General features: G+C 41.1%; 1 protein-coding gene and 1 non-coding gene across 3 annotated transcripts; both read right to left on the bottom strand.

Annotated features, from left to right (window-relative positions):
* Nucleotides 1–52,456: 52,456 nt before the first annotated feature.
* Nucleotides 52,457–125,090, bottom strand: GOLIM4 (golgi integral membrane protein 4). Of its 2 annotated transcripts, XM_037163395.2 has the most exons (16): nt 124,904–125,090; nt 84,949–85,023; nt 83,629–83,678; nt 81,750–81,803; nt 80,318–80,468; nt 75,168–75,250; nt 74,555–74,638; nt 71,248–71,406; nt 68,787–69,122; nt 66,840–67,105; nt 66,309–66,388; nt 64,829–64,938; nt 61,609–61,776; nt 61,219–61,287; nt 54,538–54,618; nt 52,457–54,239 (listed from the first exon to the last, which is right to left on the bottom strand). In XM_037163395.2, exons 1-16 carry the CDS (start codon nt 125,088–125,090, stop codon nt 54,090–54,092), a joined length of 2,103 nt encoding a protein of 700 aa, XP_037019290.2. In that variant the 3' UTR covers nt 52,457–54,089. The 2 variants fall into 2 exon arrangements, with proteins under 2 accessions (XP_037019290.2, XP_037019297.2); XM_037163402.2 differs by lacking the exon at nt 74,555–74,638.
* Nucleotides 77,798–77,928, bottom strand: LOC119062461 (small nucleolar RNA SNORA31). The gene has a single exon (XR_005084975.2). It is a non-coding gene; the product is annotated as a small nucleolar RNA SNORA31 (small nucleolar RNA).
* Nucleotides 125,091–144,179: the final 19,089 nt, after the last annotated feature.

Genomic DNA, 144,179 nt, shown 5'->3' with positions numbered 1-144,179 from the left:
TTAGAAATACCTCGTGTTATTTTAAGCCACATACTTTGGATTCTTGTTTTAAGTTTTTTTGTCCATTAGTGACTTTTAAACAATAGAAATTTAGGAATGTCCTGGGCCATGTGCTGTCCATCCAGGGGCGTCCAGCCTGAGGCCTGTGGGCCACATGCAGCCCAGGGTGGCTCTGAACGTGGCCCAACACAAAATCGTTCATGTAGTTAAAACGTTATGAGATTTTTTTGTGTGTGATTATGTATCACAGTGTATTTAATGTGTGGCCCAGGACAATTCTTCTTCCAATGTGGCCCACTGATGCCAGAAGTTTGGACACCCCTGCTGAAAAAACATTACAAAACAAACAATAATGGTGAAGCTTTTTTGTGTAGAGAATTTCATAAATGTGATTTTAAAACTGCTTTCCCTATATGTTGATGAGAAAGAACACAATTCAGTTTACCTTCAAAATTTAGAAAGGTTAATAGCTAGATCAATTTATGACTTTGTATTTTTATTTATTTCCAAAGGTCAACTTTGTTGGAGAACAAAGGATTTCACAAGATGGTTCGTAGATTAACCAGGGAGCTTAGCAAGAGACAAAAATGTTTTTCTGGATCATTCTGCCATGAGTGAATGCTGCTTGTAGCATTTTATAATAAAGATTCCCACAAGATCCAAGATACAATCCCTTCCCTCAAAAATCTTAAGCATGAATGAGAAGACAGCATGCATAATTTGATTTTAAATTACATGAAGCCACTTTGAGGACTTTCTAGAGAGAACATTGTGTGAGATCGATACTGTGGGCCACAGCAGGTGGTTCCAGCAAGTCAGCAGAACGTGGAGGGGGACACAAAGCCCAGGGAGTTTGTGTGTCAGATAGGAATGGGCCTGGCTGTGAAAGTCAAAGGCGTGGGTTGACAATGGTTTTTTAAAAAGTAATATTAATAATAATAGCTACAACTTTTGAGCCTGTGCTATGTATAAGGCATAGGACAGATATATATCCATTATTTAAATCCTAAAAAAACTATGAGGTCTCAATAACTCCCATTTCACAGACAGGGCTAGCTGAGGCTCGAAGTCACACAAGGCAGGCCATGCAATAACTACAAGGCAAAACTGAGGGTCGAAGCCTGAACATCTTCTAACACCCTTGCTGCATCTTTTAATGACATAGGTCTAATTTAAATTTTTCATGGACAGCTTTTGCCCCATAATTCATCACAAATGCTAGGATTTAATCACAATCAAGTACTCATAATTTTTTAGCATACCCCAAACTTTCCTTATTCAAGTTTTTCCTTAGTTCTGCAATACTTTTTCTTTAAGGCACTCCTAAGAAATTGTTACTTCTTTCGATGTTCAGTTCAAGTACTATCTCCTTCAAAAAAATCTCTCATCTTTTCCATCATCTGTTTTCTCCGCAGGCCTATAGTACATTTTTATGACATGTTTTCTTAATAATGCCTCCACTGGATTTTTAAAAAATTGTACCTTGCTTGCTCCCCCTCCCCCAAAGGCTTCAGTTGTGAGATAAATAAGGAAGTGGGACACACTTCAATTTAAATGTTGATGCATGTATCTTTCCGCCTCTCTAAATCAGGGTGGAAAAATATTTTCTGGAACTAACTAAAAAGTATTTTAGTCTTTTCGGGTCATATCATCTCACTCATAATTATTCTTCTCTGCCTTGTAATGCAGAGAACTTGCCTCATCTGTAAATTAATGGGTATGAGTCTATCCCAATAAAAGGTTTTTTTTACAAAAACATGACAGTGTGTTGTTTGCTGACCCCTGCTCTAAATTTTACAGTCATGTAAAATGTGGCTGATTTGTTTACTCTTCACCAATATCTATTGCCTTCCCTGGAAGAGGTATATACTTCCCCTATTCCTTGAAGTCAGCTGTGTCAAGGAACTGGATTTGGCCCTTGAGATATAAGTGAGTATGATACAGATAACTTATAGGCAGAAATCCTGAGAGCCAGATTGTACTTTGTCACTCTTTGTTTGTGCCACACTAGCAAACCCCCAAATAGAGGCCGTTCCGTTAGATTAAATCCTGCAGTGAATACGGTATGAGCAGGCCCACATTCACCCTACAGAGATATCTGAAGCAAGAGACAGTAGACCTATGGCATCAACCGCTGCGATTCCATTTGATGCCGTAGCATAAGCTGATCTTTCTCAACTAATACAGCTCCTTAAATTTAGAGACTGCAATTTAACCTGTTCAGTGCTGTGCCCCCCACCATCAAACAGCATGGTAGGCACACAAAATGTTGAGTAAATGAATAAATGCCTATTATAGGAATTCATTACTTGAGTGGTAGAATTACCAGGTAGCGTATAACTAAAATAATTTAAGCACAATGTATTTAAAACTTTAGGGCAACAGTGTTGGAAATAGAAACAAGTGACAAGGGCATGAAAAGTTTGGGCATTATGACAGCCAACAAATTGTTTTAGTAAGCTCCATTGAATTGATTTGTCTGTTACCTCCAAGCAAAAATATTCTAATTGGCAACGAAAAGCATGGGTTTCACAAGTGGAAGGTAAGAGGTACTGGGTTGCTGTGAGGAAGAAGTGCTGGCCTCACTGCTAAGTAAGCATCTCTAGATGGTTGTCACACCGCTTCCAAGAGGCAGTCTGTGTTGAGTTGCAATCTGATATTCTAATCTTAAGAGGCGCAGGTTCTATGGGCAGTGTGGCTATGGGGGGTTGACTTAAGTTGATGATGCTCACCTAAGCCAGATGGGCACTGACTGGAGGGAGGCTACTGATTACCACTGAACCTAATAGTGAGTCTATTTACTCCTTGCAGTGGCAGCAGCTCTAGTAGCCATCAGGGTGACATGTCCAATCATGGCATGCTATCACTCCAAATAAAGCTGCTCACATGGCCTGTGTGATATTTCCTTGCACATTCCAGCTATATTCTACTGAAGCATATTGGCAGATACACTGTGTTGAGAATACGCAAATATTTTTATTAGCAATAGAGCTATGTTTGTGAGAATTATTGCTGTGTAGGAACCAAAGAGGGCTTATAAGCTATATTCTATTAACTCAACAGAACCACACTGAACTCCCATCCTAAAACTCCTAGGTACATCCATCCTTCAGAAATGTTCGGTTCTCCATCAGTGTCCTGGAGGTCATAGGCATAAAAGGGATGCCCTAGTGCCTCCTCGCATCTCACATCTAACTCTGTGTTTCAGTCTCACTCTTCCTTTGAATATCACACTTGTGCAGGTTCATGATTATCTGAAAGGCTCAGTTCAGAACAGCGGCAGGGATTAAACTGTGTAAATACAACTTTCTGACAGAAGACCCAATGCAGATAACTACTTTATTAGAAAATAATTCCAATGGGATGGGAAGAATAGACAAAAAAACTGTACTTGAAAAATAACTAAATAAAATTAATTAAAAAAAAAAGAAAAGCTCACTCAGCGCATGAAGAAATGTTACACACCAACTAGTCCAGCTCTTCATGAGCTCCTAACTAATCAATTCATAGTGACTCTACAACACCCAATAAGAGATTTTGCAGTTTACATTTGAACAAAGGGATTCTAAACATTTGGGGAAAATGTACATGTATAATCTTCAGTATATTTTTTCAATTACCATTTAGTTCCTTTATACCCCCTTACCCCTCAATCACCACACTGTGTCCATGTCCATGAGTCCTTTTTCTTTTTGCTCAATCATTCCACCCCCTACTGTCTCCTCCCCAACTAGCTGGCATCTGTTCTCCACCTAGAAAAAATTCTTTTTGATTCATTCCAATCTTTAAGGTGTCCTGCTTTATATTGAACTAATATCTGCCTTCTGTAACTTCTCATTGTTCAAATGTCTCAAATAGTATATTCCATCTTCTAGGGAATTTTTCTCAGCTTCCAGGTTCTTGAAAGTATTCTGATATTTTCTCTTATATTACAGTGGAAATGGAAATGGTTAAACTAGGACTTGTGGGAGGAGGCCGATGAAGAAAAAGGAGATAAAAGTTAACTAGAAAGAGCCAAAACAGAAAAGAGTCTTATTTTCTTCAAGTTCTATATACATCCGAAAAAAATTTTCTAAAATAAATTTTCTGTACCAAATTTTTTAGAATTAAGTTAGCAAGCTTATTTTCTAATCCTCTAGAAGTCATTTACTTTCAATTATTATTTCTTTCTAGAATAGAACAATTATAACTAATTGCTTGTCATTATACTACCAAGCTGTGTTAATGGATGCCCATCTTTTTAAAGGCTAATTGCAGTCATGAAACAAAATTTCTAATTAGTTGTAGAGCTTTGGAGCAGATGCATAATATTTGAATCATGCAGGTGCGTATTTGCTTATCTGCTTTTTTTCTGTTCACGGGAAATATTATAGGAGCTCTGTTTGAATTTCTAAAAGGTCGCATCAAAACTTATTACATTACTCTGTGAAAATCATAGTAAAACCTACTTGTTGCTAAAAAATTATTTTCTCCACACTCTCAGAGTCCTTGAGCAATACATATTCTAAGATATTTTTCACTTGCTATTCCAGTTAGTTTTGACAATGTATAAAATACAAGTTCCTTCAAGGGCAGGATTCAACTTAATTCCTCTTTAAAGCTCTCCAAAACCACATGTTCTCAATGAGTGTTGAAGGAATGAGTGAAATCTGAGTAGACCCTCCTGGAGGTTAGATCCCTAGGGCTGGAAAAAAAATCACACTTAAAGATTAAATCCCATGAATCTAAAGAAATGATGTTAGAGGGCAAAAGCATGCATTTTGTGGCAATCAAAAACCTCCCTGAAACATGAACTTCTTTCTCTATGAGACGGATGTTAGCCCTGGGGCTGCTCATGCTTTTCTGCTTATTCCCTCAATCCTTCCCCTCAAACCAGATTCCAAACCGGCAGTTTTGTGACCCTCCCTTCTTCACCCAAGGAGAAAGGGCTGATGACTATTCAACCTTGCTAATTGACTCCTCTGAGTTTCCTATGGGTGGAGCTTTCAAGAAGGCCTTTTGATTTTTATTTTTCTAATTCTCTTCTTTCTACACTTATAAAATGGTAAGGATACTGCTCTCTCCTCTTTCCCCTCCTCCCTCCCACCTTCTCCCCTCTACTCTCCTTTTCTCCCTTTCATCTTTTTCTCCTCCCTTCCTACCTCCTCCCCTCCTAGTCTTCTCTCTCTTCCTGCCTCCCCCCCCCCATCCCACACACACACCTCATCCCTCTCACTCTGCCCCTCATTAGGAGACTGTTCCCTGGAGGTGTGTCTAGGAGGTAAGCCTGTCAGATGGTCCAGGCCCGCTCAGTAGTAGGCAAATGGACCAAAGCTCTTTTCTGCTTGCCTGTCTCCATGTTTTCCTAAGCTGGCAGGTGTAGCTTTTTGTCACTTCTAAATGTCAAATCTGGGTTCAGTAGGGTGATGCCCAATAGCATATTTAGTTTCTGGGTAAACGCTAGGAAATCTCAGCACAATTTACAAAAAATAGGTCAATGGCTTTTGAGTCAGATATGTAATTTATAATAAAATGCAATTTTGTTTAACTGGTCATTATTCTTTTCACTTTATCTCCTTCCAGAAAATTGTGAGAGGTATTGTTCTGGGGAAGAATTCCAGTGTTCCTGTGTCCTATGGCCAAAGTACTATTTTAGGAGTATGTTAATCTCACCCTACTCCCAATATTAGAGTATATATTTGCACACATAATAGAAATACACTGATAAGTTTCATACTAAACATTAAATTTGACTTTTGTCAACATCTGTAAACAATTAAAATAATATCTTTATTAAATTCTATAGGTTCCATCTATACAGATTCTGAATCTATTGCCAATGGGGTCAGAGTTACATGGAAGATATTTTTTATGCCTAACACAGAAAGTTAGTAACATAGCTAACCTTCATTGTGCAAATTGCAGATTAAATAAGGAATCAATATGAATGTATATTTATTGTCATACAGAGCTGTGAAATTCAAGTAAGTAGCTAAATATTGGTCTGCACTACTCAGAAAAATTATGGCCTCTCTCTTTGGCTTTCTAAAATAAAAATAAAGACAAAGCCATTGATCACTAGGTAAAAGATGGCTTTCAAATGGATATATATTAAGTATCCACAGGGTTTATTGCCATGGTTTTTAGAAGTAAAACTCATTCTGATGAAAAATTGAGCTTTAAAAGGTTCAATTATTTCCCTCTTGCAAGCACACACCTGTTCAATGACTAGATATATTTTCTCTGCTTTTAAAAGCATTATCTATCTACAACACAGTTTTTAAAAGCTTTGTGTCTTTTTCACTCAGTAAATTATCATGAATAAACATAGAAAATGGCCTACTGGTAAGGAAAAGCAAATTTATAAAAAGAAAATGAAGGCTATCATGCATCATTGTTCTAATACTCTGAATGTTTTGGGAAGGTTTAGGCCCATCCCTAACCATTTCTTTCCTACTTAACTCTCTACATCTCTTTCCTCTACACAAAAGAACAGACATAATTTAGCTCTGACTTAAGATCTGTAATAGTAGGTGAGCCACTGGATCGAAATTGGACACTTTATGATATTCCCAAGACAGTTAAGATTCATTTACAACCACAGTAGTCAAGCCCCCGTGCACCCATTTTAGACCCTGTACGAGCATATATGTAACTTTTCTATCCTTTTTACAAAATGTAATTCTAGCAGCAAACAGGCTTTGGGATGTGCTATGTCTCCAGTCTACAAAATTGCCTTCCAGAATTTCTTTCCCATTTAATCCCTCAACTCCACCTGGGAGTGATATTCCTCTCCCTCGAGTTTTGACTGGGGCAGAGGGAAAGGAGAGAGAAGGAGGTGGGTGCGGTATAAGAACAATCGGGCCTACACGGGCTGTGATGGCTCCATTTACGTGCCAACTTGACTGGGCCATCATGCTCAGATATTTGGTCAAACATAATTCTAGATGTTTCTGTAAAGGTGTTTTCTTTGGGGGGGATAAAATTAACAGTTACAACAGTGGACATTATGTAAAGTACATTGACCTCCCCAATGTAGGTGAACTTCATTCAATTAGTTGCTCAGCTAAGTTAATTTTCTATGTTAACAGTATGTGCTCTAAAATGAGTAGAGAAATTGGCCAGCTCTCACTAGCAGAGCACTAGCAGTTGCAAAATATCGACTCTGTGCAAGGAATTCCAAGCAGTGCATCAAACAACACTGAATTGCATGGGTAGAAGCCCTCTCCTTTTATGTTTTACTTTATTTCTCTTGGTTAGTTAAGAAAAGAAACCTCAGTTTAGTGTTCGGGTACCTTTATGACCTCACTAATACTTGCTAGTATAGTTTAATAAAGAGATACAAATTTCAGGCTCAAAGACTCAAGTAGGCAACGTATTTAGCTGGTATTTAATAGCAATGCTTTTTTCACTTTATTTAAGTTATGATATATATATATATATATATATAGCAGGTGGGTATTTATTTAAACAGACATACAAAGCTTCCTTTAATATTCTTTTATTTAAATAAAGAAGTGAAGAATCGAAATTAATAGGAAAGCATTCATTTGGGAGAAAGTACAAAAAAGGGCAGACTGCAATGTGACTGCTGATCAAATAAAAATCACAAGTGTTTAAAGGAAAAACTAAAGACTAGAATTAAAACTGAAACTAAAATGAGCAAAGTCATACTGCTTGGGGTCTGAAGTGCTTATTGTGTCATTGACTGTGTCATTGACTCTGTCTGTGTGTAAAGGGTGATGGTGTCTTCTTTCAACTGGGTGAATGAGAGGGGTTGACTGACCACATCTTACTATTCTACTTTATCAGTAATTATGGTTTTTTGTTTTCTTATTGTTTTTAAATATATTTTATTGATTATGCTATTACAGTTTTCCCATTTTCCCCCTTTATTCCCCTTCACTCTGCACACCCCTAATTAACTGTAAACAAATTAAACACTCCCATCGAAAGGTAGAGAATTTTTAACTGGCTCCAACTATATATGTTGAGTGAGACACACTCTAGATTCAAAGGCATGTATAGGTGAAAAGTAAAAGTGTTAAAAATGTAATATGAAAGTAGTAACCCAAAACAGAGCTTGAGTGATATATTAATATCAGAATAAATAGACTTTGAAACAAAAACTGCTACCAGAGACAAAGATGATATATTATAATGATAGCAGGGTCAATCCATCAGGGCCTGTATTACTATAAAAGGAGCTTGTTTTTTTCCCCCAGGAGTTACATATTCTGATACTGCCTATCTATCTATGTGTCATGTTTATTTTCTAAACAAGTCCATTATTGTCACTCAAATTATTTGTAGTGAATGGGGACCTTAGGTGAGGTTTTGGTATTTTTACATAATGAGTTTTTGGTATACCGATCAGAATCTAAGTGAACCTCAGATTTGCATACAGCTCAAGAGGCTCATAGAATCTAGTTTGTACTGAGGGACAAGAGTCACTAAGACCAAAGAGATCCCCACTAGAATCCCTGAAAACATAGCCCCCATAAATGAGGAAAGGGGCTGGCGTGGACAGATTCGGCAGTGTGGGCTGTGCCAGGGAAATCATAGCAGACCAGAAGTGAGGACGGCGTCTGTGGGAAGTGGAGGGAATGACCAGAGGCTGGAAAAGCCTGGGTGCTAAGTCTGAGAAAACTCTTTCAGAAGAGATCTAGGCCCTGGCTGGTGTAGCTCAGTGGATTGAGCGCGGGCCTGCGAATCAAAGGATCGCGGTTCCATTCCCAGTCAGGGCACATGCCTGGGTTGCAGGCTGGTTCCCTGCAGGCCAGTTCCCAGCAGGGGATGCACAAAAGGCAACCATACATTGATGTTTCTCTCCCTCTCTCCTTCCCTTCCCCTCTAAAGATAAATAAATAAAATCTTTAAAAAAAAAAAAGAAGAGATCTAAACTCCTCCACTTGGATTCCTTAACCCATCTCCCTAAAAGAAGAGAGTGAAGAGTATAGTATTTTCTAACACAATGGGGAGGAGAGAGAAAGAGAGAGATGAGATCCAGAGACGGGGACGGGGAGATGAAGGCGAGAGCAGATATCCCAAAGGGGTGCAGGGGAAGGCCACAGTGAGACCAGACGCCTGAGTGAAGGCCCAGTAGGGGCAGCCTGGAGTGGTGCTTAGAAGCAACCAGCTCACAGCAAGAACAGATTCCTGAGCAAGAAAAGGCAGATGCTCTGCAAAGCATTCACATTAAATTTGAAATGAGTCCCTTTGGTGAACTAAACAACAACAAAAAGGAGATTTAAAATGGCTTTACGAATGTCGAGTAAAATCTAGAAAATTAAACAAAGTTCAAGAAAGGTCATTTCCCATTGAGCTATGATTGACGCAGTAGCCTTGAGAGTGAACTGCAGAATAAAACCCACGAGTAAAATTAGAGTGCTCATTATGATACCTTTACACAGTATACATTGGTGTATACTGTGTAAAACACTTCTTATATCATTGTATGTCATCTTCATAACTCGTCTGTAAAGTAACATCATTTCCACCACATGGTTCAGGAAACTGAGTCTCGGGCTGGTTAGAGTGACTCACTTGAGATCATCCAGCTAGTAAGTACTGTTGCTGGCTCAGACTGAGATCTCAGGAACACCAAGCCAAAAGGCTTGCAATAACACCTCTGGTCTTTACAGCGTTCCGCACGCCTCTGCCAACGACCCCATTTACAGACGTCCTCCAGGAGCCTAGAGTGTGTTTTCATCAGTCACACTGACTTCACGATAGACCTAGTTGGGGACAGGTCACATGCTAGAAGGCATGATTACTCTCACTGGGGGCCCAGACCTAAAATTTACTCTCCTCATCCCCACGTAGGGTAAAGCTCAGACCCCGCAGGTCCCTATTGGGGTGTCATCTTAATTGTAGACGTCTTCAAATTCTGTGAAAGTGAAAACCTTCTGGAGAGATGCATTTCGCATTAGAGTGATTGGAGGGAGGCTGGAGAGGAGGGTGCCCATGTGTGCGGTATTGACTGTGGATGAAATGCCAGGGATAGGTCATGTCATTCTCTGATCTACAGAATTTAACAAAAAAGTAGTGTGCTTTGTTTCAAACATCTCCAAATATCTGATCATTAGCGATTTCTGTGCTAATACAGATCATTAAGCTAAGATCTGGCACTGTACGCCTGCATTAACCATCAGAACAAGGTGACTGTTCCCTGTTTTTCAAGAAAATGAGGAGTAGAGAGAACTGCATCTGTTGGCTGTATAAATCTTCCGAAGTGTGTAATGATTTGTCAAATGAGTAAATGAATCAGACTTTTTTTAACTTCAGGTCTCAGGTCGGAGGGAAAAAAAGTAAAGTAATTAACGGCAATAATTAGTTCACAAGTGTGGTTCTTGAGAGAACATCTTTTGCCACTAAAAGGCCATTTTAAAAGCTTTTGTGGCATTATATACCCAGACATCTCAAAAGACCAAATGTGTCACTTTTGGTGATGGAGTCAGATGGTGCACTTAAATGTAAAATTTGCCATTTCAGAAAGAGAACAAAAGAGACACATATTTTAGACGTTTAAATTATAGTCATCTGCAGCAGAATTATCATCATCACCATCATCATCATCATTATCGAGGGTGATCTAGGCACATGGAAGAAAGTTGGATTTACTCCTCCCTCCCCCCTAAAAAAACAGAATGCCAAATGAGAATGCTTTTAACAAAGAAAAGTAATAAATGACACATTACTTATGCTATCTTATATCTTCCTAAAAATGAAACAGAGGAGAGCCAAGGAAGATAGGACAAAAAGCCACGGGGACTAAAACAGGAGCTATTTCTTGTGTGATAGACACATACTTAGAACCTAACACAAACACGCCCCATGCCTTATTTCCCACCTCTACAAGTAGCCTGTGTAAATCTCAGTTAGCTGATGTGCTTCATCAAGATCTCCACCGACTTCGCATAAAATGGCACAGCTGAGAGAGTTGCCATAGCGATCACAAAAACTCTGTTCTTCCAGGTGTCCGATGTCCATGTTGGCCTTCGACCTCATGTCCCACGGGAAAACATTTGCATTCCTTCTTTGCATGAAAAAATTAAATCTCATTAAAAATATCTCAGTTGTCCAACAGAAAAAGAAGTCTGGCAACTTGTTAGAGTTCTTCAAAAAGTTGATACCAAACTAGTGTCTTACACTGTAGAAATATTAAGAATTCCTTCCACGGCTTAAGCATTCTTGACAGAACTTTCCCCTTTAGATAACTATGTCAGAATATATAGTTGTTATTTATGATCAGCATCCTTATTATGACATAATAAAGGAAAAATCCCGGATTTAACATACTTTCATTTATATACTTTACAGTTCTTACTACTTAGCTTGCAGTATAGTTCAGATGACTTTTATTTTTTTACTTGAGGCAAGACTTTATTAATGTTGGAAGCGGGGCATTGATTTACATTCTGGTAGAAACTCTTTAGTCTGGGAGACTACTCCAGATCAGTTTCCTGTCATTACAACTGTCACCAGGATTTATTCCCAAACTAAACTTAAACCCAGAACCACGTTTGCTGAAAGAATAATTACCAACACGTTCAAATCACGTATATATAAAAGAATTGTCATGAACAATATCTGTATATTTGTCAAGGTGTAGTGAATCGTCTTTTGCTAGCTTTATTTGTTTTAACTTGGTTTTCCATCTCACTCAGCCAGTCCTCAATCTGCCAGGCGGTGATGGTGTCACCAAAATGTACTTCGTTTACCTTCTTTGCAGTAGAGTCGCCCAGGATTTCCAAGCAACAGTCCCTACCAGAGCCTCTTGCCTCAGCCTCAGTGACTGGGTGCAGTGCTGCATCTCGGGCAGCGCAAAGAGCACTCGTGTGGACGTGTGAACTCTAATGTTTTTATTTGAAATAGTGAACACATACTTCCGTCAGCTTTTCATATCATTATTTTTCTTTAAAGAATTCTTTGATTTGAACATATTTCTTTATGCTATGTATGCAAATCCTGCTTAAGTTTTTACTAGTTGTGCTCCTCCATTGGCCCCCGCTTTCCCCACAGTCGCACAGGGAGGTTTCAGCACCTGTCGATCAACAGTGGCCACAACACGGAGCTCCATCCAGGGGGCGCTGTTTCGTTTCTAATCGAAACTAGCACGGGTCCTTTTGTACTTCCCTCCTTAGTGATCACTTATATTTTATTGACACATCTGAAAAAAAATGTCTATCCTCTTGACAAAAGAAAAAAACGTCCAGGAAACTAGGTTTAGAAAAAGGCCATCTTTAAATTAGGATTAAATATAAATAAATAAGCATTTTATTTATAAAACAAAGTTAACAATGTTAAACTGTAAATTAAAAAATGTGGAATTAATAAGTAAAATAACTAAAATAATGTTATAATTTGATGTTTACCTGTTCTCAGACTTTTATACAATTTTGGGTTCTAGGTGACTAACTATAAAATATCACACATGACTAGTATTTAACTGAATCTTAAGCAAATCACCACCAAGTTCAAGAACATCTGTAATGATCTATATACTATTAAGTAAGATGAGTTCTCTGTTCATGAACTTGGATACTATGGTATGCCAGTTGCTACACTGTTTTCCAAATGCTCTCATTTTCTATACTTTCTTTGTGTTATGTTGTTGCAAACCAGTAACCAACAGTTGGCACCAAGTACAGAATTCATTTTGACACTTAACTATCCATCTATCTATCTATTTATCTATCAATTGATCATCAATAATACAGAGAGAGATTTATTTTAAATCTGTAATCTGTACTATTCCCTCACACATGTTTTCTCAAAAAACTTTGTATGCATTGGATTTATTTAGCTATTGTCATTCTTTAAACATTAATGTTCTATTTCAGGAAGTGTGTTCCGTTATAATTTTCAGTTATCCCTTAGCAAAGTCCCTGACCTAACATCAGAAGTTACTTCAGTAAAAATAAGAAAATTATTTATTACAAGATGTTTTTAATAGAAAATCTATTTTAAAATCTTCTTTTCCCACCCCGAATGAGAGACTAACATTATCTTTCTAAGGCTTTTAAATAGACTCTTCCAGAAAGAAAATGTTACGGTAGCCCTTAAAAGAAATGAGTCCTCTGGACTTCGAAGGAGCAGGTATTTAAAGTTTTCATGAGAATTAGGAGCTCACGCCTCACTCTCTTGCAGTGACCATGGAAGAAGGCAAGCTGCAGGAGGAATGATACCATGGTGACCCAGGGAGTCCAGGTCCAAGACATAGAGTCTAAACCAAGGCCACGTCTCTGCTGTCAAACCTCGGCGAAGATGCAATAGAGCAGACTTCCTCCGAGGGGACATGGGAGTATACCAGTGTCATCCCAGGGGAAAGAACCCGAAGAGCCCCTGCCAAACCTTCGGGACTTCACTAGATTCCCAGGACATTTACAAAACCCTGCAAAGGGCAGGGAGGCACAATGATGAGTGATACTGAGGCTCCTACTATTTGAGCCATATAGGAGCTCAGAGCACATGTATCACTTATTTCTCTCCCCTATTTAAACAAGAAGTCATTACCTCGAAAGAGCAAATTATTCAAATAATTTTGGTGTTTTTATCCCCTTTGCTCTTTTTATAACTAGAGCCACAAATGTAGTTATTGAATGTCATTAATTTTATTTCTCAGTAAAATTTTTCACTTGTATATGGGAGACAGCTAAAGCAGCGCTAGAGGGAAATTTGTTGCTTTAATACTTATACTAAAAAGGAAGAAATCTAAAATGAACAATCTAAGCTTCTCAGGAAGCTAGAAAAATAAGAGCTAATTAAAAAGGAAGATATAACAAAGGAATAATAAAGACTAGAGCAAAAATCCATAACAGAGAAACCAGCAACACAACAAAAAAATCACCAAAACTAAGTTGGCTCATTGAAATATTTAACAAAATTGACAGACCTTTTGTTAGATTTAGCAAAAATAAAAGAGAAGAAACAAAAATTACAAGAATCAATTAAAAATGTCACTGCCAACCCACAAAAATACAAAATATTGTTAAGAAATATTATGAACTACTTTATGCCCTGAATTAGACAATGAAATGACATGGACAAATGCCTTAAAAAGACACAAAGTAACATAACACATTCAAGAATAAATCAGAATATCTCTTGAACAAGTAAGAAATTGAAATAAGAATTTAAATTTTTTTCTCACGAAGAAAATATCAGCCCTAGATGCCTTCACTGGTGAGTTCTCACAGATATTTAAGAAAAAAACAATGCCAATCATTCACAAACTCTTTCAGAAAATAGGGGAAGGAGGAGCACTCTACCCAACATGGGAACCACTGAGTCAGGATTCATCTATTCTGACCCAGGGGCTCCACCACTACTTAAGGCACAAAAGGCCACTCCCTTTGGATCTCACCAGTGTCCTGAAAGAAAAATGCACCTCTCCCACAGAGAAGTGGCTCCCACGTTTCAGAGATACTGATGTACCATTTGGGTGAATATAATTTCTATCCACTCAATGACTTCTTGAAACAGAGTGGCACTCAATACAGTCTGAAGCTTGTACTCTGTTCATGCAGCTCCCACATAGCAAAGCATAGCTCATAGTCATCAAAGTCTGTGACTCTCTTCTGAAATTGTTTATTTTCATGAAATTGTGCTATAATTTTCATAATCTGTTTCCTGTGACTTTAGAAATTCTGCAGTAGGGAATGAGGTTCCTCTACAATATCTATTTGCATAATGTACATATATTCCATGTGTATTAGTCTGGTTTATCCAGATGAACAGAACCAATCTCTTTATTTATAAAGAGATTTATTGTAAGGAATTGGCTCATATGATTATGGAAGCTCAGAATCCCATGATCTGCAACTGGCAAACTAGAGTCCCAGGAAAGCCAATGGTATGGTTCCAGGTTGAGCCTGAGTCCAAAGGCAGAAGAAGACCCATGTCATGGCTTGAAAACCATCAGGCAAAGAGAGTAAACTCTCTTCTGCTCAATATTTTGTTATTGTTTTTATATTTAGGCCTCCAACCAATTGGATGAGGCTCACCTACACCAAGGAGGGTAGTCTACTTTACTCTGGCTACTGATTCAAGAGTTAAACCCAGGAACACAAACACACCCAGAAAAATGTTTGATCAAATTTCTGGGCACTGTAGTTCAGTCAAGCAGACACAGGAAATGAACCATGACACCATGTTTTATCAGACAATCTGCCCAGGACAGTAAATGAGATCATAGTCATTTAATGATTTGACAGAGAGTTATTAGCCTCTATCATGCATCTGTTCTCAGTATAGACTCTGAGGATATAATAGTAATTAAGACAGGCAAAAGCCCCATCCTCATGGAGTTGACATTGAAAAGTATATTTCATATTCACAGACCTGGCTGTCCACTATCTGTTGAAGGATCTCTAGGCTCTTGCAAAGTCGTCCAACCCTGCAGCATCCAACAGCTGACCCTTGGACAATGCAGTGCTGCTACAACCTGCAGTTGAAAATCCACCTGAAACTTCTAACCCTCCCAAAACTTAACTGCTAGCAGCCTGCTGTTCACTGGAAGCCTTACCAATGACACAAACAGCTAATTAACATGTATTCTGTATGTTATAGATATTATACACTTTATTCTTACAATGAAGTAAGCTAGTGAAAGAAAAAAGTTATTAAGAGAATTAAAGGAAGAGAAAATACATTTACAGTATTTATTGAAAAAAAATCCCACATATCAGTGGTCCTGCACAGTTCAAACCATGTTGTTCATGAGTCAGCTGTATTCCAGGAACTCAGTTAATTAGTGAACCATTGCTTGCTGAATGAATGAAAGTAAGACTTTTTTTCTTCTGTCGCTTCTGAGGCCTGTGTTGACTCTGTGCAGCCAGACAGAGATGCCTCACATCTGGGAATATCTGAGGCTCACGGCCGACCCAGCTTTTGATGGTCACCATTGTCACATTCACGGGTGTCCCATCGCTAAGACCCTTGAGAGGTCGAAGGGATCTTGGTTTCCTGGAGTCCTCAGCTCAGTGAAGACTGTGTTTTTTACATGTAAGGAGGTAGGTGGGTGGCATTTGAGGACATCCCCCTTATCATTCTCCCCCCCTCACCGTCTTACATTGTGAGACATGGGTAAAAAAGGACTGTTTGAACCCAAATAACTTAAAGAGCTACTAATACAAACACATCTATATTAAACTCATATGAACTTCTATGAACCCCAGGAAACAAGAGAAAGTTTGGGAGGGAGGCTGAGAATCTAAGTAACACAAACCACTCTATTGTCAAAAATGCCTATTAGGTGGCTTAGTCTCTGCTATTTGGCCAGCTCCATGCATCTGACTCCTCCTCGCTGTAGGATGATTTATCTCCAAAGATGTGCGTATTCTTAATATAAACGGGTTTCTGGGAACCAGGGCCACTGGTCCTCCAGACGTGCCCAGTCTTGCAGAGTCCCTGCAGGGCACACAGCTGCGGATCAATCAGGCACCCCACGAAATCAGCTTGAATCTGAACTATCACCTCCTTGAACAAATCAATAATGAACTCATTTGTCCTCCCTGAGTTTTTAAGACAAGTGTGGCCAGTGTCTTGCCATCTTAGTAGAAAAATTAATCTTGTGAGTGATGAATGATCTGACAAGTTGGTTCCATTAGAGGCCTTTTGTTCCAAACATTCTTGATTTGAAAATGTTTCTCTGCAAAACGTTTTTCCTATCTGTCCTATGTAACTTAAAATTTAAAATTATATATCTCTAACTTGCTTTCTCTTTCTTCCAACAAACCATCCAAACATTTCTGTGGCAATATTAATGGTCTCTGGTGGTACTTGAAGTTCAAAACAAAAGTTTCAAACTTGGTATCTCCTTTTCTGTCACGGTACCCAGCATAGACTCTCCTAAGGAACGATGAATGTGAAAGAGGTGAGACATGCCAGCCCTGCTCTGGCTTGGGCAAGCTGCCGAAATCTTCCCTTTTGTCTTTCTGTTACTGATGCTTCCCTCATGGTAAGTTAACTCAGTTCTTCCAGATTTAGGACATATTTTTCAATTTTTTTTGCCAGCAAATGAGTTTACCTCTACTATTTCTTCACTGCTTATGTATTGAATTATTTTTTGTGTTTGTATTGCATAGATTATCAAACACTAACACTTACTGAGAAGAGGGTGTGGTTGTAAGACATTTTCTCTAATCTTCACAACCAGCAAGGAATATATTATTCTTTGCAGAAAGTGACTGCAGTAACTGTGGCTGGAAAGTATCCTGACTCACTTGTGCAATGTCACCCTGTCATCGGTGGAAATAGGGCTCTTCTGCAGAATCACGAGGAAAGCACTCCAAGGACCTGTTACTGGAGATGGTGGTGTGGTACGGTTTATTCCTGTGGAAACAAAAACTGTCCCTGGGTTTCTCTCTGTCCTGCCATGGACGAAAACCAACTGTGTCCTCAGCAGTGCTAAGCAAAAGCCAGTATCTGGAGCTTTCACTTACTATAAAAGCTTTGGAGCCTGGAGGTGGCTGCTAAGCTGTCTCAGTGCCTGTACAGGTAGCTTAGCTCCCAGTCACTCCAGTGGCTGAGTCTGTGTGGCAGTCAACCATGTGGCTGCTAAGGCCACCCGACTATGGAGCAAGAACACGTGAGTGCATGGGGTGAGTGCATCACCAGGAGGGCGAGAGAGAGAGCGGGTGGGTGCTGCTCTGTTCCCCTAGGATTATATTAGCTGGGGTTTGGGATGAACCAGGTGCTTTTATTTTCGAAGAACCAATCAATTTCCTAAACTTTCACAGGCTCTGGACAGGTTTACAGCCCCTAGTTAGACTGACAGGCCTCTATGGTCCAGCCCCTCACCCTGCACTCCCCAACAGTCAGGTATCAGAGGGGACAGAGGAGTGTTAATCCCCTCGCTGCAGCTCAGCGCTGTGGTCCCCTGGACTGTAAAGAGCTGTAGCTTCCTGGTGAGGCAAAAGGCCTGCTTCCTGTTGTCGAGTTCCCTTTGGTCTCTTCCCTTTATCACTATCTAGTTCAGTACCAATGGTAACAACCCAACCAGAGACTAAAGTGAAGTTCAAAAAAAGTTTTTGCTAATTTTTCTGATCCTTGTGTGTCAGGAATACTTAATGTAACAATACGATATAGTTACAACACAGTTGTGGTTATAAACAGTGGAATTCTGTGGTTTAGTGAATACCTTGGACAGATGTCTTGAAAGCCTCCACAGTTTCCTAGGTTCTTCTTGCTGAACAGAAAGCAACACTGTTAGCTGTTCTCCTTGGCTACACAAAGGACAATTGCCCATGAAATTTTGCCTCACGTTTACTCCAACTGAAGCCAACCCTATTTGTTCTCATATGGCATCAGATTTTAAACATGGTCATGACTGTGCTTTTTAATAAAAAATAAGGATGAGATTGCAGTGGAGGCAGCCAGTTGAACAGAATAGCACACCAGTAAATCAAATCCAGGCTAAATCCCAACATCCGCATAATGGCATCCGACTGACGTTATAGGGAACATTTCCATACACCAAGGAAGCAGGGGTGGTTTTCCACCTTAAAAGATTGAAATAACTTAAAAACTACTTTAATATATTCACTCAAGATTCAGTGAACTTATTAAGCAGGGATAAATATTGGAGAGCATGATCTCCAAATATAGAAAATTAAATATAAATTTAACATGCATATTTTATTATTGTGGAAAATATTGTTATTTTAAATGGCCTTACTATAACATAAATAGAAATGTTTGGGGGTTTGTTTATGTATTTTTTTAAAGAAAGTTAGTCCCTTTAGTTCATAGCAGCACTTTAAAACCAGATATGTTTCAGATAAACAATTAATCTCTGCAAACCCCTTTTGGTATTTTTGCCTTTCTGGCAAGAGGGTTCATAGCTTTACTTCAATACTCAATTGTGATGTGTTCCCAAAATTATAAAAGTAATGAGATTAATATGATTACTTCATTAACCCTGGCCTTAATGTTAGCCCTCTCTGCCCTCGATCCTGGACTTGTGATGTTAGAATGGAGGAACGTGGATCAAACAAGGGCTTTGCATTATCTGACTGCATCATCCAAGAGTCCTAGAAGAGACAGTGTATAGTTAAAAAAATGGATATTGATATTTGAATTCCCACTCCAGCACTTACTTATTCTGCAGAAGGTTGTCCTCACCAGTAAAAAAGAGATGGTTCTATGTAGTTAAAAGAGTTCTCATGAGTTCTAAATTCATTAAGGCAGCTAAAGTGCATAGTACAGAATAGGCACTAGAAAAAATAAGTAATTGTTTCTTTTTCTTCTTCTTTTTAAAGATGATGTATTCTAGAATCAGGTTTATTCTGGGAAAAATGAGGGAAGGTGCATGAGTTCTTCTTATAATTGCCTTAGCAGTTAGAGGTAATCATGTTGGCCTATCTAATGATTACATCAGAGAGTTGATAAATTGTAACTTACAATGAATATATTGTCATAGCAGGGGAAAGAAGCAAGTTTAGCAGTTAGAGACAGGACGCAAGGATTTAAGGTTGAGATCCAGTTTGGAACACAATCAAGGTGATGTAGGGGCCTAATAGCTCATTCATATAATAAACTGTCTCCAGGCTTGGTAGTGATTAGATGCAGAGTGATTTCCTGGCCCTTCTCACAGATGATAGCTCTGACACTGTGTCCTTTAACTAAGTGCCAGAAGAATAGCTCAATAGACTCCAAAAGGACAGCAAATCACATCTTGTCAGACCTACACGGTTCCTGGATTTTGCCCACCAAACCAGTGACATAGTTTGACCTTATTTTTCTCAAAACATTCTGATGGAATCTTAAGACAAGAAGTCATTGCTTTTTCTTGAAAACTAATTATGTTTTTGAGAAAAGTAGTTATGCAGCCCTGGCTGGAGAGGCTCGGTTGGTTGGAGCACCATCCTGTAAACTGAAAGGTTGTGGGTTAAATTCCAGGTCAAGGCACATGCCTGGTTTGCAGTTTCAGTCCCCTGCAAAGAGAGGCATCCAGTTGATGTTTCTCTCTTTGTCTCGCTTTCTTCCTGTCCCTCTCTCTAAAATCAGTGAGCATGTCCTCGGGTGAGGATAAATTTTTTAAAATGCCCTGGCTGCTGTAGCTTGGTGGATTGAGTGCAGGCCTGTGAACCAAAGGATTGCGGTTTGATTCCCAGTCAGGGCACATGCCTGGGTTGCAGGCCAGTTCCCAGTGGGGGATGCACAAGAGGCAACCATACATTGATGTTTCTCTCTCTCTCTCTTTCCCTTCCATTCTAAAGATAAATAAATAAAATCTTTAAAAAATTTTTAAAGAAAAAGAGGTAAACTCATGTCAGTGTGTAACTACAAACAAATTATGAGGCCTCATATGAACTCAATGAATCTCGGTTTTGCACAGCGAAGAAACCACTTGGTCATCTCCAAAGAGATGACCTCCTAAATGTTCTTCTGTACCCTTATCCCATTTTGATTTTTGATTGCCTCCAAATTGCCTAAAGCTGCTTCTCCCAACTTTGAGCCAAGTCATTGCACAGCAATAAAGAAAATGCATAGGGGAGCTGCTGGTATTTTATATTTTTAGAGGGAAACACATAGATATTTAATGTCTCTCAGATGGCCCATAATTTACAAGTTTGAGGTAATTTTTGGACCACACAATATTTCTTTGGATGACATAATATCTTCTAGAAGCTTGGTTTTCTGAATTGCTATGATAAAAAATGAATACTTAACAAAAATTTATGTGAAACAGGAAATGAAGATAGGGGTGTCCAATTTGATTCCAAGGTTTGAGAAATTGTGCATTGTTCAACAGGTGTACTTCCCATTAGGAAGTAATTGTGGTTATTCAAGAATGATATAAAGTATTTTTCCTCCCTGGCTGGTGTAGTTCAGTGGATTTAGCGTGGACCTGCGAACTGAAATATTGTGGTTTGATTCCTAGTTGGGTCACATGCCTGGGTTGCAGGCCAGTTCCCAGCAGGGGACACATGAGAGGCAACCACACATTGATAGTTCTCTCCCTCTTTCCTTCTGTTCCCCTCTAAAAATAAATAAATAAAATCTTAAAAAATATAAAATAAAATATTTTTCCTTTCAATATGTATATACTATTTTTTCATAGGGCTACTGAGTGACTAGAACATGAATACTTATGAAATTGTTTTAATCTAACCACTCAATATACTAGTATTTCTTCTGGGCTAAGGATGTTATGGAAAAACAATGCTGAGTCCCCAAGAGCCCCATGAAAGTTCAGAAGCTCTCTTCCATATTGTCAGTATAGTTCAGCTAGACAGCTTACCTTTAGAGCTTTATTTATCCCAATAAACTGTCTCAAGTCTGAGACTTGAGAGGTCGTGAGTGTTCTTTCCTTGAAGCAGAGAAAGTTAAATAAATGTTAGGTCATTAAGATCATTTCAACCTACTGAGAAATGCCTGCTATGGCTCATGTTAAAAATTTGTCACCTGAGGACATCCATCCATGCTTTCCAAATCTCATTTGGCCTTTGCTTCTTCTCTTCTCAACAAATTATTAGATGGTTGATGGCTTGATTTTCAAAATCGGGATGGTCTGGGGTTGTCTATTATAGCGGGGTTTTTTTCTTTTTATCTATTTATTTGTATTGTAATTTTTCCATTACTGTTTAGTCCCCTCCACCTCAGTCACCACCTTGTTATCCAGGCCTATCGGTCCTTTTTCAATTTTGCTCAATTCCTCCACCCTCTTCCTGCCCACCCCCCCTTTAGCTGTCTTCCTGCTCTCTGTCTATAAGTCTGACTCTATTTTGCTTGTTAGTTCAGTTTGTTCATTAGATTCCACATTTGAGTGAAATCATATTGTATTTATCTTTCTCTGACTGGCTTATTTCACTTAGCATAATGTTCTCCAGGTCCATCCATACTGTCACACAGGGTAAAATTTTCTTCTTTTTTTACAGCTGAGTAGAATTCAGTTGTGTAAATGTCCCTACTTGTTTTATCTATTTATCTAATGATGGACAGTTGCACTGCCTTCATATCTCGGTGATTGTAAATAATACTGCAATGAACAAAGGGTTGCTGATGTTCTTCAGAATTCGTGTTTTGGGTTTCTTCAGATGTATTCCTAGAAGTGGGGTCACTAGATCAAAAGGCAGCTGGCAGCTCTATTTTTAATTTTTGAGGTATCTTTATGGGCTTTTTATAGCAACATTTATTCTGTCTAACCTGCTTTCCACATTTCTGAAAACAAAACATCCATATGTCATATATACACTATTTAATTTCTAATCATATTGCAAGCTGCATGCACACTAAACTAATTATTTCTCCTTTCTGCTTAAATTGAAATGCTGGAAATAAATAGTGAGGCTTTATCAATTACTCATATCAGAAATAAGGCATATAAACACCAATTTACAATTGCATTTTAAGATCTCAAGAATATGTTTAAAGTCATATTTTCTCTTGGTGAACTCCTCCCACCTCATTACTAACCACAGAACATCTATGCAGGCGGCTCCCAGATTTCTATCTTCCCCTTCATCCTCTCTGAACTGCAGCTGCACATCTCGGGTTGCACAGATGTGCTACAGAACCCATGGCTGTGGGCCCCAGGGGAACTCACCCACTTCCCTCTCGTACTGTTCTTCCTTCCTCATAGTTTTACAACCAACTCAGCCTCAAAATCTCAGTTACCTTCTGCTCCCATTCCTTGCTTCCAGCAATCAATGGATTTCAAGTCTTGACGATACATTTTATTGTTCATCTTCTATTCCCACTGCAACTTCCCTGATGTGGGTTTATATTTCATTCTACTTTAGTTCATTCTTTACAAAGCATCTATTGTGATCTTTGCTAGACTTAAACAGGCTCATATCACTGCCCCCACGCCCAGCTTTCTTGAGATATAACATTGTGTGAGTTTAAAGTATACACAGCCTAATAATTTGGTATATGTATATATTACAAAATGATTAGCACAATAAGGTTAGTAAACATATCTATCACCTCATATTGTTACAATTTTTTTGTGGTGAGAACTTTTAAAATTTACTGTTTAAGCAACTTTCAAATATACTACAGAGTATGGCTAACTATAATCCATATGCAGTGTGTTACACTCCCAGAAGTCACCCGTCTTAAAGCTAGAAGTTTGTACCCTTCGACCTCCTTCACCTATTTTCCCCACCCCTCTCCCTCTGGCAACCAACAGTTTGTTCTCTGATTGTAGGAGCTCGGTTTTTCAGATTCCACGTGTAAGTGATACTGTGAAGTGTTTGTTTTTCTTTTGACTAATTTTACTTGGCACAATGCCCTCAAGGTTCATCCATGTTGTTGCAAATGGAGGACTTTCTCATCTGTTATGGCTGAGTAATAATTCACTGATCATATGTAACACTGTTCATATACCGTATTTTTAGGACTATAAGACACACAGGACCGTAAGATGCATGTAGGTTTTAGAGGAGGAAAATAGAAAAAAATTTTTGAAATAAAGAATGCGGTAAAATATTTAATAACCTGTGACCCTGCTCCACTGCTGCCACCCCCACCCCGCACAGCAAGCCAGGTAAGCTACATTAGGACTATAAGATGCACCCCCATTTTCCTCCCAAATTTGGGAGGAAGTGCATCTTACAGTCCAAAAAATAAGGTACATCTTCTTTATCAGTGTATCCATTAATAGACCCTTGGGTTGTTTTCGTGTCTTGGCAACTGTAAATAATTCTGTCATGTCCTTTTGTAATTTAGCTTTTATGCTTCAGCTTTGCCTGATTTGCCCCCTGCTTGTCTTGCAAGCTTCATCTCAAGATTCTTACCATCTCCACTCATAACAGCTCTGGCCTCTTTCAGCTCCTCAAATACTCACGCTCCTCCCAACTCAGCATCCATATAATGCTTCCCTCTGAGTGTCTGAAAAAGTTCTGACATCAGCCTTCATCCTTTTCTAAATGTGGGATAATATTAGGCTTAAACTGACCTTTCCTTGAATTCTAACTTCTATAAATGTTCTTAATTCAAGACAACAAAGACATGTTCCCACCCACTACTGCCTCATCCAACTCCAGCGGGGGAAATGTTCTCAGATCAAACTGTGCTCGAGCTGAATTCACATCTGGAGAACACGACACTTCACTATAAAGCTATGGTGGTGCCTCGACCTGAGTGAGCCACAACAGTAAAAAGCTCCAGTGCACATCAACTGTAAGAAAAGAAACCCTAAAACTACTTGAAGAAAACATGAGTGAAATATTTCATTAAGCTTTCAGTGGGACAATCTTCCTTACTATGCCTCACAACTTAGAAACCAAGTAAAAAAATAATGAAAATGTTGTCTTCATAAAATTATTTGCTTGGTATATACAGCAACGTATATTCAAGTATCACCTTGTCTTTTCACTTATCAACATACATGTATTGCATTTTACTTTTTTTCTAAGCCTTGTGCTAGCTTCAGTATTCTAGTATCATTGTAGTACCAGTCCGTGATTGGCTGTGGACTGCCTCAGGGCTGGAAGGTGCAAATGTAACCCTCCCAGATGAGATGCTTCAGTTTCTCTAGAATAAAAGGTTGCAGCTGTGAGCTCTTGGAAGCACAAATTTTAAAAGTTGTAGGATTCCTACACCAGCCTTGAATGGGGTACCTGGGACACAAATAACTTGCACTAAAATGAAAGAGTTGTAATCTTGGAAGCTCAGAAATGTTACAACTCTGAGGCAGCAAAGGTCTGATTACCATAAGCTTTGTTGCAGGAGCAAACAAAGATGTATCATAATGCACAGAACTAGTTTTAACTCTTTCTAGTAAAATGTGGCAACAGCAGAAGCAATAACATCACCCATCCGGGCCCCTGGGATCAATCAGTTTCTGTGGTGGGTGTTATTTCCAGGAGACATTTAGAAGGAAAGCTGGCTTCCTTGGAGCTCTTGATTCATTTGGGGAATGAAAAGGCATAACAAACCTTTTGGAAATCTATTACATGAGGGGTCAGATGATTTCATTTAAAAAGGCATGTGATTACACTTATACCCTTAAGCTAGTGAGGAGTGCTTACAAGTATGGGCTGGAGGGGAGGCGGTTATGAGTGGGGTAAAGGAGAGGTCCTCTAAGTCTCTGTTTCTCCTTTCTCTGTGAGGCTGGGAATTATAACTTTGGAAAGGGGAAGCAGTAATCAAGTGCAAGGTAATGCCAGCTTCCAGGCCTGGAAATGGAATAGGAAATTCGAAAGGGTTTCTTATTGGGTGATCTTCTAATTCTCCCAATTTAAGCAGAGATTGTTTACCATGTTAAAAAAACACCGATGGGTGCTCACATAATTTAGTAAAAATAAATAAAATGTTTTCAAATCAGGAATCTCACAACTTTTCCAAAATCCTGCCCAGATTTACTTTCTTTTTGCACTACTAGTAATTTTTGAAGTTTGGTGAAGAGACACATAATTTGGGGGTCCATTGTTTTTATTCTTAATATTATAAAGCCTTGGTTTAGATGTTTAAAATAGCTGGTTACTAGATAATAAATAATTCAGCATGAACACTTGAATCTTTAAAATTTCACTTATTTTTGAATAAGTAATCAACTCCCGTAGTTCAACATTGAAACGCCGGAACATGGCAGGTCTTGTGGTGCTGGAGATGGTGCTCAGGCCACGGACGCCCCTCTTTCTAGCTCTGTGTTCGCCGAAGGCACATCGGTCTCTTGAAAGTGGACATGGCAAGAATATTTACACAATGCGAACTGGCCGATACACAGATCAAGTCCCTCCCCAACTCCCTTCTAGTTGTGAAACACTTACCAGGACACCACAGGTGAAACACCACACCCTCCTCAGTCTTTTACCCAGTCTTCTAATTTCACTCCTCACTGGCAACTAATATTATTTGGGATTTATTGGAATGTCTTTCCAAATATATTTTGGGCATGTACCAGCAATATATCAAATGTAATAAATATATATGTGTATTTCCCCCTTTGTGACACAAATAGTGACCTTTCAGACATACTGTTCTAGCCCTTGATTTTTCACTTGACAAAAACATCTTGGAGATCGTTTTGTGGAGATGCACACCACATTTCCTCATTCGTTTCTTTATGCCTGCAAGATAATTCATTCTAGAGATGTACCATGATTTTTACTTAACCCAACTGATGAGCATCTAAATTGTTTCTTCACTTGGGAAGGGCAGTGCTAAGTGGTGATATGCAGATTGACCGATCTGTGTATTAGTCACTTCATACCACAGGCAAGTCCGTCTGCAGAATAAATTACTACCAGCGGAACTGTTGCATCTAAAGGCATGTTGGTTGTACATTTTGATGAAGAATGCCAAGTTGTTGTCCATAAATGTTCCAATTTGCATTCCTATCAGTGGTGTATGAAGAAAACATTTATAATGAAATGCATAACCATCTTTGTTATAGTCGATATAAAGTTGTCTCTGTGAGAGAGAATATTATTTTCTATTATTCCTCAGTAAACACAGGATAGAGACAGGATGTTATTGTTTCATTAAATGAAAAGACTTCTTTGACTAAAAATCTCTCCTGCGACTTCTTTATTCTCAACTGCAGTCCTCCGTGCAAAGCAGTTTCACTCAAAACCCTTAAGAAAAACTTCATGAGATTTGACACAAGAGAAATCTTTTTTGGTATTCACTTCTCCAAATTCCTTTTCTGTCTCATTGCCACACACAAAAGAAAAGTGTGAAATGATATAGAGAATTTAAGTTAGGCGGTGATTTACCAGGCAGAGCAGGAGCATGCATTTAAAATGCTCACCTTTAAAGAAAAAGAAGAAACAAGTTTTTTAAAATAACTTTACTGTACATCTAACAAAAGAATCAATATCTGGTTTTTTTCAGAAGGAGTCCCAGGGTGAGAATAAAATCGCTCACCCTTGTAGCTTTAAACAACGAGCTTCTATGCCTAAGGAGAAAAGGGCATTTTCTAGAGAAGCTTTAAAAATAATGAGAAGTGAAATTACTCATGTTCCATTCCCTTACAAGACTCGTTTTTTTTAAATGAAATAATTAATGCACCCTCTCTAATGCCCCAATGCCTTAAGTAATTCTTCACAAAGTTTACTAAATAGTCAAGACTGAAGCAAATGTTAGTAAAGAAAATTTAAAAAGGAAAGTCTGCACTTCATACAGTATTATTTAACTTGAAGACCTCAAACAGGCAAAATACCAATGGAATTGTTAGAATAGGCTCTTCAAAAGCTACAGGCAAGTCATCCAAGAAAAGATACACAATGTTGTCTTTAAATGGAAGAAGGTAAGGTGCAAAGCAGGAAAAGTCAACATCTCACAACCACTGGTAGTCTCTAGGCTGTTCCCCCAAAGCCTCTAATTCAACTATACTCATTGCTTTGCATCTGCAATATCCATTAAAACGGAAAAGGAGGCAATGCAATTCTTTGCATTGGCTAAGATAAGCTGGTGCATTTCTTGCATCGGAAGGCAATACCGTTATGTGTTTAAATTCCAGCTCTCTTTGTGGGTCCTTGCAATCATGCTTTTTTGACATTGGTTCTGGAAATCTATGATCCAGTCATCAAAGCAAAGCTCCCTTTTATGCATGTATCTTACAAGATTCCTTTAATTGCAGCATATGTTCACGTCCAATCTTTTATGTATAAAAATATATTTATAAAAAATTAATTCAGAATAACTGAACCACCAAAAGTTCGGAATTAGGGAGCTGAAAATGCAGATCTGAGGCTCAGATACATGTGCATATTTGGAGCTCTTCGACATAAAGGACACAGTTGAAATGTGGGAGAGGCAGATACTCTAGCTTGGTTTATGTAACACCCATTCTGATGCATATCTCGCTTGTCTTCTCATCCTGGACACCAGGCTTCCTAACAAAGTCATTACCAGGCCCCCTCCCAGCTAGCGCTCCACGTGTGGCCTGGTTCCAACAAGTCTGTGTGTGTTTTTGATGTGACAGTGAACAACTGCCAGTCAGGAAGAAGTGATTTTCTGACGGGCAGGCACGGTGGCAGAGGTCCCTGGGTTTTCTGGGACACTGGTGACCTGGGTTTTCTGGCATCCCTTCCCCAGCATCTTGGAGTCAGAGTGCTGTGGAGTAGCGACTGTGGTTTCCTCTGGGCTCTTCTACTGCCTGCATCATGCTGGTCTTATATCTCAGCCCAGTTTCCAGGAAAGTTCCTGGAACTTTCCTGAAGTTCCTGTGAGGTTCCCCAAAATGGTTTATGCATCTCTTTGTGCTTAAATTGGTTCGGGTAGATTTTGTGGTCTGCCACTACATTTGTAAGTTACCCAAGAAAACAGTGAAACAAGAGATCCAACCAAGACAAAGGCCCTGGGCAAATTGGGAAAGGAATACCTGAGAGGAGGTAAAGCAAGTCCTTGCCTTATCCTCAGGCGGGATTCAAGTTTATGCATTTTCCTGTCACTAGGGAAGAGACAGGTGTCTGGTCCTACTCGGTCTCCGGCTGGTATCTTGTTATGCTGTGTCCTCTGGGCCCCTCACCTGGCCCACAGGAAGAAAATCTACATGGCTGTATGTCAGGCCTCCCCCGGTCTGTTGAGTGCAACTTGCTGCTGATAACAGCAGGCCTGGATACCACTCTGATGGCAAGATCTCTGCCCTCTGTAGCTTTTAGGTCCCAAACCCAGCCTTCTTCTCTTCTAATGCCCCTCTCAGCATTTCCAGACTTCGTGTGGGCCCCAGGAACCCTCTGGGGCTTCTTCTACACCTCACTGGTGTGTGTGGGCCCTTCAGAGCTGCTCTCAGACCCACAGCCCTGAACCTCTCGCTGTCCTTACTGAGTTTCTGCCACAGCACCGTGGGGAACGCAAAGCCATGCCACTCTGGAAACCCTCTTGGAGGCCCACAGCACCCGCCAAAAATGTCTGGACAAGTGAGCACCAGACGGAATCTTCTGCTTGAGTGATAACACCACTGTCCACATCCCTCCCTTTCTCAGAATTTTAACTCAAGTTTGGGAAGCCCAAGAAAGTGATTTTAATGAAGATTTTGAGAAGGCTAGTTCAAACACCACAGGGCGTAGGCAAAAGGCAAAAGCAGGTTTACAGCTGTGCGTACGTGAAGCCCAGAGTGGATAAAGCTATGCAAACCGTCATGCTGCATGTCTCCTTCCCTGTGAACAACTGTGAACCCACTTTCGCCCACCCCTGTATTTAACAAATTTTTAAATACTCAGGGCCTCGAATAGCAATTTTACCTCTAGGAATTTATACTACAGATATAGTCATGTTCTCACAAAAGCCTTTTTATGAAGCTCTTCATTGTGGGATTGTTTGTAGGAGTGAAGTATTCAAAACCACCTAAATGTCCATCTGTATGAGGCTGATTAGACAAAATACGGTAAATTCACACAATGGGAGATTATAAAGGCATGAAAAATAAAAAAGTGACTTTTATGTACTGATTTGTAAGATCTGCAAGATGCATCTGGAGGATTACACTAAAACCAATAATATTGATTTTCTGTGCAGAATAATATTCAACACACAGCCCTTCATACTTCTTGAATTTTGAACCATGTGACTATAAAACATATAAATACCACCAAATACATTTTTATCTTAAAAGTACATTTGTTTAATTTGTTAAAATATATATTTCCCCTAATATATACATATACATACAAATAAAAATTGTAGTGTAAAAATTGCTCCAAGCTAAGCAATTACTTTTTTGCAGATTCTTTTTTTTTTTTTTTTTTGTGGAATATCTACCTTGCCCTGAAGCTACACTTGCTTCAGTTTTAATGAGAGAAGAGCCTCAGGGCAAGGAGACGCAATTACTAGTTCCTCAGAATAAGCAATTACTGGGAACTGGAATTTAACCGTCTGGGTTTAATGTTTTTAACAATGCCATCTCTGTCCACACTGTCAAGAGTCCAGGTTTGCATCATTCTTTACTCAGAACTTTGTGTGTTGTTTTTCTCTTTAATTCGTTAAACTAGTTCATAAAACTTGGTTCAGTATTTACATTAAAACTTTTGCTAAACTTGTCAGTATATGGTTTTGTAGATTCCATAAAATTATGTCACTTGGATATAAAGTGACAATCACAAAATAACCCGTTGGGTACTGTTGGTTCACAGACAAGAGCAGCTGGCCGTTTTAGAGTGCTCAGTCCATACGAAGCATGATCTGAACTCTTTCCTGTATTGTTTGTTTAATCTTCACTATAACCCTATTAAGCAGGTACTCTTATTGTCATTTTACAGACAAGGAAACTGAGGCACAGGGAAATTCACCAAGGTCATATAAACAAGAAGTGAAGCAAGCAGGATTCAAACCTAGATCCTGCTCAGTAACGATGGCTGCAATAACCGACATCCATGAAGCAGTAGTAATCTGTCAGGCTAACACTGTTTTTTGATGATCTAACCAATTTAATCCTTACAACAATTCCATAAACACGTGCCGTTTCATTTTCCTTAGACACGAGGATGTTGTGTGGTCAGTTCCAGCTGCTCTAACAGAAAACCAGACACTGACTGGGTTGCTTAAACGACCCAGATTGATCTCTGAGAGCGTTAGAGGCTGGGAAGTCCGAGGTCCAGGGCACATCAGGGACTGGACAGCAGCTCACTGAAACCCGCTCGTCCGTGGAGTTGGCGTGACGTGGACGGGGTTGGACGCAGCTTTCCCCTTCTGCCTTCTGCAGCCTGGCTCCTTCCCATCGCACGGCTGCGCGGCCCCCTACGCGAGACCCCGGGGCACAGGGCAGACCCCCGGGGTCTGGATCTGTCCGCTCTCCGCTTCGTCCCACTCCTCTAACCTCTCTGAGCTTCGGTGCGAAAACTTTCCAGAGGCCGGAGGAGAACCCCTCGGTCTCTGAAAACGACCACAGCCCTGGGCGGTTCCCTCCCTGCCCTTCTCTGGGTTTCAACATTCTGCAGAAGGAAGTCTCCCTTCGCCCTTCACATTCTGAAGCTACAAGACTCAGGGGGAAACTGTCCCGCTGCTGAAAAGGACTTGTGAGCACTGAAGGGCCAGGTCGGAAGTCCCAGGAGAGAATTCACGTTGGTCTCCCAGACCTGAGTTCACGTGCAGACTGGGCTCCGCCTGACGCCCCTGTGTGTCTGCAGGTCCCTGCCCAACGCGCCCGCCCCCCACAGTCCCGGGCTTTTGCTCCTGCGGAACCTTCTTCTGCCTTCAGTGCCTTCTGCCTCCATTTCCACCTCGAGGGTCCAGGTCTGTGATGTTCTTCGGGTCCCATTTTAATTGCCTCCTCCTCTGGGAGTCCTCCCTGTTCTCTCCTCTCTCCACCTTGGAAAGTAATCTCTCTTTCACCTGGTTTGATTTCTTTTCCTAAACGCTGATGGCTGTGAAAAGCACGGTGATCACTGGCATTTTAAAAATAAAAAATTTGTGCTATCATTCTAAAAAATTTTCTGGTTAATAAATTATTACCACCTCCAGTTAATTTTGCCTGATACACTGGAAGCCCATCTTGATTTTTCACAAGTGAAGCCTTCAAGGAGGTTATTTCTTTAACAAATAAAAGAAACTTTGACCTTTTCTAAAAAAAAAATTTCCCACTATTAATAATATCTTGGCTGCTTCTTGTTTCTCTGCTTCTCTCCCTATGACTCCCTCTCTTTTCCCTGCCCCCTTCCTCACTTGTTCTCTTCTTTCTTTCTCTCTCCTTCCCTTCTTTATTGTTTGGAGTACAATTCCCTTCAATTTAGTTAGTGTTTAGTGTCCCGTTGGCATTGTAGAGGTTAAAAAATTCAGAAATAATCTCTCCCCTCAAGGAATTTTCAGTGTACTCAAAAGAAAATATGCAAAAACTAATTATGACACAATACAGCTTCAGAAAAGCTTAGGAAACTGGAGATTAATCTTCATTTAACACAAATAATGCAGCACACACACAAAAATGCTATCTTGGAGGCACACGAAATAAACTTATAACACATTTTAAATTTTATTTGTTTCACTGAAAGAGAACCCAAAACACAAAATGGGTTATAATTTGGAAGTCCACCCACCTTTAATAAAACAAAGAAAACAAAGTCCTTTGTTATTGTTAGTTCAAAAACTAATCTGATAAGTTTATATCTAAAAAGTAAAATGACTTTCTTATATAGTTATGTCAAAAAATTAGGCTAACTTTGATTTGTGATAAGAAATTCATTTCATTTTTGGTGCGTTTTTTTTTTTTTTGGTTGAGTAGGTAGCAAGCACAACCCAGCGGACCCCAAGTGCTCTCTGACGATCTGCGGGATAACAGCTGCCTTCTATGGAGGAACTGCAAAGGGGGCCTACGGTGAAATGGCGAGAAGCTGGGCAGCATCCCCTGCAGTCCAGCCGACATACGTGACTCTAACAGGCCACAGATGACCTGCACCGTCATTGTTTCTGCACATTTCCCCGCTTGTATCCCCTCCATCAGGAACAGGTGGCTCTAACATCTCTGGAATCTACGCTCTGGTGGAAACTTCAGTGATGCCTCTTGGCTGGACCTACACTCCTCATCCATCCACTGAGTTGAACTACCCCTGAGGATTCAGTCTCTTTCCCTGGCAAAACGGAAAGGCAATTTTACTCATTTTTCTGTGAGTCTCAAATGAGCTATCTTGTATTTTATTTTATAATTGCAACCACCAAAAAAAGGCTTCATACACTTGTTAATTAATAGATTAAGAAGATATTCATTTATTAATTGACTTGCGTATTGAAGAACTAGAAATAGTCCAGATGACATCGTGTAGGTAACACAACCCAATTTTAGCAATTAGTATTGTAACACTGTTGTTGTTTTTTTGTTACCAAGATCAGAATGCATCTCTAAATTTACTGAACTGTATCAAAAGGTAGATATAACAATATAGTTCAAACACACATATTTAAGCATAAATAATTATGCACATGTGTCAGTGGAGAGACAAGAATCAGAGAAACAGAGGCTGTTATTTCATCCTCTGCCCCTTCCTCCACACACAGAAAAACCTTACTACCTTATTGTCTTACTTCTTTTTCTTTAGCATAACTAAAAAAAAGGAGCTACATTTAAAAATATCTTGCACATGGTAAAGTAACAATACAAAATTCAGTGAGCAACTGCTCTACCTAAAACGACTTTGGGTAATGACTGTAACTACACTGGTACTATTTATCCATGGTGACGGTCACACACATACTTACAATGTTCCAATTGATCAGCTTAAAAAACCCAGAGAGTGTATGAGTGAAGAGCTGTCCCATTATCAGCAACCACCAGAAACATAAATATAACTTCTTCTTTCACCCAAGGTATTCTTAGCAAGATTTGCAATGCATCTTATTATTGTATGCACATACACTATGCAAAAGGAAGTTTAAACTTGAGCACAGAGGTTAGATTTATTTATATTTCTTTTAAACATTTCTTCTCATGTCTCTTTGAAACAGTAAGTACCACTATATTTTAGTCAATAAAACCAACATTCTGTTCTTTGAAAATGAATTACTAAAAAATTAAGATACTGTAATAGTAGAATAAAAATACATTGGCTGATATTTTGCATATTTTAAAAATTCTGTCAACAGTGTAAATCTGTTTTAGGCCTATGACACAAGGATCATTTTATTTGGCTTATGAGTGAATGTATTTTTATCTCTATCTACACTATTTTGAGGAACATTGATAGAACAGTTTGTTTCAGCCAAAAATACATTTTTTAAAAATCAAATAAAGTTTAGGCTGTTTTTCTATTTATATATACAAAAATGTTAGTTGCAAAAACTTTGTATAATAACTACAGGTACGTGAGGAGAAAAAACATGATCCCACCATTAGTAATATATTTGGTATAATTTCTTTTGAGTTTTTTAATGCATAATTTTTGTTTTGGTGTTATTTTACTCCATGGTTAGAATAATACAATTTGGTATCTCTTTTTTTTTTCACTAGCTTTAAGTGTGAGGAAAGGAACATTAGAAAGATATTCAAATTTCCATCTCAGTTCTGCCTCTGACTTGTGTTTTTCACCTTGACAAACTGCTTGTTTCTTTCAGCCTTAGGTTTCTCATTTATAAATGGGGATAATACAGATATTTGTCTGCTTGCAAGCTGACCTTAAGCGAACATGTGTCTTCATAAGTGTCAGACCCTTTCTGGTGAAGACTGGTGTTCCACGCTACAATAATCAGGATGCCGCTCCGGCTACCTCGCTGTCGGGGGACCTATTCAGTAAGAACAGGGCTCGGACAGGTTTCTGTCCAGCACGGTTTCTGAGGCCATCAGGAACGCCAGCTCTCTATCTCTTTAAGCAACCTCACAGCAGTCTTCTTGGAAGTTTCACTCCAAGGCAAAGACATTGGCACTATTGTAAGGGGAGTTTGGGAGAAGTTGATTCCTACTTTCATGGATGCCTTCAAGAGGTTCAGTGAACTACAGAAATGGTGGAAATAGCAAGAGAGCTAGAAGTATCAGATGTGAGAACAGACGAGATCTGTTCCTGGTGAAGGTTGATGAAATGACAGCAAAGATCTAGAATATTACACAGACTTGTGACTTTGGGTGATAAAGCAGTGGCAGGGCTTGAGAAGACTGACTTCAATTTTGAAAGATGTTCTACTGTAGGTTAAATACTCTGGGTCACGTGCAACAGAAAATTTGTTGAGGAAAAGCTGATTGACATGGCAAACTGCAGCGTTGTATTTTAAGAAATTGCCACAGTCACATTGATCTCCAGCAGCCACCAACCTGATCAGTGAGCAGCCATCAACATTGAGGCAAAATCCTCCACCAGCAAAACAATAAGACTTGCTGAAGCCTCAAATGATGGTCAGCAAATTTTTTTAGAAATAAAGTGGTTTTAATCAAGGTGTGTCCATTGTTTTCTAGACATAATATTATGATTCTATTACTATTTAGTTTCCTAACACCCCCTCCCCACCACAGTGATCACACAGTTGCCCATGTCCATGAGTCCTTTTTCCTTTTTGCTCAATTTCTCTACCCCTAACCTCCTCTCACCCCTTATCTGTCAGCCTGCTCTCCCAGTCTGTCTCTGTTTTGCTTGTCAGTTCAGTTTGTTCATTAGATTCCACATATGAGTGAAATCATGTGGTATTTGTCTTCCTCTGAGTGGCTTATTTCACTTAGCATAATGTTCTCCAAGTCCATCCATACTGTGGCAAAGGCTAAAAATTTTTTTTTAATTTTTATGTATGCCCTGGCTGGTGTAGCTCAGTGGATTGAGCACGGGCCTGGGAACCAATTTTTATGGCCAAGTAGTACAATGTTATTATATGGTTAATAGACTGCAGTAGAGTATAAGCATAACCTTTATGTGCACTGGGAAACCAAAAAAATTTGAGTGGCTTGCTTTATTGCAATATTCACTTTATGAATATGATGAATATTCATACTCACAATATGGTGGTCTGGAACCGAGTCCACAATAATTCTGAGGTGTGCCTGCAGTAGCCAGAGTGTCAGCATGTCTTGTGCTGGTTCACTAAACCCCATTTCCCAAAGGGCAAGGCAAAGGCAGGGTCAGGTGACAACTGAACATGCAGCGATATGTGTTTTAGGGGAAGAACTCGAAGCTTAGAGAAACTGAAATTTTCACAGTGGCCAATAGAGGCATTTTCTTTGTGGGAGGGGGAGACATCATCTTTATTATACAGACAGTAAGTATGCCTGGCCTTTGATCTAGAGGGGAGCACTAACTCTTGTCTTCTGAGGCTATTTACTAGATAGATAACCTGTGAAGATAGCTGAAGCAAAGGACATATAGCACCTCTCTTCTTAAGATGTGGAGAAACATGAAAAACTCATGGTATATCCCAAATCTGATAATACACATTTAAAAATTTCTAGGTAAGTAGTTTATTAATGATTGTTTTGTTAATTGAGGTTTTTTAACTTTTGGATTAGGTGACTTGATGTTTTACTAATTATAGAGAAATTGTTTTCCATGACTCCATGTAAACTTGTGGGATATTCTATTGAATTTAAGATCTCAAAGATTATAAGGTATATCATTACTCTATTTAACACTAAGGAAAATTTTTCTAATAACTAGATGTTGCAGTGCTTTCTAATCGCATCTGCTATAAATTGCTTAATAATTTTAGAGATATTAAATTGTGGAAAATGTATGTGTGTTAACATCAATGAAATTTATATTTATTTATTGTCTTCCTTTCCCAATTAGAATGCAAACTCAAGAGGAGGTAGATATCTGTCGATGTTAATTATCAATATGCATCCATGCCCAGAAGAGTGTTTGGCACATAATATTCAGTAATATTTGCTGAACTTATTTACATAGGAAAAAATCATAAGCTCTATCCTCCACTCCCTTCTCTCTCTCTCCCCACCTCCAACTTTGGCCCACAATCAGAGTTCTCAACTCTAGTACACAGAGAATCATCTAGGGAGCTTTTAAAACACGGTAACTGGGCCTCACCTAGACTAATTAAATTGGAATTTCTTGGAGCACGGTGCAGACACAGGTGTGCTGTAAAAGCTGCCCAGGTGAATCTAACTCACACTGAGAGGTTTGGAGTCACTGATTCATGTTACTCCATTAATAATAAATACACATGCAACAGCCATGCATCTCTGCATAAAACTTTCTAAAGGAAATTGGTGCTATTTCCTCCAACAGTAATAATCCAATATGCTTGGGTAATACAGCCTTATCAACTACCTCATTTGATTCTCAGTCAGGTGAGGAAAGCAAAGTAAATATTATCCTTTCTGAAGCTGGAAAGAATCTGAATCTCAATGATTTAATCAAGGAAAAGGGAAGGTGTGCACATTTTTTCTTCTCTTTTATAATCTCAAAAAATCAGATAAACTGTTTTAAAGTATTACTTTATATCTATATTTAAATAGCATCTCCTAATTGATGTATTAGCTTTAGAAAAACACTGAGACAATCTGATTGCTGTAAGCCATTCATTCATTTAAGAAATATTGAATATTGACAATAGTTGAATGCCAATAATGTGCCAACTGTTAAGGCAAGCTGGGCCTTCCTTGTACCTTCTCCTCTGACTGAGCACTGTTTTCTGTGCTCCTGCCTCTCCCACACTTTTGACCTTTTTTTTTCTTTTTCCTACCCTGGTTCAAGCTAGCGCTCTAGGTATAGCAAGAAATACAAGTTTACTCATACTGTTATATGAATAACTGTAAATTTTCTTTTGAACCATGATGTCCTAATTTCTTAAGCTTCAAGTCATGACCCTCTGCTTCTTCTTGCTAGTTTTTAATCAGTGAATTTGAGGACCCTTAAAAACAGGTTGAAACACACTGAGAATAACATCCAATTAACCACTGGAGGGTTAAAGCTTGAGAATGGAGGCCAATTTTGGTTTTTGTCTTTCTGGAGAAAGTAAAGTCCTTCTATCGCTAATGTTGTAGGAACCATTTTTCCTTGAGGGTGAAGAGAGCCATGGGGCTGTCATTATCGTTTTATGAAGTTGGAAACATTCGATGGAATTATAAGAGAGATAGTTCCTGCAACAGGGGAATCAGCACTTACGTGATCTTATGCTCATCAATGAATGGGACTTAAATCATTTTTCTAAAACAACCATAAAAGACTCTTAGAATCAAAAGTCACCATGATGAAAATGTAGGGAAAATAGGCAGACTGTGCTAAATGATCTTTAAGGACAGTGCTAATTTCCTTCTGGGGTATGATAACGTTTATTAAAAAGTTAATGGGATATCAGCCATACTCAGAAACATTTAAGCCCATGGATTTATGTTACAGAATTGAAGTCCTCTTTAAAGAATTTAATATCATCCATAGGCACTTAAATTCATATAGAAATAATTTCCTCCTTTGGTTTTTACTTAGTTTCTTTTAAATTTGAAGTTAAAGATGGGGATGCAGAATCCATTTTTTCTGAGCACACGTTTAAAACCAACATTTCACAAACACTGTTTCACCCAGATCGTCAACATGTTCAAACATATTGTTTGGAAATGCCATATACTATTTATTTCCTAAGGAAAATATTGTGGCCCAAAGGCTTTTCATTTGACATGCAGTAAGTTGGGTGTATCCATGTTTTTGCCCAGGACGATCCTGGTTTATACCTTTGTTCTAGCATAATTATCAATAGCACCCTCTTCTCTCTCAAAAGGATCCTGCTCTGGATAATAAATTATGTGGTCATCCCAATAGTTTTAGTTTACATTAGTTTAATCTAATGTTTCCTATCCATACTTGACCATATGAGCCATTTTTCCTTGTAACACTAATCAGTCTCCCTAGAAAATGGTTTTACATACTTTCTAATCAATATTTAAGATCACATGTGAAATTAGTTTAATCCAATGTATTCTTGTCCCTTTCTTCATAGCAAACACGCAAAGGCTTCACTTGTAGGAAGCAGATATGGTAGAAGGAAATGCAGACACATGTGGGTGCGCCTTAATAAGTTCACAGCTACAATCTATAGCGGTAGGTTTTGCATGGCCCTACTTTAGCCACATAAATTTGCTTCCTCCTAACACCTGCCACCTGTTATTTCCCTTAAATATTGCTGCTCAACTCTCTCTCTCTCTCTCTCCATGTATATATCAACTACCATTTCAAATAATTTGTAACTACCAAGCTGTAGGTTAAAAGGAGGCAGTCTCGCCCAGGTGTCTGGTAACTAAGAGAAGCAGTGTTCCCATAACTTTGAATCTGCCTGGTAAGTAGTGTTCTCAGGGCCTTGAGACTGGATCTGAGGAATGGTTCCCATAACATGAAGTGGGCTCACGTGTGTAGTGTGAAGCTCTGCTGAATAGGATCTGTTGGCACCCTTCTGGCTTTGTCTGTGTTCTAGTACTTAAGCAGATAGGGACGCCCCCCTGGGGGGTATGGCATGTGCCACCCTAGGGGACAGGTGACATGCAATGTGCCACACAGAGTCATGCAGGGGGAACTGTGGCTTGCAGGGTGCACAGCTTGCCCGCCTGTGAATAAAGGCATGTGAGACATGCCCTCGGCCCTGTGAATCTTCTTCCATCTGCCCAAATACTATGAACCCGTCAGGCCTTGAACGGTCGCACTACACAAGTTAACTAGTTTTCTCTGGGAACCATTTTCTGGAAGATATTTGGGCCCCCAAAAGGCTTTACAGTATTATCCCACATCACTTAAGTATTTATATGCACCAGTTTTTCTTGTAACAACAGTTAACACTTATACAAAGCTTCCTGTGTTCAAGAATGGCTCTAAACTCTCCTTGCATCTACTCAGTCCTCCTAGTAATTTTCTGGGATAGACACAGACACGACTGCCTCCTGTTACGGAAGTCGACTAACCTGCCCGTGCCTACCTGGCTAATCAGTAACAGCCTGCTGGGCCTCACTTATCAAACTATCCCTCCCTCTTTATTATATAGTAGATCTTTATGTGAAAGCTTTTGAGGAAAAGTACTATGTGTATTTTTTGGTTAGCTATTTCAAATAACCCCTGTACTTCTTATGTATTGCAAGCAATCAAGAATGGATAGAATAAACATTTTAATCAATGGTAATTGTGTTTCAGATAAATGCAAGACCAATAGTCCCCAAAGATGTGCCTTGGACATAGTAACATTTTAATAAATATTTGTTGATTGTTTCTAATTAAGTATATGGAGACTATGCTGACATTTTCTAAAACCAGAGTTACTAAGTTATTTTCTAACTCTTTTTTTAATGTGTGTTCTCAAGGAGTTTATTTTATTGATTGATTTTCAGAGAGACAGAGGAAGGGAGGGAGAGACAGAGAGAGAAACATCAATTTGTTATCCCACTTATTTATGCGTTCATTGGTTGCTTCTTGTATGTGCCCTGACCAGGAGTTGAACCTGCAAACTTGGTGTATTGGGATGATGTTCTGACCAAGTGAGCCACCATTCCAGGGCCATCCCCTAATTCTTTAGTCAGATAAGATTCAGTAAAAATGACATACTGAATGAAATAACATACTTAAATGAAATAATATACCTCCCAAAGAAACTTGTGTAACAGACAGTTCAAAAGCATATGAATACCAAAACTATATTTTGAGCCACTTCTTTAAACTGTTGATTTTCTCTCTGCAATATTAAGACACTGTGCTGGGTTGAATATTCTGCCCCCAAATCCATGTCTGCCCAGACCTTGGGATGTGAGTTCTTTTGAAATAGGGTCTGCGAAGATATAATTAGCTAAGATGAAGTTATAAGGAATTAATTGGGCCCTAAATCTAATAACTGGTGTCCTTAGCAGAATGTAGTGGGCAGACACAGACACAGAGAGATGGGGACAGACATATGGTAGGGCCCCATGGGATGGCAGAGGTAGAAACTGGAGCAATGCCTCAATAGTCACTGATTGACAAGAATTGCCAGGAGCCCCCAGAAGCAGGAGAGAGTCATGGGACAGAACCTCCCTCAGATCCTTGATTTTGGGCTTCTAGCCTCCAGAACTGTGAGAGAATAAAATTTCTGTTGTTTATGTCACTTAGTTTTTGGTAATTTGTTATGGCAGCCTTAGGAAAATAATATAGATGCTAATGTCAAATTTTAATGCTTTCTTAATGTTAGAAATTTGCTGATGCCTCAATTGTTTAGACATTAGTAAAAAACTATTTTATAAATACCACTATTTTGTTTCTGTTATAAACATGCATGGTTTTAACTTATCTGAAGTGATCACTTTTCAAAGCAGCACTAAATATCTTATTTAAGCTTTTGAATAGGCTCAATTTCTGCCAGTTAATTATTTGTTGCTACACAGTGATATGAAACTAGTATTATATTTTCTCCATTAACATTCCAATCATATATCACTTCTGCACAACAGATAGTGCTTTCAGCTTCACTTGGTGTACAAATAACTTGGCAGAGCTCTTAGTGAAAGGCAAGCCAGATAGACTCCCACTGTGTTTTCAGAACGATGATCTTTCCTTCTCGGTTGTTCATGAAGATAAAATGATAGCTTTGGAAATAATTTCAAAGCTATGTGTAACCCATTCATTACTGAAACATTGTTATTGAATAATGAATCTGGCAATTAGTTTACTAGGTCAACATAAGAGAAAAATTGATAAAGTCATTTCTGACTATATAAAGCCATTATGTAATTATACAAAAATACTTTAACCATTTGTTTTATTTGCTCAAATAAGTTCTTCCCTTCTCACCCCAGAAATATTTTGTTTGGAATAAAAGAACAAAAAAAAATTTGTATTGAGATTGTACTTTTGATACTATTTGGTAACTGCATTAAATTCTGAAAATATAACTAAAAAATCAGAGCAATATTTCATGGTACCTAGAATGACTAAGTTTTTTCTTATTTTAACAATTTCCTGGCTTTCTAAGAAATATCTTTTAAACAGCTAAGTGCATTTCCAAACAATAGGAAGAAATATATTGTTTTTAGTTGGTACAAAGATAATATTTACAGTTGGAATTATTTTTCAAATTTAATATTTGAGACTTACAGGTGCATGAATCACTGGAAAATTTAACTTGTGTTGGCATCCCCTATAGATTTAAAACTGCACTGGAACTGTTCTGCTGGGGACATAGAGAAAGGTGTGAGTTGAGGATGCTGACTAGTTTTTTATTCTAGCTATCAAAATATAAATTAATTTTTCAGTTAATTAATCAATGATAGTTAATTTTTCTCATGTACGGTAAGTGCATGATTATGGTTTCTAAGCAGAAAAAGCATTCTAGAGGCAGTATAGCAATTGAATAATTTCCCCTCAAATTGTGGACTGGGATTATATATACAAGTAAATGTTGTATTACCTCTTAATTCATCAATGCTATGTAGAGATTAGGCTGCTGAGTTACCTCATCATTAAAACAGGCAATACACTTAGATCAGTCTCTAAGATACATAAAATTAGTGCCATACTATGCAATTTTCATGGAATATATTTACTAATATTTATGGTCATGTTAAAGGCTATCGAGAGCTCTACATGATATGGGGAAACTCTTTAGACTATAGACATTATATAAAAATTTTTACTGATATCCATCCAGGGAATGTTTGTTTTCCTAAGCTACTTAAAAGCAAAAAACATATAACATTAAGATTTTTTCCAGAAGCCAGTTTCTAGCTTAGTGTAAACTTTGTCTTATTTCTTTCTCTTATGATATGAATTCTGTTTTTGAAAGGTCAGGAAACCCTGAGATATTGGCCATCGGCCAGCCGATCCCTCACTCTGAGCCTTGAATCAGAGCATATTGAGTTTACCAGGCTATTAGTGTAGGAAGCATGCATGGTAGGGTGGAGAGAGAGGGGCACAGCCAAGCTCGCCTACAAACAGGGGGCATGCATTAATTCCAGAGCTGCAAGCAAACCACAGGGGAAGGCAGAAAGGATGAAAGCCCACATACGCCCCTGTTGTGCTATGTGCATAGTCACTTATTAATTCAGCTGTTCTGTCCTCAAAAACCAAGAATATTTATAGATGTAAAGCCGAAGGAAAGAAAAGCAGAGGAAAGGATTTAGAGTTGCAGTCTCCATTCCAGGAGCCTTGGCCACACCCATATGCTTTCACATGGCTCTGAGGCAACAGAAGCCAAGACACTGAAGAGGCTGCCAGCGGCTGTTAAAACCCACTCCAAGATCAGGGTGCAGAATAAGGTCACTAGCCCGTTTTAAAAATCAGGGTCAGCAATCTATTGGAATAAAAGTAACTACTCCTCAGGTTTGCAAGGGGTCAAAATATTTGAACTTGAATGCAAAATATTTTTATTACTCCACTCGCAGCTTAAAGGCCAAGATAGGCAGACTTTCAGTAAATGGGTCTGCAGCCCTCCTCTACTTCCCATCCTCAAGGGAGCCAGCATCCTCTGGCTCTCTACCCAGCAGCATCCCAACCTCAAACCTCTAGGATTCAGCAGTCTGCATTTCAGTTGCCTGAGATTCTGTGGAAGAAGATAACCTGCTTCATCCAGAGAGAATCCTGTGCCAAATCGTTCATTCCTGGTGAGGACTTCAAGTCTTCAAGTCCTAGTTCAGGTAAAGATATTTCAAATTATCAGTAAGGTGGTTAGAAAAAAAAGGTGAAGGGTAGAAAAGACAATTGGGAAGGAAGAAGAACAACTAAGGAGTACATTCTATGGTTTACTGAAGTTACAGGGACCCTGTGACATATTGGGTGGACCTTGGAAGACTCAGAGAGGCCAGGAAAAGAGTCCCAGGGTGTTCAGATGTAGATATTCCTGAACTCGGCTGTCCTGTGGTGTAACCACCCAGTAGCACACAAAGTCAAATCTGTAAAGTGTGTGTGCACATTAAATTAAATGCATTGCAAAGTGAGAGGCCAAGATTTCATTTTGCAGTCCCCTGCTGCATGGCCCCAAGCAGATTAAACCTGTCATTTTCAAGTTCAACACTGCCATTTCTTCCCTTTCTCGATGTGTGTTATAGCTGATTTTTCTCCCAACATGCATTGTGCTCTTTAGTTGCATTTGTAACTTTGTTGCACATCAAATAACACATTTCTGCTGTTGTTGGAGGAGGTCATGGAGAGGATGTGAATAGGACCTGGGCAGTCAGAGGCCCCTCACCCTCTCCCCTGTCCTTGGAATGTGTGTTCTTCCTGCCATTCTGATAGCTGAAGACTTTTCAAAGATGCAGCCATGAGAGAGCAATGTGTTCAGACCATCTGGACGGTACACGTGACTGAATGCAAGGATTCGGTACAAACTTTTAACACTCTGGCAGGCCAGTACATCGATTAGTCCTGTGGCCACCTAAGACAAGACTCAGACGTAAGTAAGTTCCTTGCTTATCAGACCTGACATCTCCCAATCTGGAGTGGTTTGCCTTTCTTCTGTCTCTTTGCCTTCAGTGTACCAGGGCCAATTACATACTTCATACAGAAAATCCTGAGTTTGCAAACCAGCACCTGATTTTCTTTCAGGATTAGCTTTTTTTTTTATAGCTTTTGCAATCTAAAAGATAGGTTGGAAATTTAAATATCTTGAACTACGCCAAGTTAACCACAGACTTGTCAGGGTTGCTATCCTCTGTGTTTTAGAAATTTTCTGGTTTTGGCTTGAATAGACATGAGGCATACAGCACGTCTTCATAAGTTTAAACCGCTGTCCATGTCGTGACCAATGGTGGGACTGGCTGCCATGAGTGAGACAACAGTTCTCCCCGTTGCTGCCCAGACTAACAAAAGCCGAAGGCTGAACACAGTTAACTGCTCTGCCTGTGAATTTACCTCCTGGTGTTCACTTGGGTTCTGCATGCTTCATATTTCTGTACATAGGACATATTGTTCCATGTCTCCAAAGTTTTAGGAAGTGCCCTAGTGAGTATCCAACAATCTCTGCCCAGTTTGCCAGGCCCTCACAGGCCCTGGGATGACTTGAAGGTGGATGAATGGTGGGTAATTCAACCAGTGGCAAGGAACGCAACATATGCCTGTTTGCGTGCTCATCCCCTTCCATTGGGACCATTTGTACACTTTTCCTGGACTAGGATAATCATAGCATTTCCCCCTCATGCACTGTTATTGGTTTTTCATAAGACAAGTCTGTAGTGAAACTTATCTGGTTGTTACAAAGGCAGGACCTGCGTGGGGTGGATCAGCTTGGATGGTAATCTTCTTTGGCCAGAACCACTGCTTAATCATTCTTCTGCCTCCAGCCACAAAGACTCAAATCATTAGGGATTAAAGAATTTACACTGTTGCTAAGCTCTTTCGATTATTTCACAAACTGAAAGCTCTGATAAGACCTCGCTCCTACGTCACATCATTTAAAGGAAAAAGACAGTAAATACAGATTAGTCTTCTGGCTTCCAAGCTGAGAAATAGGTGAGGACTTCCATGGCCAGTGTCCTTCTCCGTGAGTCTTAACATGAACGTAGAAGGAGGTGAGAACAACTGAGGAGGTGGGCACATCCCCTGAGGGTGCAGGGAGCCCAACCCTGACCTGGAGGCTGCTGTAATTATTCTCATTTACAAGTGAGCCAATGGGGGCACACAGAGATCAAAAAATTGTCTGGCTTCAGAAAGCTAAAGAATGGCTCAGCCAGGCCTCAGATTCCCACCTGCCTCTGTGCCTCGTGGCAGGAAAAAGCATGAACACTCGGGTGCATTCTCCCACCGTGTTTTACCGGTGACATTTCTCAACATCAGTGCACGGTGCTATCAAGATCCTGGGTCACGACCAACACTGCCGTGACATAGAATAAAGTAGGAAATGGCACGAGTTGTTTCTCCAAACTTTTATTTCCTTTATATAATACAGACATATTCGTGCACAGTTTGGGGATATAAATGTATTTATTTCTTCCTGTAATCCTATTCAGAAATAAAACTAATTAAACTGCCACACTGTTCTCCTTTTGGGATTCTTTGTTATTCTATAAAAACCACAGTTTATGAGTTCGAGAAACATTGTTCTGAGGCAAAGCAATTGCATTATGAGATTTTTTTCTCCAAGAGCAAAGATTAATGGAACTATTGACTCATGCAATTCCCCTCTGCAATATTCTGAAATTCTCCAGTGTGAATCTGGTAAGACAGCTATATCTCATGATTATGGTATTTACAATTTACTGTAAAATACTTTAACATAGCAAATGTGGTGTGGCCAGGAGAGGTTTGTTAGGAAGTTAGTACTGGTGGTGCCCTCACTATGAGGGCAAGTCCCACAGATGGTGGACTGGCCCCTGTACGAACTGACTACGGTGACTCCCAGCTCCAGCTGTACATTGGAATCACCTGAAGCTTTTAAAAAGAATTTAACGGTTACAATATTTGAGCTTTTCAATTATCATGCAATAAGACTGGCCTTTTTTACCCGTCATAGAGTAGAGCTATGAGTGTGAATATGTGTACAGATTTGTATAACACCTTTACACTCAGAACGCGGAAGAGTTTCACCACCTAAAAATTCCCTCCTGTGTGTTGCCCACTCAGGGTCACCCCTCCCCAGCACCATGACCCCTGCCGATCATGATTCATCGGGAAGCTTGTAAAAAGTACCAATGTGCAGACGCTGCCTTCACAGTTTTGGATTTGATTAGGCTGGGGTTGGGGCTGGGGTGTCTTTAAGAGTTTCCTTAGGAGCTCTGATGTGCATCCAAGGCTGCAAAACCGGTGCTCTTCTCAGGGCCCATATTTCGGATGGTGCTATCACAAGATCTGCTTTCTTCAGCCCAAGTCAGCATTGTTTGGTTAGGTAGCACATTGGATATTAAAGACTTGTTTTCATTCTAGAAATGGAGTTCAAAATATGTGGGTGAGCTGGAGGAATTCTTGTCCAGGCACCTCCCCCCTCTCACAAAGAGGACTGAGCACTGGGTAAGCCCAGCACCCACCCCAGGTGGACCGGGACCTCTGAGGGGACGGCTGCCAGGCACAGGATTGGACCAGAAGGCCAGCTGAATTCTGGTCCTGGAATACCATGAGCTCTGCCTGAGCAAATCCTTCACGCCTTATGCCTGTCTAGAATGCCTCTCCTGTTAGTGACTCACGGAGGCTTCAGAAAAGTTTATTATCAGTTTCTGCTTGCCTGTAAATATTTGCTTTGCAGATTTGATCTGAGACTGCTTTCATTGTAATTTACCATCTGGTTGAGAGATATTGGGGAGGGCTCAGTACTCTTTCCCACTTCTAACTTGTGAAATAGTAAACCTCAATCTTAGCTGCACATTAGAATCACCTGGAGAATTTTCAGAATCCTTATTCCCTGATGACACCCTAGTGTAATTAATTTAGTCTGTGGGAGAGGGACCCAGGTATCACCACTTTAGAAATTCTCCAGGAATGCGAACTACTGCACTAGAAGCTACTAATATCTGCCAAAAAACACCCTAATAATCTTGAATGAATAAATTGGATTAAATTTGTTGAACTCAGTAAGTTGAACTCTATCTTCTGCCACCAACACATCTAGGCCTGGCTTCTGGCAGAGCAGCTACCAGATGCATGGTTCCACCACCATCATCTCCACCTCTGGCCTCTCCACTTTGAGCCATAAACTTTGAGCCATAAACACTCCTTAGAAGATGCACTAGTATCTTTTAGATACTAAATTATTTTCTAAACATTTATTAGAGAATGCTATTCTCTAAAAATTTATTCTCTAAAGTTTGCATGAGCCAGGAAGCTGAGCATGACTCGTCTGGGTGGTTCTGGCTTGAGGGTTCAATCAAACTGTAGTCTGATGCCTTGACTGGGGCTGGAGCATCCACTCCAAACTCACTCATGTGGCTGTTGGCAGGAGCCCTCAGTTCCTCGCAGGCTGTTGGCCAGAAGCCTTGATGTGTCACCCCATGAATGTAGTTTCAACGTAAGGCTGTTTGAATATCCTCATGTCATGGTAGCTGGCTTCCAAGAGAAAGCACAGAGGAAGTGGTGTTGTCTTTTATGACCTAATCTCGGAGTCACATGTCCTCACTTCCCTTTCATTTCATTTTTTGGAGGCCGGTAACTGAGTCTAGCTCATGCTCAAGGGAAGGAAACTAGACCTCACCTCTTGAAGAGAAGACTCTCAAAGGTTTCGTGAACAAATCTTAAAACCACCACAGAGGATAATTGGCCAGAGCTAAAGGACTATAAAGGGTGCTTTAATTACGTTTATGGAAAAAAACAATCTGATTCCACTAAGATGCATAAACTTGACACAAATCAGAGACCCACAGAACCCCAAAACTCTGAGTCGAGACAACAAATTTGATTATTGCTAACATATTAATGAGCAAGCATGATTATGTGTTCCTATACCTTATGTGTCTTAGAAAGAGGACAAACATACCAGATCAAGAGAAGTCGTCTTATCTTGCTCACATTCATGTTTTCCAATGAATCAGTTCTTTAAAAGATATGTACTTTATGGGGGATGCTGTATATGTGTTAGCAGATAAACAGAAATGACATTTAATTTCAAGCATCATTAGTACCATACAGGGAATGGTGAGAACAAGGTCAGCCAAGTTGGTAAGGGACAAAAGTATTTCATTTCCAATTACTTAAAACAGTGTATTGATGCAGCAGCTAAGATAATGTCGAATGCTTGCCAACTCAGAATCAAAAGGTTTATGGGAGAGAGCTGGAAAGACTTTATAGCTAAAGTTCTCAAAATGCTCTATTTTCTGTTGAAGTCATTGCTTTTACAGTGAGCATTTGGATCATATAGAACAGGTGTCTACAGCCTGCAGGCCAAAGCTGGCATGCTTTCTACCTATGTAAATCACGTTTTATTGGAACACAGCTATGCTCATCCCTGTATACAGTGTCTCTGCTACTTTCACAGTAAAATGGACAGAGTAAGCAGTTTCAGAAAAGTCTCTATGGCCCTCAAGGACTAAAAGATTTACTATTTGGACCCTTACAGAAATCTGTTTGCCAATCTTTGGTATTGGCTAAAGAATAGAAATATACAAGTATTTTAAATTTTATTACAAGAATCCCTAAGCTTTTTTTAAAAGATTTTTTTATTTATTTTTAGAGAGAGGGGAAGGGAGGAAGAAAGAGAAACATCAATGTATGGTTGCCTCTTGAGTGCCCCCAACTGGGGACCACAACCTGTGTGTGTGCCTTGCTTGGGAATTGGACCAGCAACCCTTGGGTTCACAGGCTGGCACTCAATCCACTGAGCCACACCAGACCAAACTAATCCCTCAACTTTTCATCACAGAGCATTTGAGCCTTAAAGGCAGATAGATCCAAGAGAAAACATGGCAATCAACAGATTGACAAAACAGCATGTCATTATTTATTAAAACTTGCTACTTTTAGGACAATATGACTAAAAGTATTTTCTCCCACTCTACTGTTGTTCTGCCCCATAAAGAAAAATATGACTCTAGAGTCAGTCAACATTCTTGAGGTTGTACATAATAGAAAAAACCTCAAACTTGCTTATGAAACAAAAGAGGGGAGGAGAAAGATATTTATTGGCAAATAAAATCAAAGGAAATTAGAACCTGGGAATTTAAACACGATTCTCTTTCTTTATGACTGCCTCCCTCCCTTTCCCACTTTCCCCCCTCTCTCCCTAGACCCTTATTCTATCCTGCTTTCTGTGTTGGCTTCATTATTTCCCCCTGCAACTGGATTTTCTCCGTGTCATGGGGAGAATGACCCCTGGCAGCTCCAGATGTATGTTCCCTGCCCTCACCAGAGCCAGAGAGCATTTTGCTTAATTTGAAAGGAAGGAATATCTTCCTAATACCTGCCTCAGTATAGAAATCCAAGAAGATGGAGAAGAATGGTTGGTTTGGGATTCTCCCTGTGGTGATGGGTTGGGCCTTCCTCCACATGAAGAGCGGAAGAGAAAGTGGTGTGTGGAGGAGGAGACCATCAGTGGATGAGCAGGAAGCCCAGTCGTGTGCTCATCCCTGGTTACAACTGGCCCTCCCACGTGGTCACAGCAGCCGAGGACATTCTAAGAGGATATTGCATCTAATCCCTATTAAGAAGCTTATGCAAGCCACTTGTAAATGGCATTTAATATATTCTGATTTTACTCTCTTGGTTTTACAACTCCTTTCACCTGTTTTTCAAGAACTTCTTTATTCCTGATGCTCTAACTGATGCTTCAAAGAAGACAGACACAGTGTTACATCTTCCTCTGATCTCAGGTCAAAGAATTCCAATTTCTTGTTTCCTTCCCTAAACCCTATGGCTGAGACTTTCCTCTTTTTTTTTTTTACTTCCATTACATTTGTTGTTGTTTTTTTTAATTTAAAACTCACCTTCTGAATATATGAAACTCAAAACAGGACTGACACTGGCTAGTGATCCATACAACTCCTGCTATATTTAGAATTAGCATTGGAATCAGATTCACTTGGGAAGAAAATGTACTCTGCCACTTATTTAGAATTGTGTGATCTTGAAATAATCAATATCCTCATTTTACAAATGAGGGTCATAAGCTAGTCACTTAGTAAATATCTACTGAAAGTATCCCAGATTGGGATGCGACCATAAACAAGAGAAATAAGGTCTCTACCCTCATCGAACATACATGTCAAGTATATAGACAAGTTAATAGTGGTTTCCACACACTGTGGTAAGAACCGTGATACAAAACACGGGATACTGCTGCAAGACAGAGAAAAGGTATGCAAAGCAGACTCGGCAGGGGAGAGCAGGTGGTGGGAGAGGTAAGCCTCTCCCCTGAGGAACTCGTACCTAAGTTGAGACTTAGAGCAATGAGCCGAGCAAATGAGAGAAGAGCATAAGGATTGAACAGTATCTTGGGGGAGAGTAGGAGACAATTTTACCAAGATATGGGAGGCATAATGCTTTAAAGGAACTGAATGTTAGTCAACTATTAGGAATCTTCAGGTGGCAAGCCAACTAGCTCAAATAAAAAAACTAGAATTTTTTGGCTTATTGATCAACTTATGGCTGGACTTGGCTGGCATCAGGGATGGCAAGATACAGGGACTGAAAAAAATGCACCTGTGCTTCTGCTCTTTGCTTGTCCTTGTGGGTTAGGTCGTCTGTCCTCTACTTCCTAGTCAGGGAGCGCGCATGCCTGCTGACCCAGGAGACACTAGCTTTAACTTCTGGCTGTTTGTTAGGCAAGTATCCTTTCTGGTGCACATTATATGTTCTAGCTATATAAGACTCATGGCGATGTATAACATAATATTGCTAATAACACATGATGGCTAAGGGCTATGATATTAAACAAAATAATGCTTTGCTTTAAAAAAATATCTCCAGAATCACCTGAAAAAAATGTGAGGAAGGAGGATCAACCTACTCTTATCGACAAGGTTAAAAAGAGATGTGAAATACTTAAGAAATTGGATGAAATTCAAGCTTGTGAAAGAGAAATTAAAACAATTTTGGTTCATACTGGAATTTGACGTTATCACTGAGAATGGGATTAAAAGCATAGATGTATGCAATTTATTTATTTCTGAAAAGATAGTCCAGGAGAAAAGCTGTCACAAGATGTGTAGAAACCCCGTAATTGCCCTCCAACAACAAAAATTCCCAGGGAAGAAATTCAGTCGTGTGCCCATCTTGGACCGAGTATGTTGTCCAAGGAGATGGGTTAGTATTATTGGCTTTGTTCAGGTTGACCTCCCATTGAAGGACAGGGGTCAAGATTGCTTACTAACACATTAAGAGAGAAATGTGCTTGACATAGAAGAGTCATGTATATTATGATTCAGTTTAGAATGTCAATTATAAGGCTGAAGAGGTAAGATGGTGCCAGATCATGAAGAATTATGTAGATCATACTAGGAGTCCAGGATTTTTCGTATGGACAATAGAAATCTTATTGAATCATTTTATAAAGTGGCAGTGTTAGTGTTAACTTTAGAAAGATCACACTAGCACAGACTGTAGAGTTTGGGAGGCGAGAATAAGTGAGGAGAGAAGTTAGGGGACCGTTACAATTGTCCAGACAAAAAGATAACAGGGCCTGAACCAGCAGGGGTGGGTGGACAGAAATGGGTAAAGTTAAGGATACTTTGGTAGCAACTATAAAGAGAAAAGACAGAATCAAGGACGAAGTTTTTTTTGTTTTGTTTTGGTAGCCTTGGTGAATTGAAATGCAGAACCTAGAAAGATAAGTGGGTTTTAGGTGGGAAATGCAAGCTCAGCTTTGAAAATGAGGAACCTGTGTTGGACAGGTCATAGAAAGCCAGGCTGAGGAGACGGATCGGGAGACGTGCCTGAGATGTGGGTGGGAAGAGGGCGAAGCAGGGAGCAGACCGCCAGGTCAAAAGTCAAAGGACATAGATATTTAAGGGGAAAACATAGGAAGAGACCTCTGCAAAAAAGAATTGAGTAGCCAGAATAGAAAGAAGAAAACTAGGAATAGATAGTACAATGAAGGCCAAAAGATGATCCAGTAGAAGTTGACCTCATTTTTAAAAATTGCCGTGCAACATGCCCTAGCATACCACAATGTAATGAGAGAACCAAAAATAAAGCACAGAACTCAAAGCAGTTTAACGATGTCAAATAGTCTTGAACAAATTTCTGCAGTTGGGGGATGGGGGAGTGAGGAGCTGAAAGGAGCGCTGCGGGATGAAGTGGGTCCTACCAACACACCGGTCTCACTATGACAGTCAATAAACACCAGTATTTTCCTTGATAGGAGTCAGACTTAATGTGGCTCAGACTCTCACTCGTAGATACTGTTCAATCACTCTCATAACTATCCAGTCACTGTATTTGTACTAATTTAGCTTTTTTTGTCTCCAGTAAATGTGCCTTTATCCCCTTCTGATTACATCAATGGTACCAAATGCTTTGACTTATAGGTTGCACCAGAAGCCATAGATTAATTGGCAAGATAAGTACAAGTGACAATTTATGTCTGCTTATCTCATTGATGTAGATAAGCTCGGGCTGCTTGGTCGTCCTCCGAACATCAGCTAACATGGCCACATAACTGACGCCACCCTGAGAGCAGTATGGTTTTGTGATGGCTGCTTTCTGCTGTTCGTGTGCATGACGCTCAAACATTCTATGCTTTTTTTCTTCCCCCAGAACTAGCATGAATAAAATAAAAATTCTTAGCTCTTTCTTTAGGACAAGGGGGCGGGGGGGGATCACACATCAATTGAAGTAGGGAGAGGTATGAGGAAAATAACAGGTTGAGAAAGGCATTTTATAATTTATTAATATATATTGGTACCTCTTAAATTTGTTTCCTTTTAAGGAAAAGAAATTATAAAATCCCAAACTATTAAAAAATCACATACTTTAAACTTTGTCACTTCCTTTTTATGGCTTTATTGACTATTACCAAGTTTCAATATTTCAAATAATTAAATACTGTAACTGGGACATTAAAAATACAAACTAATTTACCAAAATAATTGTATTCTGAATATTATGTACAATATTATACATTTTACATTACATAAAGGGTTTTTATACATAAAGGTAAAATTTGACTTAGGATTACTGAAATTCCAAAACACATTTGAAGAAACATTCCTATGCGTACATATACAACCACTCAGCTGGGACACTCAAAGCCACACGTGAGTGTGGTCACTACAAAATAAAAGTACATTCATCCCACAGTGGTAGCAATGGAAATGTTTTTTATTAATCTGAGAGTATTACAAAACCACAAACATGAATTACCTAATTTTATATACCTAAAACTCTTTATGCTTGAGACTGAAATGTCTCTATCACAAGGGAAATTTCTGATTCTTCACTTCTTTAAGTTTTATAATTCATCATCATTAAAATGTCTATCTGTGGGCACAATGCAGACACAACCCCAGCAGTGAAAAAAGTCACCAAGGTTTATCATACTGTTGTACAGTTTTTGAAAAATAATCTTATTCAGTTGTATAGCTTGGTATATCTTCATATTCACACTTATCGTCAAAGTGATTACGTACTGAGGCACAGAGCTTACAGGGGAAATATATATTACTGTGGGGAATTAGATAATGAAACAAATACCACCAGGTGGCTTTGGAAAAATAACAGAATGGGTGGTCATGTAGAAAACATCGCCCCTACACAGTAAATTAGTTATTAAACTATGTGTCAGTCCTTCAAAAAAGGTGAGTGCACTAAGGTATCATACCTTGTCTGAATATTGAAAAACCTAAGTCCAGAATACCGTTACATAAATTTTAGTACTATCTCACTTTTAAATTTAATTCCTTTCAGAAAGAATAGCCGTGTTTTGAAGTGAAATATTTTTCTAACTGTTCTGACAAGTCTGAAAACAATGTTGGTTTTCAATGGCTCTTACTCCAGAGATACAAAGACTGGTGAAAATTCTATCGGAATGATGCACAAGAACCTCAAAAAAGGGGCAATTAGTAAACTGGCCATTCTCCTTCAAGTCTACATGGCATTTCTGCACTATTCTTTATTCTGAAGTCCTGTATTTTATCAAAGGCAACTGACACAACAAACACCTGAAAACCAGAATAGAGAAAAGAAACAAGCTGAAAAATGTACACAATCGATGTCCTTTCCAACATTACATAGTCTTTGAAAAACGAGATTCAGAGCCTAAGGTTTGCTTTATTGTTTTTCTTTTTGCTCAGGTTTAGCTTGAATATAAAAGAAGCTCTAACCTAGGTTATCAAAATATATCATATAATTGTATGAGCATTTCTAATACAAAAGTTTAAAAAATCTAAATACATAATTTTTGTAATTAAATATCCTAGAGTTCAGTAGGCAGGCTTAGTTTTGAGCAGCTTGTAAGGAATCTGTCGGCTGACTGTTGTCTGTCAGCTGGGGCTGCAGCTACATTTCAGCTCTTCGCTGGGACTTCTCAGCAACAGCCGCCCCGTCGTCTTCCTCCTCCTCCTCCTCCTCGTAGTGTTCTTCTCGGCCTTTGGGGTGTTTGTCAGCTCGAACTTCTCGTTCTTCTCCATCATTGTTTTTCTCATCAGCCTTAAAGTTTAAAAAAAAAGTGTTAGGGCACAGAGTTAGTGAGACAAATAATCCCTTCTTTTAAACAAAAAGGTGAGAAGTTACTCATGTTTGGTGGACAGAAAAAAGTGAAAATTAATGTTCTAGTAGGCAACAGTGCTACAGTCTTTCCTAATCTTCACATTGTCACAAATTTTCCTGAGTCTAGGGTGGCCTGTTAAATTCTGTGGCGCCTTAGATGCACTGACTGTCCACCATACACGGGTGTCTCCTACACACACGCAAACATGCGTGATGGAAATGCACACCCTACACATACATTTTCATCATTTTCACCATAGGTCTCTTCAGCATTATGCTCCAATTCCCTCTTTTTCTCTTCAGTCAAATCTTCCTGAACCTGAAACAAACCAGAGACACGAGGTGACACCTTTATCATTCGGGCACTTGAAACAACACATTGTGATTTCTAAAAAGTTCACTCAAAGTAGCAGCAACAAAACTAAACTAAAAATAAATCCGAAAAAAGAGAAAAGCCAAATATTTGACTTGTCTCTTAGCTATGAAGAAATGTACACTACACCTGCTACAAAAAACCTTACGCAACTGTCTGCTGGACCTAGATGCATGCCTGGCACACAGCTTAATAAATACTGTGGAAGGAATGAATACATGAGTCAGTTCAAATAACATGTGCTCTGTAAGCACAGAAAACAGATCCCACAACCTATATATAAGGTAGGAGAAAACTGAGAAAAATGTGACATACCTATTTATAATTAACAGTAAAATTTCTGGCCCATATATCTAGAACACAGAACACGACCATTTCAATTTCTTCATAGAATAGTTATTAAACTGCTTCAGATCCCTGCATCTTTTTAGTGTTCTAACAGGACATTTGTTTCAAATAATGTCCTGTAATATACATTATCACTGTTATGTCATGGATACCAATTAATTTTCAAAATGCAAATCAAAGAAATCACCCAAATTATTTTTAATTTTTAAAAAAATTTATTTATCTTTAGAGGGGAAGAGAAAGAGAAAGGGAGAGAAATATCAATGTATGGTTGCCCCTTGTGAATCCCCTGATGGGAACTGGCCTGCAACCCAGGCATGTGCCCTGACTGGGAATCGAACCATGGTTGCTTGGTTCCCAGGCCTGTGCTCAATCCACTGAGCTACACCAGCCAGGGCCTACCCAAATATTTTTGCTAAAATAATCTCTATTTAATGATTACATCCTACAAAATATATGATTTAGAAAAATGTTAGAAGATATTTTCCAACTTAACTATTTTGAAAAGCCATACCATATAGTTTAAGTCATTTGAATATATTTGGAAAAACTGCTGGCCAGTGATTAAGCATAATGTACTGTCCTGGCACCAAAAGAAAACCTGATCTCTCCAAAGACCATGGTGTAGAGGAAGTCTCCTAGAATAACACATAAAATTACCCGATTTATTTTGTTTGGTGTAGAGCGGGAAGGTGTTCAAAATCCCAGAAATGGGCAAGGAAAGGAAGTGTGCAGATGTTCTAATTAAGGACCAAGAAATTAAGAGATGTGTAGCCCAGGTGCAACAGGAATGAACCACAACCTACCTGGGCTGTTAGGAGCCTACAAAGATGGCCTTTCAAAGATGCCCTGGACAGAGGCCTGCTTTCATGACCCAGCCCAACACCAGCTGGACTCACAGCCCCTCGACTACACTGACACAAAATAAACTCATTCCGGGGACAGAGGTGCAGAGCATCTTTCGTATTTACATGTCCTGGTGGGCTGAGCTAGAGAGAAGACACATGCTGCACCAGCAGGCTCCTCCTGTGTCCACGACATTGTTCTGCCCTTCGTCACAGAACCTCATAACAACATTCCCCGGGACACTGTGATGAAAATGATGAAGCACTTATTTCAAACTATATTAAGTTCTTACTAATTGAAACATCGTTAAATTGCTCAAGTGTCCCGGTCAATTTCAGTAGCTGGTGAACACTACACATGGCTTAGTTGGGGTTGGGAGGAAACTACCTTGAAACTGCAGAATGGTGGAAAAGATACATAAGTCAAAGTCAGCACACTCTTTCTGTCAAGGGTCCAGAGAGTACATATTCAGGCTTGCTCAGACATAAGGTGCAGCAACTACCCAGCTGCACCACTGCAGTGCAGAAGCAGGCTCAGACAATACGTGAGTAAAAACACGGGGCTGCGTTCAAGAAGACCTCACTCACAAAACAGGCCGAGGCCTTCAGTTTGCCAGTCACACACTGACTATGGGGTCAGACAAACCCGGACTAAAACCTTGGTTCTGCAGCTCTCCTGGCTGTATTAACAATGAGCTCATTTGTTTTTATTCTAAAAATTTTCAAGCACACACACGCAGAAAGAAAATAATTTCATGAACTCCTTATAGTCATCACCAAGGTCAAAAGTCATCACAAAGTTGCCACACTTTTGCTTTTCTTTATTTTGTGATTAATTATTTCTCAAAATTCTACACATCATATCATTTCATCCCTACCCATCTGAGTATACATCTCTAAAAGCAATGAGCTTGTCTTATGTAACCAGAGTGCCATTCAACCACCGGACAAATGATTCATGGTATCATCTACTGTCTAGTCCATACTGACACAGTCCTGATTGGCTTACAAATGTCTATTGACAGTTGGTTTGTTCTCGTCATCATCCAAGCAAAGGTCACTCCTAACTTAGGTTCTCCTCGTTTCTCCTCAGTGTTACTGATTACTCACTTCTTTAAGGCATCACTTAACTCATTCCTTCAGCCCCCACATTTCTTATGAAAGTAAGTTAGCTTAAGGCTTGAGTGAATTCACATTCAATTTGCAAAGTGAGGATTTTTAGCGAGTAGTGATATCATCCACTGATGAGTGCTCTTACATCAATGGCTTTAATGAGGGGTTACAGAAACGGTGACTCTCTAATTTTATCATTCCTTCTGCATTTACTAACTTCTAACAACTGGCCCATATCCACTGCTTAGTTACATGCATGAGTGTATGCCGGGTGCACTTTAAAATAAGACCTCGGTGGGCTCTAGTCATGGTTTGACAATAACAAGCTGTGTGACCTTCAAACATTTCGCTACGCTGGTTGAAGCTCAGATTTCTTATTTGTAAAATAAAGAGTTGGATGAAAATCAGTGCTCAGCAGAGGTACTGATTTCCATCACTGTCTGGGGCGTGGGGAGTCACAGATCCTTTTATGACTCCGGTAAGAAAGTGGTCAGCAAACAGGTACATAATTTGCATAGAAGTTTCAGCAGGGTTAGACTTCCCAGGTTTCCCCTGCGACCATCTGTCCTAGGGCTGTGTCTGTAAATAGGGTGCTCCTGGAACACCAGCGTCAGCCAGGGGCTTGGGTACAACTCTGACTTCAAGGTCCACCACAAACAAGGTCAAAATCTCCAAGGGTAAGGTAGACCCAGTCTTTGTATTTTTCACACACTCTCCAAGGTGATTCTTTGCCACAGCAAGCACTGACAGCCACTTGCTTGAGTGACATGGATACTGGCTAGAGTGATAAATATTACGAATTCTTTCTTTTCTTACCTTGGAATTTGTTGTCAATATAACCTGAGGTGGGAAGGACTGATTTAAATCACTCTTTAATTTAGGGAACCTACAGATAAAAATGTTGCAGTTGTTTAGATTTATAAATATACACTATTATTCTAGTAACGTATTTTTTATGGTTGGGGCAAAAGTACTGTAATTCCAATTCATCTTAGAGGCATTACTGAAAAGGAAAAAAATGACATGGGATTTTTAATTTTAAGTTATGCTTAGACTAATAACCAGAAGCCAAATGTTAGCATTTTTTTATAATGTAGATACACCAATTATGTCTTCCACACTTGACCCTCTTTGGTATCCTATTAAAGCTGATACAAACATTTTGTTAAAGATTTCCCAACACTGCTCCTCATTACTCATTTTTGTTCACTGAACTCTGATGTTTTGGGGGCCTTTTAGAAATGGTCCCCATGTGGTGTGGCGAAGTTTAATAAATAACCAAAACAAAACAGACCCACTAAAAATGCGGTGAGCTTTGGCCAGCTACCCCTGTCCCTGTCCCTGTCTTCATGCCTTTCTTTTATCCATCAAAGATGTTATGGGAGGAGCTGGGACCCAGAAGGCTGAACTGTAAGTCATCAGGAACGCCGGGATCCAAACAGGGGGATGGAATGTAACCAAGGGAAAGCCTCCAGCAATGTCAGCTTCAGTGGTGGGCACCCCTGCTGGCTGAGCCATGTTTTGCAGGAGAGTTTTTGCCACCCGGACAGCTCTCGACATGGTGATGCACAGGCCGGCAGCACCACCACAGGCTGCCAAGTAAAGAACCTTGTGCTCGCTCTCTCGAGTGTTTACATTGGCCTGTTTTCAGTTGATTGGGGAAACAGCACTTAGCACTTTCAAGCAGTCATTCGATCTCCGTATTTTTTTAACATTTAATTTTAAAGCACACAGAGCCCTTTTTTGGGCAATGTCATAATTTGTCTTGTTTGCTCATAAGTAGATAACCTGCTAAGTCAGCCACATGAGGATGATCTCACCACATGAACGTCTTCCCCTCAAACAATCCCAAACAATGAGCAGTGAATGCTGGTCCACAGCCACCCTCTTTCTGTCTTTGAAGGGTGACTAACACCACTGCACTAAGATAAAAGGTGGGAACAGTGCAAATTTCCTAAAAATCAGTCACAAGTCTGAGGTGCTGCACCTCCAAACAGGTACTGATTGCCCTAGCAGGATGCACTTCCGCCCAAGGGGAGGGCCACCGGCAAGAGCGGTGGGGCCCGCATCCCAGTGAGGCAGCTGGGGGACCCTGAGGCCAGATGGAGACAGAACAATGTGCATCACACAGTATCCTGTGGTTTTCAGCGTCTCACACACAGTCACTGACAAACAACAAAATGTGCTCTCTCCCGTCCTGGGACTCCTCTCATCTCCCCCATTTTGCCACCCACTGAGAACTTTGTTTGTAACTGTAACTAGTCCTTGAATGGTTTTTGGGAACCACGCTCCTGCACCCTCCTCATGGGGAGAACTGGGAACTGCGGAAAGGGGTGGGAAGACTCGATACTGATCGTCTCAGGAACCACCAGAAAAGGACAACACAGCCTGAACGAGGGACACTCAGGGGACGGAGAGGACAGTTACCCAGGAAAGAAGAAGGGCACAGTGGGTTTCCCGAAGAGCTCACCAGGCAACAGGCCTAAGTGAGAGGGTGTGGCAACCTGCAGCCTGTGCAAGATGGGTTAGAAAGTGGGCCCAGAGGCTGACATGGGAATTCTGGGCAGGGAACTGGCCAGAGAGAAGCAGGACCAGGGCCTGGTGCAGGGACAGGGAAAGGCTCTCGGTCAGTTCCGCCCACTGGAGGGAGGAAGAGCCCAGCCCAAGGGAGTGGCTGTCGTGGGCGGGACTCTAACCTCCTGCCTGGCCACCATTCTCCCCACCCACCCCCATCTTTCTTTTCTTTTAATTCTCAGTCCCTCTTGGATTACAGGATTTCTCTTCTTTGCCTTAACTGTTATCACACAGGAATAAAGAAATCATCAGTAAATACTGGTTAAAATTTTATGTTTACCCTTCTGAATTTTCAAAGGAAAGCCAAGGTGAACCTCTTTCCTTTTAATATCTCAAAAGACTCCCAGCATCTGCCATAATAGAATAAAGTAATATTCGTCTAGACATCCTGCTATAAGAAAAGTCCAGATGAATATCTTTTTCTTGCCAAATGTCTTAATATTCAAGGCTGCTAGTTTCTCTAATGCTCTCTTCTGATAAGGCAGTTGGGGTCTTGATTAGGGTGAGGAAAGAGGGTGGAAAGATCAAGCCCGTCCGAGCGCGGGTGCCCGGAGTGCTGCCCACGCTGTGCCGCGTGGCATCCTTTCGTCTCCCTGGTAGAAGCACGCATTTTAGCAACGGCTCTGACAGAGGACAAATGCCATAAAAACGAGACAGCAGACCTCATCACAGGAACTGTGTGTGTGTGCAGCAGCACCGGTATTGTGCACAGGGGCTCCAGTGGCGGGGTGGTCTGTCCAGGCTGCCACTTGTCCATCCTCTCTCGTGGTGTCCCTTAGGGCCAAAGCCACATACACGAGCAAGATGCCTGGCTGAGAGGCACCTCTAAAACAGGGATTTAATTTGCTGGACCATTTACTGGTCCAGAGAGAGACTGAACAGGGGGCCCGGGGCCTCATCCACATCTTGTCCCCAAGGACTTCAGTCATCCGTAAAGCGCGGTGACGGAGCAGCTACAACAACAGCACTCCTCGGTCAGTCACCAAACACGGCCCCACAACGCTCCAAACCGAACTAACAACAGTGTGCCTAAAGTTTACAGTAAAAAAAGCAAATTAAAAGGACAGGTTAAGAAATCCTACCAAAATGCATTTCATTCAATTGAGCCCTTACATATTTTCCTCTTTTGTATTTTTAAATTTAATTAAGATACCAAATTCTTGGGATGGAAAAGGCTAAAAGTAAAGACCATGTGTTTTGTCTGTTACATGTCTGCAGGGTGTGAGGTGCACCTGACAGACACTGTGGGGTGCCCCTGTGGGGCACGCACTTTGCCTTGTCTACAGAGGAAGTCACAGGGTCAGGCCAGGCTCCCCTGATGTGCAGAGCTTTGCTGTTCTCTCTTTCACGAGGAAACATACAGGGGAAAACAGCCTCACAGAGGTCACACACACCTGGGCCCACTGTTGCTGAGAGGCCAAATGTCTTCTTCGTTCAAACTTTCTGCTGAGAACCGGAGAGAAGGGATTCCATTACCCACCTATTGGGATCTTCTAACCCATGTCTCACGGCCATTGTCTCTTTCCTCCTGCTAAGTCCTGCCCTGCCTAAGTCTTTCTGAACATCTCCATGAAAGACCTATCAGAGCCAAAGCCGCCGAGGCTTGTTTAAGGTTAGTGCGATGCACCGAGCAGTGTGACCGGGCCCCCACATCCCACCGTCCTACCTCCTCCTCTCCCTCCTCCTGGTACTGCTCGTCCACATTATCCTCCTGCTGGTCTGGGTTTCCTGCCATCTGTTGAAACAAGAGGGGAGGCTCCGGTCACTGAACACTGGAGCTGTGTTTTATAGTGCTCAGAGAACAAGCATGCCGCCATGAGAAGTGTACTTTCAATGCATCGGTGGCCAGGAAATAATGAGTAATCATTCCCAACACAAAAAGCCCAGGCCGCCCGTCACTCTCTGAGTGCAGACACATCATTTCATATAATGGCTTGAAAACCAGCCAAAGAGGCAGACCGTCTGTCAGTGTAGGTTATGACTAATCTTTTGCATAAACCAGGCATTTATTACAATACCCGGGATAAAGCCGCCTTCCCGAGAGGCCTCCGCTTACCACCAAATGCTCCTCCATTTCTGCATTCCCTTGCTTTTCAGGACTTTGCTTCTGCTCTTCGTTTTCATCTGGCAAATTTTCTTCTCTCACTTGCTCGGCTTCCTCGAACTCATCTTCGCCTTGATTATTAGGGTCATCTGCTGGGTTTATATCCTCTACAGCTGCCCTCTGTAAAATTTTAATAAAAAGCAACTGCCACTTCGAAATCCAGGATCAAGTTTAATTTCATTTGAAAGGCTACCCAGGGGCAGAAAATGAAATCATCCTTTGCCGGATGGTGCAGGGCGTCCTTGCCAAGACACACAAGTCCACATCCCACTGTCAAAACAGAAAACTCCTGCTTTATTTGTTGGGGCTGATGAGTGAGAATGAAATATGACTGGCACTTCTTTTCTGGGGCTCCAAATTGGTCCTCAAAACTTTACTATCACAAGTAAGGGAGCATAACTAAATAGACGTGAGAAAAATAGTTAATAAAAACCAAGAGACCCCGTAAGAAATAATTAAAATGGAAGATTCAGATCAGCAAATGGTAACTTTGTGTACTGGTGTGCTGATTTTTATACAGAAAAGCTTTCTGTGTAAAAGCTTTTCACCCACATGTAAGTGGGTAAAAAAGCAGAAGAAGAAAAATAAGGCCGACACCAGAAAGGACCGAAGAGGGGCCTGGAAAGGAGACAGGAAGAGGGCTAGTTCATAAGCAAATAAACAATTTCTAGTACGAATAGCGTTTCTTTATAACAAGTACTGTCGGGACCCTGGGAGACACCGTGCTGGCCAGGGACAGGAGAACAAGAACCCAGCTGACCCAACCGCTGGCAATTATTATTTTGAAAAATATCTCCCTCGACCCATCCCTTCCTCCCAAGTAGCTCTCAGTTCCGGTGTCCAACGAATTCCCTCCATATCACCAACTTTAGAATTATCTCGATTTTCCACTTAAGCTCCCAAAGCGCCTTTCAAAATGAAACATGACCTCATAAAAATTCAGACAGCGGGTCTGAGCTCAGTCAGCAGACCCGGCGCTGCTCGTGCAAGCCCCCCCCTCACTCCAGTGCCACCAGCGGGACACTTAACCGAAGCCGCCAGCGCTTCCCAGAGACGGTGACGCCTCAGAGTAAGATTTAGTCTCCTTCAATGTTCTCCAGACTTGATTCTACTTCAGTTCACTTCAGAGCCTTGAACGTGTAGGAGAGCTCACTGCAGTCTCTGCTGAATTACTCTCTGCGCATCCCTGGCTGCACACTTCATTTAAGTGCAAATGACACCTCTCTTGGGAAGATCAGAGAGTACAAACCATTCCCTGCACACTAGGCTCCAGTTACTTCACCATCTCTTATGTGCTTTTTTTATGCATTATCAATAATTCCTGTGGAAATAGAAAAAACGTCCCACATTCTCTTCAGAAAAAAAAGGACCGAAGCTTTTGTAAAACTTAATAAAAATATACTGTGTTCCTAGCTCCAACTCTGACCGAGTAGTAAATAAGACTTCATGGGCATGATGGTTATATCCCAATAAAATAACTAGATGATCCATTATACTTCCCTAAAGTTGGACAACGGTGAAGGGATTGAGAAGTACAAATTGGGAGTCAGAATTGTCACGAGGATGTAAATCACAGTCCATAATATTGTAATAACTGTGTATGGTGTTAGATGGGTACTAGGTTTATCTGGGTGATCACTTCGTAAGTCATATAAATGTCTAATCATATGTTGTACACCTGAAACTAATGTAATATTTTATGTCAAATATAACTGAAGATAGAAAAAAACTATTAAAGAAAAAATAGCCCTGACTGGCATGGCTCAGTGGGTTGGGCATCACCCCACAATCCGAAGGGTTGCTGGTTCAATTCCTGGTCAGGGCACATGCCTCGGTTGTGGGTCAGGTCCCGGAGTGGAGTGTGTGAGGCAACCGACAGATTGTTTCTCTCTCACATCAGTGTTTCTCTTCCTCTCTTCATCCTCCCCTTCCCTCTCTCTAAAAATAATTAAATACAATCTTTAAAAAAAGAAAAAAGAAATGAAATAGATAAGACAAAGAGCAGGACAAGCAGGTTAACAATTTCTAGCGACAAGAAGGCATGACAGGGAGGCCAGCGTGTCCCAGTGTGTCTCCAGAACAAGTAAACCGAGTCAGTAAAGATTACGTGGTCAAGCGGGCAGCACACGCAGCAGCCCCCAGTGGCACTGACTGAACACTCAGCCCGCTCAGCACACTCCCTGGCTCATTCACAGTGTCTATAGCTGTGTATCTTTCCCGAAAACATTTCAGGGCCTGGGTCCCCCGGAGCACACCTTCACGGTGCTAATTCCGGGGCTGGTGGGAGGGTGCGTCCGCCTTCTCTCCACATGAGGGAAATCTGTCTCCACCAAGGTGGCTTTAAGTAGCCATCAGGAAGACTTTCTCAACAGTAATCAAGGACTTGGAGCCCTTTTTCAATCCATAAGGTCGATATAATATATGCAGGGTCCATAGGACAGCACAGACTAAACTTTATAAACATGCTGGTTGGTTTACTAACGAAGAGGACAGGAGAGCTCAAGTAAGTGGTAATAATCACCCACACATACGCGCAAGACCACACCCACTCAACAGGGCTTGCTGTACTCACAGGCAAGGCCAAGGCCCCAGACCACCCAGCTGAACTGGGAGTCCTGGTCCTTTTTTGGTAAACACAATTCAGCATCACGATACTTGGGCAAAATTTTCCCTTCTCAAACCACGCATTCTAACCCATGTGCCTATTAAAATGGTCACTGACTACTGGGAAATTGCTGTCACGGGACATTTGTAACGCCCCGGCAGACCGCTTACCATGCCCAATAATAGTTCATTTCCTTTCTCTGGTTCCTGCTCCAGCCCCCACACTTGTCTCCCCCCCCATCCTTCAGAATGACTACATGTTTCAATGCCTTACAATTTTGCCTTTACTTTTTGTTAATTTTAATTCACTAATCTAAAAGTTATCAGAGAATGAACCCTTTGATGTTTTCCCAGAGCAAATTTTAACCCCTTCTCATCAAGCCCCGCCCCCCATGTTTTACAGTTAACAACACTGCTCATATCGTATGATCACGCAAACCATCCTTGTCTGGGGCTGATGAAACAACAGGCCCATCTGGAGTCAGGGGCAGGGTGTCAGGCAAACCTTCAGGTTTCCTCTCTGCCCTGTGAGTTGCCGAGTATCATGACCAGAAGAGCGGACACTTACATCCACCTCAGATTCGGGGTCAGCTTCAGGCAGCCCTTGTTCTTGGGGCATGCGTCCATTCTCTGGGTCTTCTTCTGCCTCATCTTGGTGCTGGTTGTCTCTCTCATAGGCTGGCAAATCAAAGAAACCAACATCAGTCTAGGAGAACCAGACAGGATTCTTTCCATTCACAAAACCAAAGCCACCACCAGCAGGCTTTCCCAGAGACCCTTTACTCTGTCTCTCCTCCAGTGAGGTTAACTCAAAATAAGGCTCCCATCTTGGCTTTCCTGAATATCGCCACGTCCTTTCCCCCGAGTGTGTGCGTAAGGAGACGTGAGGGTCAGTAGCAGCATTCTAACTCTCTGTGTTTATGAGAGAGACTGCCATTCCCTGTCCCCTCCGCCCCACTGCGCAAAACAACAACAATCAAAACTCTCTCAGTTAAATCCCAGTCCACTGGATGTTGCTAAAATTACCAACTAATTTTGGGTAGTATCAGAGGAAATAGCAAGGTACCAAGAGTAGAAATGGATACTGTTTCAGGAAATAAAGGAAAGAACAACCCCACGTGTGGAACAAAAACACAAACAGCGCCCGTCCTGTGACCTCGGACTCAGAGGGAGGATGACGGCCATAGCTCAGATACATCCACACCATACTCACACAGACACTAACCAGGTGCTTTTAGACAAATTGTTTGAGATAGTGAATTTAGATAAGAGCATATAAGAGGACAAATAACCTTTTTAGTAAGCTGTAAGAGGAAAGGTTACACAGATAGAGAAGATTTACCTGTGGAAAACAAGGACACAGGGCAACTTACCATTAGGTTTCAAGTGCATCGGGGAATTCATTAAGTAAAGAAGTGAACAGACCATTCCCTAATCTTTCTGATAACAGAACAAAAAAGTTTCAAGTGCTGCACAGGGAACATAAGGAAAACAATTTCTCGACTCCGAGGGCTATGAAGTGTCAGAACAGGCTAGAGACGGAGTTCCAGTAATCCCCCTTCTTCAGTCTCCTTAGGAAGGATACATATCTTAGTGCTGGCGGAGAGACAGTTACTCTCCGGTTCTATTATCACAGAAAGAGCCACACTCGATACATTCTATACCCGGATGCACGCTACGATGGAAAGTTACTATCACCTTAATTTTTGAAAACTTTTAAGGCAATGATCCAAAAGCCTCCAAGGCAAGGAGAAAACGAAGAAATTTCCCAAAGTCTCACCGGTCCTATGGTAATGTGTCAGAAGTGACTAGTATACAAAAGTTGAAACTACTATTCCCTTTCTACTCTAAAGTGTTACAGAGGAAACATTTTCTTGGGCAACTGTGTCCACCATTGCATACTGTCTGGGAGAATGAAGAAAAACACAACCAGCGAAGACACACGGAACACAAGTCTCTCCGCACGGACTCAGATGGGCGTGTAACCCTGAGTGGGCACTTGTTACTGAGCAGTTTCATTAAAGCATTCATCATCCAAGGAGTCTTACCGCCTCCTTCTTCTTGCATGGCCTGGTCCTCGGCTCCCTGAACGATATCATTATCCACAGCATTGTAATGAGCTTGCTGCCTGCAAGGGGCACAGACATCATCAACTCAGCAACACAAATTAAGCAGCACAGTTTGACGTAAGTCATTTATCTTTGAAGACAGTAATAAACTAATTTTTCAACTTTTTTCAAGCTATAAAAACTTCTTTAAAAAACTTAGGCAATTCAGTTTTAATAAAGATTCTGGATACACTTCCAAAAGATACCTTAAAAAAGATACACTGCCTTTCAAATGATAAAATAAAATAAAGTTAGCACCAAACCTGCTAGGTTATTCTGAGACCTATACTATCACTTTTAAGCACACTCAAAAAGGTTGATTATTTTTTAAGATAAAGTATTTGGAACTTAATTCTGCCTCAGCTACAGGAGCAATTTGAGCCCCTCATGTTCATGGACAATAAATGCACAAAGCTGTGTTTCATCTGCTTATAGAAACCGGAGGGGCCGTCACGTGCGGCGGAAGGCTACCGTAGCTGCTCCGGGCGCTGTGCTCTCCCCTCCTCCTGCTGGGCCAGCCTCTGCTGGGCCATCTCCTGCGAGAGAAGTTGTTGCTGCTGTTGCTGCTGCTGCTGCTGCCTCAACAAGTGTTCCTGCAGCCTCTGCTGGTGCAGGGCCTCCTGGTGCTCTCTCAGCCGCTGGGCCTCCTCTGCACGCCTCACCGCCAGTCTCTGTTGTTCCAGCTGCTCCTCGTACGCTGATCGGAACTTGGTAACCGGCTCAGCTGAAGAATGTACCTGGGGAAAAATGAGCTGGAGTTGAGCAGAAGCAGTCAGGTCCTTTGAATTCTCCTTTGTTTCTCAGGACAGACTCAGGAGGCAGGGATGGTGCATTAACACCTATCTGTATCTGTCAGGTGAACTGTGAGGAGACCTGAGGTGCAAGGGTCACCCGGCACTGGCACTCCCACTTTCCAACTCCCTGTGAGTAGCCCTTGGCTTCTTAGCAACTGACTAGCCCGATTTATTGGCTTTAAGGCCAGTTTTCAATGTGCCCCCTCTTAAAAAAAAAGAGGGCAAACAGAAAAAAGTGAGTTTTGAACCCTAATTAAACTTCCATTCAAATAGCCCTGCTATACGTGGGAACTTGGTGACCTCAAACTCAATGGGGCAATTTGTGAGCTTTAGGCTAAAAATCTAGGGCACCTATGGCCAACAAAAGGCCCGAGGGCCACCTTGTTTTATCCCCCCGGCACCTTGTTTCGACCCAGTGGCAGTGCTGAGCTCCTTGCCCCTAGTTAAGGAGTAGTCACATTTACACAGTCCTGAAATTACGTTCGGCCCTTTGAAGGCACCTGAGAAGCTGATGAGGCTGATGAGGCTGATGTGGCTGGCCTCTGATGAAAATGAGTTTAACACCCTGAGGGGTTTTAATTAACTCTAGCAATGTCCCAATCTCAGGTGAAACATCACTGAAAGAGTGAAATTTCAGATTAGGGCGGAAAAGCAGAGAACCAACCAATTTTCTTCCAAGAAACAGAACGGGTAAGAAGATAGTGCCTTCTGATCAAAAGAAAGTCTGACACAGGAATTCCTAAACTCTGCTGTCCTCCATCCCCCCGCTGATACAAGTACACGCAGCGAGGAATCACTCTGAAGAAAGCCACAAAGGACACAAAACTGGGAGAGGCTTCCTGATGCTAAGTTTGCGGCATTGGAGTGCAGCTGCAGAGGGTTTTATACCTACTCAGCCTGAAGTTTCAAGCAGCTCGAAGCCTTGGAAAGTTCAAGGCCAGTAACAGCTTTAGTTATAAATAAACACGGCTTCAGTATCCATGCAAAGACCAGGCAGCCTATTGTCGAGTATCGGCTTAGAGACGGGACAAGGAGCCTAGCTGCATTCAGTGTAGCTTCACGTTCCCTGAAAGTACAGTTTATAAATGTACTAAGTGACTTACATAAATCATACTTATGTGAGAGGGGCATTCTCAGTCGGGGCAGCCTGGGCAGAGGTCGAACATGCTCAGCTAGTGGAGTGTCCTTAAGTGATAAGATCAGCTTTTTGATAACTTACTAACCACCTGGAAGGTAAATGGGCCACAGCCAGCATACACCTGACAGTGAATGAACAGGAGGAGACCTACGATCGCAGACAGTCAGGGGCCCAGGCAGGGGCTCCCCTGTGCCACGCCGTGAAGGGGACATCAGCATGTGTCCCCGGCACTGTGCACTACGGACCCACGGTGACACACACACCCCCCTGCAATTTTGTCCTTTCTCCAAAGGCATTTCTTAGGTATGGAAGTGGCTCTGCTATGAACATTACACAAGAAAACTGAAGTCTGTGCATGTAGTGTTCAGTGAAATCACTCGCATTCTTATTTCAGAGACTGTCATATACAGGGAAGCTTTTTCCTTTAATATTTGGAAAGGAAGCCTCGCGTCTTCTCCCAGCAGGCCGAACCGAAGCAGGGCCCACCTGAGGGGGGTGACCGCCTCCCTCGGCAGGAGCGCGCCCTCCCACGAGGTTGGCGTCTTCCTTCCACTCCCGGTCCTGCTCCTCTGGGGACCGGTCGTGCTCCTCCTCCAGACGCTCGGCCTGCCCGACCTGCTCCATGGCCTCCTCCTCCAGGGCCCTCCTGTGCTCCTCCTCCACCTGCTGCTCCTCCGGCTTCCCGGCCTCCGCTCCGTGCTGGCTCTGCTCCGCCGGAGCCTGGAACTCCGCGTCCTTCCGAGCGGGAGGGGAAGGCTCTGTTTTTTCCGTTCTCCCAGGCCCGGCTTCGTGCCTCTGCCACACGTGACCATTTCGAGACACCTAGGCCAAACACAAGCCGGGAAATGACACTCTTCTATTTCATAAGCAGGGACGTAACTTATTTACAAACACATCTGTGCGGTTACAACATAAGCAAAATCCTAGAGTCTAGAAATAGAGTCCTGACTGAAAAGCGTGGCCTCAGTGCAGCCACTGAACTGCTCTCACTGTGAAATCCAACCCATCGAGTAGAGACGAGGAAGCAGAGGTCCACCTGGGAGAGGACTCGGCAACGACCCAAAGGTAAAGCCTGTGAGCGACCGCATCTTCAGGCCTTCCCAGCACGAGCAATCTAGCTCTTCTTTTCCCTTAGAATAAAAAGGGGGGGAACTTAGTGCTGAAACAGTTACACACTTTTCTTGAATGTAAATTTTGCCTTAGTAACTGGAAAAAGGATGAGATCAAATAGAGGATGAGTCGGGTTTATTTGGTGTTAGCTCATAAAAAGAATAGACTGCCTTTACTAATGAACATCCACGTTAGCTAAAAATAGTGCCCATTAACCAGAAACAATATAACCCTATTCAGTGTATTAAAGTAGTGGGTTTTTTGTAAGCCAGAGAAAGGCTTTTGTATTTCGTGCTGTTAATACAGAAAACTCAGAACCTTAGCAACAACACAAAATGATGTGTCTAAAGAGCACCCCTCTTCTAAAATTAACTGATGAAATCCACTTTCCCTGTAAGTTTCAGACATTTTTACATGATCTTCACTAATCAGAAAAGAGGAGCAACACAGAGATTATACAACACCCACAGGCGCATTCGCGATGCCTTTCTCCACCGCTTCGTTGATCAGAAAAGATCATTTCTTTGGTCAGACTGCTCTCCCATAATTGAAATAAATGTGAAGGCCTCTCCTTAAATTCACGGGAGTATAACTGAGAAGATGGCGGGTATAAATGAATAAATAAACTTAGAAGAAATGTCCTTTCTCGGACATCTGAGGAAAACTTTTGGAGATGCACATTTTACCAGCATCCTCACATACCTGCGAGTGTGACATAACACTGTCCTGGGTTGACGTGAAGTATTTCTCTAAAGGGCACGAAGTGCTCTCAACCACCTGTCATCTATCTCCACAATATCCCTGGGCGAAAGCTCAGAGCGGAAAATAACTATCTCCACCTGGCAGGCGGGAAAACTGAAGGTCTGAGATGTTAAAAGATGAGCCTGGTAGACTGTTGGTCAACGAGGGCAGAGAATAAAACCAATTCCCCGGCCAGGGATCTGGTTGTGTTTTCATAAATTAGCGGTAACCCGAGACCCAGACAAAGAGCGAGGACCCACGAGGACACCGTCCTGGCTGTGAACGGTGCTCTGCGAGGGCCGAAGACTCGCAGAGGCCCACTCGCATCACTCACGCATGCCCCTGGGATGGGACCCTGGGGGCCCATCTGCTCAGATGTGCACTTAACGACTTCGCCAGGGGAAACGTCACCGCACTTGCCATTTTTATTATGCCCGTGATTTGCAAAATCGACTTGTAAGAATCAATGATTAGGGTGACACCACTTCTGATGTCCTGTTCATCAGAGACTCTGAAGCAAGGCTTAGTTTTTATGAAGAACGGGAACATAAAAAAGTTGGTCGTGACAACAGCACTCACAGCCGTGGCAGCTTCACAAAGGCCTTGCAATGCGGATTCGGGCCTGTTCTACGGGGGCCTAGCACTGCATCAAATTCAAATATATCATCCACTTTAATATCTGAGTGGGCTGATTATCACATCAGATACTCGTGATCATTTAGCTTCTTACTCTAAAAATAAACAAGCAAACAACAACAAAACCTTAAAAAATCCCAGGACACTACAACCTCTTTCACACAAATAGACCCATATGAATAAAGACAAAGCCACTATGTCTTCCCCAGAAACCACTGCAGTCGTTCTCAACGTGTGCTCCCCAGACCAGCTGAATCAGAAATGCGAATCCTTGGGCCTCGCCCCAAATTAGCCGAACCGGAAACCCTGAGCCGGGGTCTGGCGACCTCTGTTTTGACGGCCCTGCTAGGAACTCTGATACACGCTGAGATTGAAGAACCGTTGTTCTGCAGGAAAAGCCGTTTACCTGATGACAGCTTGACAGGGAGGGTGACCTGCCCCTAGGTCACCAGCCTCTCACCTGCTGTGGCTCTCTGGCTGGGCTCTCCCTTGCTGTGCTGTCACCTTGTGGAGAGTGAGCCACCTGGGTAACACTCGGCCGCTCTGCGGGTTCTGCTTTTCTAAAGCTTGGGATCCTGTTCAGAGTGTCCTTCAGCTGTTTGTATTCCGCAACTTGAGTCTGCACAGAAATCGCACAATTTGAAGAAGGAAAAAGATATCACTCATGGATGGGCATTAGGGTTCACTGGAAGAATAAACAAAAATATTATACCTAAATACAAGTTAGAAAAAATATGAAGATCGCTTGCATGCATTAGCTAGTCTTACTTGAACATGCTTAACCTTTTTTAAGCACATGCAAATTAGAATTTGAATTACAAGAAACAGAAGAAAATATCTAAGACAGATGTTAGTTTCCCATGCTATGTTAAACAAAGTCAGAATTTGTATAACTTCCTAGTATAAATAACACTATTAAAAGACACCTATGCAATTGGTTTTATAGCATCTAAAAATTTATAAAAACTCACATTAATTACAAATACAGGTGCAGATATCTTTTACCAATATGGTCTGAGTAACATTTTTCAGGGGCGAGGAATCATAAGTTGAAGATAAGGAACGGAACATACAAACACACAAAACCACACAGGCCACCCTTTTCCCAGTCCACTTGTGCTCCACTGGGACCTCTCACTCCCCAAGCACCTGCAGTGTTTGGAAAGCAACAGCATAGACATGAAGTGAAGCTGGGTTTTTACTTCTCAGTTCTGACTGTACCTCTCTCCTAAAGTGATAAAGGCATTCATGTAGGCATTTAAAAAATGTATCTGTGCGTATAAGTGGTGGGGCATGTGTGTGTGGAATACTTCTAATACAAGGAACTAGAAAGGCAAGAAAAAGTTACACTCTAACTAAGAAAATAGACACTGTGTATACTTAGCTCATCATACACCTCAACACTGTTACCCTAAAACAAATGGTGTGTGTGCAGACACAGTTGCAGAAACACAAAGAATACAGAAATCTTGTTCTGGACAAGCTTCCCAGACGGGCTGCCTCGCCCTGATGTGCAGAGCAGATGGGCGCTGCAGACAGAATTGGCTGGTGCTCGTGTTGCCGAAGCTCCCCGCACAGCGCTCCACATCCCACAGAAGAAGCGCCTTTTGCCTTTTCTAATGCACGCAAGGTGAAGAGGTCTGCTTGCAGAACCTGTCTCCGGAGTGCTTCTTTGTAATTTGTACAAAGGTGTGCCACGGGGCTAACTGGCAGCCCTTAGTTCAGAAATCTATCAAAACACTTGTCAACCAACCTTGGAGGTCAAGGAAAAAAAACACAACTGACGTCCTCATAGTGATACTTTTAATATTTTAGGATAGACAGGGAAGAATATACAAACCTTAGTACTAGCCTTTCTTCTTTCCTGTCCTTCTAAATATATAATCTCTGAAGGCATTAATGCTGTGCTCCCTAAATATTAGTGTGCATTAGGAATCACGGAAGGATCGAGTTAAAAGTGTAGGCCCCTGGGGCCCCACTCTAGTAGTTAGGATTCAGTGGGTCTGGGGCCAGTCCCAGGTAACTGTGGCGGAGGGCAGTCTGCAAAAACACCAGCTTCAGTTCAATGGGACTCGGATGTCAGGAGGCCCCTGTCTCCCAGCTCGTTCCTGGTGTTAGCCCAGCTACTTTCTTTCCCTTTGGCCTCACTATCATTTAGTTATAAATGAGCACAGTACTATGTAACTCAGCAGGTTGCAAATATTAAATTCTGTAATGTAAAGTTCTCATGATAATCCCCAATAATTAAAGACTCAAATTTTATTCTGTTCTTGCTTTCTCCTCCCTCAGCTATATTTAAACATGAAATTGTCTCATAAGGTGATTTATATAAGAAATGCAGATGTCTAAATGGTGTTTGTTTTCTAAGACGACACAGAGAAAATGTTAATATGGGAATTGGAGGTGACAATCTAATTAAGTATTATGCCTAGTTCTGGCATAACTATTTTTTAAAAAGGCAGGACAAACCTGGAGCTTTCTCCCCAAAGAGTCAAATGATATTTAAAGAAATAGAAAAATATAAACAGGTTAAGTTTAAATTTTTTTTTCCTACAAAAAAACCCTGTCAGTAACACTTCCAGTGTGCTTCCTACAGAATTTGGCCATGGTCATTAAATAAACTATTTTCCTTATATTTATCTGGATCTTCAAATTGTTGCTTGGTCTAATATTTATGGCTATTATAGCTTGCAGATTATTCAGATCGGTTTGTCACAGTTTTCAGTGTAAAAAAACAGCCTCACATTAAATAATATATTACTTAGCAAGACATATAATGAAGGTTTTGAATGACATAATCCCTCTGAAGTCAATTTTGTTTAGGCATGCATAAAAAATCACCATGCAGCTAGTTTTGCAGGGAGATACCATGAAATGGATCTCCTGGAAATCACGGATACTCATGGACACTCATGAAAATCGATGCTCTGAAAGGGGTCCCGCAAATGCAGGTGCTGCAGCCTCGGAGACGGGTCAGGGCCCACCATGCTATACTTCTAATAATTTTATAATGAGAAGAAAATAATACATGGTCTCCTGATAAATACAGATGGCCAGTTTTCCTCTGCCCTTTCCTCTTCATCCCTCCAGGAGAGGAAAAGTGAAGACCGGATGATTAGGAAGCCACAGTGACCGGCCAGCCATCCTATCCCTTGCTCCCGCGGGAAAGCTGTGAAACACCCGCACTCCGGCCTCAGCGCCTGTTCATTTGTTCATTCAGCAAGTCTCTGTGGAGGGCCCGCCTTGTGCCAGGCTGTTCTAGACTTGAACAAATGGAGATTATGACTCTTGTTTTTCCTTCTCTACTGATATGAGATTTCTTCCTTTTTTCTGTAATTTGAGCAACAGCATCTAAGCCTAGTCCCAAAAGGAGTGTGTGTCGGCTAGAATGCTGGCGGCAAGGAAGGCAGGGAAGAAAACGTCTGACAATAATTTACTTAGGCAGCTCGAGTCATAAAACCCTGGAACTCCTAAAGCGAGAGTCAACACAGGTCGGACAGTGGCAAGAGACCATATGGTTTAACCAAGTACCAGAACGCTGTGTGGAAGGGCTGAGGCACTACACCAGCAGTGCAAAAAAATAATCAAAGGTTTAGTTAATATTCTCGTGACTGATTTTTGAAAGCATGCATGATCTTTGGGATCAGGATAGCTCTGTGCTAAGGAACTCGCTGCAGATTGGCTTTTAAGAAGCTACATGCACAAAGGAATTCAGAAATGTTAAGCAGACTTGAAGAAGAGCCGACAGCAGCTGCTACCCTGCTAACCTGTGCAGCCGCTAGTGCACTCTTGTGGTCTTCCAAAGTCACTACAAGATGTTCATGCTCGGAGAGTAAATTCTTATGCTGCTGCTACACAAAAAAGAATTTTACATATTGAGTTTTAACATTCTGAGACAAATTCTTTTTTGGCTGACAGTGGTATTACCAACCCACACACTACTTACTTGTTTATTGATTTCTTGGCTGTCGCAGCATTTATCAAGTTTAAAAATCATTTACACAGACGACTATGATTAATGCAGTATTCTAAAATCTACAGAGTGTGCTACCCAGAAATCACAATCACTTACAATAAAATCAAAACAGAAGGAATGAATATTTCATTATTAATAAGCCTTTGTAAATAAAAAGCACATTAAAATGCAACCGGCTAGCGAGAGAATCATTTCAGCACTAATGAAAATGTTTGGTTTTCAGACCTTCTCTTTTCAGCTTATGATGCAGAAGTGATGAGAGCACTAGGCATATTCTGCTTTACTTGAAGCCCGATTAACTGTGGGGACTTGCCCAGCAGGTCGTTCAGGGAACAGCTTGTACACCCATCAGACACAGGAAACCAGGTGAACAGAGAACCGTCGAACACAGGGTTTTGTTTTACCTTGACATCCTGAAGCTGTGTATGTATGTCTTGGTGAGCTTTCCTCAGCTGTCTATTCTCTTCTCTCAAGTTGTACGCGGTTTCTATTTTAGGAAAAGAAAAATCACACATAAAACCTTAGAATTTTAGGCTTTTCATTCTAATATTTTCATGTCTAAAGCTTCACATAACTTGTTCTAGGGTTTGTTTTGAACTTTGTCAATGTAATATTCCACATCAGCAAAAATGACACCCTTTGGGCTCGGATTCAGTTGGACATCCCACTAACAGTACAGTACAAGCTGGTTTGGTAGTTCAAATATCTTTAAATAGCTTACACAGCATAGAAGAAGTTAAGAAGCTTTAATTACTCAGGAGTTAAAAATGAAATATTTCTGTTAATAAGCAAACCCTTAGGAATAAAATGTGACGGGAGGGGTGGTCCAAGGTGTGTCTCTTTACAAGTTTAGGACAGAGTTATCAAAAAGAACAAACACTATTTCTCAGTGCATGAATAATTTCCACCACCCCCAAAAGGTGTTTCCATTATAAAGGCAACTCAAGGAATAAGAAACACCTGTTGAAAAATTCCAGCTGGACGTTTGTTCTCCCACCACTGAGTTCTTGACCACTCCAAATTCTCTGCTCCAGGGAAGTTCTTTCCTGGATGCCACGGTGAAACCAGCAATCATGGTGAAGTCCTAAAACCTCCCCAGTCCTGTGCCCTACTGCTCAGGGCACAGCTGCGGTAACTTACAGGTTCCTCTAGACCCCCAGCTCTTACCTTCTGGGTAGTTTTCTCACTTCCCTGTGTCTGGATATGAAATGGTATAAACCGGCAGCCACAAACTTTTTTTTTTTGCCTTGCAACATTGTCCTATATAAGAATTGTCCGCATTTGGGTAGTTTTCACCATTTATAAAATCAAGAATCTGGGTCTAATAAAACTGGCAACGCTCGGCCAATTCTCATGGGCAACACTCAGTGGAAGTTGGGTGGTAGAAAGGTGACCATATGCCATTTATTTTCCAAGAGATGTTTTGGAGAGTGAAAGCAGAGGCTGTTAATTATTATACAGGGACAGCAGGCGTAAACCTAGGCTGTGCTGGGGGGAAACTGTCCCTAAGGGGCAGCCACCCACTGCCGACAAAACCCTAAGTCTCCAGCACACTACGCAGCACTGAAGAAAAGTGCCGGTCACCATCGTTCTACACATTTCCCGTCCACTTTCACTCCTGCGGTTCCCCTGCTGACTCCTGGGTGTCGAATTTGTGTCGGGTTTGGGGGACAGATTAACAAGGTGGGGAATGACAAGGTGCCCAGTGACTGACTTATCCATCCACTTGTGATAATAGATTTCTTCAAAGGTTGAAACAGGACCCTTGGCAATGCAAGGACTGCAAATGTGTCGCTGGCTGGATGGGGCTTCGGTATATACACACAGGAACACACACTAGAAATACCCAAACTTCGCGAGCTTTGAAAGTAATCAGAGATTATAAATTTAACGGCGGTGCCTCCCATGCCTTTGCTGTGTTAACTGGAGTTATTCAACTTTAGTAGGCCTGCATTTCTTCACTCGTTATATCAGGCTGACCACAACGCCTGCCTTACAGGTTATGAGAATTAAACAAGAAAACTGCGTGACGAGTTTCACCTGAGTCTGGCACACGGCGAACACTTGTTCAGAGTCAGCGGTCACGATGGTGATAATGAAAGGAACGGCTACCTAAGCTTACATGCTATCAGCTCCTCTCCCTAGGAATTCTAAATTCTTCCCTCACGTCACACTAAACGGCCAGGTACCACGTGGACTACCCACCTTAGTTTGCCACTACGGACCTGAGTCTACCACAATAGGCTTTAACCTACCGGCCTAAGCTTTATCAAGAATGGTGATGGAAAAGACTGCTGACTCAGAAATTACTTACAAAAGTGTCATCAAGGCATTATCACACTCTGTTGGTTAGGTCTCTTTCAGAATTTTTTCCCAAAAACTAATTGGTAACAAAAGTAGTGTTTTCTCTCGCTCTTTCCCTCCTACTCTCTCTTTGTCTCTCTCCCACGCTGCCCCCAGGTCAGCACTCTTCCCGAGAATCAGAGCCTGTACGAGGAACTGCAGTTCTGCTTCTGTCCTGGGTGCCAGGGAGTGCAGAGTGGGGGACAGGCTTGCATCATCTTCGTTTGTAGAACCCACATACATGTCCTCCTGCTGCCCATGGTTCTTATTTCTTACATCTATACTTCATTTGTTAAAATTGCATGACACAAGGGTTTTGTTTCAAAGAAAGGGGTGAATACAGAGTAGACATAAGAAAACCTGCACTTTAGGGATACTGCGAAAATTAAATGAACTAATGCGGTCAAGTATGCCAAGCACAAGTCAGGCACCTATGGAATTTTATTTCCCATTCCTTAAGGTACTTGTTGATTGTTAGTATAATTTAGTATATTTACCCAGCTTAGCTCAGGTTTGCAAATGCTAAACAGAGCATCCAATGTGCCAGAAGTCTCTTCCCTCACTGCTCGAGGGCCAGCTTTCCAGGGCACGACGAGGGCCTTCTGACACCGGGGTGCTCCCTTATACGACCCTCGGGAGGACTTCTGGTGTTGCCTTTCTTGCTCCCTGTCTTATTTCTTTGTTTGTTTGTTTTTGTATTCCCCTATTCAATCTCGGCTGCCACAATCAGACAGTCAGAAAGCGCGAGGACCCTTTCCTGTTGCATCTGCACTGGAACCTGAGCAGCAGGTAGTGACCGCTGCAGGTCTGTCATAGATGCACTGCAGCTCCGTTCTCCTGGCCACCCCTCACCGCCTGCTGCATCCCCAACAACCCAAAGCTCCTACACATGCACATTTCATGGGTGTCCTCTGCTGGCACCCAACTCGATCAAGACCACCTTAACCTTCTGTAAATTGCCTCAGTGGCTACTTAACTCCTCCTAGGAGCCTTTTCTTTGTACCGTATTATTCTGAAATACTTATAGACAAAATGTTGCATGAAAAACACAGAGAAGTCTGAGGTATTCATCACCCAGCTCCTGTGAAGACATCTCATGTAAGTGTAGTGCACTCTACCCAAACCAGGGAATCGTTTGTCGCCGTTCAATTAACTAGACTACAGACCTTACTCAGATTTCAACTCTGCTTTTGGAGGAACCATGTATCTTTTTAAACCATTTCTCACACTTTAAACTCATTGTAACAGTGGGAAATTGTAACAGTGGGGGATTGTAACTCCTCCCACCACTCTTTTGACGTTGTTTCTGTAAGTGCCGACTCTGACTAATATGTAGCTTGTAGACACATAGCATGTTTGTATAAGAATCCTAGGAACTAACTTCAAAAGACACAGACTTCAACCTTCAGGCAATCCAGCTCCAGGACATTTGCTGACCTTCCACTGTGGGGTCAGGATGACCTGAAGCCAGGATGGCTACACCAGGATGGTACGTGCTGAACCATCACTTGCCTCATCGGAATGGACCGTGTCCGTCTGCACGTAGAGAACTCTGCAACCCCCTCTCTTGGTCTCTGTTCTGTTCCCTTCTCCCTCCCTGTAAAAAAAACCTTGGCCTCCACTGAGATGGGGAGATGGGCTCCATCTTCCAAGAGATGGGCTTTGAGATGCAAGTCCCCCATCTTCCAGATGGCTGGCATTTGCAAGTAAATCACTTTCCTTGCCTACATCAGCACCTGCCTCTGGAGTACTGGCTTTGGTAGTGGCTGGCAGCTGGGCCTGTGTTTGGTTCCATTATTTAAATAGTTTATTTACATTTACTATTATTTAATGTTAACTCATATTAATAACTAAATAGGGCATTGTAGAATGTGCTATTACTCTTTCCAAAACTCACATGTACTTCGAGGAATAATATATTTTGTTCCATATTACTATGAAAATACCTGATGCTGACTTGACAGCGATTTATATTGAAGGTTCCCCACATACCAGGAGCTGTTCCAGGTGCTTTACACAAATTACTTACTCCTCATACTAACCCTACGAGCTGACACTGTTTATGAATATCCAGTTTTACAGGTGAGGGCAAGGAAGCTGGTGGTGACCACACAACCCGCCCGTGGACATATACGAGGGGGTCCCAAAACAGAAGTCGTTTATAAAACACTGTGTATTTATTCTTACTGCTTACATGTCAGTCACCTTTCAAGTGCTCTCTGTTTGATGCAACACACCTACCGAGACATTTTACCACTGCCTGAAACAGTTTTGGAACTCTTCAATTTTGATGCATTTTAGTGCTTTTGCCATTTCTTGTTTGACCTCTACCATGTTGGTGAAACATTTCCCTTTGAGGACTGTTTTTACCCAGGGAAACAAAAAAGGTCGTTCAGGGTGAGACCAGGTGAATCGGGACGGTGGGGCATGGGGGTGATGCCACTTTTGGCCAAAAACTGCTGAACACTCAGTGGGGTGTGGGCAGGTGAGCTCATGAATCATACATACATCATCATCACGAAATGGGCAAACATGTTGGAAAGGTCTTCCAAACAAGTTCACTGAAGTGGAACACAACCTCTCACAACACCACCAGCTGGTACACTGATATAGGTGTGTTCCTAGGACACTCACCTAGCAGGGGAAATCTGTGCTACAAGGGGCCTGCCCTCCAGAAGATAATTCTGGGATTTGGGGGGTTCCCCCCTCATAGTGAGTAATTGAAGAGGCTGATTTTCCAGGGTCATTAGACTCTAGGAGCCTGACCTATTGCAAGCTACAATCAGCCATCAGACAGAACTCTTTTCTCCCCTTGAAGAGTTTGAGAAAGGCTTCGCCATCGCAGTTTTTGGTCATCACAATGCCTAGGGAACACTAATGGATGACAGTTTGTGGGCTGAGGTCAGAGATGCCAAATGTGTCACACACACACACACACACACACACACACACACACACACAGAACTGTCTTGCCCAACATGGACCGTTAGCCTCCCTGAAAAACACTCAATATTCTCCACTTCCCAAAGCAAACCAAAGAGATAAGGATGAATGTGAAACGTTACAAAGAAATTACACAGCTAAAAAAGGACCAATAATACAGATAAATCAACCACCATGCAAAAACAAATGAAATAAGTCTATTGTTCTACTGAAACATTAATATGAGCACTTATTTCCATATAAAATGGCTAATTAGATTTTCAAACACCTTTCAGCTTGGAAAGTTCCTGCTCTTTCTCTTGCTGCAGCTGCAGGTACTTCTGCTTGTGGTCGTTGAATGTTCTGCTGAAGTCTTCTCCTTGCTTGCGGTGCTCCTCTTCCAGGTCGCTGTGCTGTTTCTTTAGCTCCTCATGCTGGCTCTGCAAGAATGAGACCTTAAGCAACAACGTTCATTCTCTAAATTACCGGTATATCAGAGTCCATTTCTTGGTAGCCTAGCCTTTCTCTTGCAAGAAAGTAAGAACGAATAAGGAGTAGGTTTCATTTCCCTCAGGTTGCTTTTAATTTGTGCCCCTCACCTCTGTTTCCTTCACATTTCAAATAAAGAGTTTGGGATCATGGCCAAAAATAACTCTCTTCTTAATTTTTAACATTAATGGAAATAACAAGAAGTTAGAAGTTAGCGTGAGAGATGGAAAAGAGAGGGACCTGGGAAAATTCCCAAGCACTCAAATTACTGTGCACACAGGGTAAAGCTAATGGAAAAATTGACCCTCTGGGGGTATTCTAGACTTCTCCTTTAACTCTTGTGTTTCCCTAGAATCATTTCTGATTTCCCTTCTTTGATTTCCAGCCTTCCTGGTGACCCAGTTTAAAGAAGGAAGGCAAAGACTCTTCCCTTTGGGGGAAGTAATAAATCGACCACTTATTGAATTATTCTCATTTATCTTACTTTCGATCATAACACTGTGCTAAAATGACAACTAGATAAATTCGACAGTCTCCAAATTCTTCCTGTGAAAGGACAGTCTGCTTTAATTCATGTGTTGTTTTCTTGATAACAGAAAAGATTCTGGTTTTGATAAAAAGTACTTGCCCTAATGACAGAGGAGAAAGGACAATGCCAGACGAACAGCCAGGGTGTCCAGGTAAAGGTCAGGGCCGTGCCTGCCTGCAGTGCAGAATGGCACAGCCCACACCCTCACCTCCGCCAGCCTGACAGAGGCAATAAATCTCTCTCTGTGTCTTCCTGACACACAAGAATGAATCTGATCCCAGATCCAAGGAGAGGATCTTTCATTATAAATTGTTTCCTTGTGGTAGCTAAAAGGACACTTTTTAAATATTAGTAGCACAAAGGGGATATTTTAATAGTTTACCACCTCCATTAAGTATAAGGTAAAATATGTAAGGAAAACTACTATGAGAAATTAAACAAAAAGTCTTAAAGGATAAAAAGAACAGAAAAAAATCAGCTGACCAGAGAGTATGAGTTATAATTGTGTAATAAGCTAACTATGTTCTTTGTAATGAGGTAATAAATATGAGGGGCATTCATTATACTGCTATATCCTTTTAGCCAAGTGACTTTACTACACCACATTATAACAGAAATCAACTCCCTGTAACTGTCCCTAATCGCTTAAGTTACTTCGTTAATCCTTTCACTCACTCACGAGGAACATCACTGCATTACTCACCTTCAACATCTGATGTTGCACATTCAATGCACTGTATCTACTGTTGGAGTCTTGCTGTAAATTGAAAAGAAAATAGTTAACAAGAGATTTTTTAAATATGGCTCTTTTGCTAAGCATAGCTTAAAATTCTTTTATTTTAAAGATGTATTTATTTATTGATCTTTAGAGGGGAAAGGAAGGAGAGAAACATCAATGTATGGTTGCCTCTCATGCATCCCTTGCTGGGAACTGGCCTGCAAGCCAGGCATGTGCCCTGACTGGGAATCGAACCGTGATCCTTTGGTTCGCAGGCCCACGCTCAATCCACTAAGCTACACCAGCCAGCACAGCTTAAAATTCTTAATAGAAGAATTTCATTTATTTCGCTTGCATAAGCTACAAGGCATTCTACACTTGAACCAGGATGTCTGAGGCCATCTCTTTATAAAATAGCAGAAATTAAGTCTTAGCATTCCATAAGTTTACTAGATTTTAGTAATGAAAAAGAGGACATGAAATCATAAAATAGCAGCTTGACAGGCCCTTGGAGATATTACGTCCACTTGCACGTTCAGAAGAACTGAGGCTGCCGGTGGAGGAGCTTGTCCTGAGACCCGGCACGCGGTAGGGATACTAATACATTGTGCTGGGCACTCCAGGGAAAATCGGGGCTAAACCACCAAGCACCAGGCCTCGTAAGCTCAGCTTGGCTTAATAGAGGGGAGAGAAAGGTGCTTTCCTTCCCTGAGCTTCATTCAGTGGGTAAGAAATTCCACATACACCACTTTACCCCAGTGAGACCGCACTTCACAGAGTGAGAATTAGGATAAGGAACAGACCAAGGGCAGACGCTTCCTTCAGCAGCAGAGTCAGAGCCTGAGCCTGAGCCTGAGCCTGAGCCTGAGCTCCATGTCCCAGGGGAACATCACTGGGTCCTGGAGCAGCGTCTGCACAAGGGGACCTCACACATTCCCAGTTCTGGGCAGCCGTGACCAGTCAGTACACAAGACACCTGAAGGTTTCTCTCCCCCTGCTGTCTTCTATCTGACATGCCTTGCCCCTTGCTCATTCCACGGCCAGCACAAGGGCATGCTCCATCATTTATTTCATATTTTTACAGCTTCTGAAATGAACTGCTTTTTGATTTCTCATTTTATTGCTTTACTACTTGATTTTAATTTGCAAGGAAATCACACTATAAAATGGACTAGAGAATGCACACAGTTTTGGTCAGGACTTTTAAAAGCAAGTGAGAGTTGAAAGCTAATAGCATCCCAGCCACCCAAGGAACTGACTCTTCTCAGTTGTAAGACCCTCAAATACCAATGTTTTATTCAGCTAAAGCTTACGTTTTTAGAGTAAAAAAAAAAGACCAGTTGTTCTCCAGTTAATTTGGAATTAAAACTTTGTAATGGTAATATCACTTATTCATTCATTCACTAGACGTTTTTGGATGAGCTCAAGAGGGAGGAGGGTGGAGGGAGGAGACAAGTCTCTCAGCTGCTTGGAGAGCGAAGAGGACCTTGGCTCTTGGGAGCCCACCACACTGTGTTAGATGCTACACAGTAACGTGTGTTCCAGTGGCAACGATGTTGTACAAAGGCAGACCAAAAGAAACATTGTATTCTACAAAAAAGAGACTATAAAGAAATGAACAAATAAATGAATGAAAATAAATTGCTGGTTTTGTTGAGGATTACCTATTCCCAATTTATTGCTATCACAAATCAGCAAAGGTAGGATTTAAAAGAACGATTTGTGAAGTTTTCCTCTTAAAAATTTTTGATAGCAAAAAAAATATATTTCAGCCCTACGATACTAACGATTGACAAACTATTTTGCGACAATTCCTTATCCTCTAAATTTCATGAAAAACAAAACAAAACAAAAGAAAACTTACCCTTCCTTTATTTAGCGTTTCTTGTGCTTCTAATTTATAAACAAGAAAATCTGGAAAATACAAAATGAAGGAAGTAGAGTATAAGTCAGTTCCTTGTGAAATTTTTAAACACCTAAAAGAATAAAGGCAAACTTTACTCAGACTCACAAAAAATAGTTCTAGGTTTAAAACAGTCTACTTGGTGACATATCTACTTTATTTTGCCTCCTCCTGCTTTAGAAAATGGTGGGGGGGGATGATTATATAATTCTCTTTACCTTAAAAGCTATAAATCTTACATTAACTACATCTACATGATAACCAGCCGGTTAAAAGTGCATTCAGAGTGTGCACTCGGTAACTAACTAACTTGAAGCTAAGGAGCAGAACAAACATGCAGCACAGCTAACGACAGAGATGATTCACTGCAACCCACTAGGTGGCTCACTAGTCATTCGGGACCTGAAAAGAGAATTCAAGCCATGGAAACCACTCTTAATGCTCTTAAAGCTTATTATCCACTAGATGGCCCCATAAAGTCATGCTGCATTTGAAGACATGGAAAATCCAAATCCTATCAAAGCATTTCAATGATGTTAAACTGCTATTCTTCACACAGGCTTAATCCAAGGGTCAGTGAAGCATCCTCACCAATTCTGCCCTCCCCTGCTCGCCCTCCTTCAGCCACCAGGTAAATCAAGACAGAACATGTAACTTTAATCTCAAGATTTATCTCAGAACATGAATAAAAATATAAATGCAGATAACTTTAAGTCACAAGCTGTATAAAAGCCGATGCTTTATACCAAAATTCTGATAAAAATCATGGCACTGCCTAATACCTGTGCTAAATGTTAATTTTTCAAACTGAACCAGTTGGCTGTCCAATAAAAGCCCTAAGATAAAAACAACTGTATAACTTAAAAGACATCATGCAATGTGAACAATTTATTACATTATAAATGTGCATGCATACGCATAAGTATCTATAAAAGTTGTTATATATTCTGGACAATGCATACTGTTACTTTCTGGATATTTGTAAACAAAAGTTCTAGGTATTACTAACATATGAGTATAATATATAAATGAAAAGCTGTTTCTTTCTAAAATAATATATAACCAAAGTGAGAACCACCTCAAGGTGGCACACAGTGAATGAAAGATTCTACATCCAGTCTTGAGCAGGAATTATTTTATTGCACAATGAGCAGCAAATTGTTTGACATCTGACTTTGGGTTGACTTCCTTAATTCCTTAGCAAAAAAAAACAGTAACAAACCAAATACATGATTCCTCAAATAAGATAAAAACAAAACACAAATTACATTATTTATTTACCTTCCTTTGCTTTCTTATGTTCAAGTCTTTCTTTTTGCAAGGATTTTTCTAATCTTGATCTGTGTTCATAGACAACTGAAAAAAAAGAATTAAAATGTTCATTCAAAGAATTAAAAACTCTACAGTAAAATTAACACCAATGTTTAAAACAGAAGGAAAACTTTTAGAGTCTTCTCACAATGAAAACAAAAATGTACGTGTTTATAACTTCCACATTCTGGGTTAAAAAAATCAACATTATAACTGATATAACTCTGGGCTGACCCCTAGGCAGTTTGCCCCTTGACAGGGTCAGCACTCTGGAAGAAGCTGCCGCCTTCTTTGCCAGCAACTGTTCCTTCTCTTGCTTCTTAAATGAGCATCTCTGTGAGGTTCCAGGTCTCTTCCTGGGCAACACATCCCCTCTCACAGCTTCAACCACTGCCTGCACCTGAGCAGCATACCATGGAACAGAAAAAAAGGTATATGTCCCCACATCAAGGAACCCATCAGCGAGAGAGCCACAGAAATGAAGGAAAGAGGGATAAGCCCTGAATGGGAGAGGGGTGAGGGAGGACTTTTCAGAAGAGGTGACCTCTTGGTTGTTTTCATAGCAAAGAGCAGTTTGGAGAAGGGGGCACTGCAGGAGGGAGGACTTCTGGAAGACGTCACAGGGGCGTCGGCCCAGAGGTGTGAAACTGGACGAAAGGTGGTTGCACTGCAAAAGCTTGGTTGTAAGTCCACTGTTGAACAATCACTTTTGTTCAAAAATATGTGTATGTATGGTATTTAGATTTCCTCAGATCGGTACTAACACCTATGATACTTGGGGAAAACAGAGATTACTGCTATTTTATAACCATGCTAAAGCCAAGCCCTAAAATGCAGGCTCACAGTCTTGGGGAATTTCATTCAGGTTGGGGAAACTTCCAGGGAAACGGATAAATACAATGCTATCATAATACGACAGAGGCAAGAACAGGATGCTGCAGGAACACCTGAGGTCCCGGCTGGAAGGAAAAGCCCCCTCAACTCCAACCCACTGTCCCAAGCTCCCACAGTCTGGGTAGAAGATCACAAGACCATGCACAGGCCAGTTAAAAAGGGGATCTTGGTGCATTAATTGGACACATTACAGGCAACAGTGTGCATTATTTTCAAAGAAAGAAACAGGCAAAGTAGTTAAGACCTTGCTCCAATATAACTAAAGAGGCGGCTGGGGTTCCTGAGAGTGTCAGGTCCATTAGGGGTTAAAAATTGCAGCTCAGAAGCACCCGTAATTAAAAAACAAAACAAACCCGCGTAGTGCAGTCAAGAACCTGTGTATGAGGGGACCCACCACCCATCCCTAGCTACCTCAGACTCTGCATCATAAATACCATTTTGTCAGAATGGGATCGAGGGGGGAAGCTGCATGTACAACACTGAAACTTGTACTGGATAATGGACAGCAGTGATCACTGCACACTCACTGTTGCAAACTCACTGTTGCAAACTCACTGTTGCAAACTCAGTGTTGCTCGGGACTCGGTAATCAGGTCATAATTCTCTTTGGCTCAGGGGGCAGAAAACTCATCTTCGGTAAGAGTGGAGCGCCCAGTGGATTACACCGCACAGATAGGGAGTGTGGGGGATGCGGTGAGGGACCCTGGGTGTGGGGCAGTGGGAGACGGCAATCCATTCTTCATTCCCTTCCCCGCGGTGCAGCCAGGAAGATACTGTGCCAACGGCTGGTCCACAGTATCCATTTATCATATGGAATCACACAACAGTCTGAGACAGTTTTACACTCAGTGGGAATTTACGCATTCAACATATTAATAGTCGTGTGTCTTGGGAGCCACGAGACCCTAGGATACACAGTTATAAACTTTCATAAATCACCTTAGGAGATGCTGTATGATGCCCACAAAGAGACAAACATGTTTGTGGATTACAGTCCACACACAAAGGTCTTGGGACATCTGAGACATATTCATAAATAATAAAATGGCATCATAACAGAGCTAAGGCAAGAGAATGTGTTTGGCAAATGTAGTGGAAAAAAAGGATGTGATAAACAGAAATAGAAGATATATGTAGAAACAATGAGGTAATTGTACTATTAATGTTTTCTTACTTAGAACTGGTCAAGCCATTACTACAGCATCAGCTTCTAGTCCCGATGTTATGTAACTTAATGCAAAAGTCGTGTGAGAGTTGGAGAGGACCACCCAGGGACCACCCAGGGACCACCCAGGGACCACCCAGGGACCACCCGGGGCGAGGGTGAGAGAGCAGCAGAGACTGCGGGAAGTGGAGGTGTGTTCTCACCAGTCTCAGGGGGAAGAAAATAAACAAACAAACAAAAACTGAAGACAGCCCCGAACTGGGAGCTGAGGAAACCACATCAGGTAAAAAGCACAGTGAGTGAAAAATTAATCCTTAGAGTTGGGAATCTGGAAAGAGAAAAGGAGGGAGAGAGGCAGGAGGTAATGCAATGGCTGAAAATTTCCCCATCAGTTAAATTCACACACCCACTACCGTTAGTTTTTAAAATGCATTCTCCAGGCTTTTTGCGCTACTGATCCGAGTTCAGATCCCAGACCCGTCGTTTGAGGGGCGGTTGCTGAGCTCCTTTGTACCTCGGTTTCTGTGTGCCGTGTGGTGTGAGATGGCAGCTATCTCTCTGGGTGGGTGTCAGGGTTAGATGAGTTCATACAGGTCAAGTGCTTAGAACACTGCCTGGCATGGAGTAAATGCCAGAAAATACGAAAATATTTTTCACTTATCAGCTGTGATGGCTTAAAACTGACAGAGAGGAAATCAGGTGACACCTCTCAACCCTGAAGTTAAAATCTAATAATAACAAAGTTAAACTATATATTTTTTAAAAAGGCGTGAGATCTTGATTTCAGTTTGCTTTAATTTTTTTAAATTCTCTTAAAAAAAGACAAAGCAAATAATCATTCCAATAGCTTCATAAAACCCATAAGCTAATTTTTAATAAAAATTAAACAACAGTAAAACAGACCTGATAGAACCTTTGTGTCCTTGCAGCTCTTCTAGAAAATCCCCCACCAACTAAACTCACACACCCACTACCCTTAATTCTTTTAAAATGCATTCTCCAGACTTTTGAGCTAGTGATTTATCTAGACAGCTTTACTGTTTCGCTTAGAAGGAGGACTGCCAATCAATCCTTGTCACCCATCTCTATGTTCCTGCTTAGACTGTGAGTCAAGGGCATCAGTCAGGATGAACTAATACTGCTAGAAACTCTGCAACAGAAATTGTGTGTAATGATATTCTCATGGCACCAAACAAGTTTAAGGGAAAAAAGTACAAAAATACAACAGTTCAATCTTGGCATTCAGGATCTTTAATGCAGAGTAATGCTGTAACAGGTACAGGGTTTGAATTAGAAGAACTCATGAGAAAAAGAGGAAAGTCCATAATACTTACCATCTGCCTACTGAAAAGTTTAATATTTCCCATTCGGTCGAGAATAGAAATAGGTTTTATTCCATCTCAAAGCCTCCAAGAGTTTAAAAACACATCAGCTTCTTACAGCAATTTTCCATTTTCACTTTGACTTCCATCTTAAAGTCACAAGAGAAATTACCTGTATACATCCACTTATGGGCTGTATATCCAAAATATATTTCGGGGCAAACTACTCCAATTCGAAATTAGAAAGCAACACTGAAGTTAGACAGAAAACACTGCTGCGTGTTTTAACACCGTCCGCCAAGAGAGGGCGATCTTTCCTTGGCAGAAGCAACAACAGCCCCGGAAATTTTGCTTTCAGTACTGACAACGTAAGGCTTTATTTACCTTCGTCCTTCTAAAATAAATAAATAAAAACAACTTGGAAGCTTGAGATGAAAGTCACACAATTCAACTTGTAAAAATATGAAGATTTGCAAGTAACTTTGTTATTTGACATATAAAAATTAAACAAATCTGTACTTTTGGTAATGGTGGGTGAAGATTTTTTAAGTAGGATAGCAACGCTATGACAAAAAAAGGAAAATAAATAGAAATCAATGTAGTACTTTTGAGGCCTTGTTTTGTAGGCCTAAAATCGTAGATCTCTATTGTAGTCTTTAAAAACAGTTGTGGGTCTAACCTGCAGCAGCGGTGTGAAGGTGGGCCACCTACCCACCCTCCTCTGGAGGATGAGCCGGGCATTAACACGAAGACCACATCATAGATGGAGATTTCCAGTTATCCTCCCTTCCTCCTTTCATACTCACATCACAAGAAGTCTGAGAAAGAACACAGATCTCCTTAGAAAACAACCCGCATCCAACAACTAAAAGAAAAAAGAAGGGAGACAACTAATGCCACTTTGAGGACCTCACTGGACTGTCCCTCCAGCCCGTGAGTAGGCAAGGGCTTCCCCGAGGGTGTGTTCACTGTCTCCCCAACCAGACTCTTGCGACAAAGTTTCCTCGAATTCTGCATCCGCCTCCTAACTTCACACTTACACCGCATCCGTCTTCATAACCTCTCACACACAGCTCCTATACACTGTTAACTCCAGCTTTTACTCCCCACTCAGTCCCAGCTCTCCATCTTCCAGTAAATCCTACCTTTCCAGTCTGCTTGACAATTTACAGCTGAATTTAGTTATTAATTTAACTTTTTTTATGGTTAGCTCCCTTTACTAAATTATATCCACGTTCCAAGCCTGGGGGCCAAACCTCCCCATGGCTTCTCATTGCCGAGTGAAACCCAAAGACCTCTCCTGGCTTCACCAGTTGTCCATCCCGCTCCAGCCACAGCAGCCTCCTTGTTCCTCTGAGAAGGAGCCAGGCCCGCTTCCGCCTCAGCTCCTCAGACCGCCTCTTCCAGGTGCTTCCTTCTCCAGGTACCTGTGCCACTGGCCTCCTCGCCTCTTCAGGTCTCCACCTTCCCACCCAGTCCTGTTCTGGACAACCTGCCTTGAACTGCACCCTGCTTCCTACACTCAACATCTCCAGTCTCCTTCCCAACTTCATTTTCCTCCTTAGCACTTAACATTGTACTGATTTGTCATATTTATTGTCCTATCCCATTAGGATATACACTTAGTCAGGGCAAGAATTTCCGGTTTGGGCCTGGCCAGTGTGGCTCAGTTGGTTGCAGCATGGTCCCGTAACCAAAAGGTTGTGGGTTTGATTCCTGGTCTGGGCACACACCTAGGGTGCAGGTTCAATCCCTGGTTTGGGCATGTATGACCCCCCGGCCAGACGCGTGCGGAAGGCAACTAATAGATGCTTTTGTCTGGCATCCGTGTTTCTCTCTCCCTTCCTTTTTTCTTTCTCTCCATCCTTTTGTTGTCTCTCTCTGAAGACAATAAAAAAAAAAAAGTCCTCAAGTGAGGATTTAAAAAAAACAGAATTTCTGGTTTGTTTTATTTCACCCTTGTATCCCCAGGAAAGTGACTATAAGCATTCGATTGGTAACAAATGAATGAATAAACAAACAAATGAATGAATTACATGTGCCTTGCAGGATGGGATTGGCTGTCTCCTTTTCCTTTCTCTTCCAAATCCCAAGCCCTCGCTACCACCTCAGTCCCGATCTCCAGTTCCTACTGTCTACTGGTATTCGATACTTTTGTTAAATGAATGAGCATTTAGAAAATATCTCATTTTTGTCCTCACTTGCCTGCCATCCTTTATGACCCAGCACTTTTAAACTGAACGTCCACATTTGTTGGCTCATTAGTATCACACTAAACAGATAAGAGAATAGAGATTGAACATGAATGTGTCTGTTGACGTACAGGCTCGTAAGATTAGCAGTAGTTAAATCACAGCCCTGAAATACAGCTTTCAGAATGCTGAGAGACTGAAGAACCGTCTTATTAGGTATTTTTCTACCACACGGAAATTGAAGTAATTTTTTACCGCACAATAAAGTGTTATTTTTAACTTTGCTATACATACAGTTCATAAAGTCATTTAAATGGAAATTTTAACCATGATTTGAATTGGTGCTTAACTACGTTTTCTGGTTTGGATAAACCTACACAGAGGCTTGCCTTCATGACACCATCTAATCGAGATTTGGCTCTTTTGAACAAGTATTGTTATTACCCGACTTAAGCTACACTTCTTCACACGAGTCTTCTTTTTGGCATGCTTCCAAAGTGACGTGCCACTGATAATCATTATTATGAGATGAATCTATTCACTCCCCATGAAAGGATTTTTCTCTTAGCTGCTCAGAGCAATTATATTGCAGCCCAGCAAGGCTCCAGGCACCTCGGGAGACTCTCAAGTGTGGTATTTGCTCTTATGAAAAGCTTATAATCAATAAATTCAGGTTGTGAGAAGGGGCTGGTGCAGGTAGAACAGTCAGAAGACAGAGACCACCACGGGCCAGGCGAACTGCGGTGACACAATGACCCGCCGAGTCGGCCGATTTTTAGACGTGACCTCTCCGCAAGCTGAGAGGAAAATGACCCTCCTGTCCCACAGAAGCGCTGCACCCCACAAAGCAAAACTGACACGTAAAAGTATATGCGTGTGTGTGTTAGGAACTTAGGGAATCACACTAATAGAAGCAAAAGTTATTCTAAAATTAGATGTATAATAAACAGACCCTGTACAGCAAGGGCCTCCTTATCCAGCAGTTGGACCTCACCTGGACAGCCTCTCAGTATTTCAGGAAATAATGCCTGAGAGAGAGACAGAGAGAGAGGACTGGATTAATAAAGCAATGTAAAAGAATGCCCTTGAGATGCGCTAAAATGTGTGAAAGAACATTGGTTTTATAATGGGACTATGAATGCATTCATAAACTTTTCATAATGTATGTGCTTGAAGCAAAAATAAAAGATAGATAATTTTCTTAAGTCATCTGGGAACGCCAGCAAAGAGGAAGCAACCTGAAACCTGGTACCTGAGTTATCGACCGTACGAGATTTTTACACTGAATAAATCTGAACCCAGAGAATACCCGTGACCTGGGCAGAAGGAGCCAGGTGGCAATGGGCTTCGCCTCCAAATGAGCACAGCAGTCCCACCTTCATCCCAACTCCCAAAGTCACATCTTCACCTCAAACAGGAAAACAGGCAACATGTCTTAGAAAAGGTTTCATACAAATATGGCTTGTAAAGAGATACTATGTCAGATCTCTATGCATTACATCCCGAGCGCTCCTTTCAGCAACTAAAACAATATTCACTGAGCATCTACTATGTGCCGAGCATTGTTCTGATGCATGATAATACATCGTGAGCACAAAAGTAAAAAAAAAATCTACTTTTGGGAGCTCATGTTCTGACAGACAGATATAAAAGATAATAAACTTAGTAGTATATTAGAAATTAGTGAGTGTCTTGGTGTGGGGAGCAAGCTATAAGACATTGGAGGTGTGAGAAGGATGGGTCAGAATTCATTTTTAAACAGTGTGGTCAAGGCAAAATGCACTAGGAAGGCATTTGAGCCAAGACTTGAAAAAAAGGGAAAGACGTGGTGCTTCAGACATCTAGGGGAGTCGATCTTGGTAGAAGGAACAGGCAAGGCGAGGTCCCGGGGGTGCAACGGGACCTGGGGTGCTCCAAGACAAGAGGCCAGGGAGGCTGAGGCGGAGGGAGTCCGGAAGATCGAAGGGGGAAGGTGGAGAAGGGGTCAGAGGCTGATGGGCCTCCTAGGGCCCAGTGAAGACTGACTGGCTTTCACTTTGAAAGAAATGGGGAGCCACTGGAGTGTCCAAGAAGGAGAGTGTGAGGTTGGCTTGTGGTTTAACACAAGGCTCACTCTCACAGCACTGGTGCAAGATGCAAGCGGGGAAATTGTTTAGCAGGCTCCTGCAGAAATCCAGGCCTGAAGTACTGACGGATCAAGGCCGTGTGCAGGCTGTGGCGAATTTTACATTTGCACTGAAGGTAATAACACCAGTGCATTTTATCAGCTAAGATGGGGAAGGTCACCGGCGGGGAGGTTTGGTGAGGAAGGTCAGGGATAAGCATTTGCTCATGGCAGGGTGAAGATAGACTGGCAGAGGTGACATCTGTGTGGATGTTAAAAGATGGCAGTGGAGGAAGGACAGAGAAAAACCCCGAGAGCGGAGAGAGAACAGGTAAGAGCCCTGAGGCGGAACAAAAACCACCTGTTTGTGGTGTGCTTGGAGAGTGAGCTGGAGTGTCTGTTCGCACTGGATTCCTGACTCGACTCAACCAGAATTTCCAGGGAGGGTTTTGCTTGGTAATCTGAATATTTAGCAAGTGTTCTGCACTCGCTGCCCATGAACTTTTACAGGAGAGTTCTGGGAACACTAGGATTAGCTAGGTTGATAGGAAAGTGGGTAATCAGGGTGAGGAGAGAATGAATAAGACCAGACTGCCATTGACTTGATGTACAAAAATAACTTGATAGGTAGAGTAGAAGACAGAGCAGAGAATCTGAGAATGAGCAGAAGCTGAATTAGTCAGGTCACTAAACAACATAAAATAAAGCAACATGAAAGTTAAACTTCCATATTGCCCAGATATAAGATAATACTGGTTTTGTTAATAAGACAACCAATAAAAAGTAGGTGATCATTTTTCCAATTGGAATATATTAAATTTTAGGGAAGTGAAAAGAGTGGGAAGTGACAAAGAATATGAGAAGGCACCTAAAGATATCCTAATGGAAATTATATGTATAAAAACATGGTCAAGAAAATTAGTCATCAGGGAAATCAAATTAAAATCATAATGTGATACTAATTCTTCCATCAGTATGGCTAAAATTTTTTTTTAAAGTACCAACGGTTGACAACTGTTGTTTCCCCACATCTGGGGAAAGAACTCTCTCCTCTTTGCTGATGGCTTTGCAAATTGGTACAACCATTTTGGAAAAGCTGTTTGACAGCATCTACCAGGGCTGAGGAAGGCCTAGGTACATACCCAGCCAAATGCCTGACACTTAGTCACCAGAAGTCACACAGGAAAATCTTAAGAGCAGTACTATTCATAATACTCCCAAACTGGAAACACGAACATCTAACACAGTAGAATGAATAAGTAGTAGTTGTTCAAAAAATGAAATACCACTCTACAATGTGAACAAAGCTAGATAAAAAACATAGGTGAGTTTCAGAAACATAATGATAAGGAAAGAAACCAGACAGCAAAGTGGTAATTACAGAACGATTCTACTTACAAAAGTTCAAAACAAGTAAGGCTAATACATGGGGCTGGAAGACAGGGTACTGTGTGCGGTGCACGTGGCCGTGGGAGGCAGGCAGGCAGGCAACGCCTGGGAGGAAGCACCAGGGCCATTCTGGGCACTGGTGACGTTCTGATTCTTGGTCTACACTGTCTGCTTTGTGAAACTTCACTGAGCTATATACTTATGATTCATGTACTTTCCTGAATGCACGATTGTTTCATGAGGTCATGGTGTTTGCTATGTTCAGTTACATAAGTGAAATGTAATATAAAACATATTTAGACGCATCGTTTTTTTCCTCCATCCACATCTCCCCAAACAATTTCATTCAAACGCTTCCTGTGCAGGTCTGACGTCCGTGCGCTCACCACCTCAGGCCAGCGACCACCTCAGGTCAGCACTTCAGGGCTCTGACGGTCTCTGAGGCACTCGCTCTTCACCAGAGACCCAGCACCTGGGAAATCTCTGCCTGCTTCCATCACTGGAAATGTCCTCAGCTGCAGATCTTTGGTGGAAGTCACCAGAGCTTACTTTTCATTTGCTCTGTAGGTGCATATGTATGCCTTCTAGAGCCTTAATTCCTGATTGTGTGGGGGTGTGTTTTGTTGTGGTTGTGTGTTTGTGTGTGTGTGCTTTGGTAAAAAGATTTTTAAAATAAAGACACTTTGCATTTGCCATTGTGAGGACACATTCCAGGAACCAAATGCCCACACAGTTTTAAATGTTACTACATCCTTAAGAAAAAAAGATTTTGTCAGGAGGCCTCCATAAATATCTAACCACATTAAATGAGGTCACTTTGGTCTAATGTGTCTTCCTCACACAGCGCTCTGCTGTTTAAAATAAAGCAGCCAGGAAAGCACCCAAGGAATAGCGGTGGCTCTGTACTGCCTTCAATACAACAAGAGCTCCTCTTATCTGAGGGGCAATTTTGCAGCATGAAGAGAGCGTGCCTTGTAATATTTAAGCATATGCGGCGATCAGTGACAGAGGGGGAGGAATGCACAGAAGCACACATATCCAAGGAATTAAAACCCGAATGCCCGAGTGACTGATTCCAAGTGCACTGCAGAAATGGGTCCGAGGATGGTGCAAGTATTTGTGGCTGAGGCTACTGTGTGTAAGGGGAACCCGGGACCAAGGGGGATGAGGTGGAGGGCACATTATACCTCCCATGTGGGACATGTTTAAAGTTTGATAGAGGACACAGATAGCACAGAAAAGGGCAGCGAGCAATCTAAGAAATGCCCAAGTTGTTGGCAGCTAGAAGGTTACTGCTGGGAAGTTCTATAGTCCATTTCACCATCACCGACAGGTCGGAGACTGAACACGGGGACCCCTCTGAGGCAAATCCCAGCCGACCCTCCACAGTCACTTCTTACTCTTTCCGACATTGTTTGTCCCAAGGCCATGGGTTACCACATAGAGATCTGAAAAAGATGTCAGGCTGGGGGACGAAGCTGACTCTGGATGTCTAAAACCTTCTTCACCAGTGTGACTGGAATTCTTAGTAATATCCTGCATCCTCTTTACGTTTTTGGACATTTTAAGCTCTTCTTAGCAATAAGAGTATGGAGTATTCTTTTCTTTCATCGTATTCGGTATAGAAAATGAACATTTCTGGATGGTTTGTTAAGAACACACGTAGCTCTAAACAGGAATATGCCCTGCTCTGAGGTACTGGGCATGGCATTTGCGGGGGTCGGGGGTCGTCCAAGGCAATTTCACAAAACCTGTGACCCTTCTTTAGCCATTAGCTCATCTTCCATGCACAGTGCTTAAAAACGGTATTATATATATATGTCTACATCTGATGAAAATACACATCTGATAAGACTTCATTATAGAATTACAATAACTTTTGCAAGATTTTCCTTAGGAAGTCAGTGATCAGAAATTGATCTATGTAAGATAAAACACATACTGGTTATTCATGGACCCACTTTCCTGTTAGGCTTACATTCCTTACTATGATAAAAAAAAGAAAAGCAAATCAACAAAAAAAATCACTGTGATAAAAACTGTTCATTCAACAGTCTTGAGTAAAAAAATTAACAAAAAAAATTTTTAATTTAATTTCTGAATAGTTCTATTTTTTCAGAGTATTTTTTCCTGAACTCTGAAAACAAGTATGTGACTATTTACATACCAACTTCTTATAAAATAAAAAACCTTTAAAAAGTTATGTTATGCTTTCTGCATACACAATAAGATACTGCAATGTTGATTAAAAAAAGGACAGATTTTTTTTTAAACCAAAAAAAGGCAGGACCATTGTAGTAGACAGCTCTGCCTAGTTTTAGGAATTGTATCTCTACCCCTTGTGGCTAAGGGCGAGAGATGACCTTTGGAGTGCCAGCCGCAGGAGACAAAGCCTGACTCTGGTAACAAACGCTGCCTCAGTTCCTCTCCCTGCCCCCAGAGCTTGGTCGGAAGTCAATGACAGGGTAAGACCCCTCACAGCAGGGTGCAACCTAAGACAGACTCGATCATTTGGGAGGTCTTCATGGAAGGACTGGGGGGGGGGGGGCTGCAACAAACAGCAAGGGACTTTGTCAAAGCCAGAGTCCCCATGTTCTCTGGGAGAAGTGCTTCCTGGCTCTAATCCCTTTCGGCCTGAATACCTGTTGGGGAGGGGTGCAGCTCCTTGCCTTGCTAGAGCTGTGTCCTGGGGGAAAATCTGGCATCACAAAGACTTCCTGATAAACCTGTGAAATCTGCTCTGCTAAGGGTGCTTTCATTCATATGATAAGGGTCCGAGAGGAAATGAGTATGTCTCCCAAAGACATATACTCCAACCCCCTTTCCTGACAGACACTGACTCTGAAGCCCTCAGATCTCTTTGTAATTATCTACTGTTTGATCCTTGCTGCCCTGTATTCCTGTGTATTACAACCCAATAAAAGGCTATGGAAGAGGGCGCCAGGGCCTTTTTCTCCTCGGAGAAACTGGCCGCCGCTGGCCTTTGTCTCCCCTGAGAAACTGGCCACAGCCCACGCCTCGTCCCCAAACAGATCCAGCATCTCTCGGCCATATTTACTCATTCACGCGTGTCCATGGCACTGGGGGGACTCGCAGAGAAGTCGCCCCCACAGACCATTTCTAATTTTTTTACTTTTTCATATAATTTCTCTAAAACTTAAAATGCGAGTAAGAACACATGATGCAAAATACCAACCTAAACAAGCTTACAAATTTTTAAGTAGATTAAAAAAACTGTATACACTGTATGGCAAAAGTAGATTTATAGTTGTTTATATAGAAAATACAATATTTAGTAAATAATAGTCCAAGAATAAACTCTGGGTTTCACGAGCTCACCACTGTAAACCCCCTTTTGCCCCGCTCTGTATTTAGCTGAATCTTCTTCATATCTGATCTCTACTTCTGGTACTGGGAGAAAAAGTGATGGTTTCAATGGCTGTTCTAACCACTGAAGTAAAGCAATTAATACAGTTTTGAATGCTTGTCAGTAATATAACTTAAAGCAAAGAGAATTTTAAGAATTTTTAAAATTTTTCTCTTTCTTTTTCCAGAAAAACACTTGGCACAGAGCTCTCTGCACCAACTCTAATTCAATGGAATGGTTTAAATACAGACCAGAAAGCATATGGGTGGAGAAGGTGAAAAGTTTTCTATTTAATATTAATAACTAAATTCACCAGGATATTACATTTCCTGACTATTTCACTTAATTGAGTTTGCAGCTTTGATGCTCAGCGTATCTGAGTAAAGTGAAGTAATGACTGAAACGGTAGCCTTTCAAAGATCATTCCAAAACATGCTTAGTGAGAGAACTAAAATGTCTATTAAAAACATCCTTGTCTTTGCTAAACTTTCCTTAATGCAGATCTTAAAAGGGTATCATTAGAGCTTTATGTCATCTCTATTTTTATTTTCTAAGTTAGCGTTACATAAAACTATTATGTAATGTAGCTATAATAGTTTTCAACTATGAATCTTTTGTATAGAATGATGAAGTTACTAACTACACTATTAGTACAACTAATACTTTATTTTTCTAGAAGTTATAACTTATTAACTAATTAACATGGTGTGTGGGATTGACTAAGTTTTTCAAAATGTCAGCCAGGAACAAGACACAGTACACATACTTTCATTAGATTCATTAAATCCAGGAAGCACGTATAATCCTCATGTGAACAGGCAATGAGCAGGCCAGGGGCTAGGGAACCGGCTACAGGTCAGCCAGGTATTTAATGACGAGTCCAAATTTAAACCCAGGTCTCCAGTCATTCCAAATTTTAGGAAATTGCATAGTTTCCTCATCTTCCTGACTTGGGTGTTCATTAATATTAATGTTAATTCTCCAAAGTAATCTTCTACCTCATCAAATATAATTCAAAGTAAACTCTAAAAACACATTGTGAAACCCAAAATGGATTATTTTTAACATTCTCTTCCAATAATGCAATTAACCAATAAATGCCTAATTTTTAACTAATGGAAACCACTTTCATTTTCATTAAGGTCCTTTAAAAAGATTTTTAAAAAAGAAAAAAAAAACGTGGAGGACTTCTGCCAAGATGGAGGTGTAGGTGGAAGCACTGCGCCTTCTCGCACAACTAAGTTTAAAAACAGCAAAATTTTAGCAACAAAAACACAGCCAAACCACAGAAAACTTAACTACACGGAAGTCTTACAACAATGAACCCTTCAGCCAAACCAGTAAGAGGGGCAGAGCCAGCCACAGAGCGGGTCGGGCAGGAAAGATCCACCGGACTGACCTGGGAGAGCGACGCAGGTGCGCCAGCAGCTGTGGGCAGATCCCAGGTGTGGAGAAGCGGACAGACCCACTGAGGGCGCAAGGTGGTGGACCCACTGAGGGCTGATCCCGGTCACAGTTGCACACAGATAAACCGGTGAAGGAGTGAGCAGAGAGACAGACCGTGCAGGCCCCAGCAGCAGGAACCGGCTGAGGGAACTGCCATTGTCCCTCTCTGACCCTGCCCCCACATACAGTGTCACAAATCAGTGACCTGGGTGGCCCTACCCTGGTGAACAACTAAGGCTCCGCTCCTCATATGTAACAGGCACGAACAGATCAAAACATGGCTCAAGAACAACTCGGAGCCCCAGAGGCAATAAATCTAAGCGATGAAGAAATAGCCAAAACTTTCAGATGCGCAGTTCAAAACACTGGTGATCAGGATGCTCACAGAACTGGTGGATTTTAGTCACAAATTAGAGGAACATATGAAGGCTAAACTAATTGAAATGAATGGAAATGCACAGGAAACCAATAGTAATGGAAAGAACACTGGGACTCAAATCAAAGGAGTGGACCAGAAGGAGGAAAAAAATGACCAAACAGAAAAGGATGAAGAAACAAGAATTCAAAAAAATGAGGAGAGGCTTAGGAACCTTCACGACTTCTTTAAACGTTCCAACATCAGAATTATAGGGGTACCAGAAGGGGAAGAGGAACAGCCACCAGTGGAAAACTTATTTGAACAAATAATAAAGAAGAACTTCCCCAATCTGGCAAAGGAAATAGACTTCCAGGAAATCCAGGAAGCTCAGAGAGTCCCAAAGAAGTTGGATCCAAGAAGGAACACACCAAGACACATCATCATTACATTAGCCAAGATTAAAATGAAGGAGAGAATTCTAGAAGCAGCGAGAGATAAGGGGACAGTCATCTACAAAGGAGTTCCCATCAGATTGTCCGTGGATTTCTCAAAAGAGACCTTACAGGCAAGAAGGGGCTGGAAAGAGGTATTCCAAGTCATGAAATGCAGGGACCTACACCCAAGATTGATCTATCCAGCAAAGCTTTCATTTAGAATGGAAGGGCAGATAAAGTGCTTCTCAGATAAGATCAAATTCAAGAAGTTCATCATCACCAAGCCCTTATTATATGAAATGTTAAAGGGGCTTACCTAAGAAAAAGAAGATAAAAAAGATGAACAGTGAAAGGACAGCAAACTCACAGTTATTAACAACCACACCTAAAACAAAAGCAAACTAAGAGGACAGCTAGATCAGGAGCAGAACCATAGAAATGAAGATCACATGGAGGCTTAGCAACAGGGGAGTGGGAGGAGGAGAAGGGGGGAGAAGGTACAGAAAATAAGTAGCATAAACGGTAGGTAGAAAATAGATGGGGAGGGCAAGAATAGTATGGGAAATATAGAATCTAATGAACTTGAGACACGTGGTCATAAACTAAAGGGGGGAGAATGGTGGGGGAGGGGTGTGCAGGGGTGGAGGGGAATGAAGGGGGAAATAGAACAACTGTAATGGCATAATTACTAAAATATATTTTTTAAAAACTAAAAAAAAAACTTAAAAAAAAGGTGACCTTTCTAGACAGAGGCATATGGCTTTATAATTTCAGAGGGAGGGCTCATCCAATGTAACACATTTCTGATTAAATATTAAATCCATATTCTGAATAACTGAAATCAAGGAGTTGCCCCAAATTTGTTACATTTAATAAGTTCAGTCTTCTTAGTGAGCGGAGATTTTCTACCCTAAGTTCCTAAATCAACTTTAAGACCAGTCTTTTTTTCTAATTTTTTAAAATCAGTGGTGAAGAAAACAGCTGTCTCTCCAGCCTACTGGCTAAGCACTGGTATTACAGACGCACACTGGAGCCAGAGCATGGCACCTGGGTACATGGGCCGCACACCGCGCACAGCTGCCGCCCTGGCTGGAGGAGTGGGGTGCCAGTGGCCTGGACTCAACCACGAGCCGTGGCAGCCTTCCAGGTGACCTCACCAATGTTTCTCAGCATCTCCGCACAGCTGGAAGAAAGGGAGTTGTTGGCAGATCTGCGTCAAATTCCTTCCATCATTTATTTACATCTGTTATTCTGGACACATAATGTTTTTGAGCCTCATTGTTCTAATCCATGATCTAAGTATCAGGGCCTAATTCAGTGTAGGGCACAGGGTAGATTCTCAGTCAATTCTGGCTGGATTTAAAACAAAACAATGCAGAATTTTAGCAGTACTCCCAAGGCGTGGGTGATGACTAGAGATGTACAAGAAATGCAACGTTCAGAAGAGGGCAGCCTGAGGTGAGAGGAGCCAGCCATGGTGAGAGGTTCCTCGAGGTCATCAGAAACCAGACCAAGGAGAAAACAAGGGAACAGGGCAGCAGGTCTGAGAGGCCCGCACTGAAGCAAGGCTCTCAGGGGCCTCCCAGACAATCCCAGAGACCAGGGCGACGACCTGTTTTTGCTTGATGACTAGAAGAGAATGCTGATTTCATGGGTTTTGCTACTGAATGAGTCACCGGGGTGGGTAAGCTGAGAAAATATGCTAGGGAGTGGAAAAATGTAATTACATAGATGTTGTAGAAGTGACTCTAATTAAAAAATTCCTTGCTCTGAACGTTTTGTTAACTTTCAGTATCTACAGTAACATCCCCCACCAACTCACCAACCCCCCACAGCCAATTCTTCTCAAAGGTGCCTCTGATTGAGTTCCACTGTGGCAAAGCTGGGGCCAAGAGAGAAATGCCACATAGCAGTTACCTGCTTGTGGGTATCAAGTCTCTAAAGGATACCTAGAAATCAAGTTTATTTTTATGGACAGTCTTGGACTCCAGGTTTTCCTTAGGGCTAAGTTATTGGTGCCAATCTGCAGTGAGACCCAACCTTGGATAAGAGTTTTAGAAAAGAAAGGTGTCCACAGAACTGGCCTTCCCAGTCCACGGCACATCACTGGAGATCAGCCAGGATGCCACTGTCAAAGCTATAAGAATTATGGATGCTGCTTGCCAAGGCATTTGTCCCCAGGCACTAGGTGACAGAGTGTGAAGACCATTCAATCTGGTGGGAAAAGGCTGGAGAAGGAGACAGCTGTGAAAGAAAACAAGACTGCCAGGTAACAAACATTCCAGGCCCTTAACTTACTCTTCATGCTAACTCTGTCAGGCAGATTTTTTTAAGTCAGGCTCAGAAAGACTCAACAACTTGTTTTAAGGCAGGAAACAAAAAATTGGCAGACCTATGAGTCAGACTGACTTCAAAGCCAACTATGATGTACCGAACAGAGATGAAAGTTCACAGAAATCCCAAGTAAAATAACATCCTGTCTGTCTATTAAGAATTGTGAAAATGTAGGTGAGTACCAGGAAGATGCATAAGTAGCCACAAAGAACTGAATTAAAAATAGAATCCCCCTTAACACTTAATTATTGCGAAAGAAAACTTGGTACAGAATAATATTTATTCTTATTGTACACAATTCTATAAAGTTTGGTTTGGGGGCTTTCAAGTCCACATCAAAATTAGATGAAGCAACTTTAATTAATAAGAAGGAGACAGAATGTCTATTGTAAGAAGTTGGTAACAGCAAAGAATGCTGTAAAAAATAATCACTACCCAGAACACTAACCCACAGACTAATGGACTGGAGGCTCTCTGATGTGTGCACGAACTGCTCCGCATGTGATGACCACACATAACAAAACAACTTCATATATATTTTAGCAAGGTGATCTTTAAAATATGAACTAAATATGTTACTATTTCTGCTTATAAAAATAAGGTTTCCTGATTTTTCTGTTGTTCAAAAATGGTCTCTCCCTTCTCCCATTCTGAGCAGGCGGAAAGGAACAGCGTTACAGCACAAAACAGCGGTGTGACCCTGAGACATAGAGAAGACACTCCGTTGTGTGGTCTACTGCTCCAGTTCTCACCTTGCCTCTAGCCCTGTAATTTTGAGTTTAAATAAAGACGAGGGCTTTATTACAGGTGTTCTCCTATGGCCTACACGTCATCTACCCGTCCTCACTAAAAAGATTCGTTGGGGGCAGGAACCATGCCTTACGCGTGTTTATATAACCCCAGAGTATCTAGCAGAGTACCTTCCATATAAGGTAAATTCAGCAAGTGTTACTTAAAGCAATGAAAGGTGTGTATGCTCAGTGTACTCGGTTTTAGAGCACTGGGGTGCATGTAGAAACACTTCCATATAAAATGGTTACACTAGAACTTCTGGGGCTTAAAAAGGCAAACCAATGTATTCATTTATCAAATAACTATCTACTATATTGCAGGCATTGTTCTAAGCTCAAAATTAGAACAGTGATCATGAAAAGCTAATTTTCTGAATCTAAGGTCTTATAATCCCATAGAAGAAGAAAGACAAGCAAGAAAGATAATAGACAAGGAGATACAACATGAGATTTCAGATTATCATCAGTGCAAATCAAACAATAATGAAGAATAATGGAGATAGACAGTACCCTGGATGGATGAACTATTGAACTACTATCATTTTTCTGCTTATGGAGGATATTCCCTTAAACCAAGAAGACACGTAGTGAGGGAGTGTTCAGAGGTACAAATATGAAAGGTGCAGCCTTCTTGGAAGTAACCAGTGCAATCTCACGGGGGCAGGGATGCTGTAGCTGGCCAGCCTTGCAGATTGTCCCCTACCATCCCTACCGTGTGACACTCGCGCCCTTGGGCACTACCCCTGCTAAACTGTACCCCAGCTGGCCTTTGTGACTGGTAGCCTCTAGCACAGGTGATCTTATCCCACTTCCAAGGTCAGGTTATAAAAGATGGTGGCTTCCATGCTGGGCTCTTCCTCTGTTAGATCCTTTGCTCTGTGGAGAGCAGGGTGCCAATGTCATGGAGGACACTGGGGCAATGTGTGGAGGGATGTTTCCCAGTGAGAAATTGGGGTATCTGGTCAACATTGAGGAACTGGAGCCTGCCAGCAATGGTGGGAATGAGCTCAGAAGTGAATTCTCCCCTGCCTGAACCTTTCGAGAGGCAGCCCAGCCAGCATCTTCGTTACAGTCTCATGAGAGACTCTGAGCCTCACTGATCAGCTCAGCTGCTCCAGGATTCATACCCTCAGGAAACTGTGAGAAACAGTTCATGTTTAGATGTTTGCTGCCTGAAAGTTCTAAGTTTGGGGGTCATTTGTTATGCAGCAATAAATAACTAATACAGCTGCCTTTTGAAGTTGAAATTTGAGCCGAGGCTGGAATCAAAGGGAGCCAGCGATGAAGAAATCTCAGGGAAGAACTTTCCAGACAGTGAGAAAGGAGGAAGCTGGGGGTGCCACCGAAACAGCTGAAGGCCCGTGTAGCTGGAATCTTATTGGTGAATTAAAACAAGTGAGTTAACAACCCCTCCAAAAAGAGAGGGGAAAGAACATCACCTGATTTACATTCTACAAGGAGTAACCTTTGTCAACTACTGGACTACAATGTGGGTGAAAGCGAAACAACCAGGCTGAAGCCCACTGCACTTAGTCAAGCTATTGTGGCACGTCAGGCCAGGAGGCTAGAAAGAGAAATATCTGTGGACTGGTCAAATTCAGGATAGACATGTTGAGAGCAGAGTCAACACGACTGTATGAGAAACATCTTACATAGCCCTGCACCATGTCTGTAGGTTCTGGTTTTTCTGCATGACCAAACAACACCAGAATAGACCTATACAGAGGGGAAATTAGATATGGTCTCCTGAGACATAATCAACATTCAAAGAAATAATTGTAGGCGTGGTAGTTAAAAATCATAATCTCTTGTAGTTAAATCCTGGGGGGCCTGGAAAAAAAGGCTTTTCCCTTTATAAAAGAATTAAACAATCTGTAGAAATATTCTTTTTGGTGTCTGCTCTGATTGGTGCCTGCTCTGATTGGTGCCAACCAGACTTTTTAAAAAAAAAGTGTTTAAGCACTCAGCTAGCAAATTAAAAACATAATAATAAAAATTAAAAATAAAGTAATAAAACAGAGATGATAAAGACCAAAGCCAGATTTTCTTTCCATATCAACATACTATTTCCAAAGGAACGAGTTAATGAGAAGTGTTTCCTTGAGTTAGAGAACAGACATACACTACTTTCACAGAGTTTCACTGATTAGGTCTTAACAAGAATCTGCATGTTCCTACTCTGAAAATTATCTGAGCAGGTATTGTTCACAAAAAGTACAGAGCTGAACTTGGCAGAGAAAAAATGTCTCTTCCTACTGCTTCTTCTATCATGTGCCCGAAAGCAGGTCAGCACAACTTACGGGAAATTTCCAACCCAAGTCTAAGCCACACTTGTGCACCTAGGGATCCCTGCAGCCTCCCGTTTTTAGGAGGAATTTCTAATGTTCTCAGGCCGAGTCATGAAGAATCATACTTTAGAAGAAAAAAACATGAATGAATTGCTATGAGGGTTATCGTACTACAGAAGGCCAGCACTGTAATTGACTAGTCACACACCCCATACATACGATCACACACAATCACATATGAAAAGAAATTAATAAGTGTCCAACTAGAAAGCAAGGGTGTTTTAAAGAAATGCCTAAAATCAGGTAAGTTTTTTAAAAAGACAGACAGAAGGACAGCCAGGGAATCCACCTCCATGACCCTCCCACGGTTTTCCCCCACGGCCTTGGGTATAAACATATGTAGTTGCCACAGTAGGTGCAATAACCTTCAAATAAATACTAATGGAATGATTTTTTCATTTAATTTTTTTACAAAAGAATCACAGCAAACATGCCACAATTTTTCTTAAAAAAAGTATTGAGAAGTCTACAAAAAAAAGTAAATGTCTAAAGTTATTCAGGGTCCCTGTTCTAAATTGTTTTACTTGTTTATTTTACCCACATAAGCTAGTGTACAGAAGTAAATCCTATGTTTTGTCACATCTGCTTTTGCTGCTAAAATCAGCATCATACATGTTGAAATACTTTGACAGAGAAGGTCTGCTTATTCTATGTTACTGAGAGAGCAGAGTCATAAGAACCCAGCAGAAAGGGCTTTAACTTTAATGGATACAGTTTTTGCACTGTTTCTCTTGATACCAGCACTAGTATAATAAAATTTATAACCCAAGGAAGTCTCTGGACAGTAGGTACTTCAGAAAAAGTTTGTTGAATAAAAGAATATAATTACATACTGCCTTGGCTTAGAATAAGTGCTTGCTTATTCCTTATACACTCAACCCTTTGCCAAAACAATATGAATGACTAAAATCATACTATTCAATGTTAATCTTTTTCAAAGTCTTTATCAAATCACCATAAAATAATTCCTCAAATAAAAGCAGCTTTCTTCTGCCCTGGCTGGTGTGGCTCAGTGGACTGAGCACTGGCCTGCAAACCAAAAGGTCACTGGTTAGGTTCACAGTCAGGGCACGTGCCTGGGTTGCAGGCCAGGTCCCCAGTGGGGTGTGTTTGAGAGGCAATCATATGCTGATGTTTCTCTCCCTCTCTTTCTCCTTCCCTTCTCCTCTGTCTGGAAATAAGTGAATAAAATCTTTTTAAGAAAAAAAACAGCTTTCTTCTTTCATCTCACACTGTATTAATTTTGAAATTAACTATGATACATGGGGTCATCCTCCAAATTCTTCAACCTCACTGTTGTAATTGCACATCCACACTCTGCCATTCGTGCTGCTGTGTTTACTGCTGTGGGCACAGTGTTCCTCTGCATCCCAATCCATTAATGTTGGGACTGGCCACATGACTTGCAGGGCCAATGGGATGCAGACAAAGTTGACAGTGAGCCAGTTCCAAGCCAAGGCTTTAAGAGGCACTGCATGTTAAAACTCGCCCTCTGAGGCTCCCGTGATCCACCCTGAGAAGAGCACCCCCAGGTAGATGAAATCCTTTCGGCACAGGTCGTAGAAAGAAAGCATTTGGATTCTGCCTGAAACTGATCACAAACGTGTTGTCAATGCCTAGGTCCAGGCAAGCTGGGCCCAGGCTGGCCTGGTCGGTAATGGCCAAGCCAGAGCCAAACTGTAGACCTGTGAACATGAATATATTTATTATTGTAAAACACTGAGATTTTGAAATACATTGATGCTCTGTACCTTTAAAAGGCTACCAATGTAATATTAATTGCATCATGCCACATCACCTTGATTTACCTATCCCAAACTGATTATAATTTCTTTGGCTCGCTTCTATTTTAGAAAACAGAATCAGAAATCTCTTCAATAGGAGATTTTTTTAAGAAAAATTTGTCACGGAAAGACAGACATTCATTCTACAACTAAAGTCTAATTTCCAGAAATAAGCTATAATATAGTAAATAAGCCATGTTTAAAGAAACCCAAGTTATAATTGTATAACCTCAGATATTCCTACAATCTACCTAGTACTCCTCCACGTGAACTAAAGTAAAGCACCTCCTTAAATATCTGATGTAATCCAGAACCGCTTGTCTGTTTTTTTATTAAATATTTTTCTTTTTTAAATATTTTATTTATTTTTTAGAGAGAGGAGAAGGGAAGGAGAAAGAGTGGGAAAGAAACATCAATGTGTGGTTGCCTCTCATGTGTCCCCTACGAGGGACCTGGCCTGCAACCCAGGCATCTGCTCTGACTGGGAATCGAACCAGCAACCCTTTGCTTCACAGGCCCGTGCTCAATCCACTGAGCTACATCAGCCAGGGCCTTGTCTGTTTCTTTGAGGAGTTTCTGAATAGCTTCCTTTAAAAGTTTACAGGTATAAACTAACCAGGGTTGAGAGGAGGAATTAGTATGAATCAGAAAAATTCTTGAATTAAAGACGTGTTCAATAAGTATAATTTCATTTACTTTATTGGGGTTGCATGAGTTAACAGTTATATTATTATATAGCTTTCAGATGTACAATTCTTTGTGTGTTCGCCACCCTAAGCCGAGTCTCCTTCTACCACCATTTATTCCCCTATAGTCTCCTGTACCTCCCCACAGCCCCTTTTCCCTCTGGTAATCACCATTCTGGTGTCTGTGTCTGTGAGGGTTTTTTTCTTCTTTTTGCTTAATCCCATCAACTTTTTACCCAGCCCGCAGTCCTTCTCCCCTCTGGCGGCTGGCAGTCTAGTCCTTGTGCTGCTTTTGTGTCCCAGTACTTCCAGGGCCTTCCGGGGTCACTAGACAGGAGCCCTCGTTAACTCTGTGGTTAGGAGAATAGCTTTTCTTTTTACATTCCCAAGTATTTAGAAATCTGTCCATTTAAAAAGGGGGACAGATTTTTGTTTACCCATGTATTTTACTAGTTAATTTTTTCCTGGCATAAGTAACATGAAGACAAACAGTAGCCTAACACAAGTTCAATTATCACAGATTATGAACACAATATTGAGGAGATTTTCATGGATCAATTGTAAGGACATTTTGCCTCTTTTGCCACTTACATGTAATAAAGCAAAATTACACTATGAAATTTACTGTGTAGCAACAAATTGCCAAGTATGACTCACTAAATATAATTCTTATTTTCATTATTTTTCACTTAAGCTAGCAGCTTAGAATTTAAAAATCACAAAATTATAACTTAGAAAAACTCTTAAGGCTGGCTTAAGCACCCACAAGGTATTTGAGTTGCTGTTATAACATTCCTCTCGAATGCTCAGTTGTACTCCAGACACTCCCGCGGTTGGGCAGTGTTCCCGAACCAGGGGGACTGTCAATGTGTTTCAGGAAATAAGTTTAGCAAAAGGCAGTAACTGGACCTGTTATGATTTGTGCTTTTTGAATTAATTAAATGACTTTAAAAACAACCCCTTTACACAACACAATGGACAAAGAACGCACCGAATGAACATGAATGATGGTGCAGAGAACAGACAAGCCGGCTCACATCCGAGCAGTCCCTTGGGCAGCTCATTGCTGGCTGAACAATGACACCAACACTTGTGTTTTGAACATTAAGTTTTAGTTGTTTTTATTCTGGTCATATTTTTAAATTTATCCAAATAAGACAGGCTATACAGGGATATTAAATTAGCACTAGCAGAGGGCAATAATAAGGGAACAAATTTGCAAATGCTCTCAAAACAGTCCTTAACTTTCACTCTTTTACTCAAAATAGTCATTGAGTACACTACAGAGCTGCTAGTCTTTGGGGGGGGGGACTAAAGAACGTATCAGAAGATACTGACATTATCCAAACTGTCTGTCAGGAGGAGGATGGATAAAGTGATAAATTGTGATAGACTTATATAAGGCATACTCATAGAAATGAATAATCTATAAGTGCATTTAACAGCTCCAGTGAATCTCACAATGTTAAGCAAAAGAAGCCAGACACCTGTTTGATATATATACTATATATATAAAATGATACATAAAGAACAAAAACAAGCAAAATTAACCAATGGTGATTATCTTTAGGAGGTGGGGCAGAGCTATAATGTCAGAAAAAAGGAAATGTTAGATTTGATTGGGCTATTCATATGCCCAGTGTTTTACTGGTAAAGTATTTCATTCTTTCTTATCTTGTCAAATATAAGTAATTTTGTCTAGCTTTAAAGCTACAGTATGTAATTAATTTTAGACTACATATCCTATATATATGTGGCAAAATCAAATATAGTGTTATTTTGACTGTGTTAAGAATTAAAAATAGCCATAAGTATCATGAACTTCATTTTTAAAACTACCCTTATTATCTAATAGATGATAATACACAAAGCTTAATTTTCTTTTACATAAAATCACATCTGTATCATGTACCTCATAAAAATGAGGAAAAAACTGGAAAGCATTATGCTGAGTGAAATAGGCCAGGTGTTGAAAGACAAATACCATATGATCTCACCTTTAACAGGAAGCTAAACAATAAAACAAACAAGCAAGCAGAATAAAAACAAAGACACTGAAATAGAGAACAAGGGGACAGCGCCCAGAGGGGAGAGGGGAGGGAATTTCAGGGGAAAAAAGGGGAAGAGATTTGCAAGAACAAGTATGAAGGACACAGGGACCAGAACTAAGGGGGGTGGAAATGGGAGGCAGGTGGGGAGCACAGGGCGGGGTGGGCTGGGATGGGAGAAATAGAAAACTGTACTTGAAAAATAACTAAATAAAATTAAAAAATAAAAATACAAGGGCTACTGTTACCAAAAAAACCTCCTATAGGAGCATGTGAGATTGTATGTCATGGTGACAAGGTTTTGAGGATTACAAGAACAGCTGGGTACCACTTTAGTCATGGAGAAGAAATATGGGTAGAACTGTGAGGTCTGCTGACTAATCACTCCAGCAAGCTTTGTGAGCTCCGTAAAGTCAGCTCTGTCCAATGGACATACACTGTGAATCACATTTCTAATTTTTAATTTCTAGAAGCCACAAATAAAATAGAACGTATACTTACACTGTAATCCACCAATGTTATCTAACTCAATACAACAGTAAACTGAAATATAGTGTCGCCAAAAGAATAAAGGTTTGTTGGACAGAAAACCAGTTCACATCCTTTTAGATTTAACATTTAAATTTAAGTTAGCTAAAATTTAAAATTCAGTTCTTCAATCACACTAGCTGCACTTAAGTGCATTTGCCACACACGGCCAGTGGCTACCGCATTGGACAGCACAGATGATGAATCAGTCTTTTTAAGGTACACTTTCTTCATTGAGAAACTAAAGAAGTTAATCAAGATAAACAATTCCCAGTGAGAATTGCTGCCAATCGAAGCCCACCTGCTCCATTCAAAATGTGAGCCTTTTCACGCAGGAATGCAGCCCAGCGTCCAGGGATCTTACGACTTTAAAAGTCAGAAATCCGGATATTTACATAAAATATCTTTCTTTTTTCCTTGTAGACAACTACTGTGAAATTTTTCAGAGCTCTGTGTGGGCTAAGCCAAAACATATCCATATGCTGCTCTTTACATCCTGGTTCTGCAAACATTCTTTCCTGCTCGACCAATCTATGATTTATTCAGAAGTGACTGGACTTCTACATATGGAAACCGAAAAACACAGCTGGAGACTCAGCTGAGTGCTGAGCTTCAAAGCCCCCTCTAAAGTCAAGATGAAGCTACAGATGCTATCAGGAGGGGACAGCCTGTGGTGAAAGGAGCAGGGTCCTACGTGTGAGCTTAAGGCCTGTCTGTACCCCAGAATGCAGTCCACAAGAGAGTCAGTCATCCTAAGGTAAGGGACCACTCAAGCCCCTAACTTTGGATCAAGGACAGTGTGCCAGAGAGATAAATGGAAAGGGTGGTGAAGCCAAGTTCACCACAGTGACTACTGCTCTTAATACAGTGAGACCCAGTCTCTGTGGAGCCTGCCTGGATCCTCCAGGGCATGTGAGGTCCAAAACAGGAACCAAGTAAACATGCCACTAGCAGTGGAAAGCTACAGAGGTGAAGCAGGAACCAGGGGCGTGAGCTGCCATCAGCCCCTTCCTTGGGCAGAGATGGAGAGAGGTGGGGGTGGCAGGCAGACTCCACGGAGACCAGTGCTCTAATCCAGGTGAGTCACCATCTGGGAATATTAACTGCTTCACAGGATCTGAAAAGGACAGAGTTCCCTCCGGGATGCAGTCAGAAACTCTGTTTTGTGAGCACAGCCAAACCACAGAAAATCGAACTACACAGAGGTCTGACAACAATGAACCCTTCAGCCAAACCACTAAGCAGGGCAGAGCCAGCAGCAGAGTGGGGTCGGGCAGGAAAGGTCCACCAGACCGACCTGGGCGTATGACCCAGGTGTGCAAGCAGCCGTGGGCGGACCCCAGGTGTGGAGAAGCAGGCAGACCCATTGAGGGCACAAGGCAGTGGACCCACGGAGGGCTGATTGCGGTCACACATTCACGTGCAGATAAACCGGTGAAGGAGCGAGCAGTGAGATGGACCTTGCAGGCCCCAGTGGTGGGAAGCAGCAGAGGGGACCGCCATTTTCCCTCTCTGACCCCGCCCCCACATACAGCGTCACAAACCAGCGACCCGGGGGCCTGTGACCTGGTAACAGGCACAAACAGATCAAAACATGGCTCAAGAACAACTCAGAGCCCCAGAGCCAATAAATCTAAGCAATGAAGAAATAGCCAAACTTTCAGATGCACAGTTCAAAACACTGGTGATCAGGATCCTCACAGAACTGGTTGATTTTAGTCACAAATTAGAGGAACATATGAAGGCTAAACTAATTGAAATGAATGGAAATGCACAGGAAACCAATAGTAATGGAAAGGAAACTAGGACTCAAATCAAAGGAGTGGACCAGAAGGAGGAAAAAAATGACCAAACAGAAAAGGATGAAGAAACAAGAATTCAAAAAAAAAAATGAGGAGAGGCTTAGGAGCCTTTAGAACATCTTTAAACGTTCCAACATCAGAATTATAGGGGTACCAGAAGGGGAAGAGGGACAGCCATGGGTGGAAAACTTATTTGAACAAATAATAAAGGAGAACTTCCCCAATCTGGCAAAGGAAATAGACTTCCAGGAAATCCAAGAAGCTCAGAGAGTCCCAAAGAAGTGGGACCCAAGAAGGAACACACCAAGGCACATCATCATTACATTAGCCAAGATTAAAATGAAGGAGAGAATCCTAGAAGCAGCAAGAGGTAACGGGGCAATCACCTACAAAGGAGTTCCCATCAGATTGTCAGCGGATTTCTCAAAAGAGACCTTACAGGCAAGAAGGAGCTGGAAAGAGGTATTCCAAGTCATGAAATGCAGGGACCTACATTCAAGATTGATCTATATAGCAAAGCTTTCATTTAGAATGGAAGGGCAGATAAAGTGCTTCTCAGATAAGATCAAATTCAAGAAGTTCATCATCACCAAGCCCTTATTATATGAAATGTTAAAGGGACTTACCTAAGAAAAAGAAGATAAAAAAGATGAACAGTGAAAGGACAGCAAACTCACAGTTATCAACAACCACACCTAAAACAAAAGCAAGCTAAGAGGACAGTTAGATCAGGAGTGAACCATAGAAATGAAGATCACATGGATGCTTAGCAACAGGGGAGCGGGAGGAGGAGAAGGGGGGAGAAGGTACAGAAAATAAGTAGCATAGACGGTAGGTAGAAAATAGATAGGGGGAGGGCAGAATAGTATGGGAAATATAGAATCTAAAGAATTTGAGACGTGTGGTCATAAACTGAAGGGGGGAATGGTGGGGGAGGGGTGTGCAGGGTGGAAGGGAATGAAGGGGGGAATAGAACTGTAATGGCATAATTAATAAAATATTTTTAAAAATAAAATAAAAAGAAAAAAAACTCATTCTTTATGGTTCCAGGGCAAGGGAGCCCTGGAAACTGAGGCTGAGTCAGGGCTGAGTTAGGCCTCCAGCAGGTTGAGCATTCATCTGATGTGTGTCACTGGCCTGCTACGTGACTTCTGTCTCCCCCAATTTAAACTGGCCATCATATAGCATATTTTGCTTTACTCTGTATCACAGGGTTGTCTTCAGGACTAAATGATATCATGAATATAAAGTAAATTGAAAAGTATAAATTTCTCATATAATTGCAAGGCACTTTGTATTATTTATGAAGCAATTACTAATGGATTCTAGGAATGCAGCTTTTAAATGCCACTTAGGTCCCTAATCAGATTCTTCTTAAATTTGAGGAGAAGGAGTGGGTTAGAGCTTTAGGGTAATAGCACTGACCATTACCCCCCCCATTACAAACCCAACCACTTTCTAAAGGGTTCATTGGATGGGATCCGGGGAGGTCAAATTCCAAGGTGTACTTAAAAGTACCTCAGAAACAGGAATTTGCCCTTAAGCAGTGGTTCTTAACCTTTTTCAGGTCTCTGATGATTTGAGAATCTGATAAAAGCTATGATTTCTGTCTTGAAAAATGGCACATATACAAAGTGGCATGTATTTTCAGTTAGTACATGGACCCCCCACGGATCCCAAATTGAAAATGCCACCCTTAAGGAAGAAGGGGTTACAGACAAGACCCACTATGTGGTCTCAGGAATGAGTTCTTGCTGGGTAGGAGGCAGTTTTAAGAACAGCTGGAGGCCAACAATAGAACAAAGCAGTCTTTCTTTGAAGGCACAGCTTCTACTCAAAGCACTGCTACCATGGGACCCTCAGATGAACTTTCTTACAGTGTCTAGCTAACTCTTGGTTGCTGCTTCTTTGGACAGTTTCAAGAGAAAAGAGCATCCTTTTGATGGGTCCATATGGACCATGAACAACCCAGGGAGTGAAAGGTATGTGAAATTAAATGTAATCTGTAAATCTCCCTAAGAACCACATGGCACATGTTGGTGGCACTTCCTTGTGCAATGTGTAGGGAATGTTTGCCATTTTGGTTTTGGGGACAGAGAACAGAAACCTCATGTCACAGGAGACTTACGATATCCACATGAGCATCGCCAAGAGAAGTGCACAGTGACGTAAAGTAACAATGAGCACTGTGGCAGCAGCTGGCACCGCACGAATAAAAGTGGGGCAGGAAGACGAGCACTGGTTCTACAGAAATTCTGCAGCAACTCCCCACTGCCAGAGACAGAGCCCTCCTTCACTCCTGAATGGAATATGGCCTCAAACGTGTTGACAAAATATTCTTCTCTCCCCAATCCAATCACTCATAGAAATATGTTCCGGAGAGTCGAAAGGAAAATAGAAATATTTATCACATGCATTTCCAATTACTAAAATACATTTAGAAAAGTGAGGTCATACTATGAACTTGGACTTACACTTGTTCAGAAAACACTTAATGGCTTTTTCATAATATGTTCTTATGCTATTTTTTATTTTATTAATATCACAAGTCACACTCATAGATTACAATATTTTAAACTTGACTTTTAAAGTAGGATGAATAGCCAAATTGAAATAACCTGTCATGCAATTAATGCTGTTTCTTTAAATGAGAGATTTTTAGCTAAGACCAGTAAAACTCTATAAAAATTATCTTCTGACTATCAAATACCAAGGTCTTCACCAAGGGCTGTAGTTTCCAAAGCAGAAGGAAGACTCAGAGGCACGTGGAAATGCTACAAGAACAAACGCACTGCACTGCATTCCCAGCTACTTGCCAATGAAATACAGCCCCTTGTAGGAGTGGGAAATTGTCACATTCTGTCAATGGACTTTGAAACTACCCAAGGACCCGAGGCCTTCCACTTTGGGATTTCCCTTGACACCATACTAGTTGGGATTATACTTCAGAAAGTTACCTGGAACTCTCTTTTAATTTTAATTTTTCCAAGTCAGACAGTTTAGACACCAGATCATTTCCTTCTGAAGGCCATGATTTCAAATGCTGCTTCTTGCTAATACACTTCAAGTTAAATGGTAAATCGCATTTTGATATGTAGCAAAACATTTTTTTCAAAAGTATTATGTTGCATAATACAAGAAAACAATTTAGAACAGTACCCAATAAATGTTAGCTTATGAGGATTTTGGTAATGATATGCCAACAGTGAAAGTAATGACATTCTCATTTTGTGATAGACGGCTACCGAGATAACCCCCAAAGATCCATCTTCTCCATCATTCATATCTTCACAAAACTGCTTTCCTTGAGTGCTGGCCGACTTAGTGATTCAAGAGTAATTAGTGGAATATTGCAGAAGCGATGTTTTGTCACTTTCAAGATGATTAGGTTATTAGAATACTTTTACTTTCATCTTGGGCTCTTTCACATGCTCTCTTGGATCTCTTGCCCTGAAGGAAGGCAGCTATCATATTTTAAGTTTCACGTTGGCACTACGGAAAGTCCTATGCAAAGACCCAGAAGAGTGGGATTGAAAGCAGGCTTTCCAAGGCCTATCAATAACCACTCTGTGAATGAAGCCGGTTCTCCTATCCCAGTTGAGTTTTGAGGAGACGTCCAGCCTTGTCAGCAGCTTCATCATGCAACGTTCAGGACAGATCTGGGGAGGATCGCCCAGCTAAGCCCAGTTACCTTGCCCACAGAAACTACCAAATAGTATTTGTTGTTCTAAGGCAATTCAGTTTGTGGAAATTTGTTATGCAACACAGACTTTGGAAGTGAAGTGCTACCATAACAAAAATCTAAAAGGTGGGAGCAGCTTTAGAACTGTGCAGTGGAACTTAAGAGGTGTGTGAGTGACAGGGTAAGGTGCTTGAACACAGGTCCACAGAATTCTGGACTCTGAAAAGATTGCTAGTAAAGGCGTTAAGTGAAAGTAAAGAAATTTTTATTGGAAGCTGGAAATCATGTAGTGGCAGAAGGTTTAACGACACCCACAATCAGGTGCACTTGTGTGGCCTATAGTTGCTGGCAGTTATACAAAAAGTGAAAAATGAACTGGCCAGTTTAGCTAAGATTTTCTAGCAAAATGCTGAAGATGCTACCTGGTTTTTTCTTGTTGCTTATAGTAGACTGTGGGAGGATACACTGAGAAAAGGAATAATAAACAGCATGGAGGCAGGACTAGATGGCTGTGAGCACTCCCAGCTTCTCTAGACAGCAAACAATGCTAAAATGAAAAAACGGCTTCCCAAGGTCGATTCCAGAGAACTGTCAGAAAAAAACGTGACTTAATATGAAACCAAGGGTATGGCTTTTCAAATCCTTGTTAAGACCTTGGAAACGTGGTGTCTCAGAGTGCTGTTCAGCCAGACCCTAGGACAGTTAAGGAGTGTGACTTGCAATTCCTTTCCACAGGCTTTTGGGAAGTTAAGGGGCATCGTCTCTCTTTCATCTCAGCTGAAGGTAGAGGAGTTATCTCCAAGAAATATGTGGGTGCGGTTTTTATCCAACAGAGTAAACCCCAACAAGAGAATTTTATCAATAGAAATTGCCGGTTTGGACTGGAAGGGACAGAGACAGTACTATGTGCAAAAAGGCCATCGATCTCAAAAGTTCCATTGGCAGAAAGCAGGTTGAAAAAACTCAGCTGCAGGCACACACTATCTATCATGAAAAGGAAGGGTGACTCAGAGAGTAGAACCAACAGCCAAAAGGGCAGAATCAAGAGCCAGGGAGAATTATTCCCAGACTCAAAAACTTAGTCAAGGACCATCTGCCCAGCTTGATTTCAAAACTGCTATGAACCAGGGACTCCTACATATGAGCCCTGAGATTTTCTGCTTCGTTGAACTAGAACATGGAAGTGTCTTGGGCCTGCCCCACTGTTGTGCGTCGGTGGTGTTGAGGTCAGAAGACTTGACTCCTCAGTTTCACGGATATACAGATGAAGAGGACCTGTACTTGAGAAGCTACACCCAAGGAGCTTGCCCCAAACCCAGATCACACTTAGATGGCTTCTGGATTTTGAGCTGATGCTCACCTCTGTAGTAAAGAGAATTTATTTTTCATCTTCTAATAAAAGTGATGTTTGACATCAGTACAATTTAACATGTTGTACAGCATCAAACCTTTAAAAAGGCTATAAAGTCCTTTAAAAATTCCCTTGAAATGTTTGTGAATAGATTAAGAGATTGATACAGTACAAACTATAGATTCATAATATTAAATCTTATCAATGTAAAACTTGATAAACTGTTGTACATTAACAAAACTAAATAATCAAGTAATTATCAGCTGCCCAACTTTAATCTATGTTTTGGACATTTATTTTATAGCATTGAGCTACTGCTGAGAGCATACCAGCAAGGTCAAAGCTCTCTTAAATATCTTGATTTGCAGATCTTTTTTGTTTGTAAGAAAAATTCCACCTAAAGGGGTTTAAATAGGATGTGAAATTGGAAATAAAATGTTTAACTCTCCTAAAATAATCATAGATTTTCCTTAAATTCACTTTCCCTCAAAGGCAAGGCAATGGTGCCATTCAAAATGTTCTATAATGCCTCATCCTTCAGAATGACAGTATATATTTTACTTTTCTATTCACTATCTAACATATTGTGACATTTTATATATGAAACTTGTGAAAGCAATATTTTTTAAATGTCATACTGTTATAAAGGGCAATTTATTTCATGCCCATGTCCCTCCAGGCTATGAAGCTATTTAAGGAGGCTTATTAGTGAAGGGCAATGACTGGCGTGTTCCCTGGATAAGCAATCACAGGCCAATAAAAACAAAGAACACAAATATGCCACTCAGAAATGCACAGCATTGTTAAAAACAGCAACACTCATTTCTGTCCTAACAGAGAAAAGGGTGCTGTCAGTCTCCACAGAGAGGGGACCACAGGGCAGGAAAGCTACACTGCACTGGAACTCAAGGGGTGTGGCTCTCTGCTTAACTCCAGACACTCCAGACTCCAGACACAAGCTGAAGTGATTCATCAGCTTCCCTGCAAAATTCGGTGTTCACATCAGATTTGAACAGTTCACGCACTCCTAAACTTCAGACATGCAGGTACTCCAAACACGAGTTCTTACTCTATGCACACAAAACATGTGCAAGTAAGATGAGTTGCCAAATATTCACTTGTTTCACTAAAATAAACTTCATAAAGGAAACTTTATACTAATACATTGTAAATGAAAAAATCTGACTTACGTGGCATTAATGGATGGCAAATATAAAATTTAAATGCAATAAAACAACAAAACAATTTTTAAATTCTGGCTATCAGGTTGTTGGCTATCTGAAATCTGCTCTCTCTGAGAAAAATAAATGAGCAAATCTACCAAGGAGAGAAGTTCTTGCATCAAGTTGAGAGTTCCTACTTGACTTGTCAAGAACATACTGAAAAGGGATTCAAAAGGACATTTTTTTTACTATGTGATTTGATGTTATTTTAGGGGATATCTGCATACCACCTAAAATCAACTCAGTATCAACCAAAAAGGCCCTTCCTAACGGAAGCAAATGTCCCACACTTTGAAAATCAAATAATCACACTTGACTTTTGATTCTAAATTTTACCTTGAACTCTCATACAACCCACCTAACCTACTTTTTCAAAACCAGTAACATTGTCACAGGACACTAAAGTAATTTTGAGGGCAATGGAGTACTGTGGAATGAACACAAGCTAGGAAGTCACATTAGGGTTCAAAGTTCAGTTTCATTAGATTCGACCTTGACACTGGCAAGTTAATTAACCACTCTGAGCCTCAGATCGTTCCTTCACATGAAAACGCTTGTGCCCCTGTTAAATGCCAAGGTGCATGTAATGTGCTTAGCACAGTACCTGCACATGGTACCTAGATAAGTGTCACATATTTAAAATAATTCCTTCAAATGAACTTTCAAAATTCTATCACAATAAGTTCACTTCAAATAACAATAGCTTGAGAGGAAAATACAGCTTGCCTTTTTTCTTTTATAATAAAGTTCTATTGCCTATGAAACTGTCACTTCTAAACAAAGGTCCAGAACACAAACCACTGACTGGGAAAAGAAGCAAAAGGATTTTGTCTTCAATGATAAAATAACTGACACTTAGTTGCAACCATGTAAAGTGTTTTCTGGTCTTTTCTTACCCCCCACCAAAGGGTCAAAACAATAGAAAAGTAAGAGTGAGTGTATCTTAAATCAAAGAGAAGTTTCAACTAAGTTGGGCACATGGCTCTGAAACGGGCCACATTTAGGACACAACTAATAACCCTATTACTTACCAGATGTAGCAAAACGGTGGCCAAATAAACAGCCTGATGCTAATCAGGCAACAATAGTCCTGCTCACCTAATAAATGAGGACTCATATTGTTCATTTTAAGTGCATTGTTTCTAATCCACACAAGCCGCAAGACAGTCACTGTTATCCCCAATTAAATATGAAGAAACCCAAGTTCAGAGAGGTCACTTGCCTGGTCAAGGTCACTCTACTGGGCAACACCAGAATTGCATTCAAACTATCTGATGCCAACTCCACTCTCCTTGCATTAGTCCCTGTTTTTTTTTTTTTTCCTTTTCAGGACATAAAGATGTGAGCAAGAATCTTTCTCAATGCTTGGAAAAGTCATATGCTGATATGAGCCCCCTTTTCTCTCTCTCTCCCCCTTCTTCCGGTTTCTCTCAAATCCTTTGTAATGTTGCCCATGCCGGCTTCAGCCATCATTTGCCAACTCTAGTGCATTCATCCCTAAAGTCACTGAGACCTGGTCTTGTGCCCCAGCCCTAAAAGAAACTGTACTTGGAAAGACAGGAGAGAATAAAAAATATTCAAGGTAAGGTTTTCAACCTACCTGGTACTTACAGGAAAGGCTCACAGACAATGAGCAACTTTCTTACATGGTCAACCAGTATCGAAATGTTCCCATTTATAAGGATGACTGAGGAAGACACAATGTGTGGATTCAAAATTTTTGCAAAGCATATATATTCAGGACTACTTAACTGGGAAAATTTTCAAATGTATAAAAGTTTTTATCTTTTATTCAGGGAATGGGTTTTAAGGTAGAATTTTACACACAAATAAAAACCACTAAGCCTAGAAAGTATTTCTGTTCCATTTTTAAACACAATAGAATGAAACAAAAACAGCTTGGTAAGTATTTCCTTTTAACTACAAGATGTACTTCAGTGAACATGTTTATTTACTAGTTAATATCTAAGTGATGTTTGTAAGTCCTAACTTTGTACTTCAAAATGAGTATACCAACAATGCGCTGCCCACACCTGTTAGTCTAAATTACTGAGGTCTGCGAACTACTCTGTGGTACGTGAGATTCCTCGACAGTCCAGAATGCAAGCTGTAGCCTTCCAAGCTATCACTACTGACCCTCATGACAACTTAGCATAAGCACCATTGTCGTAATTACTACATATGATTAAAATGAGTCACGGAGAAGTTAGGTAACTTGCCCACGATCATACAAGTGAAAAGAAAAAAGAAAAGAAAAGGATGAAATCAAATCCAACCACTCTGACTCCAGCTCTTATCCACTCCACTCCACTGCCTACCACATATGAGCCTATCATAGGCAAAGAGAAAATTCTCCAAAGGCACAGACCTAATATTTTTTGAGCACCTACTATATGCCAGGGACCAGGCACTGAAGGTGAAAGAATAAAAAAAAAAAAGCCTGGCTCTGAACTGAGGGAGAGTCTTTCCTTTTCTTTTCTTTTCTTTTCTTTTCTTCTTTTCTTTTCTTTTCTTTTCTTTTCTTTTCTTTTCTTCTTCCCTTCCCTTCCCTTCCCTTCCCTTCCCTTCCCTTCCCTTCCCTTCCCTTCCCTTCCCTTCCCTTCCCTTCCCTTCCCTTTCCTTCCTCCTTCCAGCAAATTCAGTGGAGGTGGAAAACAAAGTAAGGAGTTACAGTAAAAGGTGTTCATGTTCTGGCTAGCAGACCATCCTGCTTATTAGAGGAACATGATGCAAAGGACAACTAACTTAAATAACATTATGACCCGTAGAAACACGGGTTCAATTCCCAGTTCAATTCCCAGTCAGGGCACATGCCTGGGTTGCCAGCCAAGTCCCTGATGGGGGCACATGAGAGTCAACTGCACATTGATGTTTCTCTCCCTCTCTTTCTACCTCCCTTCCCTTCTCTCTAAAAATAAAGTAAGTACATAAAATCTTTTTAAAAACTCAAAATCACTGTAATACACTTATCTGGAACAGAAGCAAAGAAAATATTATATAAACCTTTCCTTTATGGTTTCCGGTCATCACTGGGAAGACCAAAGGCACTGAAACAATGTCGTAAAATGTTTTAAGAATGAGGAACACACTGTCCCTACTTTTTAAAAATGTAAAGCCATATCTCTCTCCCAGATCTTGCTGCACAAGGCTATTGCCTATCTCTAGCAGCTGTACCCTGTCCTCACCTGAAATGCTATACAAGCGAGTTAATCAGTAACCATACTGAGTTTCAATTGTCAGGGAAGGTCCCTGCTCCAGAGTAAAGTACTCAGATTTATGACAGTTCACCGATTTTCTTTGAGTGTCTTTCATTTCAATACAATAAAGGGGGGTGGATAATGATAAAAACTAATTTTATCAATTCAAAATTTTACCCATGACAAACCTGAGAAGAGGGACCATGACACCAGTAACAACAAATCCTTAGTGAGCAGTACCTACTATGTGTCAGGTGTGCTAGCAGGTTACTAGGAATTAATTTTATCCTCACAATACCCTGATGAAATAGGTCATTCTAATCTCCAGTACATAAATTTTAAAACGTGAGGCCCAAGTTCACATAAAAAGTCCCGGGGGCTAGAATCTGAATCACATGCTCGAGGAAAAGAAACTTCAGATGTCTTCGCGGCCAAGCTGGCAGAGTGACTGTGCGAGGTGGTTCAGTGGTAATATCCCAGCTGTGGCTCTCCACCCTGGCTGCCCCGTGTAATGGGAACACTGCTAGGTGAGCTCCGCCCCCCTGGACTGCGATTGAATTGGCCTGTGAGTTGCCCAGGTAATTCTAACGGCCAGTCAAAGCTGAGAACCAGCGTGTGTACACGCAGACAATGGTGCATGGCCTACTGGAAAGGAGTTTTCAAAAATGTAAAAGGTTAAGGAAACACTGTGCTGGTCAAAGGTTCTTAACACTGCCTCTGCCACCAACAGGGAACGCCCGCCCCTCCTCAGAATAAATACGGTGCAGTATGGACGGCAGACGCGGACAGGCTGACAGACATAGATGCTGGTTCTCAGTGGAGGGGGCGCCTGTCTTGGAACTTTCCCTGTGTCCCCTCCACCATCTCCTATGTTGGGACTGTTCTACTACAAAATGCACTTGGTATTAGAGGTAACCCACTTTCAGAATAAGCTCTGGAGTACAACCCATTCTTAAACTGAAGATGACCTAAATGTGCTCACTTAACAAATGTATCGCATCAGGATACAGGGCAAAACTACTTAAACATTTCAAGAGTCATATTTTTAAAGAAGGCCACTCATAAATAACTCTGATCTTTCTCCAAGCCAGGTCAAGAGATCTCACAAAACTAAACAAGTCTTAAGTACAGAGTCTAATGCCCTAAAAACAAGTGCAGGTGGTACGCAACGTACCTGAGGAAAACGTCACTTGTCCTCGGAAAAGGGATCAAGTCTGCACAGGGTCAGAAAATCTTAGTAAATGACCTGAAGATGTGAAACCCAAAATAAATGCTGCAGAAGTCAATAGGGAATCCATTTTAAAAAGAAGAAATTGTAGCCTGCTTGGGAAACAATTCTCCGAGCTTAATGACATTATAATTGTTGCAGCACCACAACTCAAGAGGAAGTTGCAAAAGAGTAAATTAAGAATGGACTTTAAGGCAACTCAATCAAACTAGCCACACCATTTCTTCTGCGGCTGCAAAGCTATGTTGTGTATTATAATAGTCTTACGTTACCACTTATGACCACTTTCTCTCATTACCACTGAAAGAAGGCAAACAAAAGGAGAAAAGAAATTGAGACTGATTTTCAAAACGGAATGCTGCAAATAAAGGCCATGACTCAGAAATCGGGGTCTTGCTTGGTCAATGAGTTTTGGCATTGGCAGTTCGGGCAAAGCCACTACTTGGGTAAAACATTTCATTGTTGTTACTTTGTTTGGCTTTTCACAAAGCGGAGACAGGGAAGTGAAGTCTGAGAAAGCAGACAAAAGTACACGACATTAATTTTCTCACTGCAGTTCAGGATAATTTTGCTTGTTGACTGAATAAATACATATCAAGCCCCTCCTGAATGTCAGGTCCTGGGCAGTGCTGAGGATGTACCAACCAACATGGCGGTGCCTGCTCATGGGGCTGCGAAACTGAGACCAAGGCACCAACCCCCAGAAGCCACCCTACAAGCCCCTTCCAGCCATGAGTGTGAAAACCCAGCCCTGCTGCTGTACTATTAGCGATTTTTCCCTTGGTTGATGGCACTGAACTTCCCAGGGAGGCTGCTGCTATCGATTAAGTAAATAAGTACCCAAACACAGATCCACACTTTGAATACTAACAATATAATTCACAGGTAAACATCCAGGAGTTTAAGGGAAAAAATTTCTAAAACTATTAAAACAGGTTTTCTATCTAAACTAAGACCAGCTAACATATTTCCCCTGCCTGAGGCCATGCAGCTTCAGTAGGCTAAAAATACTTTTCTTTCTGCTAAATTGGGAAGAACAAATAAGATCAAGCAATCAGCTGTGCATCATTTTCTCTCATCTTAATTTTTTTACTAGAAAAGACTCAAAATAGCTGGAGCAACGAAAAGGCATCTGTTTAATATTTGTATACATGTACACTGACAGATACGTGTATTCAGCTCGTGGCCTCCTGGTAACATGAAATAAGCCGTATTTGCGTTGGCAGCAAAAACTGTCAACCTTTCACTGCTCACAGCTCTTGATCATTGTTTTTTGGTTGGAGAGAGGGCCACCTAAGTGTTGAAAACTAACCACAAGTACACAGAAAAGCTATATATATATATGACTGTCTTCTCAACAAGACAACCCGGTGCTAACATTGCAGTCATGCATCATTTGTGTTTCTGAAATTCACATTAAATGAGATTCTAAAATAGAAGAACAGGAGCTTTGGGTCCCACTGCAGGTCTTGCTCAAGTGATGTTTGCTCTGTCTGGCAAAGTGAAAAACTGTGTTTCTCTTTTGGGACGTCTCACGGCTAACTGTAAAACACACACACACTTATCTCTGTGATAAACTAAATGTTACTCAAGAAGACAAACTTTAAAAAAAATCTTTACAGGATGGTAAACAGTGGCACCGTGGACTTTTGCAACACATCCAACATCTCCTAAGTCGCCCTGCTAAGTTAACAGAAGCCAGCAGGTCTCGTATCCATTTGACTAGGCCATTAGTTTGGGCTGCTGGGTCCAACAGGGAACGCCATGGCTTAATTTCTCCGGGAAAAAAAGAAAACCAGCACAGTTCGAGAAGTCTCTGCCAAGCGCCCCATTTCTTAGGCTACTGACAAAGTCAAATGGAAGCAAATACCTAGGAACCAGGAAACTACACCTTCGGAGTGAGCTGCCAGAAGCGGAGCGAGGGCTGGAGGTTTGCCTGCTCCGATGCAGCTGGGCCTTTGACAAGTGCTGGAGTAAAAGACACGGTGTGCACCCTCCCATCCAAGGCCCAACAGGACCAGGGGCTGGTGCTACCCGTTTCAAAGGTAACCGCCTTTGGAACCTGGAAGATGGGGATGTCACCTCCCCTGACACTTCAGAGGGCCCGGGGACCCTGCAGGGCTGGCCTCTGATGTCTCTGAAGGTCGGAGGTGGCACCCGCAGTGCCAGTTGCTCACCAAAGCCACTTTTCCAGCGGGGGCGGAGGCGTGGGACAAAGTTGGCCACTGGCCTGGTGCGTCCATTAACCGTACCTTGTAACTGGGCGGAAAGGGACTCCTGGTGCTGCTGGTACTTGAGCGCCACCGCCTCGGCTTTCCGCAGCTGCGTCTGCAGCTCATAGTAGAGCATCGCGCCGTAGAGAAAGCCAAACACCACTGTCAGCAGCAGCAGCGTCTGGAAGATCCGCTTCTGCTTTCGGGAGCACATCCCGTTTCCCATAGTCCCCGCCGGACCGCGCGCGGCGGCCGTCCCAGCCTCCACTCCGCCCGAGCGAGCGCCTCAGCAGCGGCCGCCCCTGGAGGTGGCCGGACGCAGCATGAGGAGACGCGAGACAGACACAAAAGCGGGGCCCAGAGGCGAGTGGCGCCCGCTCAGCCCCCGCGCGCCGTGGGGCGCACGGCCATGGACGCCGCCGGGGCAGCCGCCGCCAAACTTTTGCGAGGCTGGCGATCTGCGAGTGCCGGGGCCTGGGAGGGGGCCCTCCGCATACTTCTGAGCGCGGTGTCCTCGCCGCGGTCCCCGGCCGCCTCCTGCCTTTATTTCTCCTCCCCACTTTTTGGCCCGGCTGTGCCCGGCGGAGCTCGGAGTCCCGCCCTGGCCGCTCCCCGCCCCCTCGCGGCTGTTCCCCCTACGCGACTTCTTTGCCACCGCAAGGAGGGGGTGCGCGCCCAACAAAGGGACCCCGACTCCAGGCAGTGCCACCGCGGGGATGGGGTGGGGTGGGTGACGGGTGGGGGCTTGCTGCTCCCCCGGCTCTGGGGGATGGCAGGCCGGTGTCACTGACGGGGCTGCGGAGCCTCGGCCGCCGCCGTCTCCCGCCCAACTTACGTGTCACCCACGGCTCCGCTATTCTGGCCAACGGGATTCCCGGAGGAAGTCCCACTCGGGCTCCCCGCTCATTGGGCCCGTCCGAGCTGCACCTCCCTTTCTTCGGGGAGGCAATGCCGGGCTCGATTGGATGCCCGCTTTGTCCGTCCGACCCCAAGGCCGCGCCTTCCCTCCCACAGCGGGGCCGCCCAGGGGCTCTTGGACCGCCGGGGCCCCTGACGCCGGGGTGCGCCCACGTGGAGTGTGGGTGGGTGCGGTGAGGCGGCGGAACTGGCTGCGGGGTGATTGGGGTGCGCCTAGGACGCGTCCCGGCCTGCGGCTGGGCGAGGTACGGTGCGCACGTGTCTGAGTGCGCCGGTGAGTGAGTGTGTGATCCAGCGCTTGGAACGCACTTGGGAAGAGGAGTACAATGTATGTAAATGGGAGACAGGGTTGGGAGCAGCTGCACTCTACTGAGTACCCTTTCTTTCCTTCCCCATCCAGTGGGCAGATGCGGTGGACACACGGGATGGCTACATGGTCAGTATTGAAACAGAAGATTCCGTGCGAACTGCCTCTTGCCCCATCCGGTGTACTAGTGTGAATGCGTACGTGCCCACAGATTGCAGGACGAGAGTCGGGAGACTCAAGTACTCTAGCACGCTAGACTTACTGCTCAACTGTCCACGTGGGTGGAGAAATCAGCTTGCCTTTGGCAGAAGGGAAAGAAATGATCTCATTTTTTTCCCCTGGCTGCAAATAGCATAATTTAAAAACAAATTTTACAGGCTGAAATGAGTATGCATTCATTTTGTCCTATGTATTTATTTTATTGGTGGCCAAAAAAAAAATCAGTTACATTGCTAAATTACATTTTAAAGGCCAACAAAGTTTCTCCTGTAAAAACAAGAAAAAACAAACGTAGTAAACACAAACCTCTTCAAAGAAAACCCCATAGTGCATTTGTTCTTTCCCTGTACTCGAGGGAGGAAGACTGAGGTTATGCGTAAATAATTTTGTTTCTGCTCTTGCTCTATATTCTGAGACAGGAAATGATTTCTCAAATGCCTCAGTAGTGTCTTGGAATTGTATTACATAGTGCATAATTTTAACATATTCTGACTGGATTTTAGTCATCACTATCAATAATGGCCAGTGAGTGCTCAAAATGAAGGTGGATCTGTTCAGCTAAATACAACAAAAATCCTGGTGCAGAATTCTTTAGGTTGGCTCTGAAGGTATAGGATGCTAAAAACCATAAAATAAACTGAATTTACAACCTCGCTAGCCTGTGACATAAATTTATACTAGCATGAAGACTAAGTGTGCTTGGCATGTGCTTTTCCCTAATAAAAAAACTTACAGCATAATGTTCCAAATGTTTTCATGTACAAATACACTGTTTCGCTTATCACAGATGTTCCTCAATTTATGATCAAATTAATGGCCTAAAAGCCCATCATAAGTCAAAAATACCCTAAGCTGAAAATGGGTTCAATACACCTAACCTGCAGAACATTACAGTTTAGTCTCCTCTAACTTAAATATATTCAGAACATTTAAATGAACCTAAAGATACCAGATAAAGTGGGCAAAATTTTCTAACACAAAATCTATTTTATAATAAAGTTTGAGTATCTTATGTAAATTGTTATGCATACGGTTTTCATACCATCTGAAAGTCAAAAATCACAAGCTGAACGATTTTAAATTAACACCTTGTATATCGAGGAGCATTGTAAGTGGAGGACCAAATGCACTAAGACTCATGCTTTGGTAAATAAGGAAACCAGCATGTGTCAGAGTGACCGGTAGCTTCAGGACCTTGCAGACCGTGCAGAAAGTTGGGTGCTGCTAAGCTTAGATTCCAGGTCAGAATCCGGTCCTTTCCATCTCTTTCTTCCATGGAAGCCAGGTTCTTATTCTTTTTAAACAAGCTATATTCACAACTGTGTCTGGTCTATTAAAATGAAAACCAAATTTAAAAGAAAAAGATCTGAAGAACTCTCAGAGTTTGGTTCTGATGTGTAAATGTTATATAGCCTTATTATATAGCCTTACTTGTTATTGAACCCACTGCTTTAAATTTCTCTCTTTCAGCTTGACTCTTAGAAACCGAGACAGAAAAATTCCTGTGACCTTGTTAAATTCCTCCTAACTGAAAATTTCTTGCCTTTGCCACTGTGTACTTTGCTAAACAAACTCTTCTTCCAAAAAAATCTTCCTAAACTCCTTGCGTGGAAATAAAGTTTTATAGCTACAATCCTGGACCATACTTAAATAGAACATCATCCTAGTCATAAAAGAAAAAGAAACTGTACAGAGAGTTAGGAAATTATTTCTCATATATTATACAGTATGCAGTATTTAGTTGTGTTTCAGAACCTTTGAACAATTCTCATGCTTCCAGAATACATGATTACTCATTTTAAACCTCTCATTTCTTTGCATCAGACTCCAGACTCTGAAGGTATTCTTTGCCTAAAGCTGCTGGCTGACTGCACAGAGAATAATAAATGTAGGCCATAAAACACAACTCAATATTTTAGTCATAAAATTTGAAAGAGAACAAAAATTATTACCTGAACTTATCCATTACTTCCAATTCAAGAAGGGTATGCAGAAGTACATAAAATCACTAATGGCAGTGTCTTTAGAATATTACTTTTCCAAGGTGAAGTATGCTGCTAGTTTCTTGAAGCTATCAGTGTAGAACTTTCAGGAGGCCGACACGGGGGAGCCATCCAGGGCCTATGAACTGCTCTGCCACACGTTGCCTTCCAGCACAGCTCGGAACAGATGAGCCCTTTTGACTGGTCTGCTGGGTCTGTCGTTAGTTCTACTGTACTTTTGTTTCTTTATCATTTTAATAATCATATCATGTCATATTTTATATGCTGTATATTTACCAATACATGTAATATAAAAATGGTAAATCCTGAGGAATACCCTCCATTTAATGTTTTATTTCTAAGGTGGTCAGAAATTAAGGAGATTCAAGGTCTGATATTTCAGAAGGGCTAAGGTAACATTAGGGAGATTCAACGAGCATTCTCTTAAACTTCAGGAAATTTGTCATCTTAGTAAAATATGTTCACTTTTACAATGGAAGGAAGCAAGAAAAATATAGTTGATGGATACCGCCAGAACATAATTTGTACAAATGGATGGTTTTAAATTAATAATATTCAGGATCCTAGAGTAAATAGTTCCCATTTTTTGAAATTTCTCATTTATCTGTTTATTACAATTCAATTTAATATATATCTTTTAATTTATAAGAGAAGTCATTACCTAAGAAAAGGTGATGAATGTTAATTTTTTAAAAAATTTGTAACCGTGTGTTGATAGATCTTAAGTAGACTTATTTTGGTGATCATTTTGTAATAAATACACATATTGAATCATTGTGTTGTACACCTGAAACTAATAAATATTACATATCAATTACAATCTCAATAAAAATAAATCTATAAAATTTTAAATGGCACTAAAATGTTAATAAACCAGTTTTAACCTTTTCATCTGAAAACTGCTGAAATCCACTCTTTTTCTCTTTAGGAAACTTCACTCTGTACCTGCCTATTTGCCATTTCTCCTTGCTGTCACCTAAGTAACACACAAGCTTCTCTTTGTCACCTTTACTTGACTTGTTTTGAGGGGTAAAGGAAGCTACATTCGAAGTATTCTCTTTTTGAGGACTCTGTGAAAGATGCCTTAAAACTCCTTTTCTTTTTTTTTTCATTTTATTGTTCATATTTTTGATCATCTTTTTCTTTTTTTATTAATTTTTTTATTGATTATGCCATTACAGTTGTTCTATTCCCCCCTTCATTCCCCTTCACCCTACCCTCCCGTCTCCACCATTACCCCCCCTTTAGTTTATGACCATGTGTCTCAAGCTCTTTAGATTCTATATTTCCCATACTATTCTTGCCCCCCCATCTATTTTCTATCTACTGTCTATGCTACTTATTTTCTGTACCTTCTCCCCCCTTCTCCTCCTCCCACTCCCCTGTTGCTAACCCTCCTTGAGAACTCCTTTTCCACAAGACTTTGCTGATGATCTGATGATACTTGTTAGCAGATTAACAAATTACAAAATTAGGCCCTGGTCTAAATAAATAACAAAGTAACTGAACACACTCTCTATGTCTAGGTACCTTACTTTGGTCTGTCTCTAAGCTGCCATCTTTGTAACTCTGAACTAACGGGCTGGCCAAAAAGTCCCCTTCGTCTTTTTCTGTAAAATAAAAGACACATTCTTCATTTTCACCAATAGCTTTATTGATTTGGATATTTTCAGTGTGTAGCTTATCTCCCACTATTGGCTTCTAGAGGGTAGAAGCCAGAGGTGCTGCTAAACATCTTCCAAATGCATAAGACAGCCCCATAGCAAAGAATCATTTGGCCAAAAATATCCATAGACCAAGAAACTTCACAAACCATTTTTGACATGTTTGATGAGTCACAGAACTCTCTCCATATACTTTGCAGATCTTTTGTGTTTCAGTTAAGTTTCTACCTTTCTTGAAATAATAAGGTATAATACACCAAAAATGTTGTGTGTCTTCTTCCATCTTCAATATTAAAATGGCTATACAAAAATTCACCGATTTTCATGTGTTTTTTTTAAATGTATGCTGATATGACAGTTGTCACAATACAGTCTAACAAAATTGTTTCAAATGATATTAAAGACAAGTACGCACAACTAGACCATCATGGAAAAAAATATAACAGACTTTTCGGCTGACCCAATATTTAAAGAGAGAGTGAAGTACATGTTTAGCACTTATTTGTAAAATGCTTTTCAATAAGAAAAACCTTGCCAACAACATCACTAATAAATACCTCTGAGTATGAACTACTTGGATAACAGGGGGAATGGTTTAGAAGGCCCTACTTGCCACAAGATGTATAGCTAGACAAAAAAAACAGGAACTGTCAGTTGTGAAACTTCTGTAACAACCTTCTAAAACAGGCCTGTGTAACGTGCTCCAAAACTCTTCTGAATTCTCAGGTGGCACAAGCAATAATTTTGAATTTGTGGCTTAACCTTTATTATGCTAGCATGTCATGAACTAACTGGCATATTAATTTTAGAAAACAGTTTCATAGAATGTTAGAATGAATCTTAAAGGACCATATGTGAGACTCAGATGTGAAATGAACTTCCCAGAATCTTCTGTCGGCTCATTCTAGCAGCTTTTTACTAGCTCCTCACCTTCGGGAGACCATGGAAAAGATCAGTGGCCAATGAAACATGACATTTTTAAGGTTCCCCTCCAAAATGTATAGTTTATTGGATTCCTTTGTATAAAAGACGTGCTTGGTTTATCCACAAGCATTTTATAGAATTGGTATTATAATCTTAATATGTTATATGATAGGCATTTATAGTAATTACTTAATCGTCATGAGGCATGGCTGGTCATATTTATCATATATCAGATGCTGACTTCTGGGTTGGAATTTCAGCATTCCGTTTCAGAACTTTTCCTAAGGGAAATCATAACCTGCTTCATAAACATCCTTTATGCTCTAGTTTTTCTGGAATGTTTTGAATTAATACAAAAGGATTACCAGTCCTTTTACTTAGAAATAAACTAGAGAAAACTTTCAAGTAAAAACTAGTAAGAATCAAGTTACCTCACTATTCAATTCCGCTCAAATTAAAATTGTTAAACAGAAACATTTGTTCTGGGTTACTCTGCTCCTTCTCATTCTATTTTTCTAGTTCAATGCTTCAACTCCTGGCCTCCAATATTCTACTAATGCCCTTTGGACTTCCAGAATGCACACCTCTGCCTATGCCCTCCACTCCCCATCACCCACCTTTGAACATACACTCTGGGCTTCCCTTCTTAAAGACAAAGTAGGGTAGATAATCTAACATAACGCTGCCTAAAAATTCCAATCAATGTCCTTTTCTTCAAGTAACAAATTAATCAAAGAAAAGCAAATTAGATATATTAATTAATAGGAAGATATTAAAGAGTGAACTATGAACTTATTATTCCTCCCAAGAATTTAGTTGGGTAATGTGTTAAATGAAAGAACTAAACTCGAATGGCATAACCATAGACAGCCTGGTAAGCGGATGAGTGATAGTTATGGACAGGAGGGTCTGACTTGTTACTACTCAGTTCCTGATTCCCCCACCCAGTTGTGAATGGGCTGATGAACATTTAAAAGGTGACCCAAGCCTTGACTGATGTGGCTCAGTGGGTTGGGCATTGTCCAGCAAACCAAAGGTCATTGATTTGACTCCCAGTGAAGGCACATGCCTGGGTTACATTATGAGCCAGGTCCCTGGTTAGAGGCATTAGAGAGGCGGCTAATCAACTTTTTCTTGCACATTGATGTTTCCCTCCCCCCTCCCTTCCCCTCCCTCTAAAAATAAATAAAATCTCAAAAATAAAATAAAATAAAATGCGACCCAAGGTACCCAGCATCAGGGTAAATGTTCCATTGAATTCATAAACTCTCTTTAAGGTCAAGAGTAAGTCAGCAACTGTTAGGGCCATTACTTCTCTCATATGTAAGTGGAACAGATAATCACATCTGTCCTGGCTAGCTCAGAGAAAATAAGCCCATAGGATTCTAGGGAGAAGCAAACCTTCAGACTTCATGTAGATAAAGTGCTGAATGTTGTAGTGGAATTGTCATTGTCCACCTAAATTTGTCTGCAAGTTTCTGGAAAACTGCAGTAATTATTTTTTAAAATTTGCTTCAGCTACCCAATTTAAAAATGGTAATTTTTCAATAATAATTTTTAATTGAGCTTCTTTAATTGCTGGGAAGGAGTAAGTTATGACTTCAAAGCAAAGGAATTTTCCTGTACACTTATTCAGGCCAGATTCCTGATTCTTGAGTTGTAATTTATGGGCTAATGTTTTCATTATGCTTTAAATCTCATCAGGTTTTTTGTTTTGTTTTGTTTTGTTTTGTTTTGTTTTGTTTTGTTTTTAAGTAGTTACTATGTGCAAGACAGTAATTGTCTTGCAAAGAGGAAAGTGAAAGTGGGGGAGGTGGTGATGAATGAACCAAGGACCCTCTTTGCAAAGAGCTTGAAGATTTGTACTTATTTGTTTAATAAGTTGGAACTCTCATTGGAAATTAACTTTCTCAAAGAAAGAACAGAGCAAGGAAGGAAGCTTCATGATGCAATCAAGGTATTTCTAGAGCAGGAGGCCTTACAGACAAGGCAATTAGGACAGGTTAATCTATAGGATCAGTTAAGGCTGCAGAAAATAAAAGTGATGCATAGACAGACACCTTAAAACATAAATCTGTTTTCTTTTAATTCTCTTTTGATATCAGGCCAAGGAGCCTTTGCTCCTTGTGTGCATCTGTTGCTGGTTGGAGCTCAGCCCTGTCTTTAACACCACATAGCATGGGAGCATCATTCAGATTCCAGTTTCATCTTGGATGAGTGGTGCAAGAACTTAAAGACATTTGCTTGATAAAGTAATTCAGTGTAAAAATATGTCTAGATAGGTGGAATTTTTTTCTCAGCCTTGTTTTCTACCTGATTTGTCTGCAATTATTTTTTAAGTTACCAGCTAGTGTAGAGATTTTCCATAGCACTCATCTGAATTTTCACAAAAACAGCTCCTGTTTTTACTCTCATCTTTCATTAGTTTACACAATATTTGATAAAGCAAGTACAATGGCAAAACAGTTTTTAGAACAGACCACCTGTCCCTGCTGAAGCACACAGCTCAGTAGGCATGCACAGGCCAATTAGAGATTCATTTATGTGCCAGGGTCTACAGGGTAAAGTGTGGCAGGAGGGACTGATTTGCTGAGAGGGGGACAGCCTCCCTAACTAATTCCACCGCGTTGGTTAACTGGAGTCAGGGGCTTCTACCATACGTTCAGACAGGTAGAGAGGTAAAAGGAAGCATTGGTGATCAAGGAAAGGTAAGTGAGAGAAGTAACAGGAAACCAAAGGCAGGGGGAGAGGGGTGCTCTGAAGAAAGAGGCCAGTGTTATTGATAGAACTACAGAGAGGGCAGGTTAGGATAAAGCCTAAAACAAGACTGTAGAATTAACTGATTAGGGTTCAGTTGGAAGAATGTGGTATGCTGGGGAATAAATAAATAACAAGTAATGGAAGAGGAGCATGAAAGTGGACTTTGAGTTTGATATATTTGGCTGGGAAAAAAAGATAGATTGGGTGTAGCTTGAGGAAGAAACTAGATCGGCAGAAAATGTGGTTTAGGTATTATTATTATTATTATTATTATTATTATTTCTATCTTTGGGCTAATATAGACTTAAGAATTTTTTGGAAAGAAGCTAGTAGAGAAGGATAGGGTAATGATGTAAAGTGCTGCATTTAAATATAGATCCTAAGAAAACAAGAAAAGTCTGCCTCAGTTACTAGAGTGCATGGAACATTATTTTTCAAGGCCATGACCTATTGTAGTTCATTTTCCATTTTAGAGGCTCAATAAATTATTGACTGAATGATCTTAAGAGTTACTAAAGAGAAGAGAACTGAAAAGATTGCTAGGCTAATTGAAAAAGAAATTTGTTTGAGGGCCCGAGGTGGTGTGTGCTTGTAATAATTCACTTTGATTAAATGTGTAGTGTGCACCAGAAAAATGGGCATGATTGTGTGGTAATAGCCCAAATAGAATATCTGTAAAACAATATCTATTTAAGAATAAAAAGTAACTCTGTGTTGAAAAGAGTAACTGTCCGCTTAAAGTTTTATATGCAATTATTAGATATGATGCTTATCAATTTATGACATGCAAATGTTTTATAATGTTAGATGGGAAAAGTAGAATATAAAATCATATAAATAATATGACTATAACCATGTTAAATACTTACAGAAAAAATAATTCGTTAGAGCTTCTTACTTTAAGTAATTAGATGAAGAAGAAAAACTATATTTTAAATAACTCATGAAAATCTGTTTATCCTCTTTAGTATAGTGATGCTTTTTATATATCTTCAGTTTTTAACGCTGTTGAACATATTCCTCCTGATCGTAAGATCTGTTTTTCTTTGAGTAGCGAGCTGACATCACACTGTGCAGGAGGCGAGGAAAATCTCGAACACCGAGCTGCCGTCTCACACACACTTCCTTTTCCCCTCGTCCCCCCCCACATCATCAGAAATCCGTTAAGTGCACTCTGACCTCAGATGTGACTTCAGTAGCCCTTCGAATTCTCCTCTGCCAGTCGTATCTTAGAACCTTGCCTGGTGCATAGTAAACACCAAGTACATTTTTTATTGACTCAGAGAATAAATTTGGCACACAAGATGAAATCCGTTTTTGATCTATGCAATATGTCAAAATAAATAATAAAGAAATTCACAAGACAAGTGTTAAAGAGATAGAAAAAGAAGAAAAACTTTTAGAGGAAAACGTATCTGATTTTAAATGTAGTACAACTTTCTAAGTAGGAAAATGTTAGAAGAAATCAGAAGGGGAAGCAAACAAATAGTGATTACTTGAAAGTCAAAATTGTTGCATTTTAAAAATACTAAAAATTTTAAAAGCAAAAATGTACAGAGCAAATATACATTCATTACATAAATGGTATAAATTACATGGATTTAACAAATTTAAGTTATATGGTTGCATGTAAATTGTCAAAAAGGTCCCCGTGGACGTGGACAACAGTGTGTTGACTGCTGGGGCCAGGGGCCTGGGTGGAGGTGGAAGGAGGTATAAGGGGAATAAATGGTAATGGAAAAATACAATAAAGCACAGTTGTAAAAAGTTGCCATGTTCATAAACAGAAAATTCACAAAAGGCAAACATTGAGAAAACATTCAAGCTCAGTAATGAAAGAAATAAAAACAATACTAATAATCTCATAACTAATACAATCAACAAGGGTTTTAAAAGTTTTCATGAAGATTGGCTTAATGTGGTAAAAGCATTTTTAAAAAGATCTGCTGCCAAAGGCACTAGGGATGGATACATATTTTCTGGAAATGAAATGGGCACTTCCTGCTGAGAGTGCAAAATATTCCTGCCTTTTGGTTTAGTAATTTCCCTTCCAGGAATCTATCCATAGAAAGCATCTAGAACCCAAGAAAACATTTTATGTCCAAAGATAATCATTACAAAACCAGTTACTGTAGAAAAATATAAAAACAACTCAAAAGCTAAACTGCCAGGAAACAGTTAAGTAAATTATGATATAAATGGTAAAAGTAGAATATTTTTTAAACAGTCATTAAAACTGGTTGCCCTGGCTTGAAATCTCAAAAAGTGACCTGGAAAAAGGATTTGTGTATAAGAGAGTAAGAAGAATTCTTGTGGAAGATCAGGCTAGAAGCAGGGCAGATGGCAAACAAGCCAGTTCACACATTGCAACTGTTGGGCAGTTTCCTGAAAAGCTCTGGAGAAAGTACAGGTAGCTCACCCCTCAGAGTTCCCACCAGGAGTGAGGGAGTTGGTGTATTTCTATTTCTGGAGGCACTCGTTTTAAGGGCTGGGGTGAATTTCCCTGCCTTTTGTGTGCAAACAGCAAAGAGGCCTCAGCAGCCCAAGTCCAGGTGCCGGGTGTGGGAGTGAAGGCACGCTGCAAGCCCCTGGGAGGGGAAGTGACAAGGATATCCAAGCACAAAGCAGTGGACCACTGGCATATCTGCAGAACTGGTGTTTTCAAAGAATACTTCATGACAGGATGAATGTTAAGTGAGAAAACCACCAAGAAAAAGGTTCAAAATACTATATAAGGGGACCAGCCTGGAATAACTAAGAATCCCTACTAAATACTTGAAACAATAAAGACAGCAGGCAAAAGTCACCCTAGAGAGGGAAGAAGCAGAAGAGGTAAACCTAACTAATGATGGCTCCAACGGCTGACAGAGAGCAGGCTACAGCACAGGGAAGGGGACTCCGGCTGGAGCTCGGCCCTCTCCCTGACAGGGGAGGCTGTGAGGCTGGAGAGACAGTTCACGTTAGGGGAAGCTGAGGGGCGGGTCTACGAGAACTATATTTACAACTTTTGTGTTAGTCTAAACTTACCTCAAAATAAAAAGGTTAAAAATGCCAAAAGAAAAAGAAAAATAATACCATGAGAACACCAATTAAAAGAAAGATGGAATGGTCATACTAATATCAAAGTAGACTTTAGGAAAAGAACATCATTAGGAATAAACATGGTCATTTCATAATGATAAAGGTCGATTTATCAAGAACGTAATACTATTGTTTATGCACCAAATAGCAGACCTTCTAAATACATGAAGCAAAAGCCAATTGAACAAGGAGACGTAGATAAATTCTCAATTATATCTTGAGCCTTCAACACTCTCCTCTGAGTACCTGAGAAAACAAGTAACCAGAAAATCTGTGAGGATATAAAAGACCCAAATAACACTATCAACCCCCCATTCCCTAATTGATATTTTTAGCAAGCTCCACCCAACAGCAACAGAATCACATTTTTAAAAATTATTCAAGGACCATTTACCAAGATGCGCCATATTCTGAGATATAAATGAATCCAATAAAATTTAACCACACCACACATATTACTACTGCTATTTCATGATGGGCCGAGCTAAAATTTCCAGACTACCCGACCCCTGTAAGCCCCCTCTCTGACTGGTAGACCACTGTGACAGTTTGGGTCTCCTGAAATTAATATCTAGTAGACCTCTAAATGTCTAATTATTTTCTTTTCCCAAATACACCGATAACCCGGTGAGATGCTGTCGATTTTGGTGGGGTCCGGACATAGGCTAACAGTATGCATTTGGGGCAGTATACAGGGTTTCAACCTCAGTGGGTTGCATCACCAGTAGGTCCCAGCCTCTATTGATGGGGTTCTGTATCTGAAAACTGATTTGTTTGGGAACTGGTTGAAAGGCTGTGGCCCTCTTTTTATAATTCAGGTTAGGATTTTGTCTTTGACCTGAACATTAACTGCTGGTATAAACCATGTAAGATTTTAGTAGGCTTCTCACCTATTACACTTCTAGCACACCATGATTAAGCAGCCAGTGCCACAAGTCTGTGCAAGTCAGGCTTGTGCTGCTGGTGAGTGATTGTCTACAAGTGTGTCTCTACAGGTAGATTGCCTACCTCTGCCCCATTTTGCTCTCTTTTCTTTTTTTATAAATTTATTTATTTTTTTTGAATTGATTATGCTGTTACAGTTGTTCTATTCCCCCCTTCATTCCCCTCCACCCTGCCCCCCAACCCCACCATTACCCCCCTTTAGTTTATGTCCATGTGTCTCAAGTCCTTTAGGTTCTATATTTCCCATACTATTCTTGCCCCCCCCCATCTATTTTCTATCTACTGTCTATGCTACTTGTTTTCTGTACCTTCTCCCCCCGTCTCCTCCTCCCACTCCCCTGTTGCTAACCCTCCTTGAGATCTTCATTTCTATGTTTCCACTCCTGATCTAGCTGTCCTTTTAGTTTGCTTTCCTTTTAGGTGTGGTTGTTAATAACTGTGAGTTTGTTGTCCTTTCACTGTTCATGTTTCTTTAACTTCTTTTTCTTAGATAAGTCCCTTTAACATTTCATATAATAAGGGCTTGGTGATGATGAACTCCTTGAATTTGGTCTTATCTGAGAAGCACCTTATCTGTCCTTCCGTTCTAAATGAAAGTTTTGCTGGGTAGAGCAATCTTGGTTGTAGGTCTTTAGATTTCATGACTTGGAATATTTCTTTCCAGCCCCTTCTTGCCTGTAAGGTCTCTTTTGAGAAATCTGCTGACAGCCTGATGGGGACTCCTTTGTAGGTGATTGTCCCCTTACCTCTTGCTGCTTCCAGGATTCTTTCCTTCATTTTAATTTTGGCTAATGTAATTATGATATGCCTTGGTGTGTTTCTTCTTGAGTCCAACTTTTTTGGTACTCTCTGGGCTTCTTGGATTTCTTGGAAGTCTATTTCCTTTGCCAGATTGGGGAAATTTTCTTTTATTATTTGTTCAAATAGTTTTTCCACTGGTGGTTGTGCCTTTCCCCCTTCTGGTACCCCCTATAATTCGGATATTGGAGCGTTTATAGATGTCCTGGAGGTTCCTAAGCTTCTCCTCATTTTTCTGAATTCTTATTTCTTCATTCCTTTCTGTTTGATGATTTTTTTTCTTCTTCCTTCTGGTCCACTCCATTGATTTGAGTCCCAGTTTTTTTTTCATCTCTATGGTTTTCCTGTGGAATTCCATTCATTTCCCTTAATTTAGCCTTCATATGTTTCTCTAATTTGTGGCTATAGTCCACCAGATCTGTGAGGAAGCTGATGACCAGTGTTTTAAACTGTGCGTCTGAGAGATTTGCTATTTCTTCGTCACTTAGATTTATCTCTGGGGCTTTGAGGTCTCCCTGCGACATTTTTGGTCTGTTCTGGCCCTTTAAGTGGGAGGAGCGGCGCCTTGGATTCCCAGGTCCCTGGGTTGTGACGCTGTATGTGGGGGCGTGGTCAGAGCGGAGAAATGGCACCGCCGCCGCACGTCCAAGCGCTCACTCCCTCACCCGCGTGCAACCAGGCAACCACAGTCAACTCGCTGCCACCGCCTCCCCACTGACTCCTCCGTAGTCGCTCACCCGGTGGGCCGCTCGGTCGCTCACTAGGTCCATTCCTGGGTTTGGAACCCGTGCGACTGGATTCGCGCGTCTGGATTCCGTGCCCAGTCCGACCGAGCCCTCCTTTGTAACTCCTCACCCGATGCCGGTTTCGCCCCTTACCGGTCGGTCCGAAGAATTTGTTGTTAGCGGACTTCCGAAAAGTTCAGTTTTCCGTGTTCTGGTTGTGTTTTCTGATGCTGATATTTAGTTGTCCCTAAACTTGGTTGTGTGAGGAGGCACGGCACATCCACCTTAAACCTCCATCTTGGCGGAAGTCCTGCTCTCTTTTCTTTCACCTGCATTCCTCTGTACCCTCTTTCAACAATTCAAAAACAATTCATCCATCATCAAGCAAAACAGTTTCACCACCTCCATAAAATCTTCATGCTGCAATGTTTAAAACTTGGTTAATAACATGTCTTATATTCATTCATTTGTTGTGCATCGAATTTTATCAGCCACCAACTAGACTAGGATTTCTCAGTGATTGATACTTTGACTTTATGTCATTTGTATTCTTTGAGCAATACCCAGTCATATAATACAAGCTTTTTGATTTGATATTTTCACTAAAATCTGAAAATGATAAAGCTAACCTTTATATTAATCTGTAAGATTCTTTAGAAGTTAATTTGTAATTCATAATGTAATTTTGTGGTTGTTTTCAGTATACCGCACTCACTCTTTCTTATCATTTGCCTTTGACGTTCATTAGAAAACTGTGACTCTGCAAAACCCAAGCAGAACCAATGGTTGTCTTCCCTGAACATGTGACTTGAGGCTGCTGGTGGCTTTCTTGACCACCATGTGAGAAATATCTTCTTGCAGAATGAACACAAGAAGATGAAGGAAGAGCAGAGAGGTAAAGAGAGGAAACTCTAGTGACATTCTCTTAGCTTCTCAGTCCTTTTATACATGAGTTCAGCTGCATCTCTGATTAGGCCAATTATATGTCAATAAATTTCCCTTTTAGAAACTAAGCCAGTTTGAACTGAGTGTCTGTTATTTTTGCTATTGAAAGAAACCTGAATCATACATATGTAATATGATTCATTTATTTTATATGTTGTATATGCAAGGCAGTGAAGGCACTCTGCTGGGTATTGTGTGTGGTACCCAAATGAGCAGATAACTCCTACTCTGCCCTCAAGTTCCATTACAGTCTGGTAAGAAAGGTAAGATGTGTGCAGATGATAATACAACACAATCCATGAAGAAGCCGCACAGGAAGTACAAAGGACTACGCAAGTTCGGATAAAGGAGCTAGCTCTTTTGTCTGGAGTTATCACAGACACTTCAGGGAGAAGGAACATTAGAAATGGCCCAAGGACAATACAAGGCTTTCTCAAGACATTGCACAATACAATGTCTAATTATGAGAGAGTATAGATTTTTGCATAATGAGGATTAGAAACTAAGTTGGAAAGAAAAATTGGGGCTAAAGAGAGGATAAACTTGAAATACTAAAATAATGCATGTGAGTTTCATTAGGGACGAGAGAGTCACAGAGGCTTTTGAAGAGGATTGAAGTATTGTAGAATGTGCCCAGCGTTCGGAGAGGGAAATCAAAGCTCATATATGATGCAGAACACTTCAAATCTTTTTTGGTTCATAGTATTTTCTCAAATATCATTATCCACATCTGTCAAGAAAACATATTTTAGCCAACTGTATCCAAGTACATGAGGGGGTTTAATTGGTATCTCTCTTATTTTAATTGTTTATGATGGGTGTATTCTTCAACTACTAACCCTTCACATAAATCATAGGACAATCCTTACTATGACCAAGTTTGAATTATTTCTGAGTATTTAAAACCATGTTTATAACCTATAATGATCCATTTAATGCAAGGATGGCAATGATTACATTTACTTGAAATAGTCATAGGCTTAAAGGTAGAATGCAAGCTTTGGGTCGTGTTACTCAAGTTATACTTAGGGAAAACATAACCTTATTTGTCCGTTTATCTGGTTCCGCTTGCACTCAGAAGGCTTGCTTTTATATCACACGGACATGCTTCAGGAGGAACTCAGAGACGTTTCCTTTCACCAACTTGTGGGCAGAAAATAACATGCTGTGTGCTACAAGCCGAGTAAAGAAGCAGACTTCCCACAGAATCACAAGGCAGCCCCCTCTGTAACACTGGGTGGAGCTGTTGTGGTCCTGTGCCAAGTCTTCGCTCTGGAGGAGTTAAATAGGACTCCTTCCCAGAACTTCTGGGAGCAGCCACGTTGGGGCCTGAATGGGAGTTTCTGATGCCAGGTATCTGATGAGCACCGGCCCAGGCTCCGAGGAGTCCTTTCCACCTAGTAGGTCAGCTTGCTACAGTTCACTTAGGAGAAGCCTTGTTGCTCTTTGACCCCCCCCCCAAAAAAAAGTCTCCTGGTCTGGAAGACCAGGACCCACTTTGATAATCCGGAGATTAATAGCATTAAATTATGCTTGGTTGACCCTCCTGGTAGAGTCATGAAAACTTGTTATGCACTTTAGAAAGATTTCCACTTAAAATGTATTCAAATAAAAACATTCTTGTGAAAAGGGTAATCGTCTCATATCTGAGGGGATAAAAATAGCTGGGCTAATTCTTTCTCCTTGGTGATTGACCAGAAACAAGTCAACAGATGGGCATATTTTGTATTGAATTTGTACTGCAACCCTGAAAAGCTGAGCCAGTTTTGCATTTGGTAATCTTCAGGGAGCAATTATGTGTGCTGTGAGTTCATTAAATAGCAAATCTTGTATACTTCTGATTCTAATCTTCTGTTGTGACTGATTGGAGACAGGCCACTTTGTGAAGGAATAAACACGGGCTGTGAGAAAAAGCAGTAGAAGGTGTGAAATTTCAGAGACAAGCAGCCTGAGAGAGATGTTTCTTAGGGTGGCCCTTAAGGGAATACGAACTTTATTGTTGAGAGCATGCCTAAAGGGCTTCTTGCTCTTTTTTATTTATCTTGGTTCCTATGGACTCCTCTGTGCTAGTATTAATAAGTTACTCTTTACTTAGCACTCCATGTAAGAGCCTGTTTTCCCCATAGCCTGGAACAACGCCACCACAGCCACAAGATGAAACAAGCATGAAAGATAGAGAAGTGCTGTAGTGAGGCAACATTCTGCTTTATTTCCTTTGCTCTTCAGATAATAATGACTCTGGGGAAGGGAGAGAAACTCCAGAACTACTTTGTTCTCTTCAAAGCCCGGGCCTCGGGAGAAAAAGTAATAAGACAAGACACCTCTCAGGCCAAAAGGCCACAAAATGCACCAGCCCTGTGCCTTTATTTTATTACATTGATGATATGGAGTTCAAAAATTCCTTTTCTTTAAAAAGATAGCTGAAGGTAGTGGATGGAAAAAAATCTTAATGATGGCATTTAAATCAGAACCTTCATTTGTTTATACATACTTTCAGTTACATCTCCCCTCAAAGAATGAAAGATTTTAATGCACAAGACAAAAAAGGATAATGAAAACAAATGAAAAAATCTGGATTTTCACCATACAATCACATAAATAAAATAAGCATATCTTCACAGCTGTCGAATATATGTAGACGAGTACAGAATTGCTGGGAATTACTGTTAGTTCATGTGCTGGTTTGCAGAGGCCGTGGGCATGGGGGGTGGGGAGCAAACCGTCAGTGAGAGCACTGTGAGGTGCACTAGAGTGAGTGGTGCGGTACAGGCTGACCAGTGCCTGGGGCACAGAGAGGAGGAAAGAAAAGGGAGGGGGAGGCTTTTCTCCGGGAGCATAATCTTCTCGGGTCAGCTTGCTCTTCTGCAAGCTCATCCACGTGCAGGCTCCTGTCCTACTACGGTCTCTGCCGGTTCTTGCTTGACCATCTCCAACTCACTCCGCGTGGTCTGTGGTCTTGACTAAGCAAATTTGCCTCTCCTGCCCTTGCTTACACACCTGTTGTTACAGACTGAATGTTTGTGTTCCCAGAAATTCATGTGTTGAAGCCCTTAACCTCCATTCTAACTGTATTTGGAGCTAGTGCATATGAGGAGGTTGTAATCCATGGTGCTGGTGACTTTACAGGAGGGGCGGAGACCCCAGACCCTGATCCCTCTGCCACGTGAGGACGCAGTGAGCAGGCTGCAGGCTGCAAACCAGACGAACACACTCACACCAGAACCGAATCTGCCCACACCTTGCTCTTGAACTTCCCAACCTCTTGTGACTATGAAAAACATTTGTTGTTTAAGCAACTACCCAGCTTATGAGAGTTTATCATATCAGCTCGAGCAATGACTCAGACGACTGCAGAGTAAAACAAATGGTGCCCTTTTCAACACTACCATTTTATCATTGAAGTTAGGGGTTTGAAACCAATAATTAAATGACATATTTACATCTCTTCCTAACTGAATGAATATATGTGTGTGCATGTGAATATGCATATGTGTCCACTTTCTTCTGGATCCTGCTGTGATTTTCATGATTTCTCTAAATGTCCATATACTCTCACATACATCTGTCATCTCCAGATAAAATACAGTAGCCCTCAAATTGTCTCTTATTGTTCAGTCACATTCAGCACATTAACTCACGTCAGTTTTAGCTGGGCAAGTCAACCCTGTGAGAACCACCATGGAGTGTTAAAGACAAGGAAATACACATCAGGATACGGTAGCAAAAAAGCTTCCAAGGACAGGTGATTGTAAGATTATTAATGAATATAATTGAGATGGCATCAGGTAGGTATAATTATAACTCAACCACTATTTATGCCGCTATATTTTCTTCAATTTTTTTCTGATGCTCATTAAACATGTGAGGCTTGTTGGCCAGAATTCCCTCCGAGTCTATGAAACAATGCCCTCTTGCTGATTAGTTTATTTTGAATGATGGGTGGAAGATTTGGAGCAATGGATACTTTTCTTTGAAACTTGAATGGATAAAACAAATCCAATTGGAATTGTTTTTTTTTAAATAAAA

Source organism: Artibeus jamaicensis, unplaced genomic scaffold (assembly GCF_021234435.1).
Source record: "Artibeus jamaicensis isolate MK-2021 breed Jamaican fruit bat unplaced genomic scaffold, CSHL_Jam_final scaffold_474, whole genome shotgun sequence".
NCBI classification, from domain to species: Eukaryota; Metazoa; Chordata; class Mammalia; order Chiroptera; family Phyllostomidae; genus Artibeus; species Artibeus jamaicensis.
This window is presented reverse-complemented; position numbering and strand designations above follow the sequence as displayed.

What these genes read in the sequence shown, in the direction of transcription:
- GOLIM4 (XM_037163395.2), bottom strand. Translation starts at nt 125,090, where the DNA reads ATGGGAAACGGGATGTGCTCCCGAAAGCAGAAGCGGATCTTCCAGACG. An exon ending in CAGCCAGAGAGCCACAGCAG is followed by an intron (nt 69,123 to 71,247) that starts GTGAGAGGCTGG and finishes TGTTTGGCCTAG; the next exon opens with GTGTCTCGAAATGGTCACGT. An exon ending in CATGCAAGAAGAAGGAGGCG is followed by an intron (nt 64,939 to 66,308) that starts GTAAGACTCCTT and finishes TTGATTTGCCAG; the next exon opens with CCTATGAGAGAGACAACCAG.